This window comes from Amblyomma mixtum, chromosome 2 (genome assembly GCF_055824585.1).
Source record: "Amblyomma mixtum isolate Tamu chromosome 2, ASM5582458v1, whole genome shotgun sequence".
NCBI lineage: Eukaryota > Metazoa > Arthropoda > Arachnida > Ixodida > Ixodidae > Amblyomma > Amblyomma mixtum.
The window spans coordinates 262,197,634-262,339,772 of NC_143013.1; the positions used below are offsets into that span (position 1 = coordinate 262,197,634).

General features: G+C 50.1%; 4 protein-coding genes, 1 long non-coding RNA gene, 4 other non-coding genes and 1 pseudogene across 15 annotated transcripts in view; 7 read left to right on the top strand and 3 right to left on the bottom strand.

The window, feature by feature from the left end:
• Window positions 1–5,616: 5,616 nt before the first annotated feature.
• LOC149363797 (uncharacterized) lies at window positions 5,617–36,680 on the top strand. The gene is made up of 8 exons (XM_089568603.1): window positions 5,617–5,967; window positions 6,575–8,123; window positions 12,089–12,146; window positions 12,466–12,606; window positions 15,314–15,635; window positions 32,194–32,670; window positions 33,581–33,607; window positions 35,073–36,680. Exons 1-8 carry the CDS (start codon window positions 5,617–5,619, stop codon window positions 36,678–36,680), a joined length of 4,533 nt encoding a protein of 1,510 aa, XP_089424729.1.
• On the bottom strand, window positions 12,060–29,284 carry LOC149363798 (nucleoside hydrolase-like). 4 transcript variants are annotated; one of them, XM_089573735.1, is made up of 6 exons: window positions 29,002–29,284; window positions 25,749–25,846; window positions 17,598–17,830; window positions 15,323–15,647; window positions 13,508–13,644; window positions 12,060–12,714 (listed from the first exon to the last, which is right to left on the bottom strand). In XM_089573735.1, the coding sequence occupies exons 3-6, from the start codon at window positions 17,802–17,804 to the stop codon at window positions 12,379–12,381; spliced, it is 1,005 nt and encodes a 334-aa protein (XP_089429861.1). In that variant the 5' UTR covers window positions 17,805–17,830; window positions 25,749–25,846; window positions 29,002–29,284; the 3' UTR covers window positions 12,060–12,378. The 4 variants fall into 4 exon arrangements, with proteins under 4 accessions (XP_089429861.1, XP_089429858.1, XP_089429862.1 ...); XM_089573732.1 differs by having other exon boundaries at window positions 17,598–17,833; window positions 29,002–29,282; XM_089573736.1 differs by lacking the exon at window positions 25,749–25,846.
• On the top strand, window positions 20,571–20,642 carry TRNAE-CUC (transfer RNA glutamic acid (anticodon CUC)). The gene has a single exon. It is a non-coding gene; the product is annotated as a tRNA-Glu (tRNA).
• Window positions 20,649–20,721, top strand: TRNAQ-CUG (transfer RNA glutamine (anticodon CUG)). Its single transcript has one exon. It is a non-coding gene; the product is annotated as a tRNA-Gln (tRNA).
• Window positions 23,365–23,436, top strand: TRNAE-CUC (transfer RNA glutamic acid (anticodon CUC)). The gene has a single exon. It is a non-coding gene; the product is annotated as a tRNA-Glu (tRNA).
• On the top strand, window positions 23,446–23,518 carry TRNAQ-CUG (transfer RNA glutamine (anticodon CUG)). The gene has a single exon. It is a non-coding gene; the product is annotated as a tRNA-Gln (tRNA).
• Window positions 36,681–37,186: 506 nt separating the features above from the next.
• Window positions 37,187–71,305, bottom strand: LOC149363803 (salivary peroxidase/catechol oxidase-like). The gene is made up of 15 exons (XM_089568605.1): window positions 71,301–71,305; window positions 67,766–67,839; window positions 67,077–67,293; window positions 66,083–66,323; window positions 61,878–62,202; window positions 59,685–59,903; window positions 58,813–58,971; window positions 57,929–58,039; window positions 48,779–48,895; window positions 48,062–48,216; window positions 45,598–45,933; window positions 44,563–44,768; window positions 37,709–37,881; window positions 37,414–37,510; window positions 37,187–37,292 (listed from the first exon to the last, which is right to left on the bottom strand). Exons 1-15 carry the CDS (start codon window positions 71,303–71,305, stop codon window positions 37,220–37,222), a joined length of 2,508 nt encoding a protein of 835 aa, XP_089424731.1. The 3' UTR covers window positions 37,187–37,219.
• LOC149363804 (uncharacterized) lies at window positions 51,133–51,701 on the top strand (annotated as a pseudogene).
• A 17,585-nt stretch (window positions 71,306–88,890) lies between the features above and the next one.
• The window catches only part of LOC149363805 (mediator of RNA polymerase II transcription subunit 15-like), a 136,878-nt gene continuing 83,629 nt past the window's right edge, over window positions 88,891–142,139 (bottom strand). For 3 of the 4 annotated variants that reach the window (XM_089573738.1, XM_089573741.1, XM_089573740.1), the window contains 15 exons: window positions 116,827–117,153; window positions 115,048–115,092; window positions 113,411–113,574; window positions 111,148–111,438; window positions 109,520–109,627; window positions 108,737–108,819; window positions 107,427–107,569; window positions 106,568–106,702; window positions 103,869–103,932; window positions 98,960–99,026; window positions 98,306–98,499; window positions 96,845–97,017; window positions 93,582–93,680; window positions 93,266–93,363; window positions 88,891–89,144 (listed from right to left, as the gene is read on the bottom strand). In XM_089573738.1, coding sequence (XP_089429864.1) covers window positions 89,082–89,144; window positions 93,266–93,363; window positions 93,582–93,680; window positions 96,845–97,017; window positions 98,306–98,499; window positions 98,960–99,026; window positions 103,869–103,932; window positions 106,568–106,702; window positions 107,427–107,569; window positions 108,737–108,819; window positions 109,520–109,627; window positions 111,148–111,438; window positions 113,411–113,574; window positions 115,048–115,092; window positions 116,827–117,153 — 2,054 coding nt within the window. In that variant the 3' untranslated portion in view covers window positions 88,891–89,081. The remainder of the gene's footprint in view (window positions 89,145–93,265; window positions 93,364–93,581; window positions 93,681–96,844; window positions 97,018–98,305; window positions 98,500–98,959; window positions 99,027–103,868; window positions 103,933–106,567; window positions 106,703–107,426; window positions 107,570–108,736; window positions 108,820–109,519; window positions 109,628–111,147; window positions 111,439–113,410; window positions 113,575–115,047; window positions 115,093–116,826; window positions 117,154–142,139) is intronic. The other variant, XM_089573739.1, reaches the window with a different exon arrangement.
• On the top strand, window positions 126,218–129,656 carry LOC149363806 (uncharacterized). The gene is made up of 3 exons (XR_016289116.1): window positions 126,218–127,052; window positions 127,120–127,236; window positions 128,994–129,656. It is a non-coding gene; the product is annotated as an uncharacterized LOC149363806 (long non-coding RNA).

The following is a 142,139-nucleotide window of genomic DNA, read 5'->3' on the forward strand; positions in this document are numbered from 1 at the left end:
CTTCCTATAGACTCTTGTTGCCTTGCTATAGATATTTCTTTTTGTCTATTCGAAGTATACATTCTGTCTACAGACAAAAGTCTAATAAAAGTGTATGGCCATAAAGCTATAGATTGTCTACATACTGTCTATGACATTTATATTGCCAACAGACTGTTCTCTAGGATTGGTCTATAGAGGGTCTGTAGACTTTATAGAAAAGTCTATGGACAGCTAGACTGTCTAAAAAGATTTGTAAGGGTAAACATTCTTCCTTAACCTGAGCCGAAGCAGTTCAAACGCTATTATCAAGTAGAACAGAAAACTGGGCGAGTTGGTGAAGGTTCAACATTATGTACAGCGCGAAAAACTAAGACAGGGGAAGAAACACGCAAACAAACAAGCGCTATCAATATATTCCAAGAACTGGAATATATTGATAGTACTGCGGCAGTGCAATGAGGCTAATGCACACGTGTGGTTTGGTTTGCTGTTTCGGTTTTGCTGTTTTTGTTGTTTTGTTGTTTCAGGCTTTGTGCGCCTGCGCGTGCAGGGTTGAAGCCTTTATAACCACGAGTTTCCTAATAAAATTTTCAGTTGATAGTCAGCGCTTGTTTGTTTGCGTGTTTCTTCCCCTGTCTTAGTTTTTCGCGCTGTACATAATGTTGAGCTATTATCAATTGTAGAGGATTTATCGTCGGCAATGTCTTGCAGGAATGATGAAGCGTTGGTTCTGTCACCTAATGCAGGACATTGACAACTTCCGTGGCATAACATCGGAGGGTCCGGCGGAAGAGGAGATAGTGCTCCTTGTGGTCTCCTGTACTGGACCATGCGACGCTGGGCATAGCGCTCTGGATTGGACATGCTCTGGGCGCCGCTGTGTCCGGTGCGCGCGCTGTTGACAGCGCACGGCATCCTTGGGGTGACCGTGGCTGAGGTGGACGTGACCGGCGTGCTCAACCGAATCCAGCCCAGCTTGATCCTGCGCAACTGCCACCCGCACAAGGCCGAGCTGTTGCTCCCCACGCAAGTTCGCAGCATTGGCATCTGGAAGCGCTCAAAGCGTCGCTCGACCTGCACTCGAACGGCGTGACGTGGTTGGACGCTGTCTTGGCTGTACTGGCCTTCGCCTTGTGGTTCAGCCTTCTCCTAGCGCCCGATGCCATGCGGTGGTTTTCACGAAGGTCATTTTGGACTAGGGCGGCAATAGCGGCGCCTGGAAGACCGAACGGTCATCGAAGGGCAGAAGATGAGCGCGGAAGGCCGACCGAGGAGCCGTCAGCAGGGAGTAGTAAGAGGCCATTCGTCCCCTCTGAAATCGCAGACGTCTCCGACTTCTCGTCGTCGTCGATATCCGGTCGCAATTAGCCGGACGACGAGAGCAGGACAGACCGTTTTCTGCGGCTGCCTTTCGAGAAGTGCACGATATGACTTTTGCCGGGACTTTGCTTCTTCATAGGCAAAATGGATGCCACATTTTTGTAAAAATGTGTGGCTCCTCTAAGCCTATTTTGTACCCACGCTTAAAAATGTTTCACATAGCGTGACGTTTCTGATGCCTTGTCCCATCGAAGCAGTCAACTTTAGTTCAGTGTTCCAGTTTTCCATTTATGCTTTCTCATATTATCGTTTCAGTTTGTGAACTTTCGGATAAAACGCAGGACGTAATATTTCCATTATTACCCGTGTATTTTTGAACACTTTCAAAATGTCGTGCTGCTTCCGTGAGCCACCTGCGAGCTTACATTCACAGACCAGTAAACAAAATGATTGCATGCCTTCGCTTAACGAATAAACGCTTTCTAAACAACGCTTTCTTCACTTGGAGAGCTGGTCCATACGTCGTTATAGTCCAATGCGTGGACCTATGATTTGTCGTAGGAATTTTCCATGACGCCACTGAGTGTGAAACCCTTCTTATTGTTGAACAGGTCTCTACAGACGCGTTAGTGCCATGGCAGCACACGTGCTGACTCATGAATATTTTTCCAAAGATTTTATGCTTATGGTTTATGAGGGTGGTTTGGTGTGCTTTCATTGGTGTGCTTCCTGTTTTGGCTTATGAGGGGGTTTAACGTCCCAAAGCGACTCGGGCTGTTAGAGACACCGTAGTGAAGGGCTTCGGAAATTTCAACCACCTGAGGTTCCTCAACGTGCACTGACATCGTACATTCACGAACCATGTGGTGTGCTTCCTGTTTTGGTTTGTGGGGGTTTAACCTCCCAAAGCGACTCGGGCTTTGAGGGACGACGTAGTGAAGGGCTCCGGAAATTTCGACAACCTGGTGTTCTTTAACGTGCACTGTCATCGCACAATACACGGACCTCTAGAATTTCGCCGCCATCAAAATTCGACCGCCGCTGCCGGGATCGAAGCCGCGTCTTTCGGGCGCCGCAACCACTGAGCCACCGCTACGGCGGCTTTCACCCTGTCACCTCACTCTGGAGAACGTTGAAATTTACTGGACACTTAAGTCATACAGTTACTTTGAATAAGGCCAATGCAGTCTCTGCTTTTTGGAACTTGGTCGAGTGCGCAGCGAACTTTACTTGCTTTATTCTGTCTGGTGAAACAGACGTTTGCGACAGGAGTCGAGGTTTCGCTCCAGCGTTATGAATAGAGGTCCGCAAGAATGCTTCTTTTTGCTCACTTGATTTATAAAAGCGCTGCACAAGGACATGCGTGGACGTTTTTTTCGAGCTTCAAGCTAAAATTAAGTTCGCTCTGCTGAGCCAAATAAATATTTCTTGTCATTCAAACTGTAACTGCAAACTTTGCCTTCAAGTGCGCTCGTGTTCGCTTGCTCAGAGTGGCGGCTATTGTGGTATTTGCTGTGCTTGCCAGGCTCAACTACATACAGTGAACAAAATTCCGACAATCTGAGAAATAACACTGCGCGACTTGCTGAGGTCCTAGCAATGTTCAGTCGCATTCTAGGACCTTTGTTGAAAAGAGAGGCCTGAAGATCGCGGAAGTTCAAAAAAAAAAAAAAAAAACTTTAGAGATCACTGCGGCGACCCGCATTGGGAGAATGCGAAAGCATTGACGCATCCTCGGCACTCGTCGCCTCTCTTTGCCTCTCTTTAGACTGTTTGCCTCTCTTTTTGCCTGTTTTTCTCTCTTTTAACTGTTTGCCTCTCTTTTTACTTCTTGCAGTTCTGATGTCTACAGCTATTATCACGTACTCGCACTATATACACATCCGGGGCTATTTTGACGTGTAAATGACCTTTTGGCCTCTAATTAATTACTCCAGATCAATTAAATTCGGTGTACAACGACTTTTTATCATCCTCTGTCACGGGGTTGCGTTTTATCGGCGATTTTGACGTGTAGTACTGTTTCCACACTCTCGCACTATATCGACGTCCGATACTATTTTGACGTCTAAGTGACATTTTTGCCTGTAATTAATGAACTGATTGCTCCACATCGAGGAAATTTTGACGTGCATCATCCTCACATCATCCTCTACCACACATAATTCTTTTTCGCTTAACTCTCACACGAATGGAGAAATTTCGTTGCCGACATGTTTTGTAGACACGGAATCGTCGACGTAGTCAATAATAATAATTAACAATAATAATAATTAATAAAGCAAATAACTACGCGTCCTATTGCCACCTAACTACGGTGCACCTTCAGCAGCGTCGCGCTTGGCGGCTCGATCGCTGTGAACGCTGGAGGTGACTGGTATTATACAAGCTGTTTTGTCTTTCAGCATGACCTAACGCGAACTACTTGCAGGCGTTGATTCCTCAACTGTTCGGCGCGCGACCGAAGCGCAACCACGCGGATCAAAAGTCGCAAATGAGTGATTAGATTTGTATGCAGAAATGCAATGGTAGCCAGGAAGCCGATCCGTCGTCGAAGGGGCCTGCTTGTCCCGCTCCACGGCAGCTACCCATCGCTTTCGCCCCTATCTGCCCGCAGGGAACTTGTGGAAACTTATACCGCTTCTTTCCTTGTGCCTTGAGGTGCGACCAACCACACCACAACTCATCGGGGTTTCGCGAATGATGTTCACAAACACGCATGCGTGGCACACCCAGGGCGGAGAGAGAGAAAAAAAAAAACTATTGTTTAGAATAGAGTAATTCGCAGGAGCAGGATGGTCGGGGCCTCTAGTCCACAGCTCCGCTGGCGCCTGCTGACTTACAGACTAGCTGGATGATCCAGGCTTGCTGGTCCAGGTTTTCGCTAGTCAGGGCTTCCTCCCACTGTTAACTTTTTGTCCCGTTTGTCCTGGCATTCCCAAGACGTATGGCAGAGCGTGATGCTTGCTGCACACCAAGGACATTAGCTTGGGTATTGTGTGGGTCTCATCTTGGATGATCCCGCCTTTTGCATACACAACCAAGTCACTGCTGACGCCGCATATCCGTGATGTCATGGCCTAACGCTTGTCTATATGTATTTTGCAAACTCAGTCCTCTTGTTATCGCTTATATACATGCACTGAATAGAAGCCCTTTCTTCTTGGCATTTTAACACTTTGTGTACGACAAAGGAAAAATATTAGCGCAGGGATTGTGCAGGCGAAGACGGAGATTTTGAATGGCACTCTGCAGAGGAAGTTTTTCATATAGAGTCACTTCATTCTGGAAAGAAAGGTGTTCTTTCGTGTTTATAAGTAAATACCGTGGGTTGTGGGAAACCCTAGACTAATGCAGAGCTGACACATGAAAGAGCTGGAGCGCTGATAGGATTCTGTAACAGAGTCTGTTACGAAAAGAAACCGAGCAACTAACTGGACTATCTTGATTCAATGACGAGAATGTGACAACTTAACGAGTTCCGCGCAAGGCACGCTGCGGAAAGTAGAAACACTAGCGATGAATCGAAATTGGTTAGAAAACGACGTCATTGTTTTGGTAGCAATTTTCCCGGCGGCCAAGCCAACCGCAGAAAATAAAGCAAGGAAAAATTGTTGGAAAGCATGTAATTGGCAAGTCACTATAGATATAAAAGAAGTAGACGAAACTCTCTGTTGAGGTCTTTCAACTCCCCTTGTGTGGACAAAAGTACCTTGTGTAATGAAACCCTTTGCCCAATGCTGCACTTCAGCCATTAAAATTCATCACCAGCAGCAGCAGTAGCATTAATTCCGTTTTTTTTCGCGAACTATTAAGTCTTGCAGTATACAATGAAATTCGCCAGCGTATTTAACGTTTATGCTTTAACCTTCTAGCTTAATTCCCAAACACGTTTTTTTTCCCTTAAATGTTAATCCGTCATCAGCGCTGATTACGCCTTTAACGTTACGCTCTATGAAGAGGGAAGCGAAAGCTTGCCTTTGACACGTGATATCAAGAAAGAAGAAGATGTGAAGGAGAGAGAGGTGAAGAAGAAGAAGAAGAGAGCTCGAGGCTTCAGTCAGCAGCAGTTAAAGTACCAAGAACTGAAATCAACTGTAATCAGGCCTAAACCTCCGTGATAGGGCTCTGTTTCCTGTTGCCGCCTACGTGCAGTGCAGGCTTTTCCCGCACGGAGTTCTGGTGGCGAGCACAGCCGTGCGGGTGCAGTGCAGGCCCACACCCCGCAGGTCGCCGTGATAACCCTGCTATACCCAAAGGCGAAGCTCCTCGATAATCCAGCGCCGACTGATCTACCGTCGTCACAGCAGCAATATGGTGTCGCAGACGGACGACGCCGAAGATTTCAGCGCCAAAAGTACGACCCCGACCCTCCTGCAAGGCTTCGTGGTGTCCGAAAGGCGAGCCGCCATCCAGGAGAACGTCTACGTAATCTTGGCCCACGGCAAGTTCCAGCGGCAGGTCCTGTTCGGCGCCACTTTCTCCATGATTGTGCTGCTGCTCCACGCGTTCGCCTACCGTCTCATCGGTCGTCCCGTAGACCACTGGTGCCAGCCGCCCGAGGAACTGCGAGGCATATCCGTCCACGAGTGGAAGAACGTGGCCATTCCTGTGCTGGCTGATGGCAGGCTTAGCCAGTGTACCGTCTACGACCCGGCCATACCGGTGATTACTCTGTTTTTTCGACGCTTTTCGTAAAGCGGACCTTCAGTTTTAATGGAAACAGCTAACTCTTGCATCCAATAGCGCATTGGCGCTTTGGTGTATAATTATTTGGGCTTGTGCGGTTTAACTTCCCAAAGCGACTCAGGCTATGAGACACTCCGTAGTAAAGGGTTCTGGATAATGTCGACCACCATGGGTTCTTTAACGTGCACTGACAACGCAAAGTACACGGGCCACTAGCATTTCGCCTCCGTCGAAATGCGACCGCCGCGGCCGGGATCGAACTCGCGTCTTTGGGTGAGCTGGCGAGCATCACAGCCACTGAGCCACCACCACGTCTATCTCCCAGCTTGTGGGTTCCCCTCGTTGTTCTACACATGTGTGACTGCATTATTATAGCCTGAAAATTTGTTGTTTGAAATTTACCTGCAGCCTAATATGTATCATCATATGTTCTTCAGCCAACCGCCAGTACACTTATATACCTTTATAGAGTACACGCCGAAGAGACCCTGTAGTATCATCGCACTTCACTCTAACACGTCCTGCATCGAGTTGTCGAAGTGTCGATATCTTTAGTCTCCCGCATTTATTGTCATGTTCGTAGGACGGGAGCGTGGAGGAGCGCCAAGAAGTGCAATGTCACCAGTGGGACTACGCCATTGATCACAAGGGCGACAGCATAATCAGCAACTGGGATCTGGTGTGTCACCGCAGCTGGCTGTACTCAATCTCGCCGCCCATCTACATGCTAGCTTCCGCGCTGTTCGTACCACTGGCCGGCATAGTCTCGGACCGCGTGGGACGCAAGCCAGCCGTCATGGCCAGCGCCATTACTATGCTCCTGGCCACTCTGGGTGCCGGATCGTCGCACTCCTTCAGCCTGTTTCTCTTGGCGCGCTTCATCGTTTCGGCCACGGCCAGCGCTACCAACCTGCTGGTCTTCATAGTGTTGTACGAGGTAACGGGAAACGAGCGCCGCGCCCTCTACAGTCTCTTGGCCACTTGCATCGGCCCCACTGTGACGCCTACCATGCTGCACCTGTTGTCCCTGTTCCAGCCGAGCTGGAAAGTCTCGCAAACGTTCCTGGCTACCACCACGGCGTTTGTGGTGGCCTGGTGCTACTGCCTCGAAGAGTCTCCCGTTTGGCTTCTGGCCACCTGGAAGCTCCGTCAAGCGGAACTCGTCATGCTGCAGGCGGCAAGGTATAATGGCGTCGACCTGGCAAAGGCACAGTTCACTTTCAAAGCGCTGAAAAAGCAGCTCGAAAAGGTGGAGATGACCGCAACGACCGCGTCAACGGGCAGGGAAAGCGTGTTCTACGTCACCACCTTTCGACGGCGTGCCTTGTCTGTGCTGGTCTCCTGGTTCGGTGTGTCGTTCGCCTATTACGGCACAGCCCTTCGACAGCCGCAAATGGAGGAACAATGGGAGGTATCGGGTCTTCTCCTCAAAACGGCACTATTCGCCACCGTCTACGACAGCATGACGAGGCGAGGCCAGAGGGCGACGCTGTCAGGTGTACTGGCGTTGCTTTGTGCGTCCAGCGCCCTGCAGACAGCCGTTGTCGAGTGGGACATAGCCCATGCGATCCCGCTCTCGACGATCGCACTCGAAGGCGCTTCAGCGGCTGCCATGGGCGTTAACTACAGCTATACGACGGAGGTGTTTGCCACTACTATCCGGAGCATGGGACTTTGCGTATCGTACTCCGTCGGCCGCGTCGGTGTGCTCCTGGCCAGCTTCCTTGTTTATATTGCACATGGCAGGTCGTGGTTCCACCTCACCACGACGCTTGTAGTCTACGTGAGCGCGATGGCGATCCAGTGGCTTCCCGAAATATTCATCGATCAAAACGTTGCACCAGAACCGGTCGCCATGGCACAGCAAGGGAACAAGGAGACTCTTAAGGTGTCCTTGCACCAGCGGCGAGGAACGAAGAAGAGTAGCCCGAGCACATCATCTGGCCGCGCCGAGTCCAAGACAAGCTCGCCGTATGCAGAGGTTGCGACAGAGGCTTCCCCGACGGGGTCGTCGCCATATCAGAGCTGTCCGCAGCAACAAAGCACGCCAAAGTCGCAAGGCAGCGCGGAGACCAAACCTCGAAAGCCGTCCAAGCACAAGAAAGGCCGCCGAAGTGTTGAGACGCCCAGAAGTGCGTCACCTGCGGCTTCGTAACAAATATTAATTTCCTATTCACTATCCTTAGGTTCTCCTCACTGTTCATTTCGAAGATTTTGTCGACATGTGAGCCAGCGTTTCGTCTGTAGGTTAAATTTTTTCTTCAGTGCATTTTCTTTTTGTTCGGCCCACTTCTAATGTGAGCAGATGGATGCATGTCCAGAGATAATGCAACCAATAAGATTATAGCCGCTTTGTACAAAGTCCTCCTTCCCGTAAGCGTCTTGCCTTGGACAATGTTTTCGCGGCTATGCCACAAAAGGTGTTAATGATGTGACTGCGTTAACCATGTGCACAAGGCCATCCAGCGCACCTTCCAAGTCACTGTTCTTAGCTGACCGGTATTTTCGTGTAATGTTACAGAAATACGCTTAGAAACTCTCTGTTCAAACATTATTGGTTCGGGGACAACATACATGACTTTTTTTATTTGTGTCTCTTTCGAAACGCTCCTCCTCTGCCATGCAGAAATTTATTGTGAACCGATCGCCTGCTAACGTACTGCTGCTCGCTTAGACAGGTAGCTACTGGTATGAAATCATGTGATAAGGTGCAATTAATCATTTTGGCTGGTGCAGGGCTCGAAGGAGCGGATTTCGTTCGTGTAATAAAACATAGCCGCTTCTGTGGCTTTCAATTTGGGGGGAGAGAAAAGTGCAATGTTTTGTCAGCAAATGTAAATGTTCGAAATGATAATTCATTGAGGCGCCGAAACGTTTCCCACATCTATCCTGACCCGTGCTAGACACGGCTTGAAGAGCGCCGGCAAGCATTCCAATAAGCGGTACCTCTCTGGCCTGTGTCGGTTCAGCTGATGGTAGTGGCGTTGTTTCGGTTTACGTAGCATGTAACCGGGAAACAACTAAGAGGCAGGACGATATAAGCATGTCGGTGAACTAACCAATGCGGTCCAAGTGGGTCTCGTGCCACTGTTCGCTTCCTCTAGAGGAACGCTCCATTGGGTCTGAAATCGCTTGGAGTGCTGGAATTGTGTTGGCGGCATCACAAATGCGAAACTCACGTTCAACACATTTGCGCTGACGACTCATGCACACTCGAATCCCTGAGGGGGAACTTGAAGATTCCCTCTCCGGACATTAAAAAAAAAAAAACTAGCACATATGACATTCATTCGTTGAAACTAGAACACACGTTGTAGTTTCTAAGTGCAGCACGTTCTAAGTGCAGCGACCTGTTTGGTCTGTCCTTGCAAGAGCTGAAAAGTGGCGGTTGCATCGAGTGTGTTAATGAGAAGGCCGATAATCTTCACCTGAGGCACAATGGGCACTGGATTCCCGCACATGTACAGTTCAATCTGGGGGTCACTGGGGAGGGGCTTCAGCTGCTGGAGTTCCGATTTATTTGGAGAGCAACGGAGGCCTGTGTTTGCTAAATAGGTGATGGTGATGTCTATGGCAGATTGCAGGATGTCCTGGGCTGTTCTCGCCTTCTAAATCGTCACCATGGCATTGCACCGCATCAACAGCCGCACCTCACCACTAAAATCTTTAATTTTTTTTAAGACTTCACCGCTCTGTGAAATGTCCTGCCAAATAACTTTGTATAATTCATTGGCCGTAAATCATTCTGTGAGAAGCTAAAAGACCGTTTTTGACTAATCCGTTTCGTCCATATATACACCTCAACTCTTTGGAATTGCTGATTGTTATTACTCTTTATACCATTCCTTTATACTCCACTTGTTCGTGTGTTACATTGATGTTCTTGTATTTATCTTGTTCTGATTCCGTGTATTTTACTTACATATTATTTCATGCCGAATTGTATATTGCTTTTTTCCTTGTTTCCCTTTACATTATTGTTCTTTCTCTGTTGTAATGTGTTCTTGTTTGCAGAAAGACCTTTAGTTCGCTCCCACCCTACATAATTCACTCGGGCATTTCAGAGAACAATACATGAAAGCAAACAAGTCCCACATCACAAAAAGTGGGCGTCATCTTGGATTCGCGCGCATTTTCAAAATGCGTGAGTGCCGCCAGGAGGACCGAAGCGACGTACGTGCGCCTTTTTTCTTTAGGCTCGCTTCTCAGGTGGAAAATGAAAATTGGTTTTGGAAGAAAGGAAACGCCGCAGTAACTGCCTTACATATTTCGGCGGACACCGAACCGCGCCGTAAGAGAAGAGATCAAGGAGGTAGTGAAGGAAGAAAGAGGTACCGTAGTGGAGGGCTCCTCAATAATTTCGACCATCCGCGGATCTTTAAATCGCACAGCAGACAGGCGCCTTTTGAGTTTCGCCTCCATCGAAACGCGGCCGCCGCGGTCGGGTTCGAACCCGGGTACCCCAGCTCAGTAGACGAGCGTCTTAACCACTGAGCCGCCGCGGCGGGTGTTTAAGCGAGATAATACTGTTTCACAAATCGCGATTGTGTACATGCTTTTCCACTTAACGAGCAAAAGCAGTTTAGCATTTCCAGCAGCTTATACAATCGGTGCAAGGGCCCCATTCGAACAAATAATTTTGCCGCGAACGCTGGCAGGTTCTATCTAGCACTTTTCCACGTGCCTCTACAGCGACACAGCTGCCGGCAGTGTAATGCAGTCCCACCAGTAACCAGAAACAGCCTCAGTCTCGAGATGGTAAAGAGTCAAGGTAGAAGTTGTAACTTACGGCTACCTCCCTATACTGCTTCTCACATAGTAAAAGGGAATAAAGCTGTGGTAACAGGAGATTATACTGACTAGCGATAATTCAATCAGTCAGTGCCAGGATTCTGGCTCATACCTCCGGGATACCCCGTCAGACTTCGTTGTAACAACGCCCAGCGAACACACACCACGTTATTCTTTTAGCCTATTTTTTGGCCCATGTGTAACGGCGCTAAGTTACGCGACCAAAAAGACAAAAAGAAGCACCGCAGTGCTCCATACGCTACAGGTCGAAGGACCACGTGTTGGCGCGGTCCTTCAGGCGCTATTGGGCTCACTCAAGTCGCAACTCCGTTCAATCATGATATGCTATTTGACAGTGGAGGCATGGGGACTAAGGGCCTCCCTGGATAAGTGAGCAGTGCTTCGAGCTGGCATAGAGATCTGAGCCGGGATGACTGAATACCAAATCTTTCAAGACCGTAGCTCTTAAGAGAGTGTCATATATGTGTTCGTGGCGGCGTCGTAACAATGCTGTAACCACAGGGTGGTTTCTGTGGCAGAGGGTGGCCTGCCACGGGCTTCTGTGTTCCTGAGGTTGGTGGCTATATATAAGCGTGACGTAAAAGCGTAGCGCAATACATTCGGCCAGTTTTTTGACCGCGATGAGTGAGACAGACGCAGCTGCTGAACGCACCGCCCGAGCAGAGGATCAGCGACGCCCACGTCATGTTCCAGCTGTACGCGCGACCGACACAGATGGGGCTGTATAAACGCGATACAAAAGGTGGTTGTGATAACGCACCTGTCGCCGGTGCCGCATGCAGCGCATCTGGCGCGAACCTCCTCCGAACTGACCCAGGTTACTACCCGAGGTAGTAACTTGGGTTGTTAGGCAACGGCACAAGATCGTACAGTCTTTGCCAAAAGTAACCCGGCACAGGTGGTTTCTTTCTTAGCCGCGTAGCGAAGCACTCATGGCAGCCCTTAAGCTCTGATTCTGTGTAAATAAAGGTGAGACCTTGTCCATACATTATGGCACCGTTCGGTCTTTAGGGCTGCTGTAAATGCTCCGTTATACGTTTGAGAAGCAAGAACCTGTTGCTCGGTTACTTCTGGCAAAGACTGTACATACGTATACGTAGTACGTATGCAAATGCCGTGAACGTACGCACGGTGACAAAATTCTTGGTCGGTGTTGGCGAGCGTATAAGTACTTTCGCACTACTACTTACAAAATGCGGCCCCGCTTAATTTTTCAGCTCTAGTGTAATGCTGGAGCAAACCAGACTTTTATCGGAAACTGTGAACGTTTTTTATTTTTTTGCAGGCTACTTAAGACACGCTAGATGCTATTCCAACGTGCCCGCACCGCCGCCGGCACACAAGTCAGTGCCTGCATCCTCGTCTACGGAGAAAAAAAAAATAAAACAGCAGAGATCGTGACGTCACTTTTCTTGAAGCCCGAATAGCAACCATACCGCCAAAGCAACAAAAACGCCGTGTCTGGCCATTGCTAAGAGCGACCGGGCAAAACGACGTCCAGAACCACATGGCATTCGTCATGCTTTTCTCCAAGGGCCTCTCCAGTCTTCCATATCTTCCGTTACTTCGTCGGTGTCAAACAACCATGCGCATAAGGAGTTCCGAGACGCGCTCCCTGTTGAACGAGGTCACGATGCGCACTGTCCTCTCCACTTCGGGCAGCATGTCCGGCGTCCACGCGTGCACCAGCTGTCCCCTGGTGTGCGCGCCGCGAAGCTCGATGGCCACGCGTCGCTCCTCCACCGAGGTGGCCACCGAGTCGGGCGCCAGGAGGGCGGCCACGGCCAACGTGTCGCCCACCTCGTAGCCGCCAGTGGAGACCTTGTCGTAGTAGGCCAGGCTGTGACGCGTAATGGCGCGCACGAACCGGGACTTGGCCGTGTCCTGACGCGTCATCATGGAGTACACCTCCTGCGCCCGGAGAGACAGAAGGAGCGAAAACATGTCACTGAAGACATGTTCAAAGCCCACCGATCGGCGCGCTTGTAAAGGGCCCGCACCGGGTGTCCTTCAGGGACTGAACGTTCGTTAGGGATGCAGTTATTCATTGTTTTGCAAAGCTGCATTTAATTGTGCCTAAAGCAATTTTGTTACATTAAATAACGGCAGACAAATAATTCGATCAGCTTTTTCAGTTTCTCGATGGAGGCGAAACGTAAAAGGCTTTCGTGTGCTGTGCGATGTCAGCGCGTGTTAAAGAAGAATATACTCCGTTTCATACATCAGGTGCAACGCTGTCAAAGCTAGCGCCCTTGTTCGCACTGCCTCCATCCGCGATCAGAAAATAGTGCGTTCCTAGGTGAGCGAAAAGCAGTAAATGTTTTGCCTGCAGGCCCATTACATGATACATTCGTCATGAGCTTGAGTAAATGCGCTTTTATTGGTGATGACAAGCTGTCGCCTTATTGTGCCGTAGCTCAATAGGTCATAGAATAAGCGCGGAATAACACCCCTCCCTTTATTTTTTCTTGCGTGCGGGCTACTTCCGTACCTTTTACAGCGTTGCATCTCTGTATGAAACGGAGTATAGCTGGACTAAATAAATTCGGAGCCCTACATTACGGCGTCTCTCATAGCTCATATGTCGCCTCGATACGTTAAACACCACAATTTACTCTTTTTTTTTCGTCTGCCTCCATGCTGTCCTAGAACCCGTTATTGAGTGAGACAGTGCGTGAGCGGCAGTCAGGCGGCGGAGTCTCACCCACGGTATTGGCGACTTGACTACCGCTTCCCAAGGGACAATGGTGATTGGACACTGAGCCCTCGTCAGCACAACGCTGGCAGCTTCCGGGTCGGTCCTAAAGTTGAACTCGGAGCCAGGAAGCACGTTTCCACGACCTGCGAGGTCAGTTATTTGTCAGCAGTTATTCTGCACACGTTCTTCTACGTATTTTTAGAGCATTAAAAGGACATAGGAACTTTCTTTTGGCTGAACGTTGTCGGTGTTGACGTCGTACATGTGCACGTCTTAACCAAGAGCTCCGGCGCCTATTGAAAACATTTCCATGTTTGCAGCTAAAAAAAAAAAAAAGAAAACGTCTGCTGGACTCTGCTAGGTCGGTATTCCTTTGAGTATGCCTCATGTAAACAATAAAAGTAGACCTCCCACCCTACATAATTCCGTGGCACATATAACACTATGCTCTTTCCAAATGCATAGCCAAGAATGCGCTGCGAAGTACGCTACGCAAACTATAGTGTCTTCGGCGGGTTTTTTCAGTCGGCATTTGCCAAACTATTTATGGCACCAAGGCCATAATGGGTGGGGATGGCGCAGTGTCCTGTCCTGCCCGTCTGTCTTGTCTTCTCTTCCTTAACTCCACACCGATCAGGCTAGTCAGTCTTCTGAAGCGCCGAGGGGACACTTTCACGACGTTCCCTCTGCCATCAAGTGGTGGCACCGACACCTGCTTTAATTCAACCGAAGTGCTGAACGCTTCAGACATGCTCGCTTCATGACTACGTTATACGCATGCCTGTATAGTCTGCATGCGACAAAAATTGCAAGCTGCGTAAATGTTCTCCACTTTTATATGAAGCTGCTCTGCCGTCATTACTATGGACTAAGCTGTGCTTGGAACTTGAAATATCAGTTTCTCAGCGTAGAGAAATGCTTGATTCGGTGGTATTGAAGTAGCCCCATCCCTTCAAACGATAATGAATGTATACATGGGGCTGTGTTTCTTGTTCTATTCTGTACCGCGCTTCTTGTCCATTCTTTGCGCGGACAACGGACGTGCACACTAGGTCGTCCACACGCGTCCTGCACTCTACAGATGAGGAAAATAGGTCTAGCTGCAGTCCTTAGTCCTCGCGACGAACGGTATAGTCTCTGAGGAAACCAACTGCGGCCGCATCCCCTTTGCAGTTAGGCTCTCAGGCGGCTGTAGTTCGTCTCTGAGTGACTAATAGTCGCGGCAAAGCAGTTAGTCCTCAAAGGACTAAACCCCATGGCACTTTGCGTCCTTCCTAGCTTAGATTGCATAGATTTCGAATTCTGTCGTATTATATTATAAATTATTGCAATTCGCTGTTCGGAGCTGTACCGTTTTACACATCTTGGAACGCATCGTTACATTTCAATACACCGGGCTCGAAGCTAGAAAGGACCAAAAGTGCAACACGGGTTAGTCCTTTGGACAGTAGCTGCGTTTCCATCATGATTAGTCCTCTAGAAACCCAAGCATTACTCTCTTAGAAATTAATTGCAAAGAACCCACTTGTGTAGACAGTATGCGCGTGGACTAACCTTTGGTGATGAAATCAGTACCATGGTACTGGATTTTGGCTTATCACTCTGAGACACACAGTACTAAATGCACCACATTGCTTAGTCCGTTGAGGACTAACTGCGTTTCCACAAACATTAATCACTAAAAAAGCGGCCACTACTTCCTCAGAAACTAACTGCAAAGGGAGATCAGCAACAGTTAGTCTCATCTTACTCATTTTTCTGGCAGAGTGTATGGTAGGTATGAAATGCTGAATTTAACGTTTCACTGTACAGCCAGCGCACCTTCGACGTTTCCGCCGAGTATGAATATCTCCTTGAGGTTAGCCCCGAAGCGCGGGTCCAGCGTCATCGCCAGCGCCGCGTTGGTCAGCGGGCCCAGCAAGACCAACGTGATCTCGCCCGGCTCTCGGCGCGCCATTTCGATGAGCCTCTCGGCGGCGTGCACGGGCCGGCCCTCCGGGGTTCCGTCGTCCTCATTTTCGTCCACTGCATCGTCACCGGCGGGGAACTGATCCGCTACGCCTCCCAGGCCGTCACTGCCGTGGTACTCGGCCGCGAGGTCGAGGGGTTCGCTCAGCGGCATCTCGCAGCCTCGGTATACCGGGATCTGTAACCATTTTAAAGTGCGGTGGAATCTTGTTAACTGGAACTCGAGTAATTCTAACTTCCGGTTTATTCAACTGAAGCTGTAGAGAAAATGCAATTGCAGATATGTCATCTGTCTATAGGTTCCTATAAAGGGGGAAATGTTTCGAACTCCAAGTTTCAAAACTTTTAGTCACTGGAAAGCAAGGGACAGACCTTTTTAAGCATCTTGTTCGGCGCAGCGATAGCCTTAGTTGTTTACGAGCCATAAATACCCAACCCAACAAAACACAGCACAAATATTTCGTCTTGTCAACAACACACGTATTAACGGACCCTCATCAAGCTTCCCCTAAACCAAGCTCTGCCCAATTACAACTTTCGTTCCCTTTCGAGTTGAAATTATCTAAAGATCTGACTGGAATAGTGAATTTTAACGTATCATAGTCGAGGAAGCAGATATAATGTGCACCGTGTAGGAAGGCTCTGTTGAAGAGCCTCCTGGGGATCTCCATGACGTGCTCCTCAATCCAGTTACACGAGTGTTTTTCTATTTCACCCGCCCAGAAGGAATCGAATCCATGAATTTGCGTACAGTACCAGTGTGTCGAACAAACAATGAAACACCGTGGTGGTCAATTTTGCGAAGAATTTACACCTCCAGGATTTCCCTCACGACGATACTGGCGTCAGGGTATCGTTGGCATCTTCCTCACGGGCAGTTTAATGGATATTGCTGCTATCACGGCAAATCCATTGCCCTGGAGATAGCGGAAAAATATTGGATCTGCTTCCCATTCATCTTTCACCTATCAACTCACGGCCTAGTTGAGACGGAGACAAAGAGATACAGCTGCCCAGAATGTAACTGATGTATTGGGCCTTTTAGCCCAACTGTGCGAAGGTGAGGCAACCATATATAGCTTTGCGTCCTTCGCCAATCAAGACGTAAACCCTATAGTCGACGGGAGGGAGACTCGTAGTCATTGGCGAAATCATTATTCCGTGATGCTACGACAGGACGTGGTATTCGATTTCATCGCTCATTGACGCCAGCGGTGCCGCAGTCGTCCAAAAACCTTCCTGGTACCAACATCCTTGTAAAAGAAGAAAGTTTCTCAGTGTAAATGTGTGCTTTACAGCAACAGATATATATACTGTCCAGTGAATATTATCTCGAATAAGACTGTTACTGCGTCTTCCCTTTCCTCGTAATCCCCTCGCCGCACTTATCAAGAGCATTCGTGCGCTGCACGCAAATCAACAGCAGCGCTTCGATACTGACTGACTGACTGATTGATTGATTGATTGATTGATTGATTGATTGATTGATTGATTGATTGATTGATTGATTGATTTATTGAAAACATATTTATTTGCTGGATATTCTTAGAACACGTGGGTGGGCCGCCTAGTCCGGTAGTCACTGGTTATTGCTGCTGCGCTGGCCCTCCCCACCAGCCAGTGCTGACTGACGGTCAGGATCATCGCTGCGCAGAATAGCCTCCCATTGCTCCTCCGAGGGGTTTGGAATGGGGTCCAGTGAGGGATTAAATTGGCATGCCCACACCATGTGGTAGAGGTCAGCTACCTCTCCAAAGTGTGGGCACTGCTGAGAGTATAGTGTAGGGTACCACTGGTGTAAGTTAGCTGGCGTTGGGTATGTGTTGGTTTGTAGTCGCCTAAGGGTGTTCTCTTCTAACTTATTGAGGGATTTGTGTGGTGTTGGGTACTCCTTTCTGGCTGTTCTGTATGGCGCGAGATTGTCAGTATACACTGCTAAACCTATCAGGTCACGGCACCCTTCATGGTCATCAGGGGGAGACGCCCGGTATAGAAGAGCTCGGTCATGCCTGCAAGCGGCTTCGTTTCCTCCTGGTAGTTCCAGGTAAGAAGTCGCGTCTGTTTGTTGTATCTAAAGCAGAGCGATCGGAGTGCGACCCCGTGCGGCCGCACGCTCCCTCGCACGCACCTCCGGTCTTCCGCACACCGCGAGCACGCGGCGCACGTTCCTGCGCACATTGCAGACGGTGGTGTTTCCGGCGACGCACGTGATGGCCTCGACGGTCGAGTGCAGGCTGAGCGCCAGCATGATGGCCAGCGCATCGTCCACTCCGCAGTCCACGTCCAGCACGAGTCGCCGGTCGTGGACCGGCCTGCTGCCGCCGCTGCTGCTCATGACTGGACCGCAGAGCCTTTGCCGGGCTGCTGCATACAAGATCAGTCGAAAAGACACGATTTAATCGCGTCAAACTTCTTTAGTTAGGCGACATTTCATGCATGCAAGTGGAGCGCAAAGGGCGCTGAACGGACATACGAAAGCCTGCAGGGAAAACATGTCGAACATTAAATCGAGGTCGTGGGTTCGGATCCCACCGGCGGCATGTGGTTGTTTTTTCTTCTGCTTTTCTAATCATTTAGCTTTAAGCGACAACATATTCAGTAATATTCTTGCTTGATCAACACCGCAAAAAAAATTAATTAATTAAAAAAAAATCCCCTGTGCTCTATAGGTTTCTGTGGCTGTTGGCTTCTCTCATATTCTTGGACAAAATTTTTTAATATTGCAAGTTGCTTTTTGGAAATAGTGAAGATAATGGTCAATTTTTTTATGAGTAGCAAAATCATTATTTACAAAGTTTTCCCGTCACTCACATCGAGCAGTTAAGCCTGCCATAGAAAACAAATGCGGAGCGTTTATGCCGATAGAGAAAACGTTAACAGCTAAAAAATGCAAGTCTGCTGAAAGAATATCCGCAGATATATTCATTGTTATAGAGAAATCTTACAATATACGAAAAAAATTGCGTTCGTAAACTCCTTCCCGCTGAAAATTGCTTTTGTCCAGAATTTTCGGCTAAGAAGTGAACATCAACGTAGGGCATCAACGTAGTTAAACCGAGTAGAAGTGGGAAACTTGCTTGAAAGGTTTAAAAGCAAGGAACCTTAAGGGTGCCAAGGCCACCGTCAAGGTCACCCTTCATGGCTGCAGCACATAAAAATAAGCACGAAAAGAATGAAGGTTTCCAGGACGAGAGTGAGACGGCGTCCTCGCAACCGCCGCGTCTGTGGCAGAGCTCGAAGGCCATAACAGAGCCTTCAATATAGGCGCATGCGTATACCCGGAAGCCCGGTGCGGTCTAGCCCCACAGGCCGGATTAGGAGCAATGACGGAATGCTTCCCCTGGCATGGCATGAGCCCAGACACTGTGTTCTGGCCTGGGCTTGGGGAACACCAACGGGAACCTCATCGCGGATGCGCTTGCAGTTCGAATGAATTTGACAGACTAAAGCGGGAAGCGCTGTTCTTAATTGTATTTCGGTTGTTAGCTAAAGTTACTTGGTCACGACCCCAAAGTGAGCATGCATATGTTCTAGTTTCGGCCTAATTAATATATTATACAGATGGGGTACATTGCCGCTGAGAAATGGCGGCGTAAGAATCCGAGCGTGCGGTTGGCCTGGCTAGATATCAGTGCACGTGCATTTTTCAAGAAAGATTCTGTATTAAAACTTCCTGTTGGGCGAGGTGGTATATAGTTCATCTTGATGAAGAGGGTTTATAGCGCAAACAAAGACAAAGAAAACAGAGGAGACAGACACACACAGGCGCTATCAACTGGTTTTATTGGCGGCCGAAGAGTCGGGGGATAAATGATGACAATGCAAAAATAACAAAAAAACATATAGCGCTATAAACCCCTCTACATCAAGATTATGCATTGTGTGAATCTCCAGATACTAGAATTATGAAACAGACGATAACGGAATGTGGATTTCTCGTTCAAGGGTCAAAATAAATGTAAATAGCGCTAAATCAGACCGGCGGAGGTGGAAATTCAGTGCGGGAGATACTACTGGGCCTTCTGCTAGCCGTGGATGGCCAATAATGAAACATTTGTTGCTGTGCTCAAATGAAAAAAAAAAATTACCGACGATTACGTTACTTCCTAATGCGAAATTTGAGCGCAGCAAATAAGCTGTTTCACCTTTTCGATAGATTGAGGCAAAGAAATCGAGCAACACATGTATGCGCTATCACAGAATTTTTTTTTAGCAGACGGAGGACTTCCATCGGTCGTCTCGCTCATGGCTCAGAAATAACTGGCAGATAATTTCGCAGTGGCGAACGGCAGCGGCAATTTCGGCTCGGGCGGTGCACATATACAGATCCGCCGCCACCGATCTGGCTCTCTGATTGCCACCGCACAGGGCGAACGGCAGCGGCAATTTCGGCTCGGGCGGTGCACATATACAGATCCGCCGCCACCGATCTGGATCTCTGATTGCCACCGCACAGGGGTTGCATTGGAGGAGGAGCGAAGAAAGGAATTAAGTTCGAGCCGGCGCTTTGACAACCGGAGACTCGCAGGAAGAGGGGGGAGGGGGGCGGCGTGTACACCCAGCGGCAAACGATGGGGGCAGAAGCGCGCGCAGCATGCGGACAACACGATAAAGGGAGGAGGGAAGAGATAGCAGCGACTGACTGATGCCGCTGACGCCGATAGTGAGTCAACCCCAGCTGCGGATGAAAGGGGGGCGGAGCTGGTTACGAGGCCGACGACAACGACAACGCCGACGACGACGCGAAACCCAGGAACGGACGCCAAAGAGCTGCGCTCTAAAACGGCGCACGACAACTCTTCTGTCATGTCAGTTCCTTTCCGTGACGACGATGATGATGTCCTCAGGCTCGCAGCCGATCATCTTCTGCGTCTTCTTTCCTCTATTTACGATAGGCGCGTGGCTGCGATGTGGCGCTTGTGGGGGCACTATTACGTGAGCTAAAGCCCCTTCTGCTGCCCATGACAGCCTCGTCTTTGAATGCAGTCCCTTCGCTGCAGTGCACGCAGCTATTTCCATGTCAGAGCTCCGAAGACGGCCAACGTCAAGCTTAAGTCTCGCTTGCCCCGTGATTACAAGTTACTAAAAGACCCTCACCATCTCCGGCGTGGTCTAGTGGCTAGGATACCTGGCTCTCACCCAGGAGGCCCGGGTTCGATTCCCGGCGTCGGAAGAAGTCGGTCTCATGGTGTAATTGGTCAGCACTCTGGACTCTGAATCCAGCGATCCGAGTTCGAGTCTCGGTGAGACCTTTTTTTGCTTCCTGGATCAGCCTTTTTTTAGGCACCTTTGTAACATGCACTCCATGGCGTCCGGCGTCAATGGACCTTAATAACACTAGCACTAAAACTGATATTTTGAAATATTCCTGCTGAATTACAGTGGTGACATATGCTAGTTGCCACATGATCTGGGTAATTTTTATTAAGCACGAAATCCACTTAGCTGACATCATCGGCTACGACAGTCCGACATCATCCAAAAATCGCGTCGAAGGTGATACGTAACTGATATTGAAACCAACCCATAAATTTCCGTGAGAAATACCTTCATACATGCAAAAAAGAAAAAAAAAACGCTCATCCTGAAGATGCTGCCACATTCAGCGCTATAAAATACCTAACACACAAATGCATACAAAACCACCCGTCCCTTGCTTTCGCTAGTGACCGCCCATTTATTTGTCACTTGATTACTCCGCCGCGCCTCGTTACCGCTTAGCGAGCAGATTGAAATTTTCCCAGACTTGGCAGCAGTTGCATAGCGTCCTTCCTTCGCCTCTGAGGACAGCAAAGGCGACAGTCAGCGGCTCACATAACGTGTGTCCCGCAGCTCAAGATTCCAGTAACCTGACCAGTGACACCAATGTATGAGTTCTGCCACAGTTCTGAGAACAGCCCGCCAGCTTAGTTTCGCTTCGCTTTCCAGAGCATCGCGCTAGCCCTCGTCAACGGCGGTTATATAGGCCGCACAGCAGCCAACCGACCAGAGGTACACCGAGCCGGAGTACCCGGGTTCTAACCCGACCGCGGCGGCCGCGTTTCGATGGAGGCGAAACGCAAGAGGCGCCCGTGTGCTGTGCGATGTCAGTGCATGTTAAAGATCCTCAGGTGGTAGAAATTATTCCGGAGACCTCCACTACGCCACCTCTTTCTCTCTTCCTTCTTTCACTCCTACCTTCCACCCTTCCCTTACGGCGCGGTTCGGGTGTCCGCCGAGATATGTGAGACAGATACTGCGCCATTTCCTTTCCTCAAAAACCAATTTACCAACAGAGCTGCACGTTGTTTAGGACGCTAATTGGCGCCTCTGTGCGTTCCGCTCACTTCCATCCGCGTGGTTCTTTCAGTGGGCACTCCTCACGCGTTTGTCGCTCTTTGTGCAGCAAGCATGGAAGTGAGGGAAGCACAGTTAACGTTTAAAAATACCCGAAGGTGGCGAAATTTTGATGTTAGTAGGAAGCTGATTCCAAATTAGTAACCCATAGTTAGGAAAGTGTTACCGCATTTACTCGATTCTAACGCGAACCCGTTATTCACTGTGGTAAATTGGTAAATTGGTTTTTGGGGAAAGTAAATGGCGCAGTACCGGTCTCACATATCTCGGCGGACACCCGAACCGCGCCATAGGGGATGGAAGTAGGGTGGGAGTGAAAGAAGAAAGAGAGAAAGAGGTGCCGTAGTGGAGGTCTCCGGAATAATTTCGACCACCTGGGGATCTTCAACGTGCACTGACATCGCACAGCACACGGGCGCCTCTTGCATTTCGCCTCCATCGAAACGCGGCCGCCGCGGTCGGGTTCGAACTTTCACGGTGAATGGAAACAGCTTTGAGGCGCCCCTCCTCCTCCCTGCCGTTGCTATACAAACCCCTTCTGCTGGATAACGAAGCAGAGTGAGCTCAAGATGAGGGCGGCTGTATCCCTCCTCCGAGTGCACTGGGCGAGGGGTCGCCGTCCCGACATACTTCCACGTGGTACATGTAAACAGTGCACGGCGTGTCGGTCCGAGAGATAGGCTAGGAAATACGATGTCCACTGTCGTATTCACGTAACCGCGTCTTATGGAGTCTTCATCGTCCGAAGTTGAATCGCTCGTGTCTTCATCAGGCGAGACAGCAATGCTTGGCCGGAGGCGGCAGTTCACTGCCGACGGGTTACGAGACCATCGCAACGCAGCGTAACGTGCGAAGCGAGCTGCTGCAGCGAAATAACGTTCACCCCTCAAGTCCCCGACATGCTTGCCAGCGGCGAACGCAACGAGCAAGGATGCAGGGCGGGCAACCAGGAGCTGCGGGACCGAGAAGCAGCGGAAAGGCGACAGCGGGAAGCGACGCAGCGATGACAACAGCAGCAGGACTGTGCGGTCAGGAACGCCGTTTAAGAATTGCTTGGGTTCCCTCATAATTTTTTATGGCCTTTGCGCGATTTGCTGTTGATGTTATTTAAAGCATATTGTTCTGGTCTTGCTCTACTTTCTTTTCTGTTCCTACTGATTTCGCCGTCCTTTCAATGTGAACTGCTGCTGTCGTTTTGTTGTTTGCATTTAATGCTGCTTGTAAGTGCTGGTAGGAGGTCCCGATATAACCTTCGTGCTTTGGGACCTCCCTATGAATATTCATCGATGTAGAGTATGCACGATCAAATAAATATCCTTCTTCGTCGCTTCTTTCTCTTTTTCTTCTATCGCCTCCTCGCCGCGTTCGCGAACGAGCGGCTGCGTCTTCTTCCCCCTCCGCCATTTTTGCTGCATTGGGGCGCTTCCTTCCAACCCCTGGGAGCATATCTTGCACAGCTTCTTTTGAATAATACCGTATGTCATGTCTGATCAAGGGCAGCATCAAGCTTAATGCGCACTTCCCCAGTGATTACAAGTTATTAAAAGCCCGTCCCCATCTCCGGCGTGGTCTAGTGGCTAGGATACCTGGCTCTCACCCAGGAGGCCCGGGTTCGATTCCCGGCGTCGGAACAAGTATTAGGTCTCATGGTGTAATTGGTCAGCACTCTGGACTCTGAATCCAGCGATCCGAGTTCGAGTCTCGGTGAGACCTTGTTTTTTTTTTTTTTTTTTCTGTAGGTGTCTTCATAAAATGCATCTCATGGTATAGCCCCACGAGCTCGCTCGCAAAGCGCTAGCACCCGAAACAACGTTTCCAGATATTCTCACTGCACCATAATGGCGATGTGAGCTCGACGGCGCACGATTTAGATCGTTGTTTATTACGCTTTCTGCCAACATCGACAATACGGGAGGAACATTCTCCGCGAAGTCGACGCTGTAGTAGCTGGTACCAGCGCCTAATATTTCGCCCAGAACATAATCATACATGAATAAAAAAAAAATCCCCAACGCTCATCTTTAAAACTCAGCGGAAGACAGCGCTGTAGCTTCTTGTGCGAGATGCTTAACCGAAAATTCGTATGGCCAAATACATACCAAATCGCCAATGCAAAACCTCGATTACTTCATCGCGCGTCAGGAACATGTTCCTGATCTAAGGCTATAGTTTCTGCTGTTGACGCATTCCGAGACAAACCAGACAGATCCTAAAATTCTGCGCTAGGGTGACCCATATTTCGCGTACGTTATAGTTCCGCATGCTCGTGCTGGATATAGCTGGCAAGTTTCGCTCGCAAAAGCGAGACGAAGTTTAACGGAAAGCCGCTTGACGCTATGCACAAGAATTTCCGGAGAACTACGGTTAAACTAGGAAACGAAGAGACTACAGCCATTTCTTTGCGTGAAAAACTGAGTCTGCAAGTGCCGCCTCTATCGCCCTTTATAAAAATGAAAGTGCATCTGCGGATAAAATGTGGCGATACACCTGTTCGGCCGCCCTTTTTTATTTGTTTTCGCACTCTGCTCGCCCGCACGTACGGCGTAGACTTATTTTCCGCCCTCGCCCTCATTCTGCTACATGTTCACTCGCATCCGCTGCGAATAATAATCCACTATGACACCTCTTTCTCTCTTACTTCTTTCACTCTCATCTTCCTCCCTTCCCGGAACAAGGCGCGGTTGAGGTGTCCACCGAGAAATCAGAGACAGCTAATTTTTATTCAAAAACCTAGGGCTGTGCACAACCATTTGAAAGTTGCGCATGTCTTGTTTCCCGTCCTATTGGGCTATTTTTTTTGTGCTTCTTTTTCAGAAGCCATGCACCAACTAGCCCCTCAGTGTGTATTACGAGACAAGCGACTTACACAGCCGCAGCATGCACGGACGCACCCCCAAGACTTTCCAGCGTTAAAGGGACACTGAGGAGAGCACTATTAATATCTTTTTTTTCAAGAAAATCTGATAGTTCGGCATGTCATGGCTTTGTTGCCACTTGGCCGGCAGCGAAAGATATATTTATTTCTAAGAAATTTGGATTCGAAGTTGAAAAGTTTTTCCCACCGCTCTGATTCAAACTTGGGATTCTCCTATGACGACACAGGACTAAGTGACGTGAAACATGACGTGCGCATGACGTACCGCAGACTCCGTGATTTCTGGCGGCCAGCAGTGCGGCTATGGTGGCTAGCATAGTGCGGCCTAGCAGCAGCCGGAAAGAAAGCTACTGCCGGCCGCACGTTGAAGGCATCTATCGGCTATTGCGGCCGTCGCTACAGTCGCTTCGATTACGTTTGCACTGGCGTTTTGCCAGCGTTACGATGGATCTCGTTCTCGAAGTCGTCAACGAAGTTCTCGCAAATAGACACCTTTAGCATACCGTGTACCTTGTTACCGCTAGCGGATACCGGGAGCCCGCCTACCGCCGGAAAACAGGCGCTGATTGGTCCCGATGCTTCAGGAGCGCGCGTAGCTGCCGGGCACGTGACGCCATCTGGCGACGTCAAGGAGATTTGCGCATGCATTGGCTGCGCCTCAGGGATTTGTGGCTTCTCGGGTCCTAGAGTTGCTAGAACCATTGGTTCTAGCAACACTGCTTTGTCCTATGACGTCATCACGCTTGTACTTGCGAGTTTGGCCTGTGGCGGCGATACCTGTATTTTGATTCTTGCTCTTTTCTATGTTACAAGAGCTTTGTTGTCAGTATGAGTGGCGTTTTTGTAATCAGGAGCTGGTATTCTGTCGATACAAGCCAACTTCAATTTCTCCTCAGTGTCCCTTTAAGCTTCAGCAGACGGGAAATCTAAAGCGGCAATTACTCCATAATAAAACTAAGCTCATGAATTATGTCCTCGTAGCACTGTGGCGTCAGGACACCGGGCCCCAAGGAACACTCTAAGCGCCATCTTTTTTTTTGAAACACGTCACACATATACAAGACTTGCCTGTTTGCGAAAGAAACGGCGTCCCGTCAGAAGAGCCAGCTGAAAGGCCTCCGTTCCCGCTTTCGTTGAACCGAGCAGTGGTTCGCACAGTCGAGCCGCTGATAAGAAGCAAAAAAACGCGCGTCCGGCGTCTGCGTCGATTACTGCGGAACACGCCTTATCGCGGTCGTATACATATATACCCCACTTGGCAGCAAGCCCCCCGTTCTTCTCTGGGGCTGCGATTCGCGTTCGCTGTCCAGCCGACCGACGTGCTGAAACACCATTGATAGCGGAGACCTGCCTGAACAACGTTGCCGAGAGAGATATATAAAATCCCGCCTTGAACCCTCTGACAGATATATGAAAGACGATGTGGAGATACGCCAAAAGACGAAAGAGAGATTCATCCCCACAAATTCGACCAGGCCCGGGGCCGTATTTTTTAAGCTTCTATTCATGCTTTTACTTCTCCATCATTCATGTACCTACACAGAGCCTGCCTGTGATATCACGATCGACAGCTAGCGATAAGCGTTGTCAATCAGCTGCTCCTTTATCTTGCGGATCTTCAATGTTTAGCCTTGGGCAGAAGTCTTCAAACGACGTGATTTGCTTCTGATCCACACAGTGGAACACTTACGAATCCAAAAGGGCTTGAAAAGTAAGGACGATGGTTCATGTAGCTGACCCGGCAGAGACTTGAAGCTTGAGAAGTGCCTTAAGTGCTCCGCCTTGACTGAAAAGGAGAACAAGGGGCCCGTAGACTTTTGACCAAGGCCGCACGTGTATATCGCGGGACAGAGACGATGACAAACGAAGGAATGCTAAGGCGCCTACAGTGCGCAGCTCCCAAATTCCATCAACGAAAGAACCAGCTGATAGCCTATAGACCATATTTCAACACACTGACCTAGACCGAAGCATTTATGCCACATATTTGCCCACTCTATTCCGATGCCTAGCTTTTACATGGGTAGAGCAGGACAATGGCTAAAGGAAGCACAAGTAACGAATTGGGTAAATAATTGTTATTCGAAACTATAACAAAAGTTTAGATTTTCCCTGCAATGCCCATGGCGTCACGGCTCACAACAGCACGCAATACATGCAGCCGCCTGTGTCATCAAAAAGACAGCGCTGAACAGTGAAAAGGATGAATGAATCGGGATAAGGGCGATTAGAAGATGCCGCACCAGAAGTACCTAATCGCTGTTGGTTTTACACACGCGCGCGCGCGCACGCGCGCACGCACGCGCGCACGCACGCACGCACGCACGCACGCACGCACGCACGCACGCACGCACGCACGCACGCACGCACGCACGCACACACACACACACACACACACACACACACACACACACACACACACACACACACACACACACACACACACACACACACGCACGCACGCACACACACACACCTCATTCTCGAGAAGAATTCTGAGGTTTTTACATGATTGGTTGGGAGCCTCGGAATCCTTGGGTCGGGAGCCTCGGGAGCATTTTCCGGCTCTTTGTGTAGAACGCTGTTCAATTTTATTTTACCTCCCTAATATATATGCAGAAAAAAGGCTAGCTCTCACACTAGGTTTCAGTTCTCTTCTCACACACAGATAAACGAAGCCATCCTTGCTTGGCTGCTTGTCAAGTTCAATTTGCTAACACATATTAATTACTACTCCCAGGAAGTTCTGTGATATTTCTTTTTTCACGGTCTTCGCACGGAGCCGCCGGCACACGGCCTGATCACTTCGCTTGCAGCACGAGAGGCGACCCGACTTATCTGGAATGGCTGCAACCGTGCAAAACTGCTTCTACGAGATTCGAGATTGCAGTAGATGCTACAGGCGGCTTATCTCGAATTCTCCGTCATACTCATGCTTGCATTTGAATGATTATAATTGCTGATAGGAGGTCCCGGTACAACCTTGGTGATCTGGGACATTCTTCTGTACATCCATCGATGTGCAGTATTTACGACAAAAAGGCTCCTTCGTTAAATTGAGCACGGCTGAGGGCAACGGCCATTCTTAACCTGTCGACCGTCCACTGCGCTCGGTGCTCTCGCTGCCTCCCCGTCGTGTTGTGTCTGTGGGCGCGAGTTCGCCTAGTAAACATTCTGGGTTCTACACCGTCCTGATCGTATGTTGTCTTCCTCTTGCTCCTGCCATCAGAACCACGTGACAATACTTAACGTTTATCGATACACTGCTGTAAAGCACGACATAGTGCATATTGTGCGTCAATGCCAAGCCTTCACTGAGGCAAGCACACGACATCCGCCCTTATAAGTCCCACTGCAGTGACGACGGGGTCCAACCTAAATAAGATCACCCCACTATATACTATCGTTAGACTGTGAAACTCCGCCAGTGAATGCAAGCTTCATTTCATCGCATAGCGTGCTGTGCAAACCGTGTGCTATGAAGCGCATGTCTTGTGCAGCTAGCTCTGTTAGTGCGCGCACATTTGCGGTCTCCAACAGACATTCCCCACTACCCACAATCATGGGGAATTCATTCATTTTTAGCTTGAGTCTACGCCAATAACACCTGGCATTAAGCATGAATTCGTTACGAGTATCATTGCATGCAGTGCGGATGCTAAGAGCGCAGTAGCGCCATTATGTTGACAACCGACCGACATTCTTTGCAGGTTTGTACTGTCGTAAAATCTAGCGCCTTGACAATGAAGCGGCACAGTCGGTATAACCCTATAGACAAATGACAGCTTCGCGCAATGAACCGACAGGGAGGTGGAGCGCTTGATCAGTTCAAAATATTCGAAGTAGCTGTAGTTCAAGCAAATTCCTAACTAATAGCTGCTTGTCTAAGACGTGGAAAATGCGCACTAGCTGCAGAAAGTAGTGTAGTTACCCGCTGCGTTGGCTCAGTGGTTAAGGCGCTCGTCTACCGAGCCGGAGCGCCCGGATTCGAACCTGACCGCGGCGGCCGCGTTTCGATGGAGGCGGAGCGCTAAAGGCGCCCATGTGCTGTGCGATGCCAGTGCACTTTAAAGATCTCCGGGTGGTCGAAATTATCCCGGAGTGAAAGAAGAAGGAGAGAAATAGGTGCCGTGGTGGAGGTCTCCGGGATAATTTCGACCACCACGGCACCTATTTCTCTCCTTCTTCTTTCACTCCCACCTTCCTCCCTTCCCTCACGGCGCGGTTTAGGTGCCCACCGAGAAATGACAGTTACCGCGCCCTTGCATTTCCTGAAAAAAAAAAACAAACAAAAAACAAAGCAATCTAAACAAAGCCTCACCTCTCTCGCTATACTACAGGGTTCCTTCCCGCGTGATAGTTGCTTGTGGTCGCCTGGCAGCTGCGATGCTCGTCCAGTAACTCGTAAAACGATGTCGGTGTACTGCCAGACAGACTCGCCCTGGACCCCGCCACAGCGTCTCCCGGCTCACGAAGCCGACGACCGCTGCCCGCAGTGCAAGCTCCGCTGTGCGACGCGCCAACGCGAGTGTCGCAATCACTGGGGGCGACGCAGCCGCTCGTCACAAGACCCAGCCTGAATGCATGCATGGGCGGCCAGACGGACGCGCCGCCCGAGAGCTGACTAAGCGCTCAGCTCTGCTCGAAACTGGATCTCTTTGTTGCTCCCGCGGTAGGTTCCCAGTGCTCGCGCGGGGCACAAATAAAACGAGTGAAAAGAGCGTCGCCGCTGGCGGGAAGTCTTTTACTGCGGAAAAACATATTGGCGAACTCCTCCTCCCCAACTTTTGTGACGTCACTGCCTCAGAGCTGAGTTCACATCCACCGCCCTCTACAGACTTTGATCGCTTTGGTTTATTTGTATTTTTGCAATCGCAGCACTATCGTTCTCTTTCTCTCTCTCTCTCCCATCTCGCCTATACTTTTTGCACCTTTCGCGCCTTTAGCATCTCGCCTCCGTTTCCTTCGGCATCTGAGTGAATCTTTTGCTGCATGCTTTCTTTGTTGTTGTTTTATTCCTTTCACCTTTCCTCTCTTCGTCTCGGCGTCGCCCTCTCACTGTCAGATGGCACCGCTTTGTAGTTTCTCTGCACTAACGCACTTTACCAGGTGTTTCTTTTTTTTCGTGCTCGTTCTGCTCATGCTATAAATATGATCGTTGCTGTTCGCTTCCTGTGTCTCTGTCTTGTTTTCCTATTTTTCAGTTTCAGCTGTTACCTCCCAGCCGTTTTCTGTCACCTACCCACTTTGTATGGGGTTCGCTGTCCTCTCTGCTGTCTTTCCGTTTTTTTTTATTTGCATGCTGGATCGACGACTTGACGAGTTGGACCCTTGGCTCGTCTCTTGTTTTCTTTTCATGTTTTCACAGAGCAGTTTTTTTTTTCCTTTATTTCTACCTTTTAGCTCCCTTTCGTTTATTCGCATTAACTTTAAGCCCGACAAAGCTATGCTTGTACAGACTCTCTCTCTCTTTCAGTATTGTTTTTTTTTTTCTCCTTCAGACAGGACTACTAAAAAGGAAAAAGAGGGCTACTGACCACGGAGGACCCGAGTCCAAACCCGGCCGAGGCGGCCGCGTTTCGATGGCGGCAAAACGCAAAAGGTGCCCGTGTGCTTGCGATGTCAGTGCCCGTTAAAGATTCCTACGGGATCGAAATTATTCCGGATCCCTTCACTATGGCTAGTTCGGCTCCCGGTTCCTTGCGTATTATGTCCGGGACCGGGCGTCCAATGAATGCGTACCGAGGTCTCTTGCAGTCAGCGGCAGGGCTGTTTCATGCCAGTGAAGTCTCGTAAGAACGGTCACTGAGCGATTTGACTGCCTCTTGACTATCGGTGTAGATGTGGATGGTAGTGCCGGAGGGTGTGCTGCAGAGGTGAAAGGGCTCCGTCCATGGCTGTTAACTAAACTTCGGTGGAACACCAGTAAGTGCGACCACTGTGACTAGGGACGTGAAGTGGAGAGCCCTCTTGATAGCAGGCGGTAGCAGCAGACGTGGAGCCAGTGTCGGTATAAATGCGTAGACCGGAGTGATGGTCCTGTGCGGCGAGTACCTGACGTTGACGGTGGTCTCTGTCAGACCCTTTGGTGTTTGTTGGGAGGGGTTTGGGATCAGTAACCCAGATTTCTTCCCATGGTCCTGTAAGGCGGTCCAATATGGCAGGTGAAGGTTGGCCTCGTCGAAGATTCAAATAAGAAGGTGATGTCCGTTGGGTGCACATGTGTATCGCGACTCGCAAGCCAGTTCAATGGTTGGCTCATTGCGTAGAGATTAGTGCATACACAGGGGGTGGCGGTACGAATCGATGAAGTTCAATGGTGTGCGTGCGTACAGGTAAGCCGGTTATCCCTCTCAAGACACAGTTGTAAAGTGTGCCCATTTACTTGCCGTTTGTAGCGGTCAAATCGAAGTGAGCGGCGCCGTAGCGGAGCTTAGCGAGCGACGGCTAGGCGAGAAGCGATTTCCGTCCCTGCGCCGCCATTCTTGTTAACGAGCCGTTTGAGCGGGTGAAGAGTTGATTTCAACAGAGGTTTAGCTGATGGATCTAATTTCTAGCCGTAAGTATAGTTGGTGGATGGGTACCAAGTATGCGGAGATGACTTTCCTGTGGTTTGTTTATGCGTTGCTCGCCGAAGCGAAACTTAACGTCCACCCCACCAATGGACGATCAGGAAGTTTGTCTTTTCAGGAGATGGGTGCATGCCTGTAGAGCGAAGCTCGTTGTCGAAATGTCTAGCGCCGTTTTGGGGAGGAGTGCAGCATCTTTTTGACCTTACCGCGTAAGGACTCAAGAAGACAAAAACACTGTATTCCTCTAACCAACCACTCGGCTTCGCGTGCTTCCGCTTGAAGGCGCTCGGCATTGTAGTTAAACACTGTCCAGAGTTTTCGTACGCCAGGCTGAATGAAGGGGTAAGTTTGTAGCCAAACTCACCAATCACATGACTGCCTAGCGAATGACACGATTGATCCGATATGCCTGCAACTAGTGATTTAATGTACGCTTCTTATACCTTGAGTTACTCTCGGTACACGTCTTCTGAAATATTTTTTCGAATGCTATAGTATGAAAGGCACGACAGCGAAATAAGTGCTGCGTAGTGTGCAAGGCATGGCATCGAAATTAGTTTTTTGTGGAAGGAACGCTCGTCGCCGGCTGATTTGAAGGGTATTTTGGCAGGCAATGGCTGTTTGCATGTTTTCATTTTTTGTATTTGCATTTTTTGCATTTGCACTGTTTGCATTTTTTGCATACAAACCCCCGTGGTATCTGATATCGCCCGTGGAAATTTTCAAAGGAGTCACGATTTTGACATGTTCATGCCGCCAAGGCTCCACAGCCTCTGGAAGGCTGAGGATGGCTTTGCCACATGTCGATGTTCATAATAATAATCATCATCATCCCAAAGACGTCTCTCATTTTTCAGCGCTGCCTTTGTGTATCTACAGAAGAAGAAGCGAACACGCTCGTGCTGCCAAGCCTCATCTGTTTGAGCTGTCGCACACTATAGCTACTGCGGTCTGGACCGCGGTCTCGACAATTCCTGAACGTCCCAGCGACAAACCCCACCGCGACGCACGAACCAACGCCAGCTACCCAGGAAGCCGTCAGAGCAGCATCGGCATCACCCGCGGCCCCCAGCATGGCGGTCACCCCGCCCTCACCGGGCCTGTCTCGGCTGACCCGCAGCGGCAGCTGGGTGGACGTGGTCATGGTCGAGCTGGGTGCCCCCGCCGAGGACGGCCTGCACGCGGTGATGGGCCACGGCCTGTTCCAGCACCGGCTGCTGCTGCATGCCTCGCTGTCCCTAGCTGTGCTGCTGTGCCACGCGCTCGCCTTCCGGCTGATCGCGCGCGACGTGGACCACTGGTGCCGGCCGCCGAGAGACGTGGCCTCGTTCCCCACCGCGGCCGCCTGGAAGAACGCGGCCATCCCCGTCGTCGGGCCGGACGGCGCGTTCAGCCGCTGCACCATGTACGACCCACCCGTGCAGGTGGGTGGCCTATCTATATAGCTCCCTCCTGGAACGACCGAGCGGGTCACGAAGCAATGAACTCCGGAGACGCGTGCCTTGTTATACAATCCGGTGGGCTTCTCCGGATGCCAGCCATTAGGTAATGAGCGCACGCACAAAACAGGCAGGTGCGTAATTAGACGCAAGCACAAACGTGCAAGGATTTTTATATGACATCGATTGAGTCATGACTCGCGAAGAAACAGTGCAGTGAAAGAACATGCGCTAGGTGCAACTCCAAGGCGTTTTCGCCCAATCACCAAGATCATTGCAAGAGTCTCCGCACAATATCAACCCGCTCCCAGTAAGGTGGGGCCGCCAAGGCTTCTTTCAAGAACATTACTGGAGTCCTTGCGCCATACCAACTGATTGTTATCAAGGCGAAACAGGAAATCTCGGAAGCATCGGGTCTGGAATAGAGGCTTCTTGCAGACATCAATGGTTTCTCTTTGTCACAGCACTGCAATGCTCTCTTTACCACCCTGTCAGAACCGGTATAAGCAGCGGATACCGAATTTACGAAACCTGCGTGAACTCAACTCCCGCTCAGTATGCAGCTCACCGATATAGACACTTGTCACCGGCCAAAGTTCCCGACCTTGAAGCAAAGCTCCGCTGTGCCTAATCATACGCCGTCGTGGTAAAAGCAATGATATTGTGTGTATAGACACAGGCTTAAACTTTGATGAACAGGCTGATGACAGCTCTTCTGCAATGTGCAATGTCGGATGTTCAAACCCCGCTTTTGGCAATGATTTCTTACACTACTTACGACCCCCGCATATCGGACGCACTCCCTTTGTTATCGCGAATCCTCATTTGTCGATTACGCTAGTTCTAGCAAATTATCACGGGTTTACGAGCTAATGGGAGTCGTCATGAGTTTGCTATTGGTTTGTCCGCGTCCACTGCAGGACCAAGGTTTCCTAACTGTCCTTCAATTAACTTTATCCTGGGCCAGCCGCGGCTGTCTTATCCCTGCAAGTTTTCTAATTTCACCTGCCCGCCTGAATTTTTGTCTCCCCTTGTTACGTTTCTCTTATCTTGGAATTTACTCCGTTGACCTAAGAGACCATCGGTTATCTTAACTTTGCATTACATGCTCTACCAGTGCCAAATTCCTTATTAATTTCAGCTAAGGTGTCATTAACTCCAGTTTGTTCCCTGACCGACTCTGCCCTCTTCCTCTTTTAACCTTACATCTATCATGTTCCCTTCCATAGCTCGCTGCGCTGTCCTCAGTTAAGTTCAGCGCTTTTCGTTAGCCACAAAATTTTTGCCCCCCAGCACCGCCAAAATCCAACTGTTACATGCCTTCCTATTGAGGGATGCTCGTAAGTTGTTATTCATGACCTGGAAGCCAAATGCATTCCATGCTCATATTTTTCTTACTATTTCAACTTTGCGGACCGGATCCGCGGTCACTGCCTGCCGTATGTAGATGTATTCCCTTACCACTTCCAGTGTTTCTCTGTCTGCTGTAAACTTATGTTTCCTTCCCAGACTGCTCCAGTTTTCTTCATATTAATTTGCCAACATGAACGCCTGCTTGCCTGTTAAGGTCCTCAGCCATTCTCTGCAGTTCGTCCTCCGAGTTACTTAACAGGGAAATGTAATCCGAAACTAAGAGATTTCTAAGACATTCTCCATTAAGTTTTATTCGCAACTCTTCCCAACCAGCTATCTGAATACTTCATGTAAACACGAGGTAAAAAGTAGCGGTGATTGTTTGTTCCTGCCTGGTGCTTTTTCTGATTGACATTGTATCGCTTTCCCTGTAGTGGACCTTTGTCGCTGTAAAGTCCAGATAAATAATTTCCAGCACCTTTGCATATATTCTACACCTTGGTTGCGCAATGCCTGAATGACCGCTGATGTTTCAACTTGACAAAAACGAATGTCGCAACAATATTGAGTATCATAACGCTCGCGGTTTCAGCGCATGTAGGTTGCATATGGTTGGAGTGAAATACAGAAAATACAAGTGTGTTCCCAGACTCATCCGCTATAGGTGTGCCCCAAAGCTCGGGTGAAGCTTCGGCGCGAAGAAATTCTGTTCTCACTTGCTTCTGCCGCTCATTTTATGCGATATCATAAGGAGCCCGTTGAGGTGTTTTCCCGGTGTTGTTGCGTCGCTGTCACACTCGGTGATGCGTGATCTAGCATAAAATTGCTAGTTTCAACATACGCCAGCCATCGGTCGGGAATCGAACCGTCAACCAACACATGAAAGGGTGTCTGTTGGAGCGGGTCACACTATGGGCATGAGTGTCTATGAAGAGCGGTTATACTGTCGTTTTGTCACAAGTAATCAGCGACTGCGTGTTCGCCTTTGGGGGTAATTTTTTTTCTTTATATATCCGCACTTCCTCCAGGTTCATCCACACATGAAGCGACTGATCGTCCCCTGCGACGAGTGGGAGTACGACGAGGAGCGCGGCCGAGAGAGCATCGTGGCCGAGTGGAACCTGGTGTGCGGCCGTGCCTGGCTTCTGCACCTGGCCACGGTGCTCTACACCTGCGGCGCGCTGATGGTGGCGCCCCTGAGCGGCTTCCTCGCCGACCGGCACGGACGAGCGACGCTCATCATCCTGTCGACCGGCGTGCTCGTGATCGCCAGCTTCGGCAGCGCCTTCTCACGCTCCTTCCTATTCTTCGTCGTGGTCCGCTTCTTCGTGTCCGCCGCCAGCGGCACGCTTCAGGTGGTGAGCTTCGTGCTGCTCTACGAGTTCACCTTCCAAAGCCGCCGCATCCTCTACTCGCTGCTTGCCATGCTCCTGGGACCTCTGGCCGTGCCCTGCGTGTACCAACTGCTCGAGCTGGCGAGGCTGGGCTGGGTGGCGGTGCAGATCGTCTTCATGTTACCAACCATGCTGCTCGCGCTCTCAAGCTACTACGTCGAGGAGTCGCCGTCCTGGCTCCTCGTCACCTGGGAGATGCACCGGGCGGAGGCGGTCACTCTGCACGTGGCCGGCGTCAACGGCATACCCATGGACACCGCGAAGCACCTCTTCAAGCGGATCAAGAGCAATATGAAGAAGCGCGAGGAGGCACCACCGCCGTCGCCAGCCCCAACTCCGACGCCGCCCACTTCAGCTGGGCTCGTCCTGCTGCTCACGGAGAGCGCGTTTCGGAGACGGGCGCTGCCGACTCTGTTCTGCTGGTTCGCAGTCACCTTCTCCTTCTACAGTACCTTGCTGAACAGCGCCACGACGCCCTGGGAAAGTGTGGCGTGCGTGGTCATGGCGGTGCCCTTCTGCGCGTCCTACTACTACTTCATCACGAGGCACGGGTTGCGATACACCCTGACCGTGCTGCTCGCGCTGCTGGGCTGGGTGACGGCGTTGCTTGCTCTGTCTACGAGCAGGGGACACGTGACCCTCAAAGCCATCATCTCCGCGGCGGTCAAGTGCGGCTCCATTCTAGCCCTCAGCACCACTTACGTCTACGCGGCAGAGATCTTCCCGACCGTACCCCGCTGTCTGGGCGTGAGCGCGTCTTACTCTTGCGGGCTCCTGGGCAGCCTCTTATCCACCTTCCTGCTCCAGGCGTCCGGTCGTGCCAGTCCGGACACGCCGTCAGCCGTGCTGGTCACCATGACGACGCTGCTGTTCCTCTGCTGCGTGGCATTGCAGGCGTTGCCCGAGATCCGGGTCGAAACGGATCACGGGCCCCCCGAGCCTATGGACGAGGCGGGGCGCAAGAGAGCCTTGCAGGAGTCCCTGGGCCAGAGCTGGTCACCAGGCGCCCGTTCTTTCGATCTCGACACTACGGACACCTCTTCCCATTCCAAGGGAAAGCGGAGGTCAAAGGTTCACTCGAACGTGACGTCGGTGGCCAGTTCGCCTTCCACTAGTAGCCCACTGGACAAGTCGCCCAGGCCGGACCCGTCCTGGTCTCCTGCCTTACCGAGCTCACTGAGAGGAAGCTTGACGTCCCCAATGGACTCGAGGAGCAGAAGTTCGCCTGACCAAAGGCAATGATAGTGCAAATTTCGATGTCCAAACTTCAAGCATCTATCACACTTCGTATATGCACATACAGAATGCTTTTCTATAAATTTTAATTCCAATTGTTTCTCGCAAACTTTGCATATAGTGCTTGTAATGTTTCATGTACGTTTTCGCTGGCATCATTGCGAGACTTTTTTTTGTTATTGAATGGTTACAATTGCGCTCATCACTGCAACCTCTAAACGCGTCCTGCAAGCTATTTAAGATTCTTTTGAGAATACAGCTGGTGTGCCTCTCACCACGCGCTGTCTTACGTGAGTGCACTGGATCTGCTCATGACCGCTGCCTGTACTTACTTGAGTACTGGTCTTCACTGTTTTTTCTACTGAACCAGCGCTGAAACGATGTTTTATCTCTCTCGCCTGATTCGAAGCAACATCCTCTGAAGGCACCTTGTTAGGACAACGCCGTATAATACGCGCTCATTTATACCATTGAGCTGCATATTATGAACATAAAGCTATATAGCACACTAGTTTTGCTTGACATTGCTTGTTTGTTTATTCTGGTTACTTGTACAGACTGTAGTCGTAGTCCGTCTTCGCCAAGATGGTCTTGCAGCTGACCTTTGCGTTGCCTGCCCTGCAAACGTAAAAAACGAACACCGGCGTCTCAACGACTGCGTTGTTGAATGTCGTCATTGCTCTGCCATGTGAACATGCGCTTTGAAGCAAGAACATTTGTATTGTATTTTCTTTCTTACCCTGCCATTTTGAAGACATTCGGCTGGATGTACTCCACGTCCGTGTTGCGGCAAATCAGTGTTGCCAACGTGACCTTGGAGATGTCCTGGACTTGTTCTGCGAGATGAAATTCGCAAAACTGCATATTCTAGGCCACAGGGTTGTGGTGTGCGTTTTGTTCATCTGGTGTCCGCGTAATGAATGCAAGCTATAACCTGGTGTTGAGGATGCGGTAGTTGACTGATTGGCTGTAGTCTGTCCTCCTGATCAGCTTTTAATTCCTGTTTTACGAAAGTGGGTTGTAGCGTTACGCACCTTTGCTGAAGGCCCCGGGGTGGTAGAGATTCTCGAACCAGAAGCGGTCCGCGTACTTGAGCCGGTAGTACTGTTCCCCGAGGATGCACAGTGTGGTGGGTCCATAGAAGGAACCTTGCACTGGAGTCTCCAGCGCCAAGCCCGCAATCAAGTCGAGATCCTCGAAGTAGTTCCTGCCGTAGACGACAGCACATGCACTTCTCAGTACGATGCAGTGCATGCACTGTTACCATAGGTATAAGGGGGGAAATAAAGTTTAAAAACAATTGTAAGGAACATTCATAGATCCCTGCTATTCCAAATACCCCTCCTGCCGCAGTGGTGCAACGGTTAAGCGATGCGCCACTGCACTGCGATGGCAGGTGCTACCACTGGTGGGACTTGTGCGATCCGGGTTGCTCTTCCTAGCAACCACTCGCGCCCAATGACAAACTGACCTTTCACCTGACCTTTCAAACCAAACCGGCGCTGAAAGGTCAAACGTCGCAGCATGCTGTACTATGTCCGAGTGAACCGTTTCCATGACCATGTCCATGACCGTTTCAAGGATGAAATGTTTTTAGCTCCCGCTAGGGGCGCGCCGCGCGTGACCTTGGCGCCAGAACAAAGGAGAACATGCAGCCGAACCCAAACGAACATTGGCGAAACTTTCAGTTCACCCGACCCTGGTGCCTACGTGCTGGGCTGCCGCCGGAGCAGCGTATGCGTCAAAGCGTCTTCGTGGTTACGTTGAGGAGCGAAGGAGCGCAAATTCTGTCCTGCATCCCGAGAGGCGCACGCGCAGTCCTGGTAGCACTTGATGAGCGAGGAGACAGCTCTGCGTGGTCCCATGGCGCCATCCATCAGCAAGGCTAATAACCAGCTCAGGTTTCGCGGATAACCAGGCGGCAAACAAAGCCCAGCTCGCTGCTGTTCGTGAAGAATGCTTAGGAAATAAAGCGACTGATTGGGGACACTCTCCATGACTTGTTCCCGTGGCGCCATCCATCAGCACGACCAATAACCAGCTCAGGTCTCACGGATAGCCATACATAAGAAAGAGACGGCAAAGAAAGCCCAGCGCGCTGTTGTTCGCGAACAAAGCTTAGGAAGTAAAAGCGGCTGATGTGGGAGACTCTCCAAGGTTCGAGCGCAGCTACCAGTATTTACGAGCCGTCGTCGCATACGTTATACCTTTCCTGCCCAACATTTCGTGCCTGCACATACTCTCGACGACGAGATAGTATGTGAATTTTTGAAGTAGCTGAAGAGGGGTTTATTGGCAAGTTCGAAGGACTGGCAGCGAAACGATGGCACAGGCTGTTCGAGTAGCGGCGGCACCAGAACAGAACCAAGAGCGAGCTCGAGCTCTCCACGCGCGCGGCCGCCGGAATCGGAGGACGCACAAATCGCTTCGTCGTCGTTGGTGGTGGCGCTCTGCCTTCTTCATTGCAACTGCCCCGGCGAAAACAGGGAGCCATCCTGGCGACTCAGGGCGAGCAGATGACGACAGGGTCGTAGTACGGTTTTAGCCGGCTCACGTGAACAATTTCGCGGCCGCGACGGCGGTGGTCCGAGGAAGGCGTGACCGGTTCGACTATGTAGTTCACAGGTGAAGTGCGCTGCACGACACGGTAGGGACCGAGGTACTTAGCCGCAAACTTGGATGCAGCTGGCACAGACAGCCAGACGAGCGAGTCAGGTGGAAAGTCATGGGTGGGCTTGCCTTGGTCAGTCTCATATTTGCGGAGGCTTTGAGTGGCGGATGTCAACGAGCGAGCCAGCTGGCGGCACTGCTCGGCATGACGGGCAGCGTCGGAGAAAAAGGTGCATTCAGAACTGTCGGGGTTGTAAGGCAGGATAGTATCCAGAAGACAGGAAGGTTCACGGCCGTATAAAAGAAAGTAAGGGGAAAATCCGGTGGTGGCCTGGGAAGCAGTATTGTATGCATAAGTTACGAATGGTAGGACTTGATCCCAATTAGTGGCGTCAGAGGAAATATACATGGCGAGCATGTCACCAAGAGTCCGGTTGAATCTTTCAGTGAGGCCGTTCGTTTGGGGATGATAGGCGGTGGTCGTGCGATGAACGGTGTGGCACGCATCCAGAACCTCGTGAACGACTTCGGATAAGAAAACGCGGCCGCGATCGCTGAGTAGTTCCCGAGGGGCCCCGTGGCGTAGGACGAAGTGATGAAGGAAAAAGGATGCGACGTCGCGAGCAGTAGCCGAGGGCAGGGCGGCCGTCTCCGCGTATCTTGTGAGGTGGTCCACGGCTACGATAATCCAGCGATTACCGGCAGGCGTGCACGGGAGCGGACCATACAGGTCGATGCCCACGCGATCGAAGGGACGAGCTGGGCAAGGCAATGGCTGTAAGGGGCCGGCGGAAAGACGAGGTGGTGACTTCCGCTGCTGACAGGCGGTGCACGAGCGTATATAGCGGCGGACAAAAGTGTACATTCCGCGCCAGTAGTATCGCTGACGCAGACGCTCGTAGGTTTTCAGCAATCCAGCATGTGCACATTGTGGGTCGGCATGGTGATGCACACAAACATCAGAGCGAAGGTGGCGAGGGATGACCAAGAGCCATTTGCGGCCATCCGGGCGATAGTTGCGGCGATACAGTAGAGAGTCTCTAATTGTGAAATGGCAAGCTTGACGACGAAGTGACCGAGGGAACGATGCCGTAGACGGTGCGCTGAGGAGGTCGAGGAGCGAAGAAATCCATGGGTCTCGTCGTTGTTCGAAAGGGAGATCCGTGGCGGTGAGAGCGGCCAGCGTCGAGTCGGATATGGACGAAACGGGCGCAGGAGATGGCAAAGGTGAGCGCGACAAGGCGTCAGCGTCGGAATGTTTGCGGCCCGACCGATACACAACGTTAATGTCATATTCCTGCAGACGAAGGGCCCAGCGGCCGAGGCGTCCAGAAGGGTCTTTCAGTGTAGCCAACCAGCAGAGGGCATGGTGATCAGTAACAGCGTCCAGGGGGCGGCCGTATAAGTAGGGATGAAATTTTGTTAACGCCCACACTATGGCGAGGCACTCCTTTTCTGTAACAGTGTAATTGGCTTCCGCTTTGGTGAGTGCACGGCTGGCGTAAGCAACAACGTATTCGGAAAAGCCCGGTTTACGCTGCGCAAGGACTGCCCCGAGGCCGATGCCGCTGGCGTCGGTGTGGAGCTCAGTAGGCGCGCTGGGGTCGTAATGGCGAAGGATCGGTGGTGAAGTCAGAAGACGACGGAGCGTATTGAAAGCATCGTCGCAGGTTGAGTTCCAAGCAGATAGCTTGGTGGGACCATTCAAAAGCTTTGTAAGCGGCGCAATGATAGAGGCGAAGTTGCGCACAAAACGGCGGAAATACGAGCACAGTTCCACGAAGCTTCGCAGCTCTTTAACAGAGGTCGGCTTGGGAAAGTGCGTGACAGCACGTAGCTTCTCTGGATCGGGCAGGACGCCATCCTTGGAGACAACGTGGCCGAGTATGGTCAGCTGGCGGGCGCCAAATCGGCATTTCTTTAGGTTCAGTTGGAGACCGGCGCCGGTGAGACAGGTCAGTACCTTGTGCAACCGCGTGAGATGAGTCGGAAAATCGGGCGAAAAAACGACAACATCGTCTAGGTAGCATAGGCAAATATTCCACTTTAGTCCACGCAAGATATTGTCCATCATTCTCTCAAACGTAGCGGGAGCGTTGCAGAGTCCGAATGGCATGACGGTAAACTCATAAAGGCCGTCAGGTGTGACGAAACCGGTTTTAGGGCGGTCAGACTCAGCCATGGGCACTTGCCAATAGCCGGATCGGAGATCCAAGGAAGAGAAGAACTCGGCTCCTTGCAAACAGTCGAGGGCGTCGTCAATACGTGGTAGCGGGTAGACGTCCTTGCGCGTAATTTTGTTCAGGCGGCGGTAGTCAACGCAAAATCGAATCGAACCATCCTTCTTTTTGACCAGCACGACGGGAGACGACCACGGACTAGAAGAGGGCTGAATAACGCCGCGCTGCAGCATGTCGTCAACCTGCTCAGCGATGACGCGGCGCTCCGGAGGCGACACACGATAGGGCCGCTGGCGTAGAGGGGCATGAGTTCCGGTGTCGATGTGGTGGACGATAGTGGTCGCGCGGCCCAGGGAAGTTGTCTGGTGGTCGAATGATGAGCGGAACTTGTTAAGCAGGGCGAGGAGCTGCTCGCGGTGAGGTGGGTCGAGGTCGCTGGCAACTGAGCGGTGAAAAATCGCCGAGGACAGCGGGTCGCAGGTAGCGTTAGACAGCGTGAGGGCGGCGATTGGTGTACTTTCGGAAAGAGCATCATCGTCGAAGGGTGCGATCAGGTCAACGGGTTCAACATGTCCAAGGCACTCTCCACGGAGCAACCTGAACCCAGAGGGTGAGGGATTCGAGACGACGATCTCGGCGGCACCGTGGCGCATGTCGACGACGGCAAACGGAAGAGGAAGGTGTCGGCGAGAAGCAAAGATAGGCGAAGGGGCGAAGAGTACAGGCTCGCAGGAACCAGAAATTGAGGAAAGGGGAACGAGCACGGCACTGCCGGGGGGAACATCGGTGTCGGCGGCGACAACGCATTTGGCACCAGAGCAAGGCGGCTCTTCGTCGACGGGCGCATCGCAGAGCATGGAAAAGGAGACGTGAGCACGGGCACAGTCTATGACGGCATGGTGGCGCGATAGAAAATCCCAGCCAAGGATGAGGTCATGGGAGCAAGAGCTGAGCACTAAAAATTCGACGACATATAAAACGTCCGCGATGACGACACGTGCCGTGCAAGCGGCAGAAGGATGAATGGGCTCGGCGCTAGCGGTGCAAAGAGAGAGTCCAGAAGTAGAAGTGGTGACTTTACGAAGTGAACGGCAGAAGTTTTCGGCTATCACGGAAACGGCAGCACCAGTGTCCACAAGCGCAAGTGCTCGAATGCCGTCAACTAACACGTCTAAAAAGTTCGGTGGTGAAAGGCGAGGTCTTGAGCAGGTCGAAGTGTGCGCAGTTCGTGCCCCCAGAACTGCGGCTCCTAGTTTTCCGAGTTGTCAGTCATGTTACGACGCCGCATAGGTGACAAAGACCGACGACGAGGGGAAGGTGACCGATCAGAAGGGACGTGGGGCCGGCGTGGCAAGTGGTCAGCAAAAGCCTCCCCAGGCAGCCCTGAAGGTGTGCGAGCGGCGCGAGACGGGTAGTAGTTCGGCACAGCGGGCACAGGCGCAGCCAGAACCTGACGACAGTGGCGGGCGACGTGGCCTGGGAGACCGCACGTGTAACAAATCGGCCGGTTGTCAGCAGTGCGCCAAGAACTGTAGGAAGCAGGCGCCGGTCGGAGCCGGGGAGCACGAGGTGTAGGCGGCGTTGTCCGGACGTATGAAAAGGCCAGTGGTTGCGGTGGTAAGGCGACGGCTTCGGCATACGTGAGAGGCGCACGCATAGGGGCAGGCGGCGTAGCAATAGGAGTGCCGTAGCTCAAAGGTGCAGCGACGGGGGCGGTCTGCATCGAGAGGAGGTTGACTTCAGGAGCCAGTGGAGCCGGAGCCGGCTGCCGACGAACGGGAAGCGCATCGGCTACCTCCTGTGCTATAGTCTGCCGTATCTCAGGGGTCAGGGTATGGGGCGTAGAGTGCGCGCCAGAGAGGAGCGAAAGCTGCCGGGCCATCTCATGACGCACGAAGTCTTTGATGTGATCCAAAAGGTCACTATTGACGGCCAGGCCGGAGATGGACTCAGCAGGTGCGGGCGGGCGACGAGCGTTAAGTCGCTGCTTGCGCAACTCGTCGAAGCTCTGGCACAGGTTGTACACGGAGGCGACGGTTGTGGGACTTTTGGCCACCAGCATATGGAAAGCGTCGTCGTCGATGCCCTTCATAATATGGTTGATCTTGTCGGCCTCAAGCATAGACGGGTCGACACGCTTGCATAGATCGACCACATATTCGATGTAGGCGGTGAAACTTTCACCCGCACACTGAACACGAGCGCGCAAGCATTGCTCAGCGCGAAGTTTACGCACGGCGGGACGGCCAAAAACTTCGGCAAACGTTGTCTTGAAAGTAGCCCATGTTGGAATATCAGCCTCGTGATTGCGAAACCAGAGATTCGCGACGTCGCTCAGGTAAAATATTACGTTGTTTAGTTTCATGCGGTCATCCCAATTGTTGTGACGGCTCACCCGCTCATACGAAGCCAGCCAATCGTCGACATCCTGGTCGCAGTGTCCGTTGAAAACGACGGGGTCTCTCTGCCGGACGGCACCGGAGCAAATGACGGGCTGCGATGGGACTGCTGGCTGCTGGCTTTCGTTGGTCGTCGCCATCGGAATGGTGCGGCTGCGGAGCTCCACGTTGGTAGTGTACTAGGCGAACCCGCACGCTCCACCAAATGAAGAGGGGTTTATTGGCAAGTTCGAAGGACTGGCAGCGAAACGATGGCACAGGCTGTTCGAGTAGCGGCGGCACCAGAACAGAACCAAGAGCGAGCTCGAGCTCTCCACGCGCGCGGCCGCCGGAATCGGAGGACGCACAAATCGCTTCGTCGTCGTTGGTGCTGGCGCTCTGCCTTCTTCATTGCATAGCCATTGAAGGAAACTACGACGTGCTCGATTCGAACTTTGTGTGTATTATTCTAAAACTTTTCGATCACTGAAGATCGTATTCGATTCGTTTAGAATGTTTTTGAATATGCACTCTGAGTGGTTCAGTGAATAGAATAGGAAAATATTCGGTTCGTAATATTATTAACATATATTAACACACCTCTAGTGCTTTGGGTACGCAGAAAATGTTGCGGCGCACGAACAAATCCATTCACTACCGACATATGGTTCTGACACTTCACCCTCGGGTGAAGCACGTAGGAACAGGGGAAATACTTGCCCGTAGACGGCCTTGAGCCTGTTGACGGCGTCGTAGGACTTGCACTCCTTCTTGAAGTCGTCGAAGGAGTAGATGGGCCGCTGGCCGCACAGCTCTCGGAAGTGCGAGTAGGGGGGAAGCCCGTGGTCCCGGCCGCGGCTCACGTCAAGAGTGAGCAAGTCCTTGCCGAACTGGTTCGGCGGATTCGCGAACAGGAACCGCGTAATCTGCGAAAGCCGAGCACACATGAGTTTCAACGTGCGCCAGGAGCAAGTTCTCTCTCAACGGATTCGGCAGGCTGTTTATGACACTTTGGGACGAGAGACGTGTAAGACATCCGCTTTGTCCCATTGAACGCTCAAATTGCTGCTTATAGTTGTTAGTTCTTCATCCCTGAAGACAGCGAAAAGTCTGAGATTTTCGTTTTTTATCATTTACGTGACACCTGACCATTCCACTGATTCGGATACAATTCAAGAACGAAGCGGCTTTTCCCCTACTATGGACCCCTCCCAGCCAATGTCGTCGGCCGTTTCTCATGAGCCTGCTAGCGTGACAATGCAGGGGGTGGAAGATGAAAGGTATAGTCCCCTCCCTGTATTGTCAAGCGGTCCCCTGCATTGTCACTCTAGCAGGTTGATATAATCGGCTGACGCCATTGGCTGGAAAGGGGTGCTTTGTCAGGGAAAAGCCGCTTTGTTCTTGAGTTGTACCCGACTATAGCATCAACACTGCAGCTGGTAGGAACGCGCATGTAAGTTTACATTCCACTATCTGGTAGCGCGGCGGAAGTTGCATATGATGAAGGCCCTGTTGTCTATCCTGGAATGGTCTAGAGCGTGTATGTACGCACGCACGACTTTTCTGCGAGAGCGTTTTATCATCCATCTCGACTAGCCGGTTGAGTACATTATCAGCCAGACATCTCCAGTCGCCAATAGAGATTGCCTCCTCGTTGTTCCAGATCGTCTGGCTTCTTTGCATTGCATGTACAGCGCACTGTCCCTAGCTAAGCTGAGCTACATCTCGTGGTCGTTGTTCGCGGCAGCGTCGCACCTCCTTGCTGTACACGGTGTCCTGGTGCTGCATGTAGCTGTAGGCGGCGCCCATGATCAGCGAGCGGACGGGGTCCGTCTTGGGCTTGCAGAAGTCGTCCAAGGTGTTCAGGTCGTAGGAGACGCGCGACGTGTGGAAGCACTTCTGGCCCTCGCGCTGGAATTTGGTGCCCACCGCGGCGTGCGACACCCGATTGGCGGCCGTCGCGTAGGGGTTCAGAAGCGACGGGTTCAGTGTCTCGTTGTAGTAGTAGTGGGCCGTCGGCACCGACAGCCGGTAGTCCTCCATGATTCCCGGCCCGAGCACGTGGGGCAGGTACTCCTTGTACGTGATAACCTGCGCACAGGTTTTTTTTTCTTTCAGACACTTTTCAGTGAACAACAATGAGCACTTCAGCATTTGGTCACGAAGGTATGCATGATGAGCGCTGAAATAACGTTATCTTGCAGGCAACGCTGACCTGCAGACAACAGTAACCTGTGCATAGGCAATCCACGCAAATTGAAAACGTTATTAATGAAGAATTATCATTTTAGGAGACTCATTTTTATACCACATATAGCCGTATTTCGAGCTCATTCTGCCTTTCATTTCCTTCTGATGCGTTATATTGCTAGGTGTGGTCTATAGGTGTCCGTTACTTTGTACTTAACAATGCACTTAGACTAGATAACTATTTGGCGCGGCACAGATAAGCCGGTTCACTAGCAAAAAAAATATATATAGCGTTAATCTACAGTAACGATGCCCACAGTAGACTTAGTCACGACGTACGGCATGTGAGGTTTAATGTCCATAAGCTACAAGTGGACTTTGAGGGATGCCGTAATTGAGGGCTGCGGATTAATTTCTACTAGTTTCGGTTCTTTAATGTGCGCTTACATCGTTCAAAACAAGAGCCGCTTTACAATTTGCATCCATAGGAATGCGGCAGCTGCAGCCGAGATTCCATTCCCCCATGTTGGTTTGGTTTATCGGGGTTTACGGCCCAAAGCAACTTAGGCTACGAGGGACGCCGTAGTGAAGGGCTCTGGAAATTTCGACCACCTGGGGTTCTTTAACGTGCACTGACATCGCACAGTACACGGGCCTCTAGAATTTCGCCTTCATCAAAATTCGGCCACCGCGGCCGGGATCGAACCCGCGTCTTTCGGGTCAGCATCTGAGCGCCGTAACCACTGAGCCACCGCGGCGGGGCTCCCCCATGTTGGGTACAGCCGTCAAATGTCATAGCCACATAGCCATCATAGTGGATACGCTCTAAACACGAATACACCTATATGGGAGTAAAAAAGGGAGTAAAGTCGTCCTCTAGCGCACACCCTTTTTTAAAGGGTGTGCGCTAGAGGACAACTTAATACCCCTGTCACACGGACACTTTCGATGCTCATTGAACTCGATCTGCATCGAGATTTTCGAGCACGCTCGAAACATCCGGTGCTACACGGGCATTTTCAATGCTCCTTGAGAAGTTTCCCTCATGTGTGTTAGGTGGCGCCAAGTGTTTCTCCAACAGCCATAACAAGGTGATGTCCGGCAACACTGTGCAGCCGGCGACAGCGGCAGCCAAATCCGTAGCCAGACGTGCGACGCACCTCTGTGCCTCTGCTGTTGTGCGATGGAACCCGAGGGTCTGCAACGCCTCCGCGATTTCTGCGTAGACTACGGCGTTTCTCTTCTGGTGCCGCAAATTATCTAGGCGGTCTAGCCAGCAGTCGATGAGAGCGGCTGTCTCGCGCTCGCTCCACAGTGTGCGCGTCGACGAGCAGGAGGACGCCATCTTTGTTGTTTACACTGACGGCGAAGCTTGGAGCGTGGTGCCGAGATTATATATAAATATATTTGCATATAAGCAGGCATAGTGCCTGAAAATGTTCTGTCTTGCATTTTAATCAATTACAACAACAACAGTTGTAGTTTTGTTTTGTTAACTAGTGTTTATTTTTACAGCTTCGTGAGAGCGAGAGTGCTTTCGATTGTGCTTGGAACCTCAAGCACTCTTGAGGGGCCGACATCGAGTCAAGCAGGATCGAGCTCGATTGCGCTTGAAAGTGGCCGTGTGACAACCGTCGATCTGCATTGAGTTCGATGAGCATTGACTCAATGAGGATCGAAAGTGACCGTGTGACAGGGGTATTACTCTCTTTTTACTCCGTTCTGTTTGGAGTGTAGCTTAGAGTGTATCTTTTGTAGTACAGTTGAACCTCTAGTAACGAAGTTGAAGGGGCCCGGTGATAACTTTGTTATAGCCGTAGCTTCGTTGTAGTCCGTGTTGGCAGAGCTTCCAAACGGAATCGTCATTCCTTCGTTATATCCGTCATTTCGTTATAACGAGGTTCGACTGTAATAACCGCACAGCGGTCTTCTTCGATCGCCGGGAGTGGCGTGTATGGAGTTGGCTTTGAGCATAAAATGACGACTCGAAAGGAGCCTCCCCCGAGCCTCCGCGCCGAGACAGGCCCACCTGGAAGCAGGCTCCGACCATCTTCCTGGCCACGTTGTAGACCTTATCGTCGGGCCAGCCTTTCTTCTTGAGCTCGTCGGCGATGTGGTTGTGCTCGCGCACCAGTAGCGTCTGCAGCGAGGCAATCACGGGGGTCAGCGACGCACGCTGGTCACCTGCACGCCAGACACCGGCGGGGCACGTCACCACACGCACGCACGCCGTACACGGAGGAAAACAGGGGCGGGAGCTACGTTGACATTAAAGTTTATAACTGAAGGTAGTCTTATCTTTTCGCGTCACGTCAGCCACGATGCCGCAAGCTTTACTGCTATCCTCAGCGACTGGAGGAGCCTTAGTCCGGAAGGCAGGACGAATAGTTCCGACAGCTGTGGTTTCAGTACACATTATACAGCAACAATAGCTCCAGACCAACTCAAAGCTTTCGAGATATTGCCGTACACTTAGACACGGGTGCTTAGTTTTAGATGTGACACTGAACGAACATACTCTAAGTGAACAAACTAAATGAATACACTTTTTTCACATTTGCTTATAGCACAATAAGTCTGAGGTGCCAGCTATATATAAAGCACCCCATTTGAATGAAAGCCACTCCGTTGAGCCCAGTGACAGTCTACGACTATATTGTTCAATTAAAAAGTAAATGTGAACCGTTCGCAAACACGCAAGCATTGATTAAAGCGCAACCGGCACGCTGAGTGCAGACAGGCTCACCGGCCATGAAGCACTGCTTGTCGCATCCAGGCATGTAGCTGAAGCACTCTCCGTCGCTCTTTCGGGGCAGCAGGCCCTTCGGAATGTACAAGCTGGACTTGTCAACTTTCATTTTGGCTGCAGAAGAGAGAAAATAAATGCAAAAAATGACAGCACCTCCTCACTTTTGAAGGGAGTGAGCTCAAAAGTGAAGCGTGCTCTCTGTCAAGTGCGAAATATAGTATTTGACATTTGGCTGTTCCCACAGGTCACTTGCTTGAGACTACAAACCTCTTCAACAGCGTGCGATAGCAGACGGGAGAGGATTTCGAAAACCTTTTTTCTTGGGTAGCGTTCAAAGCCCCTAGCGCAGTTTCATTGAAGACATCACCAAAAACATCATACGAGCAGGAGAGACGTGCGTATATATATATAAGCAAACAAGGGAAGGGGAATGAGGGGCTCGTTATAAATATGACAGAATGACAGAAGCCAACAGCCACAGAAACCAAGGGGCACAGGGGATTTTTTTTTAATTATTATATTTATTTTGTGGTGTTGATCAATTTAGAATACTACTGAATATGTTATCGCTTAAAGCTAATTGATAGAAAAGCAGAAGAAAAAACAACCGCATGCCGCCGGTGGGATCCGAACTATCAATTATCTTTAAGCGATAACATATTCAGTAATATTCTAAATTGATCAACACCACAAAATAAATATAATAATTAAAAAAAATCCCCTGTGCCCCTTGGTTTCTGTGGCTGTTGGCTTCTGTCATATTTATAACGAGCCCCTCATTCCCCTTCCCTTGTTTGCTTAATTGCTTAGCGAGGGCCTCGGTTCTGGCAGCCTTGACGCCATAGGAAGCATAAGAGGGTTCTCACACAGCTTCCACCCTCTCCGTTCGATGACGTTCTACGTCACACCTGCGGTAACTCAGGACGTTCTACGTCCGCCGCTTATGAACGTGGGTGGCGCTGATGAACACTCTCAAGGTTAGGTTACTTGTAATCATAAATACCCGCGAAAGCAGAAGGTTTGACAGCCGTCGCAGTAGCTCAGAGGTAGAGCACCGGACGCGTAATTCGGAGGTCGTGGGTTCGGATCCCACCGGCGGCATGTGGTTGTTTTTTCTTCTGCTTTTCTATCAATTAGCTTTAAGCGATAACATATTCAGTAATATTCTAAATTGATCAACACCACAAAATAAATATAATAATTAAAAAAAAATCCCCTGTGCCCCTTGGTTTCTGTGGCTGTTGGCTTCTGTCATATTTATAACGAGCCCCTAATTCCCCTTCCCTTGTTTGCTTAATTGCTTAGCGAGGGCCTCGGTTCTGGCAGCCTTGACGCCATAGGAAGCATAAGAGGGTTCTCACGCAGCTTCCACCCCCTCCGTTCGATGGCGTTCTACGTCACACCTGCGGTAACTCAGGACGTTCTACGTCCGCCGCTTATGAACGTGGGTGGCGCTGATGAACACTCTCAAGGTTAGGTTACTTGTAATCATAAATACCCGCGAAAGCAGAAGGTTTGACAGCCGTCGCCGTAGCTCAGAGGTTGTAGTGCCGGAGCTCCCATTTCGCTGGCTGGCCCCCCTGGAAACAAGCGCTGCGCGCTCGCCGACGCTCAAAGCAGGCCCAGACTCTCTCGGACAAGTCGCGACATGCAGCGTGACTCATCCCGACACCGCGGCGCCGACACGGACCCTTCCTCCTCTCCTCCTCTCCGTCGGTGCGAACTCCTCAGACGCTCGCCGGCTCTCGACCATTGGTCTAATTTGAACGGTGGTCAGTGCTTGGAGGATTTGAACGGCTGGCTGCCGTAACCGTTTCCAGCGGCTTTAAAAGCGGAGCCGCGCTGAACCCGAGCAGCAGACGGGCAGCAGAAGAGCCATCACGCCGGAGCTACGCTCGCCGCCGGGGCCGCCCTTCTTCTGTGTGCCTGCCCGTGGTGCTCTTGCCCTTGTATCATGTAAAAGCCCTTGTACATACTGTACATAAAGTTCATTTGACTCACCGTCGCCTCGACCGTTTCCTGGCTCGGACTCCCAGTCCCAACAGTGGATGGCAGCTGCGGGATCGACCGGCGTCAGCTACCTCGGCGCGGTGAGTGCCTGATGTTTTCCCCTCAATTCGCCAGACTGCTCTAGCACAGGTGATTGTAGTTTAGAGTAGGGCTGTGTGTAGCACTGTAGAAAGCTTTGCTGTTTCGAGCCAAGTCGGAGCGCTTTGAAACGAAAGCTGGTGCAGAGGGAGTAAACGAGGCGTTTTGAAAAGAATTACTTGCGCGTGTCATGCTAGTAGCGCTATAGTAGTGAACCGCAAGGGAATTCTTAAAGGGCAAGCTGCAAGAGACTATTGTGCGCGATGGAGAACCTTAAGGTGAAGGAACTCGTCGAAATTTGTGAAGAGCTAGGCCTTACCGTAGGCCGTGCTAAACGAAAGCAGGCGATTCTCGAGATCATGCGGAAGGAGGGCGTAACGGCTGAAGAAGCCAATGAGGCCTTGGATGAGATCAAAGAACGCCGTGAGCGCGAGGAGGCCAAAAGACGCGGTGAGCTCGAAGAGGCAGAAAAACAGAAGCAGCGTGAGCGCGAAGACGCAGAGAGAGAGCGACAAGAACGCCTCCAAGAGGCAGAGCGACAGGAACGCCGAGAGATTCGAAGATTAAAGGAGTTGGAGCTGCGGCACAGCTCGCCGGCGCCTAGCGTAGCTTCAATGACAGTGCAGGCTAACGGCCAAAGAATCCGAGACCAACTGCCGCCGTTCGTAATCGGCGAGGACATGGCAAAGTATCTCGTGAAATTTGAGCATGTCTGTGAGAGGAATGTCATTGAGCGAGAACTGTGGGCACAGAATTTGCTAGCTCTGCTTCCCGGGGAAGCATCTGACGTGATAACGTGTTTGTCGAAGGAGGCGTTCGAGAGTTACGATGAGGTCAAAGAGGCCCTGTTGAGGAAATATAAGCTGTCACCTGAGGCATTCCGGCAAAGGTTCCGGTACGCGAAAAAAGGCAGTGAGTCGCACATCGACTTCGCGTTTAAGCTGAAAGCCGACCTAGTTGAATGGCTCAAGGGCGAGGAAGTTTATGACGATCGTGATAAGGTGGTAGAGTGCATTGCGCTGGAGCAATTCTACCGCTGCATCCAGGACGATGTAAGGCTCTGGCTGCAGGATAGGCTTACTGGGGTTAAGCTCAACAAGGCAGCAGAGCTGGCTGAGGAATACTACACTCGCCGAAACTTGCACAGCAGGGCATTGCGCATCGAAAAGGCGGAAACAAAGGATGCTTCTCTAAGGAAGCCTGATGGAAGGAAACCGTTCGCGCGTCGCGATTTTCGAAAAGATGCGTCTGCTTTAAAAGAGGCTGTGGGCGAACAAAAGGAGTTACGGAAATCTGACGATGCTCCTAAGCAGCGCGCTGATGCCGCACGTGCGTTTGAGTCACGGAGGCCTTTGACATGCTACCACTGCAAAAAGGAAGGGCATATCGCGGCAAACTGTAGACAAAAGGTTGCTTTCGCAACGATTCGGGAGACAGATAAGAATATGCGGTTGTTAGAACCATATATGCAGGAGATTAGTGTGAACGGTAAGATGTGCAAAGCCCTTCGTGACTCGGCGGCAACTATGGACGTTGTCCACCCGTCCTTAGTTTCTCCGAATGATTTTACAGGAGAATGCGCGTGGATAAGACAAGTAGCCGAGGAGCAATGTGCTTGCCTACCGATCGCTACAGTGATCATTGAGGGTCCCTTTGGTCAGCTTAACACCGAGGCGGCCGTGTCTGCCGCCCTCCCTGAGCATTTTCCTTACCTCTTTTCGAACAGCTCAGAGCAGCTTCTGAGGGATAAAGGCAAATCGTTCTTTGCCGGCGTGGCATGCATGGCCCTTACGCGATCCCAAGCGCGGAAGCTTTCGCAGAAACTTGACCTTACACCGGAGAGGGAAACACCGCTAAGGGAAGCAGATGAGCATTGTAGCCTAGATACGGTGTCGGTGGAACCTCAGATCGAGGACTCTCGTGGAAGCGGAGAACTCGCTGCTAACGAAACTGAAAACAGTTTCAACGATAGTGGCAACGAGAAGGTAACGGCGACGCTACTGAGCGAGGCGAATTCCACATTGAGCCCAGTTTCCGATAGTTGGCACGAGCTAACTCAGGTTGACAGAGCGGCGCTCGTTCGGGAACAGCAGGAAGATAGCTCGATAATAGCTTTGCTGGATAAAACTAAAGGAGGAACAAAGAAAAGGAATGTTTCATTTCATCAGAAATCCGGCTTGTGGTACCGAAATTACGCTGACGCCCGTGGTCGCAAGTACGAACAGCTTTTGATCCCACAAAAGTATCGCCGTCAGCTATTGAACCTGGCGCACGAAAACGCGTGGGCAGGGCACCTCGGCGTGAAAAAGACCAAAGCTAGGCTCGCCCAAGAGTATTACTGGCCCCATTGCTGGAAGGACATTGAAGGCTTTGTGCGCTCTTGCGACACTTGCCAGAGAGTAGGCAAGTCTACCGACAAGTGGAAGGCGCCCATGAAACTGGTGCCAATCATAACCGAACCCTTCCGCCGGTTGGTAATTGACATTGTAGGGCCACTGCCCGAGTCCAAGAACGGTTGTCGGTATATTCTGACTGCTCTGTGTGTCGCGACAAAGTTTCCTGAAGCGATACCTCTCAAGGAGCTCAATTCTCCTCAGGTCGTAGACGCCCTTCTCTCAATTTTCGCTCGTGTCGGATTTCCCTCGGAAATTCAGTGTGACAATGGCAGTGTCTTTACCAGCTGCCTAACCTCTACCTTTTTCGAAAGGTGCGGTATCAAGGTCGTACACAGCTCGATCCATCACCCGCAGTCGAACCCAGTAGAGCGTATGCACTCGGTGCTCAAAAGAATATTGCGAGCTCTTTGCTTTGAGCGCAAACGCGATTGGGAAGCCTGCGTGCCTGCAGCTATGTTCGCTTTACGATCCGCTCCCCACGAGAGCACAGGCTTCAGCCCTGCGGAGCTTGTGTACGGCCGGAGCTTAAGAACACCGCTGCGAATGCTGCGAGAGTCGTGGGAAGGCGAGGAGGAAGACCCAAACGTGGTCACGTACGTCCTTAACCTGCTTCAAAGGATCGGAAAAACGAAAGATCTTGTCGAGAGCCACATGAAGGCAGCGAAAGAATTGTCAAAAGAATACTACGACAAGTCAGCAAAGAAGCGTACTTTCGAAGTGGGCAGCCAAGTAATGATACTGCGACCATATAAGAAAAATAAGCTTGAGGTCCAGTGGGAGGCGCCAGCGAACGTGGTATCGAAACTTTCTGATACCAACTACGAAGTTAAACTAGGTAGAAGGCCCAACAAAATCTATCATAGTAACCTGATGAAACCGTACATTCAGCGTCACGCTGTCGTGAATGTGATTTTGAATGGTTCGGACGAGGAAGGTGCAGAAATCCTGACCTCTGCGGACATGAAGGAATGCGGTTCGGCTGCATTGTTAGAACAGGTTAACTTAGAACCACGTCTAAGCCAAGCCCAGAAGGAAGACTTGAGAACGATTGTTTCTGAGTTCGAAAAAGTGTTTTCGGATCGTCCCGGAAAGACGACGCTAATTGAGCACGATATCGAGCTAACGTGTGAAGAACCGATCCGTAGTAAGCCGTATCGCTGTTCTCCCGTGCAGAAAGAAATCATGGCAGGTGAGATCAAGCGAATGTGCGACCTGGGAGTCATAGTACCGGGTGAGAGCGATTACACATCACCCTTGATACTAGTGCAAGTACCGGGAAAAGATCCCAGACCTTGTATTGATTACCGGCGACTAAACGCGATAACCCGGGATCAGACCTATCCAATACCAAACCTTGAGTAAAGGGTGGAGACAGTGTCAAAGTCGAATTACATATCCACGCTAGACCTCGTGCGAGGCTATTGGCAAGTCCCCCTTACAGAGCGCGCCAGCCGCTACGCCGCGTTCGTTTCCCCATTAGGAACGTTCCGCCCAGTCATGTTGAGTTTCGGACTCAAAAACGCGCCATATTGCTTCTCGAATCTAATGGACCACGTGCTCCATGGTCTGTCCGAGTACGCGCTCCCGTACCTGGACGATGTCGCCATCTTTTCTAACACATGGGAAGAACATGTAGATCACTTACGGGTCGTGCTGAGCAGGCTGAAGGATGCCGGCCTCACGGTCAAACCTGCTAAATGCCAGCTAGGTTGCGCCGAAGTGACTTACCTAGGGCATGTGGTGGGGCGCGGCCGGCGTAGACCGTCAGAAATCAAAGTAGCCGCTGTCGTAAACTACCCCCGGCCAACCACTAAGACCGAGATAAGGGCCTTTTTAGGCTTGGCTGGATATTACCAGCATTATGTAAAAGACTACTCGACGCTTGCCAGTCCTCTCACAGACGCGCTTCGAAAGTCGGAACCCGTGAAGGTGACATGGGACCAAAAAAAAAAAAAGAGAACGCGTTTCAAATGCTGAAACAGGCCTTGAGTGAGGAGCCAGTACTAATGGCGCCTGATTTTTCAAAAGGCTTCATAATTCAGTGTGATGCCAGTGATCGGGGCATGGGAGCTGTGCTATGCCAAGAGGATGATGAGGGCAATGAAAGGCCAGTTTTGTACCTAAGCCGTAAGTTGACTTGCCGTGAAGAGGCGTACATCACTTCTGAAAAAGAATGCGCCTGCCTGGTGTGGGCAGTTCAGAAGCTCGCCTGCTACGTCGCTGGTTCCAAGTTCGTAGTCGAAACCGACCACTGCCCACTAACTTGGTTAAGTAATATGTCATCTAAGAGCGGCCGGTTGCTGAGGTGGAGTATGATACTCCAACGGCACAATCTTGTCGTTCGTTACAAGAAAGGCAAGTTAAACGCGAACGCAGACGCACTAAGCCGTGCGCTCTGAGCAAGGCTACCTTCGACCTCCTCGTGATTTACATTTTGTGGCTTCGCGTTAAGTTCGCTTGTAAATCGGGGCAAAATTGATGTCCTCATTCGCGGCCTCAGCCGATTGTTTTCCTGCCCAAATGATCTCGAGGGACCCAAATTACAATCATTTCATTCCTTGTGTTGCTTGCGTTTGACCCTTTGTTTGAGTTTATTATTTTAAGAGTTCTGGCATCCCACATGTGTCTCTTGTTGAAGAGGGAGCGAAAAGGAGACAGAACTATTGCTAGCGGAGATTTATGACCTTTAAGTCTGGCGTTTTGACGGGTGACGGAGGGCACTTGCTCGTGTTGGGTGTTGCCTGTTGTCGGTCGGTTCTTGGCAACCTGCAGAACGATCAACGACCGATGCTGTGAAGCAAGCACTTCCGAAGGACTGAGCGAAGCTGATCCAGTCACCTGGGCGACAAAGCTGCGGAGCAGTGATCCTGTCCTGACGAGCCGGACCTGTTCATGGAATGGAGCCTGGAGCTACCTGCGGCTGAACACCGGACGACAACTTGGAGGAGCCTGGCGTACGAGCGCGCCCCGCATCCGAGCCACGCGGAAGTAGCTCGTCTTCGTGGCGCATTGTCTGGCGGCGGTGGTGCTGTAGTGCCGGAGCTCCCATTTCGCTGGCTGGCCCCCCTGGAAACAAGCGCTGCGCGCTCGCCGACGCTCAAAGCAGGCCCAGACTCTCTCGGACAAGTCGCGACATGCAGCGGGACTCATCCCGACACCGCGGCGCCGACACGGACCCTTCCTCCTCTCCTCCTCTCCGTCGGTGCGAACTCCTCAGACGCTCGCCGGCTCTCGACCATTGGTCTAATTTGAACGGTGGTCAGTGCTTGGAGGATTTGAACGGCTGGCTGCCGTAACCGTTTCCAGCGGCTTTAAAAGCGGAGCCGCGCTGAACCCGAGCAGCAGACGGGCAGCAGAAGAGCCATCACGCCGGAGCTACGCTCGCCGCCGGGGCCGCCCTTCTTCTGTGTGCCTGCCCGTGGTGCTCTTGCCCTTGTATCATGTAAAAGCCCTTGTACATACTGTACATAAAGTTCATTTGACTCACCGTCGCCTCGACCGTTTCCTGGCTCGGACACCAAGTCCCAACAAGGTAGAGCACCGGACGCGTAATTCGGAGGTCGTGGGTTCGGATCCCACCGGCGGCATGTGGTTGTTTTTTCTTCTGCTTTTTTATCAATTAGCTTTAAGCGATAACATATTCAGTAATATTCTAAATTGATCAACACCACAAAATAAATATAATAATTAAAAAAAAATCCCCTGTGCCCCTTGGTTTCTGTGGCTGTTGGCTTCTGTCATATATATATATATATATATATATATATATATATATATATATTTATATATATATATATATATATATATATATATACACGTCTTTTCCTTTCGTAAAAAGAGGAGGACGTGCCAGATATTTTAGCAAACTTTTTTCATATGCGTTGTATCATCGTAGCATTTTTTATTACTACCATCATTATCATAAGCCAAGGTACGTCCACTGCACGGTAATCCGTCCCCCAGCCCCCTGACTCTACGCCGTCAAAGTCTACGTAGGATTTCCGTATCCTATGTATCCTCTTTGCTATTCTAACAGATCGCAGATTACATGCTTGCTTCATCAGTTGAGCCCCGGCCAGCAACATACTTCCTTCGCTTCGTTTCAGCCAGTTTCCATAGCTCGCTGCACTGTCCTTACTCTATGGCAGGGGTTCTCAAACTGGGTTCCGCGGAACACAGGGGTTCCGCGGGCCGTCTTCTTGTGTTCCGCGAGAACCCTCACTGGCCCTGACCCGGCAGCTGATATGAGACTGGCTCTGAGTGCTGCTGATCCACGCTTTGACTTGCTCTCAAAAGGTAAGCAGTACCACCCATCACATTAGTATTTGTATTAATCGGTGCAATAAACATTTAAGTTTTGCAACTCTCTCTTTGCAAAAATGCACTCGACAACATTGCTGGTAAGTGAAAGCGGGGTGGGGGGGGGGGGGGGGGGGTTCCCTGGAACTTATTGAAGGCTTTTGGGGTTGCTCCAAGCAAAAAAGTTTGAGAACCCCTGCTCTATGGGAAGCTCTTTCGTTAACCTCCAAGAATTTGTATTGTAAGAAAATACTGGGAGGATGCAACTGCTATACGAGGGATCGGCGACGGCACCGATAGACAGCACAAAGTGCCCACGAAGAATTCAAGCAAGTACAGTGCAACACTGCAGGCAGTCATCTACCTCCTTTGCCATCGTCGCTGCGCAGTTTCTTGCCATCTTCCTCGCTGCTGCCGTAGAGGACGCTGGCGTCGATGAACGAAGTCACTTCATTTATCTGCTCCCTGTAGTCGCCTGCGTGGCGAAACGTTATTATTCAACTCAGCAGGTCACGATACCTCGTTTCTTTACAATCTGTACCGAAAGCTACCTCCGTAACATGCAGTGACAGTCTAGTTGGTTCGACATGCCTGTATACATGCAGCAGGTCAGGTACACCGCAAGTTAAAAAGAACAGATGAAGGCAACCTCAAGTGCTGCTAGTTCGCTCTTTACATGTAGGCCTCTGGAACTGTGTCTGCTAAAGCAGATGACGGATATATTAATTAGTGAACTCTAATATGTGACCGACAAAAAAGACCTTACATGAGAGTTGGTGCCCTTCCCGCGTTCAGTGTTACAGAGGGACCGAAGCACGAACTGTGCTCAAGAGCTGTTACGAGGGCTATTATAGTCCACCCGCAGGAAGCAGTGGCCAGTGGTAGCGAGTGGTAGCCAAGCCAATACCACAGCATATACTCCGCAGATGGATACGTTCGTATTCGTGCTGGAGTGAATGAGAGCGGGAATGTCGAAACAGACGAGCCTGGAACGGCGCCAGTCACTATAAGGATTAAAGAAGAGGATTTACACGGGCTAGTTGGTACATGTTGACGGAGATGATGTAACAGCGCTAATGCGGGACAAAAGGGAACGGGGCATGCACTCGTGTGTCTCGTTCCCTTTTGTCCCGTCTTAGCGCTGATACACTCTTTCCTTCAGTATAGGGACAACATTATCGCTACATACGTATCCCTAAAGATAAGCATATGTGCCTATTGAAGTTCCTGGGTAAGAGCACAACCGACCTGGGCTGTTCCGTGGGCAGGCCGTGCGGCTGGCGTTGTAGCCGCTCGAACGCACCATGTCCATGCAGTGTCCCGTCGGGTAGAACTCGTCCCTGTGGTCCATCATGATGTGGCAGCACTCGGCGTGCGGCTTGACGCCCTTGCCGCAGCACTTGGGCGCTGAGAGAGAGAGTCAAGAGGAGGGTGGCGTTGTCCTTTCCCTGGTTTTGCTATTTTTTTTTTCGGCTTTCGTGGTACGCTAAATTCAGGCTGGAAGAATGTTAAAATGACACAGCTTTCTATAAGAGAAATGTTGCAACAAAAAATGCGAATATTGCGTTCTCTGAAGCGGCGATTGGCTTGCAACCGCCAGCGTTTACAAGTACTATGGAGACAACGCGTTGCATCACGCCGTCACGCCGGCCATACTTGTCTGTCCGGTTTCGTTTAGAATGATCCATCGTGGGTCAGTTATGTCAAAGCCACACCTACATGAAGGCGCGTGTTGTCGGCTGAGTAGCCTTTTGTCTGCAATCATACATTAACCATCTCCTTATTAACAGAATAAAGGTCACAAAGGTTAAGGTTTCATAACAAGGCGTCGAACTGGCAGTCTTATAGGCACAGCGTTTGTAAAAAAAATCACAGCCAACTAGGCCTGCTCCCCGGCCACGCCATGTGGCGCGTTTTGTATCCTCAGAGATCCAAATCTCTCGAATGTGACCGGAACTCTAGCGCTCGCCGCTTCGAAGCATAAAACTTCCAGGAGAGCTAGACAGCCTCACTACAAGGCCCTACAGGCGAGCTCTTTGGGCTGGATAATTTTCACAAAGGCTGTGCACGTTCTCACCGAAAGAATCGAAGAACCGATAGAATAGAGCGACAGAGCTTACGGGCCTTGGTGACCTTGCCGTCGACGACCTGCGTGGTGGTGAACGTGGCGGACGAGGTGACGTCGTGCGCCAGCAGCTGCCCGAAGTGGACGATCAGGTCCGAGTGGTAGCTGTACTCGGTGTCGCTCGACTGCCACGAGGTGCCCGACAGAGCCATGGACACGAGCCGAGGGTTGGGAAGCTTGCGGCCGTACGAGCCCTGCCGGGGGGTCCACTTGCCTGCGTGCCGATGGTGTCGCGAGATGCGGCTCTTAGAGCATCGACGTGCACACGAGGGAGCCCAAAGCTGTTTAATCCCACCGTTACAAAACCACGGATCAAAATCCGGCTATGGTCACTGGCCGGTCTGCGGGGAAACGGTCATCGCCGCCTATCGCTATCAGCAGGGCATTCAGCTATATCGATGGTGCACTGCGACCTTTCTTTCTCGACTGTACTCGTGTTTAGAGCAACGCTGGGCATCTCGTCTGAAAGTCGCAGGTAGCCTGACAATTCGCGGATCTCCGAGTTTTGGCCCACCCTTATAAAAATGGTCTATAGACAGTCTATAGACTTCTTATTGACTCTATTGACTTCCTATAGATATTGCTTTTTGTCTCTTCACAGTCTATAGACTCTCTATAGACAAAAGTCTACTAAAAGGGTATGGCCATAAATCTGTGGATTGTCTATTGACTGTCTGTGGCATTTGCATTGCTTATATTCTTTTCTCTAGGATTTGTTTATAGACAGTCTATAGACTTTATAGACAGAAGTCTATAGACACTCTATAGACTCTCCAAAACTTTTTGATAAGGGCCATAGCGTCAAATTTTGATGTTCCACGTTCGTATGTAGTTTGTAACGTTTCATTTCATTTCAGTTTGATTTGGTTCTTCGCAGTTCGTTGCTGCTCCCGGTGACGCGCGCAATGGGGAATGACATCCGGCTGGGAGAGCCAAGAACACGAACGTGATGTCACTTTCTTACATAACGTTTTCCACGCCCATGTCACGCTAGCGGATCGGCACAGACGCAGACGAACGACAGAGCACGACGGCACGTTTGACGCGCCTCACGGGCTTTATCGGCGCTGATCCCGCCTCGGGGAAAGGAGATTAGCGATGGTTGTGCGATTAACTGGAGCAGCATGGTCCCGTGGCTCATTCGGAGTGCACCACCCGATCGGCCGCGTCTGAGATTGGTGCTTCACTTCCCTACCTCCTGCTACTTTCGTCATGACTGACGTCACGACAAAGTGAAATAAAAACGAAATGAAACGTTGCAAAGCACGACCCGGCTTCTATTTCACTGCCAGTGTACTCAAAGAGCACTGATGGGACCCCACGCTTTAGTGAATAGTACGCGCTGTTGTCCCTCGCGTTAGAACACACACAGCCAGCATCAAAACTGACAGTGGTTATACGAACAGGTGCACAGCCAGCGAGGGGGGGGGGGGGGGGGAGTTGTGCGCAGTTCCCTAATTAAGGCCTATAGCCGTGTATTTCACCGAATACTTTATTCAGGCGAGGGGCCTTGAAGACCTGACTCCCCCTTCCTTGCTAATTTGCCACTGCCACATGGCACCTTGGCCACTCCTAATTTCGGCACCCTCTGCTCCCCCACCCGCTTTTTTTCGTTCAAACCTCGCGCCTATAGCCAACACCACCTAGACTAGACTTGTCAAGTCAAGGTGGTGTTGCTATAGCCCGCAGCTGCTCTATTGACTGGCGATCATGAGTGAAGCATATGTTCAGTACAGACCTCCACGAGTACCTTACAGCTGTGTTCCGGGCATGAAGGCGGAGACGGAGAAGAAATTCGTATTAGGTGGAGGAGATATCATGTATCCCCCTCCCCAACATACACACATACGGTCCGCAAGAAAGAACGCCAAGAACGCAGCACTCTAGCCAGACAAGGCTGCCTTCTGTTCCAGTAGTTCTCGTTGCCTACAGTTACTATGACGTCCCATCAACTCGCCCGCGATTTACCGTCCCCATTTAATTTTCAGCTATGCTACTCAACCAATAGAGAGGTCAGAGGTGGTTGTCGAGAGCTACACAAGGGTGGCCAACTCCTCTTCCGTTGAAGTTTGCGAGGTGGCGGTGGAAGCAGTTGACGAAAGAAAACTCTTAATTGGCTTTGTCCTGCAGCGGACGTTGTCGAGCTGATGATGATGATCATGATAGAGTGGTGCATGTCTCTACTGACCGTTCGCGTACGCCGGCTTGAGCAGACGTCCGTACGACTCTCCGGCGCGACCCCAGCACGGGTACCGGAGGTTGTTGCAGGACCCGTCGTGGGTGCGGTAGCGGGCGTTCGGGTTGCAGCGCACGGGAAGCAGCCGCTTCTGCTCCTTGTCCAGCTTACGGGGCCGGGAGTAAGCGGGATGCGCGGGAGGAACCGGCACCCGCTTGCCCGGGTGCGGCGGCGGCGGCGGGGGTGGCGGAGGCGGCGGAGGAGGAGGCGGTGGCAGATGTGGAGGTCGGGCAGGCAGCGGTGGCAGGATCATCCGAGGCGGCTTGGGGATCGAGACCTACGCAGAGGATAACCACGGTGCCTAAAGTCGGGAAAGTCTCGGAGAATCAGGACCCCCCCATTCCTAGCAAGGGATCTGATTCCCCATGTTAAAATGTAGGGACTGCATGAATCGAAAGCAAGCAACAATATATTATTCTTGTCAGCGCTGGTGGAAACATTTCTTCTTTATCGTTTTGAAAATTTTGCTGTGTTTTTTAGTAAGACACATTAATACATTTTATAAAACCCGAGACAGAGAAAAATACAAAGTTGGCAGCACTACACGAAGGGTGGAAGAAAAAGAGAACCCGTGCCCTCCTACCACGAGTCAGTCCAGAGCTCTCCGCTCAGCGCCAAGGCTACGGAACAACAAGCACACGCTGGCACAGCGTGGGGATCGTTTGTTTCAGGTCTGAGACATAAACTGAGCAAACAACGACCTTCAAAACTGGTTTCTCCCCTTTGTATAAAACGATGTGTAAAACATGCCGAAACTCGCTTTCTTTCTCTCTCTCTTTATTTCCCACTTCATCTGTGCTCGAATCACTACAAACCCCCCTTCGATGGAGACAGGCTTTAAGCACTGGATAACCAAACTTGGAAGTTGGCGTGCATGGTCACCTGCCATAATGTATGAAAGTTGCGCGAAGGTTACACAAAAGAACATTTTTTTTTTTTAAAAAAGGGGGGGGGGGGAGAATTCAAGAAAGAATCGAGGCATTTTGACACTCGACCCTTCTTCAAATTGACGTTCTGTAGCAGGGGTTCTCGATCATAAGTGCGCCGAGGACTTGTAGCTGGACAGAAAATGTGATGGAGATGCCATGGAGGGCATGAAAGGAGACTACGGACCACTCTTCTATCCAAATATTGTTCTCTGTATTGCGCGGCAGCAAAAGACACATTTACTGCCGATAAAATTAGCTGTACAAATCTTCCCACCAATTTCTATTTTGTTTTTGTTTGTTTTTTTGTCTTTTCTAGCTTATGAAAGCTCTGTTTTCATTTAGAGTGGCACCTTTGTGATTAGAGCGCGGTATCCTATCGCTACTTATATTGGTAAATAGAGTGCCTTTAAAGGCAGGAAGGCTCGGAGGAGCCCGTCTCCTCAAAAAAGGAAAGAAGCATAGCAGGTATTGTGCCACAAAAGCTTAAGCATGTAACCGTGAGTACGTTTTAATTGGGAAGCGCATAAGATGCCAGCACATGCGGCAGGAGGGATATCTTACCTGCGGCTCTCAACAACGCTAAGAAAAAGAGCCGCTGACTGAGTTAGAGCTTCTCACGCAAGAAAGAGCCTATAGGTGAGTGACTCGTACACACCTGGCACACGGCTGACCACGTGGCACTTGCGTAATACGAGAAGAATACCTGCATGCAGCATAGCGGTCCGTGAGTTTCGCTGCTGGAGATTTTGAACTCGGCGAGCACTCGCGGACTCCGAACAATGTTATAAAATGTGTAAATTGCAGGAACGTTGCATGCTATTAAGTGGACAGCGTTAAGGCTCCCGTTATGCAGAAAGTCCGTCGTCGGCGTCGTCGTCAGCGTTGTGAAATGCGGTCAGCTGTAGGGAACGTCTGTGTATACAGTAGTGTATACCGTGTATACAGTATACAGTATATACAGTAAGTGTATAAGTAAGTATACGTAAGTATACGTAAGTGTATACGTAACTGTAAGTGTATATATAAGTGTATACAGTAGGCCATGCTCTCAAATAGACGCAGTGCTTATCCTTGAAAGGCGGTTAGTGCGTTGAGGAGCGCCTTCCTGAATGATGGCGCAACAAAAATTAAAGTTTGTTCAACCTACCTGGATGTTCTGGGGAGTAGCATCGGTTCGCTAGTTTCGTGCATTCGTTTGTATTGGGTCATATATGCTGCCATTGTTGGTCCAGAAGACAAAGTTTTCCTTGTGGTGATGGAAAACCTTTATGTCCACTGTTTTCTTAACCCTGCATTAGCTTGGCGCATATGCACTGGTTTGATCTACAGAGCCACCTCTGGTGCTTTGGAAGCAACATGGTGACAGGCGTGCCGTGTAGATCCGTCGACAGACTTCGTGCAGGAGGGAATATGTTTGACCGCGTTGGTTCATCGTCACATAGAAAGCATAGAGAAGTAATTACAGAGGACGAGGCGAGAACAGCACAAGCGCTGCTTTCAACGAACTTCATCCGCCGAAATAAGACTAGAGTTGTGAACGAGGACAAAGTCACTTGTGCCATGTACTTCAGTGACCTTCTTGAGACTACCAGGCATTTGCTGTCCGGTATTTGAAAGGCAATGTCTCTAGCAAGTGAATCAACCAGTGTTTGAACACACAATCGGACTCCAAGAGAGAATCTTCATCCGCTTCGAATTCGGCCCTTGGAAACGAGACGGAGAAGACATGCGAAAGACATTCCGTCTCGTCGACGCTTTGTGTGATGTGGACAGCACTACACTGCATCGAGATGTCGGTGGACACATTGGCACGAATTCGTATTTTGTAAGAAGAGGAAAAAGGGAAACTACAAGTCCGGAGCTCCGCTTCGGCCTGAAGACGAGAAAAAAATCTTGATCTTCCAGGAATACCGCGGCACATACGGCGCGACAGACAACACCAGTACTAATCAGCGAGAATTTCAAGGCTGGAATTTCTGAGCTGTAAAGCAAGAGGCTGGTAAATATCAGGGCAGATTAGCTGACGTATGGCATCAATCATATGCCAATATCATTTTAGCCATGACTGTGTTAGTAATTGCAGCGTAAAAAAAAAAAAAAATTTTTCTCCACATGCATGCCCTCTAGTACCCCTGAGTACGAACACCTGTACATGCAAAATAAACGACATTTTTACAGACTACACAAACGTCATCGTATTTTCAGTCTGTCTGCACTAATTTTGATTCCTAAACCGAATACCAGTGTTTGCATTTTCATCACGCTATCTATTAAAATGTTTTTTTTTTGCCATATCATTTTTTTGCATTACTCCCTCATGTGCTATATGAACCCCAGCAAAAAAAAAAGAAAAACACCCACATTTAAAAGCTGGTCAAAAGAAAACAATATAACTTAATATTCAAAGACAACTAAACTAGTCTTGTGTGCAGCTGCGCCTGCTTTGATCTACGTCACAAAAAAAGCCCAGCTCTGGCAAAACGAGCTAGACTCCTGGGCCCACACGTTGAAGGAAGCTCTACAGACTACAAGGCCAAAAAGAAAAATTTCCACTTCACTACCAGAAAACAATTTTCTCGGGGAAATTCCTTCCCATATATTTTAAAATGCAATCGTCATCCGTAACCTACAGCATTTTTGCTGCCTGCAAGCAGAAACAAATATGAAAAAAGTTGAAGCGGACGTTCTCGTAATCTGAGACGAGTTTCAGAGTAAGCTACATATGAGGTTTGGTTTATGCGGTGGGGTGTAACGTCCCAAAGCAACTCAGGCTATGAGGGACGCCGTAGTGAAGGGCTCCGGAAATTCCGACCACGAGGGAATCATTAACGTGCACTGGCATTTCACAGTACACGGGCCTCTAGAATTTCGCCTCCATCGAAATCCGACCGCCGTGGCCGGGATCGAACCCGCGTCTTTCGGGTCAGCAGCCGAGCACCATAACCACTGAGCCACCGCGGCGGCGACTATACATATGAGGGGTGGGACGGCCACATCTATGGGTCACACATATCCCGGGTCACGTGATTCCATTATGTGATGACGCCCTTTCATGCTGACGACGACCACGAGATCTTGGAGTGTCTAGTTATTAATTAAGACTCTGCAAAAAGAAGTAACGGCTGTCTTAAACCGGTTCGAACAAGACACTGTCTACTGCCATAGCAAGCGAGAAGCCAGGCGCTTCAATTCGCCCTGAGAACGATTCTTGCTCGACAGTGCACTCACAGGCGGAGGCGGAGGGTGAGCACGGTACGGAGCTGCCGGGACAGGTGGTGCTGGATGGTGCTTGGCGCCCGGTGGGTACACCACTGGCAGGTGAGGTGGCGGCGGAAGATGAGGGCGCGGTGCGTACTGCTTCGGCGGCGGCGGCGGAGGGGGCGCCTTGTGTCCGGGCTGGCTGTACGCCGTGTCCGACCTCTCTTCGGCCTCGGGCACGCCCATGTCGCCCTGAGGGGTGTCCTGCACGCTGGACGCGGGACGGGCCGCCGTCAGGCTTCATGATAGGTCCACAGCACAAACGAACAAGACGGAGTACAAATAAGAGACACCTTCTCCTACTCCCTCGTGTTCGTTTGCGCTGTTGAACTATCGCGAATTGTTACAAACTCGTCCAATGTGCCGTTCTTCACCGCGCGGGTCGTAAAGCTTCATTCTTGGAGTGACGCCTTCAGAGACATCAACAGATACGCCAAGACGCGCCGGTGGTCTAAATAACGCCTTTATGGGAGTCATCATGTGGGTGCGGCGATTGGAAGTGTCGGGTTTATTTTCTTTAACAGAGCTACCGAAAATTTGAGGACGTAGTAACGTCTGCACTATAACTACAGGCATGTATACGACGCCGTCAAGAGGATCACCATGCAGACATTGCCGAATAAACGCCAGATTGTTCTCCATTTACTTAACGGAGCAGTTAATATGTTTGCCCCCCAGCACGGACTACTGAGCTTGACGGTACCGTCAGGGTATGTCACTGGCGCTAAGTTTATCCCTGGAGGAGCGCGACCATATTTTCTCACCACTCTTCAAAGCTGATTAACCCGGGACAGAGTTTTGTAGTTGCAAGAGAAAAAACACTAATACGGCGCACTGTCCGCTCTCCTCGTTTACGTTTGCGCGTTGCAGTTTTTTCCGATGCTCGGAATGTTTTCATACTCAGACGTGAGCTGTACAGGCCGCGGAACTATTGTATAGAAATACAGAAGCTACGAAGATTCACCCGCCCTCCACTCCTTCTGCAGTTGCGTCCTGTCCTGGTTCTTGTACGGCCGGTATAAGCGGGTCTGTCCCCTCGGTCAACGCCGGTTCGACGGCCTCAGACGAGGCAAGGGATCCGGTCGCGACGCCATGTTCGCTGATAGCGGGAGAACTGAGCTGTTTCGCTGCGTAGGCTTCAGTGCCGGCTCCCTCGCCATGATCGTCACCTTCTGCGAGCGCTGCGAGCGAGAGAGTTGAAAGAATGAAAACAATTCTTGAGATTAAATTCGAACAAAAGAAGGTCACAGGGACACCTAGTTTCAGTACGTTTTGGCAATACGGCAGCATTAGCAGCAGTTGATGCATTTACCGGAAATTACGTCATTTCAGGTCTGGTGACGTTACTTCCCTCTAGCCAGTGGGAACGCTCCCGTCTGGTGACGTCGATTCTCTCCAGCCAATTGGAATTGCTCAGGTCTGGTGACGTTACTTCCCTCTAGCCAATGGGAACGCTCCCGTCTGGTGACGTCACTTGCCCCCAGCCAATGGGCGAATTTTATGACCTGTGATGCATTTTGGTCCCGTGAGGCTTCCTGTGCTATCGCATTAGAAGCGGATTTTGTCCTGACCCAACTGCTAGAGTATTCCGTTACGTCTTTGGTGCTTGAGGGATGCTAAATCCCTGCTTCAGTAGCAAGGCCGCTAGCTTACCTGCATTGGAACAGATTGCAGAGCCTCCGATGAGTAGGAACACTAACAGGCAGGCCTGCTTTGCCCCCAGCAGTCTGCCAGAAAGGAAAAAAAGAAATATAAGCCCTTCATCAAAACAAATTGTTACAAAGCCCAAGCCACGCATTCACGACGAAAAATAGGGGGAAGGGGCTGTGCCTTGGTCAGCGACGCGATCTCCTCCGTACATCGTGCACTACCTCCAATGTACAATACCATAACAATAATCTAATGCCACAAACATAGCAAAAAAAACAAACTTCAGAGACTTCAGATCATACGAAACTATCCATATCATGTTTCCGTTGAGTAACTAAAGATATTTATAAAAAAATAATGAACTTTATACTTAGGCAACCGCTTTGAAGCATAGATGCGAGTGGTATATAAAAGTAGTGCTAATACTTCGTATTTCCTAGAATTAAAGAAAAGTAGGCTATTAGGAAACAATGCGAAAGCGAACCTTGTAATGAACTTGAAATCTAAGAACAAAATTATATCAAAAGCCGTCACACAGTTCGAAGGTGTTGATAGCTAGACAACATGGAATCGCGTGGCCAGCAGGTAATCACTGTTGCTTGACTCACTCTGCGCATGCGCGTAACCTCTCCACTAACGCATGTGACTGTCAGGAGATGGCGTTGCATGCAGGTGTCGCTGCTGACGCGCTTCCGTGTTTCTATTAAAGTTTAGAAATCTGCACATTCCATGCCATAGGCGACAGAAAAATGTCACCATTCTATTTTGTTTGTAGAACGTTTCACTAGTTGTACCTGTTGGAAGTAGACCCTCTCGTTACGGCACACTGGGGCAAGGTAAGGTGCTCATTGTTTGGCGCCATCCGCAACTCATTTTTGCTAGTTCACCGTCCAACCTGAGTTCTCTATACTAAATCGTATGGTCCGTTCTGAGACGTCACGTGTTGTACTACGTCTTATCAATCCCGTCCAGCACTGCAAAATCTTGAGGAGGGTGAAATTAATTATGCATTAATGTAAAGCCTATAGCGGTAACAAAAAGAGATCAAAGCTTAAACTGCTTCTCTTCAGCATTAATCGCCAGTTATGAATTTGACGTCCAAAAACAGTGTGAGTGTGGTCTTACCTACCAAAACTCTCACTGTTTTCGGACGTCAGAATAGTTCGCAATTGACCTGTGTCTTAGTTGTGATGATATTTGCATTCACGATTAGATGGCTCATGGGCACCGTCCACGAGATTCGAAGCGTTGTTCCACTATGATAAGGAAATACCCGAAGATTTCGAACAAAGTAACACTTACAATGTATTGCATGCACTGCATGTCATGCGGCCGTGAAGAAAAAAAAGATGCCCAGGCTTAGCTTGGCTAAGCCAAGAATGCGTTGCATATTGCGCGGTCTTTTTGCGCGAGGTATTGCTTGGCGGCACTCGATTTTCTCAGCAGCTTTTCCTCCGTGACGTATGGATGGATGGATGGATGGATAGGAGCGCCCCCTTTGAAACGGGGTGGTGGCAACCGCCACCATGCTCAGCCGTCCTTTCTTTTCTTTTTCTTTCTTTGTTTGTTTTTTTATTTTTTTTTATTTTTTTTCCAAAAAGTGGTTTGGTGACGTCACGTGACGTGACGTCAGCAAACCACGTGACGTGGCGTCACGTGGTTTGGTGGCTGCCCGGCCGCGCCCAAGGGCTGAACTGAGTGATTGCAATATGCTACGCATAAAATGTTTGTCCTTATGTAGGCCTCGAATCCGTCACTACCAGCCGCATTACCGAAGACAGGCGGACTGTCACCTCGGTCTGATTCTGCCATTCGCTAACATTAAGCACACACACTTAATAATTCGATTGTCTTGATGAAGCGGCTGTTAGATGTTCAGGCCCCGGTCCGAAATAAATTTTTCAACTAAGCACGATTTCCAGAAATAGCTTCTATTTTGCTTCTATTTTGTATGACTGTTCCCTTCTGTATGACTGAACTTCAGAGAATGGTGATTGCAACTGCTCCTTCGTACGAGTCATTCTCATTAGTGGGAACAGCGCAGTTTATTTGGTTCTTGAATTAAACGACGCCAGCTGTGATTTCCGCAAAGCTTGGCGGGTGCTGCGAGTCGAAATACTGTGCCAGTTTTGAAGTGGTACTTATGTTCTTCAGCTTGTGACCGAGACAGCCGTGCGTGTGCGCGAAAAAAAAAAGACTATTATGGCTTCCCTTTTAACACCTTCACCTATCCGGATGCTTAGAATAGTCGACGTGTCCCGCAGACTGCTTCAGCGGTCCGACATAGCAGCTCCAAGCCAGAGCACAACTCTTCTTACGTATACGATGTGACAGTATCTATGGTCGGATGCAGCGACCGCCACACAGAATTCCTCCGTGACAAAAGTAGTGTGCTGTTAAACCTTTCCTTGTAACCTAAACAAAAAAAAAAGAGCCGCCATACGAAACTATAGGCTCAAGAATTTCGATCCCTCTGCTTGTTTGGTATAATCAACCTCAAAAAGCTGAGTTCGTTTACTGTTGTGATTGGCCAGCGGACTAATACAGGACGCCATGGATGACCCATTGTTACCAAATGTTGTTTATTTTTAACTTGTATTCTACTATAATACACAGTGCAACGAGATTCATTGAGTAGGTTCATGGTATGGCATGATTAACACCACACGAGATGGCATGCACCCCGATCGTATCATTGCCATCTCATCGAGGACACACACCCGTCCGTCGGAACCCTCGACTTTCAGAGAAATCGCCGAACACCGACATATAAGGCACTCCGACCCCTCCGCCGGAAACGGGTTGGACGCTATTATGAGCAGACGAGACTTTAATTTAACAATGCCGGAGGAACTAGGAAGGGACCCGCCAAACCCTGGTCCACCGCCATGCTACAAACACTGGTCTATCCTCAGCTTTGTAACACAAGCTACTCAAAAGCGGACCCGATGAATGGGTGTGCCGTCGATGACCCCCGACCACTGCCTGCATAGCCTGGCGGCGCCAAGTCTACTCGGAGCTTTGCACGAAGAAGTCAACAAAACTCTCCTCAGCCACCTATGACAGCTGGAAACTTTCCGAAGCACGTGGCTGGGACCGTCGACTCGCCCTGGACGAAGTTAGCGGAATTTGTTTTGGAAGGGGCAGGCACGGCACTCTCGGACATTCGATGGCGACAAAACAATCTTCCTCTTGGACCCCAATACCTAGGGTGGACGCGCTGGTCAGCAAAGATGCCACACATACATCATTCAAAAGGCACCTATTAAAAGACGTTTTTCAATCAGTCAGCGGCTGCCCACTGTGCCCGACCTCATGCATGCTGCCCGTCGTATTGAAGACCTTCCGATTCGAAACCACACGACCACACGTGTACCAGTATGGCTTGACTACAGCAGGCCTGCAGACGTTGCTCAGCACTGCACGTCGAACCTTCAACAGCACTTCGCAAGCACTCTTCCTCTCCAAACGTTTTGGACTGTTTTCGATCGGTAGAAGGACGTGATTCCGTAAACTTTTAAGGTTCCATAGAACTCACCCCATCGCTCTGGATCTTCGTGGTTGTCGCCACGCGTACGGACGGCAACCACGACGTCGCTGCAGCACAGTCCACGGAGGCGATCCGAAAAAGCGCGTCGACAACGAAAGTTGTGCCCGACGCAAACAGGCCAGGACGCGGGTGAAACTCTAACCAGGACGGCCCACTGATTACCGCAGCCACGCGCCGCACTCCGGCGCTGACTTCGGCACACGCACAACTTCCTCGGGAAAACGGTGCCTGATAGAAAAGAAACCCACGCCCTGCTGCAGCATATGCGAGCGGTGTCTTTGACCCATGGTGGCGGCGTAAGCAAGTTGTAAGAGACGAAAAATGTCGCCCTGTCGGCGATGAACTTGAAGCAAGCATTTTTTCGTCCGTGGTTCAAGCTGCCCTTGTCTCACATCTTCGCCAAGATGCATGATCGCGAATTCCGGGCTAGTGTCGCTTCTTTTGAGGCCTGAACTCTGCAGTTTATGTTACCAGATTAGCCTAATATTAAACTTCATTCGTGTCCTCACCAATGAGAAGCAGAAAACCTACTAAGGACTCATTACTCACACCTGACGTTTCTGCGTCGGCATTGCAGGCAAGCATTTTGTCGTATTTTTCAATTAGGCTACTAGTCACCGCTTTCGGTTGGTGTAGTCAGCTGAATGCAGTAAATAGATTTAGCTTTGCCAACGTGGCCTAATAAGCTAAGGTTCGCTGGGCCCTTTTCAAAGTCTTCAGGCTTAGTACCAATTTAACAATGCCATTTGCTAACCCTTCCATAAAATTCCAATAAGGAAGGGTCTCAGGCAGGGAGACACGATCTTGCCAATTCTACTCACTGCCTGTATAGAGGAGGTGTTCCAAGGCCTAGATTGGCAACAGTTGTGGATAACAGTTAACGAAGAATATCTAATTTGCGGTTCGCTGACGACATTGCCTTGCGAAGTCACTCAGGAGATGGGCTGCAAAGCATGATTAATGAGTTAGACAGGCAGAGCAGAACGGTAGGTTTTAAAATTAACATGCAGAAAACCGAAGTAACGTTCAACAGTCTCGCAAGCGAACAGCAGTTCACAACTGGTAGCATGCACAAAACTAAAGTAATGTTCAAGTTTCGCCAGGGAACAGCAGTTCACAATCGGTATCGAGGTGCTGGAAGTGGTAAGCGAATACGTCTACTCAGGGCAGGTAGTGACTGCCGATCCGGATCATGAAAGGGAAATAACTAGAAGAATAAGAATGGGGTGGAGCAGATACGGCAGGCTCTCTCGGATCGTGAATGGCAGTTTACCAATGTCCCCCGAGAAAAGCGTATAACAGCACTATCTCACCGGCACTCACATATAGGGCAAAAACATGGAGGTTAAAGAAGAGCGTTCAGCTTAAGTTAAAGACAACGCAGCCAGCTGTAGAAAGAAAAATGATAGGTGTAACGTTAAGAGACCGGAAGCGGGCAGAGTGGGTGAGGGAACAAACGCGGGTTAATGACATCCTAGTCGAAACCAAGAGGAAGAAATGGGCTTCGGCAGTACATGTAATGCGAAGTCAAGATAACCGCTGGTCCTTAAGGGTAACGGAGTGGATTCGAAGAGAAGGCAAGCGCAGCAGGGGGCGGCAGAAGGTTATGTGGGAGGATGAGATTAAGAAATTTGCGGGGATACGGTGGCCGCAGCTGGCAAATGAGAGGGTTAATTGGAGAGACATGGGAGAGGCCTTTGCCCTGCAGTGGGCGTAGTGAGGCTGATGATGATGATGGTGGTATGATTGGTCCAAATGTGGAGGTTTGCAGAGACACCAGAAACCCTTACAAAGTGCCGCATTTTCCAAATGAATAGCAGCAACACAAGGTTGACAGAACGATCAGCAACAATATCTCTCGATTTTTCTAATAGAAGCTGCCTCCTACTGTCTCTACTACAGGGTGTTTCACCTAACACTTTACACAATTAAAAAAAAATGCTTTTGGAGTTAGGTGAGCAATTTTTTCGGCATAGCATTGCAGGTGGTGTAGTACATCAGAGTACAGCTCATACCTGCTAACTAGCAGGCTGGTTAACTAAAACTGAATTGTTAACTTTTTAACTATTAATGTTAGGCTCTTTACTTATTATTGAGAGGCATGTAGACCTGCGCAAGTAATATCCATAGCAGTTTTTAGAATTTCGAAAACGCAATTACCCTCGGCGCTGTGGCCCAACAAATTTTGGCTACATCACGCCAATATACATGCGCTTTTGAGACACTTGCAAGAAAAGCAGCCTCTCCAGTGGACGTAACTCGTCGAAGTAGCCAAAATTTGTTGGGCCACAGCGCCGAGGGTAACCGCGCTTTCGAAATTCATAAAACTGGTAACGATATTACTTACGGTGGGCTACACGCACGTAATAAATAAGGAGATTAAACAGTAATACCTAAAAAGCTAACTGTTCAGTATTAGTTGACTAGCCTACTAATTAGCACGTCTTAGCTGTAATCCGGTGCACTACGTCGCTGAAAATGCTATGCCGAAAAAATCGCTCTTCTAGCTCAGGAAGCCTGCTTTTAAATATTCCGTAAAGTCTTAAGTGAAACAACGTGTATATGCTCTTTGAACACGATGCCCAAGGAGCTTAAGCGGTCGAGTTGCGAAAATTCTGTACGAAAGAAAAAAAAAGAATTCTGCATGTACTATCGGGGACAAAAGTGGTATACTCCACGCGGCGGGAGCCGGAGCAACGGAAAACTGCGGCATTTTTGCGATCTAAAGCACGAAAAATTGAAACGAGTCAAGCGACATGCCTGCTGATAGACACCTTTAGCATACAGTGTACCGTGTTACCGGTACCGGGGTACCGGGAGCCCGCGCGCTGCCAATGCGCATGCGCAAATCTCCTTGACGGCGCCAAATGGCGCCAGGTACTTGGTAGCTGTAAAGCTCCTCAAGGTAGCTGCGCGCGCGCCTACAACATCGAGACCAATCAGAGCGTGCTCGCCGGCGGTGTGCGGGCTCCCGGTACTTCGGTAACGGTAACGGTAAGGCGGTACACGGTATGCTAAAGTTGTCACTCATTGGCTGTCTCGATCCCATATTCCACCTGTAGATGATGTTGCAACGCAGTTTTCCGTAGTTTTTCGTTGCTCCGGCTCCCGCCGCGTGGAGTACACCACTTTTGTCCCCGATAGTACATGCGCAATGAACGAAGTTGTTGACTTCGTCAAATACTAAGGGATTTACTTGCAATAGCCTAGCTGTGAATAATACAGACGGACGTAGTACGGTAACGGTGCTTTTAACTGTGGCAGAAGAGGTGGCGGCAGCCATTCTTCTGCGTCATGATGCTTTAAAGAATTTGTGCCTGAGCTAGCCGGAGCATGATCCAAGAGGCCTACAGCCAACAAATAGCCGCCACACAGGGAAGAACGCACGTAGAGTTGTGAGCAATACGACAGTAGTAGTAGTAGTATAAAACTTTATTCCGCAAAATGGGACGGGGGGGGGGGGGGGGGGGGGGACAAAGTTTGAGCATTCATTTATTGATTACTCCATAATTATGTTCGACAAGCGAAGTTTTTCTTGTATTTTCTTACTCCTCATTTTCTGCGTAAAATATCCAAAAGTCATTCTCAAAAATAGAGCATAAATGAGCAGAAAATTCGCAATTTTGTGCGAAATATTTGTTCCCTTCCGTATTGCTCCCGATTGTACACGAGCCTCGTGTAGATGTGTTCTTCCCTGCGTGAAGTCTATTTCTTGGGTGTAGTTCCTCTGGATCGTGGTGCTTGACCAACACTGCTTTTGGGTAAGCTAAACTGCCATGCATGCACTGAAATTAAAAAAAGAAGCATTCTTGGTATGGTATGGTATGGTATGGTATGGTATGGTGTGGTGTGGTGTGGTGTGGTGTGGTGTGGTGTGGTATGGTGTGGTATGGTGTGGTGTGGTGTGGTATTGTGTGGTGTGGTGTGGTGTGGTATGGTATGGTATGGTATGGTATGGTATGGTACGTTATGGTACGGTATGATACGGTGCGCTATGATATAGTATGGTAAGTAGTGTTTAACGTCCTGTTGCACGTGGACTAAAGGGTGTATAGGAAAAAAAGGCCCCGGAAGAAATGACTGAAAAAAAAAACAATTACATGGCGATCACAGTTATGAGGCAATGAGGATGAGCGTTAGCAAGTTTTTCATAATGCTTTTGCGACTCACTACTTGGAGATTTTGGTTTCGCATTTTCATTCAGCTAGTCCATGTGGCGCGGTTATGGTCGCTGTCACACTACCGCAGGCACATGATGAACTTGAGTTGGTGGTTGAGCAAACCAGGGAAGGGGAATGAGGGGCTCGTTATAAATATGACAGAAGCCAACAGCCACAGAAACCAAGGGGCACAGGGGATTTTTTTAAAAATTTATTTATTTAATTTGTGGTGTTGATCAATTTAGAATATTACTGAATATGTTAGCGCTTAATGCTAATTGATTAGAAAAGCAGAAGAAAAAACAACCACATGCCGCCGGTGGGATCCGAACCCACGACCTCCGAATTACGCGTCCGGTGCTCTACCTCTGAGCTACGGCGACGGCTGTCAAATCTGCTGCTTTCAGGGGTATTTATGTTTACAAGTAACCTAACCTTGAGAGTGTTCATCAGCGCCACCCACGTTCAGAAGCGGCGGACGTGGAACGTCCTGAGTTACCGCAATTGTGACGTAGAACGCCTTCGAACGAAGAAGGTGGAAGCTGCGTGAGAACCCTCTTATGCTTCCTATGGCGTCAAGGCTGCCAGAATCGAGGCCCTCGCTAAGCTATTGAGCAAACCAGGGAAGGGGAATGAGGGGCTCGTTATAAATATGACAGAAGCCAACAGCCACAGAAACCAAGGGGCACAGGGGATTTTTTTTTAAATTTATTTATTTAATTTGTGGTGTTGATCAATTTAGAATATTACTGAATATGTTAGCGCTTAATGCTAATTGATTAGAAAAGCAGAAGAAAAAACAACCACATGCCGCTGGTGGGATCCGAACCCACGACCTCCGACCACCACGAGTTGGTGGTGGTAGTAACCGTATTTATACGAATATTTTAGGTGACAGAGCCTGAATGGTGTCCTCCATCCCAGACTCCATTGGAGGCTGCTGCCGCTCGGGCACTGATGAGGTTCCCTGACGATCCTTACAACTTTCACGGTGGCTTCTACTCGGCGAGCCCTACCTGAGGATCTTGCCGTCGTAGGCGTGTTAGTTTGGCCTTGGCCCTTGCTGTACTTCCCGCCTGCGAGTGTTGGCCGCTCAGTTACGCGCCGGGTCCTTTGCCCGAGCTTCCATACGACTGACGCGAGCTTCATTCGCACATGGCAACCCCAGGACTGACAGAGAAACGTCAGCGCACCTCAGCAAACCACAACCAAGTTTCTCAAGTCAACGGTAGCGCTACGGTATATAAGAGGAGAGAGCGAAGTGCGCGACCCGGGCGGGTGCGGGAGAGACGGAGGAGCTGGACCGTACGATGGCCCCCCGTCAGCTCCGTAAGGGAGTTGTGGACGCCCATGGACAATAGCCGAGCCGTTGAGGTAGATGTGGGAATTGGGATAAGGCCGACTTATACGCCTGGCGAACCCCCTTCCCACCTCACTGCCCATCCCTCCCCAAGTTTCCTTCCTCCTAACCGTTCATCCCCTCCCTAAGAATATGCATCCTGAATATCACCCCTCCCGCAGAGCAGTGCGAGCCTCCGCGCTCTGGCGTGAGTACGGTCGGAAACCTGCCGTTGTTTATGTGGATGCCGCCCCGCACAGCCGCTGCCCAGCCGCTACCCTTGCAGCCACTGACAACTCTCTCCTACCCACTCTTACTGCCTCAGTCTACTCTTCGACCTCTGTAGACGCCGAGGAGGCTGCTATTGGCCTTGCCACCACGCAGACCTCGACGGAATACATTTTCAGTGACTCCAAGCCTGCGGTCAACAACTACGTGGTTGGACGGGTGGCACCCCGGGCCATCGGCATCTTACGTTCGCCACCGTCCACTCTCGCCCTATCCAAAACATCTGGGTTCCCGCTCACGCGGCCTATCCTGGCAACGAGGCGGCTAATTACATCGCTCGCGATTCGACCGACCGAGCAAGCCGCCCTCGCCGAGAATGGATACGCGCGATGCGCTCCTCACGTACGATGATATTACTTTACACTACCGCCGCCTCTCTCGTCTCACTTTCCACCCTCCGCGCAAATCCCTAGCTTTCCCAGCACCACCAACGCTTGTGGCGACACCTTCAGGCCCACACCTTTATCACCCCCGCACGTCTTGCCCTCCTCCACCCCGGAGCGTACTCGCCGGCCTGCCGCTTATGTGACCGAAGAGCCGACTACGCTCATATCCTATTCTCCTGCCCAGCACACTTGCCCCCTGCCTCTTGGCACCTAAACAGTCCGCAGCAGTGGGAGGCTGCTTTGTCTAGCACCGAGCGGAATCTCCAACTTCGGCTGGTGATCTGGGCAGAGGATGTCGCGACTAGGCAAGGCCTGGACGCCACAACCGGCAGCCTGAAGGCTGACCGCAATGCTGCTGCATAATTTTTTTTTTGAGGCCTTCAAATAAACAGTTTGTCACCACCGCCACCTATGGCATATAGCCTCGCGTCCGAAGGAAATAACTCTGATGCGGCTCCGCAGCGTTATGATATCACCAGCCATAGCATAGCTAGATTCAACATATGGGCTAGTTTGGTTTCGTTTGGTTTGGTCTTGTGAGTTTAACATCCCAAAGCGACTCAAGCTATGAGGAACGCCGTAGTGCAGCGCTCCGTTAAATTTCGACCACTTGGAGTTCTTAAACGTGCACCGACATTGCACATTACACGGGCCTCTACAGCATCCCGCCTCCGTGGCCGATATCAAACCCGCGTCTTTTGGGTCGGCAGCCGAGCATCAAACCACTAAGCCACCGCGGCGCCTCTATGGTCTAGCTAGTGAGTTAGGTCGTAGGAGGGGGCGACAATCGGATTAGGCATGCACGCGGCTTTTCTCCATACGCGGGCCAAGCGCAGACCCCACAAAGCGGAAGCGGGATGCCACGCGACACCTGGTCCACGGGTGAATGTTCCGTCGTGTGAATCCACCTGCCTAGGAGAAAGGCTGCGTCTGATCCGATTACCTCCCCCTTTGACTTCCGCCTCTACAGGTGGCGATAAGTATCCCCAGGCCTTTCGCCACGAGACAGAATGTGGCTTGGTAAGGAAAGGAAATTCGATTGGCGCTCGTAACTGTCTACTGCGCTAAGTGGTATCACCGCAACTGTGCCAGGCTGCAAGGGTAGGGGAGATGGGGATTAAAAAGAAGAGAAAGTACAGGCGAAGATGAGGGAGTTGATGCAGGGCATGGGAAGGCGCCATCGGACATGTTTAGGGGTGGGGGAGGAGAGGAGTGAGAGACTGATGGATGGAGAGTAGAGGAGGATGGAACACCACGTGGGAAGACTATGTCTTCCTTTCTGGAACAAAGATTTCCGGAAACTCCAGCTGAGGGTGCTCCAACGTCTTTCGGTCTGGTCCGTCGCAAAGGGTACACGCAGCAGAGCTCAGCCATCCATGGCAGTAGGCGCACCCCGCCGTCCAAAAGCAGCCGTCCGTGTGCTCCAGGTGCCTGAATGAGAGTGGGAGACTTCGCCATGCTATGTCCACCAACATCGCAGGCCGGGCGTGAACCTCGCGAAGCGGAAGTGGGATGTTACGTGACGCCTGATGTGCGGTTGTCCGCGATCCAACTGTCCGTCGCGTGAATCCACATTTATCGACACTCCTCCGACCTTCGCCTTTGCAGATGGTGATAAGAAGATTAGGCATACGCAATGTCATTCGACATGCTATGTTCCCTAACGTTGCGGGACAGGCGCGAACCTCACAAAGTGGAAGTCGGTGTCACGTGACACCTGGTACTCGGGCTACTGGTCCGTCGTGTGAATCCACCTAAATTCAAGGCGTCGATGACTGTCCACCAATGAGCGGCTGTCGCCGATCATGCCTCTCAGCCTCCTCCTGCAGGTTTCCGAACGATTGTTTGCCCTGGGCTTCTAGCTACAGTGACCGAGATTTGTATACATGGTAGAGGAATAGATGGGAGGTGTTCGCCACAAAGTTAGCATGATCGCTCGATGTGGGGGCAGCTTCCGGAAGCATATGTTGCATCAAAATAGTCTACCAGGTCACATGCAGCTGATGGCATTAGTCCTTTCAAGACTCGCACCATGCCAAAAAATCTAGGCCAAGGCAGTCCAAGAAATGACCGCTTAATGTAGCCCGAAATAATTTTCACAATTTGCCAATAAACGTTTATAGCTGTTGGACTTCACTCAGTATACTGGTGTGCAGTCTTACACTCATCAATAACTTGAGCTTGACTATGTTGTGATCACATGACGTTTGACAACAGAAGTTTTCACACTTCAACTTTTAAATTCCATAAGTAATGTTTTCACGTGTGAAACCTTTTATCTAGAGCCTGCAAGGTTATTTCAAGGCAAAAATGCCGACAAACATAACCTGCGTATCCAACTCTCTAAATCGTGCACGTTGAAATAACTTTAATACCCCTCTGACAACTAATTTGGCACACTGAAATGTACTCAGAATGTCTAACTGGATGATTGCAGAATTCTACTCATAACTCAACAAGGCACCTGAAAATTGTCAGTTTCAGTTATCTAAGTTATAGTTTCAATTAATTTGCCTACCTGGAAAAGGATTATTCCGTAAGATATACAGTTGACTCCCTTCAAGACAATTTTGAAGGGACCAGGAAAATTTGTTCACCTCATCAGAAGTTCTCCTCAGAAAAATCTGCAAGCATGTTAGGTTCCCCCAAATACATGTTAAATGCAAATAATGAATAAAATGGCCTTGCAGTAAAAGGATAATTGTGAAGAGAGCATTTTTTGCATTATGCATGAAGTGAGCTGAAGAGTGGGGCATGAAACAGCGCTGACGTTATTCCTTTAAAAACAGCAGCGGTCTAGTTTTTGGTTTTCACAAGTCTTTTTTCCCTCTCTTACACAGTGACCACAATTTGCATTTTCTTCCAATTAATACTTTCCCTTCAGCTCTGAAGGTGCCTAGGTGGACAGCAGTGTTTCTATCTATTACTTCACTCCTTCCGCAGCGCCATCTCTGCACCACAGTATAACACATGTTCGGCACCGCGCAAAGTTGAAAATTCGGCTCCAAGTGTGTAGGCCCCCAAGTCAACGTGTGGACACACTTCCCAAGCATTACAGTCTGCCGGAGGCAACCCACAGCATGTGAAGTGAGTGATGCCGAAATCTGGCCATGTCTGATGTCTGCGCCACACGCAGGCAGGCGTGAAAGTCCCCTGCCTTCTCTGCACCAGCAGGAAAGCTTCCCCTCCCATCCCCACAAGGAAGCACGTTGCCACAAGGCAGCCTCCTCAAGCTTTTTCGTGATGGCATGGGAAAGCTATTCTTTGGAGGGTGTGTTTTCTTGCATAGAGGCATTTTTATACTTTTTGCCTTTCCTCAACAGTGTCACAAGCAAGCCCCCCCCCCCCCCGAGTAATGGTGGCGGGGTTGCTGGGGTTCGCGGTTCGTCTCAGTCAAAGGATATGGAAAACACTTATCTTTTTTACATTGAATATTATGGGAACTAACCAAATGGTCTCACATTGTTCACCTCATCCGTTGTAGGGTCTGCTCGCGGGCAAGTCAAATCTCGCGCCGTTCACCGCGGGTAGCCTTGGACCCCTTCTTCCCGAGTGGGGGGGCGGTGGGAGCGAGGCTGGGAGAAAGCCTTTATAAGGCGAGACCGGAGAGGCTCGCGGCCTCTTGCTCTTGGACCAGCCCCGCGAAAGGACCACCTGACCCAGCTGCCACGACGACGACCGGCCCCCCTGATGTGAGAATAAACCCTTTGTACAAAGTCCTGCCTCGAGTGACTGCCTGTGCGCCCCCGCGCAGAGGAATTGCCCACAAATAATGGCGCCCAGCGTGCGGCTTTAATTAACACCTTGTGGACGATTTCTCTGCCGATTTTGGGACGTGCAGCCAGACTCGTGGCAGGCCCTCTTTGTTCAGGGCCACGCCGGACCGATAGGGTTAAGGAGCGGGTCAGGCGGAATGCTCGCGGGGTAGCGACTTGTGTAGTGTTGTAAATTTGTTAGGGGTTTTGTGTTATTTATGTAGTTTTCGGGCGTTTTCTGTTGTGTATTTCCGCGTGTTTGTAGATAGATTGTTGTGTATGTGAATGTTCTTGTTGCCATGAGCAGTTAGCCGGTGCGGCCGGACAGTTAGCGCGAACTATGCCTCCCAGAAAGGATGTTTCAGCCACGGCTTTGGATGGCGGGGCAGCCGGTAGTGAGACGGCCGACGCGGCGGCCGTAATGGGGCAGGTGACTGAGATGTTTGCCGCATTGGCCCGTCAGCTCGGTTCGGTGGCTGGCGCCAACCAGGCCGCAGCATCGCTAGCATCGGCGACAGCATCGCGCCCGCGGATAAATATGGAGGTCCCCTCCTTTTCCGGGTACACGGACGCGAAATCAGTCCACGAGTTTTTACAACAACTCGAGGACTACCAGACGGCTCTGGGCGCCCCAGATGACGTAGTGCTAGGGCAGGTCCTGCCTGTAGCACTCGTCGAGAGCGCGGCGCGATGGAGGCGCTGCCAGCCGACTTTCCAGTCGATGGCGGACTTCAAAGATCGTTTCCGCGCCGAGTTCTTGCCGCCTGATTATGAGCGCCGGATGCTGGATGAGCTCGCGTTGCGCACCCAACACCCAGAGGAAAGCCTCCTCGAATACGTACGCGCAATGCAGGAGCTGTACAAGAGGGCAGATCCGATGGCAACCGACCGAGATCAGGTTGCGCGTGTGATCAGGCAGTGCCATCCACGCTTCAAGCCGTATCTGCGGGGCCGCAGTTTTACAAACCTCGAGGCCCTAGCGCAGGAGGCCAAGACCGTGCAGGCGGATTTACTCGCCGAACTGCGCTACCGGCCGCCCCCCAGGCCGGCCGAATCGCTAGAACCGGGATGCGCATGGGATGGAGGCCGAGAATGCGCGATGAGGGCTCGGCGCGCCGAGGTAATGGCCGTGGAAAATCAGGCGGAACCCCCTGTTGTCCCTCGTGCGCTTGACCCGTACGCATTCGAGCAGCGGCGTCGTGCCGGTCTCACAGGCCACGCGCGGAGCGAGCGTCAGGAATGCGCGGAGAAAGGGGAGAGCCGTCCCCAACCGCTTCGTGGAACGAGGGGTCCTCCGTCTACGCGGCCGGTGAATGACCGGCTTTGCTGGAATTGCAACCAGCCCGGCCACGTGGCATGCGAATGCCAAGCTAGGCGTATGCAGGGAAACGCCAGGCGCTGGCGGTGATGTCTGGTGGCAGCGGCCTTTCACCGTCAGCGGGAGAATTTCATGGTTGTCAAGGCGCTAGTCAGGAAAAGAACTCCCGCGCCGGCGACGGGGAGGCCTTTGTCCCGCTCGCCTGTAGAACTCAGGGAGTCGTTCCGCGCTCAAGCCCTTTTATGCTAGTGCAGTTAGCGGGTCGATGCTACTCTGCACTCGTAGACACGGGCTCAACGCTGTCACTGGTCGGTGACGAGGTGTACGAGGCCTGCCGGATAGGTAACATCCGTGTCAGACCGGCCGAAACCCCGTTAAGCTTAGCAGCTGGGGCGGCAAGGGCAAAGGGAGCAGTGCGTCTTACGATGCGTTTTGACGGCAGAAAGCGGAGACATCGCTTCGTCTATCTGCCTGGCTTGTCAATACCAGTAATTCTGGGAAGGGATTTTCTCTCGAGCGAAGGCATTGTGCTCGACATGGGGGAGAATGGCTATCGTTACAGCCAGCTCGCCCCCCTCATTCCCTTCGAAAGCGCATCCTTGCCCGGCTGTCCTGCACAAAAGGTGGTTGTCCACACCTGTGCGACAGAAAGGCAGGTGAGCTCCCTCGAGACGCTGAGAGACGGTGGCCGGTTAGAAGCGATTATTGCGTCTTTCTCAGGACCCAGTAGTCAGCGCCGAAGGCTCGCGGAAACTTTACTCCCGTTTTCGGATTGCTTCACGGAGAAACCGGGCAGAACCGACCTGCTTCAGCACGAGATTCAGACGGGTGATACGCGCCCTTTCAGGTGTAACCCGAGGCCGTTAAGTGCGCATAAGAGGCAGCTTCTCGACTGTGCCCTTGACGAGATGATTGACACCGGTGCGGTGAGACCCTCACAAAGTCCCTGGGCGTCACCAGTGGTTCTAGCACCGAAGAAAGATGGATCGGTCAGGCTGTGTGTTGATTATCGTAAGCTCAACTCACTGACGCCTACGGTTGCGTACCCTTTTCAGTCGATCGAGGCTGTGATGTACGCGTTAGGGAACGCGAGGTTCTTCACAGTCCTAGATGCAAGCAGAGGGTACCTGCAGATTGAGGTGGCCGAAGGTGACATTGAGAAAACCGCATTCACCTGCCACCGCGGGCTCTTCGAATTTACTCGACTCCCGTTTGGTTTGTCTAACGCCCCGAGCACGTTCATGCGACTGATGGACATCGTGCTGGGCGATGCAAGGTTCAACTACGCCATGGCGTACCTCGACGACGTTGTGATATTCTCACAGTCGTTCGAGGAGCACCTCATTCACCTGAATTCCGTTCTCGATAGAATGAGACGTGCCGGTCTAACCATAAATCCAAAGAAAGTGCAGTTGGCATCGAAGAGAGTGAACCTCTTGGGCTTTGTCGTGGATGATGGCACACTGAGACCGAATGATGACAAACTGCAGGCAATTCTGAACTACCCCTGCCCAATGGATGTGAAAAGCTTGCAGAGGTTTTTGGGGATGGTTGCGTTCTACAGGCAATTCATCCCGCGCTGTTCGGAGCTTGCAAGGCCGCTGAACCTGCTGTTGCGTAAAGGCTCGAAGTGGGTCTGGGGCAAGGAACAGAGTGACGCATTTGTTGCCTTGGCTCGCGCGATAGCGAATACCGCTAGTCTGCGCCTTCCCGACCTGAACAAGCAGTTTGTCTTGCAGACAGACGCTAGTGACTACGGTGTTGGAGCTGTTTTGTTGCAGGAACACGAGGGCAAACTGCGCCCTGTCGCGTTCGCTAGTCGCACGCTCACATCGGCGGAGCGGAATTACTCCGTGACCGAAAAGGAATGCCTGGCGATCATGTTCGCATTGTCGAAGTTCGACATGTACCTAGACGGAGCGGTCTTCACCGTGCAGACAGATCATCAGGCATTGTCTTGGTTAAAGAGGCTAAAGAACCCCGCAGGCAGACTCGCGAGATGGGCGCTGACGTTGCAACGTTACGCGTACGCCATCGAGTACCGCCGGGGCAGCTTGAACAAGGTGGCCGATGCTTTATCGCGCGCACCATGGAATGCTGGCGGAAGCGCTTCAGAGGCGCAGCCCAGCTTTGTAAAAAGCGGCGTCACCGCTGTTGGAGAGGAAGAGAGGGCGGACGGGAGTGTCGCGCCCTGTTTGGAGAGAGAGGAGACGGACAAAGGTCCCGCACGGTGCTGTGACGGAAGGGAAACACAGCAGCTCGTGGCGGCGACCGCTCGCCTGCCTAGGAGCGAGGCAGAAAGAAATCTGTCTTGGGGAGTAGCGGTCAGTAGAGAAGAGCTGATCGAGGCCCAGAAAGCAGACGGTCTTTGCCAGCGGGTGCTGAAGGAGCTTGCGAGCAGCGCAGCTTGCACCGGGAACGCTGAGGGCAAGTACGACGCGTATCTGCTGGGCGATGATGGCTTGCTGCTCCGCTACATCCCCCAACTTGACGAGGAAGAGGCGATAGCATCCCCTTTCCGAGTCGTGGTCCCGAGAAGGTTGCGGAAACGGTTCCTGCAGTACTTCCATGACTCAGCGCTGGCAGGCCATGGCAGCGGCAGTAAGACTTACGACAAGTTATGCCGTGTCGCGACCTGGCCAGGCATGAGAAAGGATGTGCTGGGATACGCCCGTACCTGCCCGGTATGCCAGGTAGCCAAGCCTCGGGCGGGCAAGCCCGCTGGCATGATGAAGGCGGTAGTTAGCAACTACCCGTGGCAAGTGGTCGCGTGCGATATCATGGGACCCCTCCCTCGGTCCGCACGCGGAAACCAATTCATCCTGGTAATAACGGACCACTATTCCAAGTGGGTTGAGGTTTTCCCCCTTAGGAAGCTTGTGTCGGAACGAATTTGGGAAAAACTGTTGGAGACTTTCACTCGTTTCGGTTTCCCTTCCGACCTGATTACAGACAATGCTTCGTATTTCACAAGCAAAGTCTTTGTAGACTCCTGTCGGGCGCTTCAAATCCGCCACAGGAGAACGAGTCCCTACCACGCTCAGAGCAACATAACCGAGCGGGTGAATCGAAATCTGAAGAGCATGCTGGTCGCGACGACCGAGCAGCACAGAGATTGGGACGCGCGGCTGTCCGAACTGGCGTTCGCTACAAGGACAACCGTGAACAGGTCAGTGGGTATTACACCCGCTTACTTGAATTTTGGGAGAGAGATCGCTTTTCCGCTAGAGAATGCCCTACTCGACGCGGCGGGGCCTGCGCCCCCTCCGCTTTCGCAGTACGCGGCAAGGCTCCGGGAGCGCCTGGAGGCAGCGCAGCGAGCAGCCCGCGAAAACCTCGATGTGGCGCGCATGGAGCAGGCGGATCAGTACAACAAAGGTCGCCGTCACGTCGTTTTCAACACGGGCGACCTAGTACTCAAGAGAACGCACCCACTTAGTAACGCAGCGCGCGGTTTCGCCGCGTCGCTAGCGCACAAGTGGGCTGGGCCGTACGAAGTTACGGCACGGACTACGCCGCTCACCTACCAGTTGCGGTTGTTGACAAACGGCGAAACGTCCGGTGCATGTCGCTGATTTGAAGGCTTTCCACCTTCGCAAGGACGATGGCTGCGAAGCGGTGGAAAATCAGCGCGATGCGGCGATCTCACCCCCGGGAGGACGAGCAGGTAGCGGTGCGGTTTGCAACCGACGCTACAACCTGAGGACCAGGTAGCACCCGTGTCTCTCGATCAATTATCACTCGCAGTGCTCTCGCCCTCTCAGTATGTCTTCTAGGAAGCTCCAGCGGACCGACGCCCGTGGCTCGGACTCCAGAAGGCAAGGCAGACCACCGTCGAACGGTGGCCACCATCAAGGCGCGCCACCCGGCTGGCGGCAGGAGCCGCGCGAGTGGCGCTGGTTCCACGGCCGCGGTGGCCCCCACCGCCAGCCAAACCACATGCCTAACCACTGGAGAGCACCTCCCAGTGGTGCAGGCCAACGCAAGAGGGCCAGAGACGACCAGGCGCAGGGCCCCCCTCAGCACCCAGCCGGCGCTTCGGCCGCCGAGCAGCCGCAACCCAAGCGGCCCAGGGTCCTGCGGCACGTGGCCACCTGGACCACGGTCGCCAACGGAGCGGCCATCTCTTACTGCGCGCGGTCCAGGTGGCGGGACCAGGCGCAGCCCCTTCGCGGCGGTGACCTCCAGGAAGTGGCGCTGCCTTTCCGCGGCCTGACCCTGGAGGAGAGGGACCAGGAGTCCCCGGCCGTGTTTAGTGCCGAGGAGCTTTGGAGGGCGCTGCCGGCAGGGCCCCCAGCGGAGCCAGGCGCCTCGCCCCCCCCAGGCGGCTCGTGAGGAGCCCGTCCAGCCAGCGGTGAGCGGCCCCCCGGCGAGCACCCCTCCCCCCTGCGACGACTCTATGGACCCGGACCCGGAGGTCATCGAACGCCTGCTGGCGGACCCCGGGACGGACGTTTGAGGGGGGGGGGAGATGTAGGGTCTGCTCGCGGGCAAGTCAAATCTCGCGCCGTTCACCGCGGGTAGCCTTGGACCCCTTCTTCCCGAGTGGGGGGGCGGTGGGAGCGAGGCTGGGAGAAAGCCTTTATAAGGCGAGACCGGAGAGGCTCGCGGCCTCTTGCTCTTGGACCAGCCCCGCGAAAGGACCACCTGACCCAGCTGCCACGACGACGACCGGCCCCCCTGATGTGAGAATAAACCCTTTGTACAAAGTCCTGCCTCGAGTGACTGCCTGTGCGCCCCCGCGCAGAGGAATTGCCCACACCGTGAATTTGTCTTAACCGAGTGGGTCTTAAAGGGACACTGAGGAGAGCACTATTAATATTTTTTTTTATAGTAAAATCCGATAGTTCGGCATGTCATGGCTTTGTTGCCACTTGGCCAGCAGCGAAAGATGCATTTATTTCTAAGAAATTTGGATTCGAAGTTGAAAAAGTTTTTCCCGCCGCTCTGATTCAAACTTGGGATTCTCCTATGACGACACAGGACTAAGTGACGTGAAACATGACGCGCGCATGACGTACCGCAGACTCCGTGATTTCTGGTGGCCAGCAGTGCGGCCTAGCAGCAGCCGAAAAGAAAGCTACCGCCGGCCGCACGTTGAAGGCATCTATCGGCTATTGCAGCCGTCGCTACAGTCGCTTCGATTACGTTTGCACTGGCGTTTTGCCAGCGTTACGATGGATCTCGTTCTCGAAGTCGTCAACGAAGTTCTCGCAAAGAGACACCTTTAGCATACCGTGTACCTTGTTACCGCTAGCGGAATACCGGGAGCCCGCCTACCGCCGGAAAACAGGCGCCGATTGGTCCCGATGCTTCAGGAGCGCGCGTAGCTGCCGGGCACGTGGCGCCATCAGGCGACGTCAAGGAGATTTGCGCATGCATTGGCTGCGCCTCAGGGATTTGTGGCTTCTCGGGTCCTAGAGTTGCTAGAACCATTGGTTCTAGCAACACTGCTTTGTCCTATGACGTCATCATGCTTGTACTTGCGAGTTTGGCCTGTGGCGGCGATACCTGTATTTTTGTTCTTGCTCTTTTCTACGTTACAAGAGCTTTGTCGTCAGTATGAGTGGCGTTTTTGTAATCAGGAGCTGGTATTCTGTCGATACAAGCCAACTTCAATTTCTCCTCAGTGTCCCTTTAAAGGGGCACTGAAGAGGAATCTGAACGCGTCTTTTTGCCGCGGGAACTCTATCTACCCGTTCCGAGCATTCTTAGAAACTTCGAATGATTGCACTATGTGGCCGGTTTCCCTAATTTCAATCGAATTAACATCCGACTCCCGCCTTTTTTTTTTTAATTCCCCGCAGATGGTGGGAGGAGTCAGAAAACACATGGAGTGCCTTTCAGCCAGTCGCGTGGTGTCTTTGTATTCGCTTTTATTTTTTTTTATGTTTCCGTGAATAAATAGATCTAACCAGAGACTACATAGCTGCAAATTAGGCCCATGGAAATAAAAATACGTGTGGACTCTTTGCTTTCACTGATCACTAAGTATCACTCCGCCGATGGCAGAGCGGGAAGCCACCACGGGACTGGTTGAAAAGTTGGTTTACTCCTCCCATAGTTCGCGGGGAATTAAAAAAAAGAAAGGCAGGAGCCAGGTCGTTTAATAGGATTTAAATTAGGGAAATCGGCCACACAGGGCAATAATTCGGCGTTCCTAAGGATGCTTGGAACATGTAGATCGAGTTCCAGCGGTAAAAATACGATTCAGATTCCTCTTCAGTGCACTTTAACAGCAGTCTACAGCACACTTACAGTGGGAATAACATGGTTCTTGTTGCACTGTAACTAGTGAAGCCACTGATTGTTTCAAAGAGCACAAGAACAGAGACGTTCAACAAAAGATTGTATTTTTTCTCTTAGCAACAATGAACAGTATTTACAAGCAAGGTACGATTGGACCAGCCAGAAAGTGTGAAAAACATTTTGGTGCTTTGTGGGCTGATGATAGCTCGGAAGGCAGCAGCCATGGTGATTTCAGGTCCTGAGAAGATGAGTCAACTTAGGCCAAAAGTCTACATCAATCTCTTCCAGTGGTTGCCATGGTGTCCGGTAAAGAGCAGGCTTTACGAACACACATTTCCTGCACAGAGAAGCAAACAATTACCTTCACGGCACTGTCCGGGTAGTACAGACCGAAAGTCATAAACAGTGTCACTGTTTTCAGTCACATGACATTTCAGAATTTCGCCCGTAATGTTAGTTAAAAGCATAAAATAATCACGTAGGTACCAGTGCCAAAGTTAAACATTGAGAGCCACAGAACGCCACATATTCATTTCTGACAGTTTCAGTTACTAGCACAGGCCACCTATACAAATTCTTCAATGTTGCCATTGTTTTGTGCTGCTATATTATGCCCAAATTGAATGCTTAAAAAGAATTTGTACATGTCAGCTTAACATATCTGTATTGAATCTGTGCATTAATTGTGTTAAAGCCTCAACAAACACTGATGGAATGTTGCTACAGGTGTACCAGAAAACGGGCCACAGGCCAGGCCATGGACAGGTTACATCGGTTCGACAGTGTGTCACCGAGACCGCTATAGCATCCAGACAACGGGCCAAAATCACAGACAGACCAAGTTGGTAGTGATATATTCTTCGCCCCATTGCTCCACGAAATGCTCAGAGCACGCTTCACCCCATCTTTTTGTGAAAAATCTATTACAATGGTGAGATGGGCTCAGAATTTGGGTGATAGTTAAGTGCAGTACTGGCTTCGTCTAGCTACAGCAGATAGACTCGATCCATGGGCACACCTGGAGCACTGTAGTATGTTGTTAAGTGCTGCACTTACTTTGTTTGATCCCAAACTCAAATATGCAAGCGACATGTTATTTCACCGTGTGACGTTCACATATATATCGCAGCCAAATTTCCCCGGTTCATCACCAAAAAAAGTGCTCTGCATTTCTTGCATACTCCAGCCGGTAGAAGACTTGGCATGAGCAAGCATGACGCCCGGTCTGTGGTTCAAAACTAATCCGTGGGCTGTAGTCTGGATACACCTCTTATGGATTACTCCCTCATTTTGAGAATGTTGCAAAAAATGCTAACATAAAAAGGCAGCATAGCACTCTGACTGAAAGCAGTGGTTGGTTGTTATGGGAACTTGCTTGTGGATATGACAATAGTCTTTACTTCTGGCTCTACATCATCAACAAAGTGCTTCATTTCAGAACAACTCTTAAAAAGAAATGCGTGACATTAAACACACTTCCACACTACCAGTGACCATGATTCTAAAATGAGCAAGCTCAAGGGCTTTGCACCGTCAAGGTCAAGTGCATCCAGTAAATAACAGCACTCGAAGTGCAATAAACCTAGATGCTTTGCAGCTTGGCAAGGTTACTCACAATAGTGGTATGTGAACAGTTGAATGCAAAGCATAATTACCATCAATAGAAAAAAAAGTTCACAGTGATACCGTCACACAAGCCATCACAACTGATGTCAGTATTTGAAATATTCTGGCCTCAATTCCAAGAGGGCTCCGGAAATTTCGACCATCAGAAGTTTTTGAACGTGCGCTGACATCACACAGCACACTGGCCTCTAGCATTTTATCTCCATCGAAATGCGACCGTCGCAGCCAGGATCGAACCCGCGTCTTTTAGGTCAGCAGCCGAGCACCTTGACAACTGAGCTATCGCTGCGGCTTTATAGCTTTTCTAATGAGCTGAACCAGCGCCTCCTCTATACTTTCTGTGCCTGGGCGAACGCTCTCCTCAGGCCGTCGGGCGACGGCTCCGCCGCCGCTCGCGGCTGTCGCAAGGAGGCGCTGTGTGAGTAGAATACGTCGCGCGCGGCGGGTGCCTCGATGCCCGCGCTCCTCGAGGATACGAGAAGCTCGGCTACTGCTGATCGGCCGCGCGGAGTACGATTCTTGTTTCTTTTTCAAGGATCAGGCTGGGCGCACTTCTGCCGTGTCATTTTCAGCTGGAGGGCCAACCATTACGTTCGTGAAGAACGTTTATTGGTGGTTCGTGCTTCACGATATCAGCAACACGACGCAGCACATACACCAACATTTTCCGGATGCTCGCCAATTCGACGACAGTGCTGATCCGCGGCTTGAATGGCTTGAAGTCACTTTCCCTATGTATTTAGAAGGGCTAAAAAAAAAGATCTGGGCATACCCGTGAACTTCTCACAGACGAAACCTATCAGGCAATTCTGATCACTACCTATTCTACAGTGGCGTGTGTCAAATATCTGCAATAGGATCGGTGCTGAATTTTCGGGTGGGGACGAAAAAGAACTCTTCAGTCAGCATGCTGACTGAAGAGTTCTTTTTCGTCCCCACATGCTGAGTGAAGAGTTCTGACTGAAGAGTTCTTTTTTGTCCCCACATGCTGACTGAAGAGTTCTTTTTCGTCCCCACCCGAAAATTCAGCAGCGATCCTATTGAATCCGTGTTTGGTAGTTTGCGAATGTCATCCGGGTGTAACGACATGTTGGATGTTCGGGCTGCATTGTCAGGTCTCGAAAAGCTACTGAAGACCGGGATCGCTGCGTCTAATTCAGTATCCAATATTGCCCACAAAGAATGTGCTTCGATGCCAAGACTCCTACCCGCTGACGTCCTTTCTTCTGCGCAACCAACTTCTACTTCAGCTCCAAAGCCTCCCCTGACGTCGACTGTGCAAGCAGCGCCGAAGCTGTCGAGAGCAAGATTTGTGCTTCTGAGGCTTACTACTACAATTTTTCCACAGCACCTGCCGTCGCTTCAGATCTCGGCTACCGCTTATGTGGGCGGTTACATTGCACGAGTTGTTGGCGAGCATATGGATTGCGAGAACTGCCTTAATTTGTGTATGAAGCCGGTTAGCAACCAGCCACTCCTTCAGTTCACCCGCAGCCAAGACCGAGGTGGGCTGCTCTACCCGTCAGATCAACTTCTCTTCGTTCTCGACACATTAAGAGCTTTTGCTGACCGCGCCCTGCAGGACGATCAGACCTTGAAAAAGCCTATCACTACATTAGTAGAGCACGCTGTCCCAGCCCTTTGTGCTTCAAAGTTGCTGAAGTGCAAGAGCGATGGCATCAACGAGCTCATGAACCTTATATCGGTTCGTTTCCTGAGGCCGCTTCTCTGCAACTACGCATTCAATGTCAGTGACATGCATGACATAGTTAAACATTTCACAAAAAAGCCCCTTTTGCGAAAGTACGCGAGGCTCTGAGGATGGCGTACGTTTTACTGCCGTGTAGAAGTTAGCCTTCACAATAAATACTTTTTTTTTTCGAGTTTGAGTAAGTGTTGACTCACAACGCACTGATATTGAATATATGAACCTCTATATCTGCGCAGCGTTATGTGCAGCCAGATGATGCAGTGTCTCACGTTACATAGCTGGTGGCACTGACAGCAGGGCGCATTTTTCGCGCGTACCATACACGCTCAAGTTGAGCGTCAACGATGCGACTCGAGACGCCATGCAGTCTTGTAGGAAGTGCGCAGCAGATCAAATGATGAAACCAGTTGGCAAAGCTTCACATTTTCTGGCGCCAACTCTGGCTTCGGTGGCGACAATGGTAACTCTCAAAAACTTTACGAAGGAAACGCGGGATCAGGTACCGCTTTGGAAGCAGTCTAATGGCTTTACGTGCTACTTACATGAGTAAACAACAGCACGCGACGGAGCTCTTTCAGAGCCCAAGCTTTCAGTATTAGCTGCTGCCAAGCACTGCTTTCACATAGAGACCCTCAGACAAGCGAACTTAAAGGCGGCAGAACAATTTTCCACGCAGTGGATTTAAGAAGGGTATAAGCTTGGGCTTGTTGGTTCATAACTGGATTCATAACTGGTTCATGGATTTAAGCAGGCGCGCGCTGTCATATCAGCGCAGCAGACGACGTGCGAGCGCATTGCACAGCAGTAGCCGCGAAAGACACGACTAAAATGGTCCGGTTACCCTTAGCGACAAGTGCTTCTGAGCTTCCTTTTAAAAAAAGTTTTGATTGTACTTGAAACAACATGAATGCAGCCGAAAACTCAACGACAGAACAACAGAGCGAACGGTCTGCGTTTCTATGAGCGACGGAGCGACGGCGCGGCAGTGATCCTACTCCGGTGGCGGCGCGTGGCGGCGAAAGGCCGTACTAGCCCCGACGGCGGGCTCCCATTGTTCGCCTCTCGTTCTCCCAGGCACAGAAAGTATAGAGGAGGCGCTGGCTGAACACAGCTGCACTTACCCATGTGTCTAGAAGTGATGTGACTGAATACTTCTCAGGCATCTTGTTGAGATGAATGTCCAAGGAGTTAAGAATGTTTCTAAGAAACTGCGTTGAATCTGGAAAGAATGGGAAAAGGAAGCAAAACACAGTCAGTGCAATGTTGCCCTGCTGTAAAAAAAAAAGAAAAAGATCTTCCTGAATGTTTCATTATTAATATGATTATGCAAGCAGTACTTTCAAATTAAACTGGATGGGGGACTGCCATTGCTGACTGAAAGCCTCTGCTACAAGCCTGTCATGCAGACCCACGAAACACAACTGTTCCACCACTTACCGTACTGATCTCTGCTGGCATTGCACTGGGGTGGCCGGCTTGGGTAATTTTCTGGCACAGCCACAGTTATGGGAGGAACACAGGGTAGGTTTTTGTCATCTGCAGCAAGAAGAGGTGACAAGGAAAGATGACAAGGAGACCTACTCTGATAATGGAAACAGTGCGGCACAATATGCATAACTTTCTTCCTTTATACACTGACTAGAACCCTGCTGTTATGCTTCTCAAGGGACCGCAGAAATAAAACGTACCAGCCGGGAATGTAGTAGCAGTGAAGCGCGTCAGAAAAAAGGTACACCCCCCTGTCAAAAGTATACACTACAATGGGATTGCTTGTGAGGCCTTCAAGGTGCCTGGTTACGCACACTCATTGACTGTAATCTCTGGAACGGTAAGTGGCTTCGAGTCCTCAATCCTCCCAAGCTTTGAACTGCTAGATGTGCTAGGGAGCCCCACTAAGCAGCTTAGAAGTGAACTCCTTAGGCTGTATACTTGTAACAGGGGCTGCACCTTGTAGTCTGCCATGTTTCTTTTTTATTTTAAGTAGGGGCAGCATGCTTCTCTTAAATTTGCATGCAGCTTTTTGAGTGTCCCGAATGATCGCGACAGTCACAAAGCCGCGACAATCATAAATGCCTAGCGATGGCTCTCCGTCTGACTGATCAGCTGTTGGTGGACGGGAGGCAGCAGCGAAAAGGGAGGACGCGCAGACGGGGATGTTTGGGCAGGTGCGTGTGGTTCTGCGCTATTTTTGCAGCAGCCACTTTAATCCTAGGTGAATCTCATTTGTTGGAACTTGGAAAACCCGTTTTTAAGCTGCAGGCTGCAAGGCCAACGTGAATGACAGAAACAAGCCTTAAAGCTTTCAACCCATGCGTCTGTACCGTGCTGCCTGCGCGACGTTTCCCATGGCATAGTTTCGTTTTAACGCCTTCAGTCATTCATGCTCACGCCGCATCGGCGATGGAAGTGTACCATGAGATGCAAAAAGATTAACGTAAAGGGCGTTTCACATGCAAGCAACTGAGTGGACTCTGCAACAAGTGGCGCAAGTGCAGTGAAAAATTTCCAGAGTCCACGTTGCTCCAATCACTTGAGGCGCCACAGCCGCTCAAAACACACTTTAACGCAACAGCATTCAGGGCCCCCTGTTGCAGAAAAGCCGGCATTGGCGTTTTGCAACGCCATAATCCCCAAGGAAGCAAAGAAATTAAGAAGTCAGACAAATTAGTGCTAGAGCAATGGGATTGGTTGCGAACGTCTTAGAATAGTTCAAATATGGAAAGTAAAGTAATTGGAGTGAAAAGTAAATTGGGGTGAATTAGGTGGAAATCTGACCCAGGACCTTTGGATTGCATGACCCATGGATCACAACGGCTTGTTGGTTCCAGCTGAATAAAGGAGGACCTAGTGAATGCAATATGGTCTTTTACTTGGCTAGGTGCCTTGAGACATGTACTGATGCATACATGAGAAATTACGAGTATGCTGATCAAAAATTAGGTAACTGAGTAGGTGATGTGAACGGGACCAATAATGCTACAGCGTTCTACTCTTAAAGACGAAACTTAAGTGACCGCTAAGTTTTTTCAGGCGCCATGGCAGCAGAAATCACAAGCGTTTTGGCATGTATGTGAGTGCTCAGCACTGGCATGGGTGCAACACACCGGAAACAGCCAAACAGAATGGCAGCCAAGCGCCGATGGTGTCGAGTGTCCTTTGGACAGTCTTCTACCGCCGTTCCACACTCACTAAATGTAGGCTGTCAAAATCCTGGCATAGGATAAAGCGCTATCACAAAGTGACATTTGCGTTGTAGCATTGAGGAATGCTGCCATAATTGCGATGTAACAGCTGAGTTCATACTACATGAGATTCTATGGAACCTTGGACAGGACTGGCTGATGAAAACGTAGCAGCCGGGAAAATGTACCACCCGAGAATGCAACACTGGGTTTCTAAAGCACAGCTATATGCCCTCTAATCTCTGGTCTACAAAACTATGCGAAGTTCTGACTCACGCATACAAAGAGACTCCTTCGTAATCCTTCCTTCAACTTGGCATTCTCTGAGTAAAGCCGATTAAAACTAAGTTTCACGATTTTCTTTTGTGACATTTCAACAAATTTTTAAATAATGGCATGTATCACTGCCACTATTATTTGAGCATTCGGCACAAGTTATAAAGTTATAACACAATCTTTTTTTATTCTCTTCAAAAATGCATTTTCGCATAGACCATTCATATTTCCCCATAAAGTCAATGAGGTTGTTGACAACATTCATGACATTGCATCATCACTATGCAGCAGGAAACTAAACAAAGACTATTCAAGAAAAGTGATCCCGCTATTGCTTTTCACAAAGAAAATACCCTTGATGAAAGATTATCAAACCCTTGTTAACTTAAATTCAGACACCTTGAATTACTGGTTCACTGCAAAGTTTTTCTTGTCATACAATGCCTCAGAAACAATGACTAGAGTGACACTAATAGACTGCAATACCAGAAGAAAAATAAAAGTATTCCTACATGAAATTGCACAACTTTATGGCTTGGCTCATTAAGTTAGCCAAGGCATCCCTGAGCTACATACAATGGTTAAGTAACAACAGCCAAGTTACCAAAACTTTAAAATTTTATTCCACTCATCTGAATCAGCATGTCGCTTTTGAAAGCTACACTGCAGCCTCTGCCTTAAACTAGATATTTTTTGAATTTGAGGAAAAAATAGCGTCAAACCATGCATACCACAAGAAAGGAACGAGGACGATCCAGAAAACCAGACACTGTTGGTATAAGACAAATTCGAATGATTGGATGGTGCCATATTAGTAGTCTCACTAGTGCCTCCTCTATACTACTTTCAGTGCCAGTCAGCTGAGACTGTCATAGAAAATAAAAGTCTGCTATTACCCTTTACAACTCTCTCCTGCCCACTAGCCTCTACGTTTACTTCAAATATCGGCAAGATACAGAGGTGATACAAGAGAGCCTGGCAGCTATTGTCCTCTGAGGGGAAATGGGAGAACAAATTCTAAAACATTTCTTCTCTGTGAGGCAGACACATGTAGAAAGCACCTGCAGGTCATGCCAGATGCTCGCGCTAAAACATCAGCTGCCACTCCCTCTAAGTGGCACCACAAAGAGAGTGCTGTTCGAAGTGGTCCTACTGTGAAGTGCGTGATGTGGCCGACATTGAGAGCATACAGAGGACCAGCTGACCTCGGAAGCAAGCCCTGTCGAGAGAGAGATTCCTCACCCAGCTGGCATATGAGGTGCACAGTGCGGGAGCCCAGGTGCTGGCTGGGGTCCAGCTGCACCTTGAAGCGCTGGTCCAGGTGGGCGATCTCCCCCTGCAGCAGGTCGGGGATCTCCACCACTTCCTCGGGCAGGCGCCGCCGTTTGGCAGGCACAGCCGGGGGACTGCCGGCCCTGCACGTGAGTGAGGCACACTTGCACTCACTTCTTCTGTCACTTGCCAAAATGCCACCACCCCACTCGCTACTGGCTTCTGGCAGAAAGCAGGCAGCTGGAAGGTGGTGACCTCAGAAGAGGTACCCCTGGTATTTGCTCAGTTCCCATAATAAAGCAGCGTGTTTTTTTTTTGTTGCAAAAGCAACACTACTGGAGCCCAGCTCAGTTCGTCGCGTATTCTCGTGGCGGTGTGGCTACCAAACGACCTTGAGTCACTGTTGCCTAGCAACCGCTTTAGCTGTGCTCCAACAGATGGCACGAGAGGTTGCTCGGGAAGAGTAACATGGGTTGCACAATTAATCCCTACCGGTGGCTGTGACAGGAACAGCCACCCGCCAGTGCAGTGGCGCATCGCTTATCCTCTGCGCCAATGCGCTGGTAGTGGTATATGAGGACTCGCCAACATCTGTGAATGTTAAGTAGAAATTACCAATTCAGCATACATGCCATTAACCCACTAAAGATATCATGCCACACCCCTAAGGCAGAGCTTAAAGATTGAAGAATGAACAGCTGCTTTCGCACGTCTACTCGGTTTGACTACGTTAAGCACCTATCAATTTTTTTTCTTAAGAAACGGTCATCCTTTAGTGGACAGATGTTTGTTCCTTTCAAAAAGACAATTAAATGAGCCCACCTTGGCCAAGTCAGATCTGCAGTTCCAGGATGCCTGATGCACTCACAAAGCCTGGCAGTTGACTGCTTCATGCTCAACCCCACAGGACTTAAACCTTTATGCAGCATTTAACCACTCATGATTCTGGCTTTTAAGGCTACAGTAATCGCTATCACATTGTACTGAGGTTAATATAGGGTGATTTTTTTTAACCTCTACAGATCTTTAAAGTAAAAACTGTGAGGGATACGTCAGCTCGGTCTGCTGAGCTGGATTGCACAGCAAAGCGGACATTACATGCCTCATATGGTTCAATAATTAACAATCCATTAACTAATAAACTTTTTTATTTTACCGGGCAGGTTATATTGCAAAACTAATGGCAATATAACCTTCATAAATCTGTAAAGCTTAAAAAAAACATCACCCTGTATAAAAACAAAACCGATATGCAAAGCTTTTTTCTGTTGCATGCTGTCCACGTAAATCTGCACACGTTTACCACTACACACCAGGTTTCCTCAATGTTGCCTTGGTGTTCATGGAACCATCAAAGCTGTGATAGTTCCGAGTTGTACGAATAGCGCCAAAACATCCTTTTGTGACTGTGCGGTTTAGTGTGCTGCTCACCTCCTGGGCGAAGGCCCCAGCAAGGTCGTAATGGCAGGGCCAAAGACTCGGCTCAACGTGTGGTTGAACATGGGCGACTTGATGTGGCTGGCCACCGCATCCAGCAACGGCTGGCATATGTTCTGCTCTGGTAGGCGTCCTCCTCCACCTGGGGCCACGCCGGCCACGCCAGCGCCAGCCGCAAAACCTTCCGCCTGTTGGGGCAAAGGAAGGAAGCCGGAAGGATTCTCACACCTACCATCTGACCCATTCCACTGAAGAGCAAAGCTACCTCCACGCCCAAAGTCGGACTAAGTAAGCAGTTGGTTTGTGTTTGACACAGCGTTCTGAATCTCGTGCTGCTTCAAAGGGGTGGCCAAGGTAGCAGTTTGCAGCACTACAATGACTGCCCTACGAGCGAACCCAGATGCGCTGATCAGGTACTGTATGAACCTGTATAATGACCCACCATATCATACCTAGTTCTAGCTATAGAAGGCACTGGAAAATATGAGAGAACAACCATGGACAACCCACATTAAAGACATGGTTCCCTCGCTCCCCCAAAAAAATGCAAAATTCACAGGAGTAGCAGCAGCTATAATTTAGAATGCACAACACCACACTCACCAACATAAAGCAGTGATGCAGAGACAAACAGATACTCAGACTTACTGATTTGACTTTCAGTTCCAGCCTCTCCAGGACTTGTTCACACTTCAACAGAGTTTCCATTGGACATCTGGGAGATGAAAATAGTCAGATGAAGGCAGTTTGTACCTTTCCATGGAGGACACTCATGGACAGACAAGCAGCAACCATCAGAAGCACTGAGACGGCAGAAATGAGAAACCAGCAGTAAAGTCAAGATGTTACGTGTCACCAATGCTCCTTGCTACCAATACCTCTTTCTTTTTTTATATAAGCGTGTTTAAATTGGCTTTAAAACAACTTGCTTTGAGCCTTGCTTCAAAACTGGTGTGAAAAGATTTCTATTAAATATTTCCATGACTTGCAAGCTCGTACCTTGTCTGATGTAGCTAATGAGAGCGAGTTAGGAGAGTTTCCCTGAATAAAGTAAAGCACATGCGTCAAGCATCACTTCACATATAGCCTAACATCTGCATTTTATTCAATAGCGTGAGAGGACAAACAGTTATGCTGGCTAAAGGAAAAGCTGTGGAGTCTATGGTGTGTGCCTTTGTCTATGAACTGTCTGCAGATTGTCTGCAGAGTCTGCGGACTGTCTGTGAACTGTCTGTGAACTGTCTATAGGCTGCCCGTGAACTATGAACTGTCTTCTGGATGGCCAGTGGACTCTGATCGAATAATTGCAAGGGGGATCTTGGCAAGCATATGCCAAGATATATGCACATGCATATATCGTGGAATATGCTTGGCAAGAAATGCTTTCTTGCGAAAGCATTTCTTGCGAAAGCATTTCTTGCTCCAGACCTACTTTCAGTGACAAGAAAGACAAGTACTTTTTCTAAACTGAGAGCCTCCAGACAACTAGGCCAAATCTAAGTCGCACGTAGCTGTAAGTAGTTTGCAGTCACAAGGCAGTGTCAGTTTTTTCATGATCACCAACTTCTACCTCCAAATTTGCCACACTCTGGTGATCTACAGCCAAGCTTGTGTTGAGGACACGTTTGTCACACATGTTTTCTCTATGTGCACTACTATGGGATACAAATAAATGTTGAAGCTGCATATCAGTGCACTGTTCTCGAAGTATGTGATGCTCTGAGCGAAGCAGGTAGGGAAGTAAAATAAAAGTCGATACCTAGACCTGGTAAACGACTCTCACCAGTCATGGGTATGTCACAATGCCACCCACAGCTCGTGTATAGTGCACCAGACATGCACAAGCAGTACACTATATGCATGCAAACATTCCCTAACAAAAGGTGTACTCATAAAAATGCACAAGAGAATAAGGAACAAGTGTCACATCAGGACACTGATAAAGAGAGCAATGCAAAGAACATCTCATCTCTTAAACACACACACGATCAAAGTTGAGCAGCAACAACAGATTACCACAAGGTTTCATGCACCATGCATCATCAGCATGCACAAAACTTGCTTTGTCGATTCATTTCACCAAGTCGTCATCCCATCATGCAAACCAACACCACCGTACAAATCAAACAGCATGCATTTGGCATACATTCAAGTAACGCAACACACTCCATCCATCAGGCCAGTGTATACCGTATTTGCTTGCATAATGATTGCACTTTCGCCACTGCGCCAACTACACTGCACCAACTGTGCTGCTAGATATTTGCAAATGTTGCTTCGCTCTGGACAACCGTGTCACTTCGTTCATTGCTCTGCAGCCCAGAATGGTGGCTAGCCTTGTGATAATGGCGAACCGTGATTCGAGCTAACTGCATTTAAGTTTGGTATCCTGGGTTAAGCATAACCCTGTCTAGACTGCCCGTGTGATTGCAGGTCAACCAACAGGCGGCTGCCACTGTAACAGTGCGGGACATCAAAGCAAAAAAGGTGGCTGACAGAGCAAGATGGCCATTTGCACGTGCCATCTGTGAAGTATGATCATCGTTGGCTAGACTTGGAACACGACAAATCGCAGCGGCAAGTTCAGGGTGCGATCATTATGCGGGGAATAAAAAAATTTAATTTTTGGCAACAAAATTCAGGGGTGCGATAGTTATGCGAGTGCAATTATTATGTGAGTAAATACGGTACATTGTGAGCTGCACTGATACTGTAAGCACTTGGCCACTGAAACAAATTCTGCGAGATGTAGCTGAACTTCAATGTCAAATGTGAAACACTAAACAGAGTTCTTAATTAACAAGACAAGGGCTTAAGCCACTCTGTTCTGCTTCCCAAGAACAGGTATGGAGCGAAATTCTCCAGACCCGATAAATTCTACTCACATTGATCTGCTTGTTCAGAGGACAAAAAAAGAGACAGTAAAAGAGAAAGTAAGAACACAACACAATGCCACTGCAGCTCTTGGTTAGTAGCCAAACAGGAAGCACGAAGTCTGGGTAATGCTAGTGCAAATCCTGACAGGGAGAACCTAATCAAAGCAAGCATGAGAAAAGACTCTCAACCTGCCCACAGAAAAATACAGCTAAACCTGGATGTAACGAACCTTAATGTAGCGAATTCCTCTATACTATGAAGTTTCTCTATTCCCCCAATGCCGCCCCCATTGAAGTGAGCGTATCTGCGAACTCCACGTACCGAAGATGTTGCGGCGGTCGACCTTGATACAACCAACTCGCCACGCAGGCTATCCATTAACTAGTCCTATGTTCCTTTGGTCAAATTATGTGAAAGTTTCACGATAATAAAACACAAACCGCCATGAGAGTAAGGTCTACGATTTAAAAAAGTGAACGCAGTTGACACAACGTACTGTGCTCCAGAGCCTCTCCCTGACAAATGCAGCAATTTTTGTAGTGTCACACTAAGTGGCACTACAGAAACAGGGTGCAACAGGATGTAGCACAGAAGGCATGGGACGAGCAGTGCGTGTTCATTGCCAACTCTCAACTGCTCACACGATTCAGGCGCCAACACCAGACGCGCGGAAGGAGTGGGGACAGTGGAGAGCACCGGAAACACGAGACAGAGTCGATTTCCCACGGCAATGGCCGACAGGAAGACTTAGACCTCTCTTTTTTAACAACTGACAAACACGTGGAGACAGACAGGTGCATCTGACGTCACCTCCTCCCCAACTCTCCCCATCCTGTGAGTACCAGTGTCATGATTTCCTCGTGCGATACGCAGTGCAGATGCTGGTGGCTGCGGCCACACTTGCATAATCAACCTGATCGCAAAATGTCTTCCATGTTTACGACAGAGGTTTACTGTGAACGTTTGGCAGGCCATTTCTTCTACATTTATTTTTCATTTTGGCTTCTGTTCTGCACAGTCTTTTCAAGTTTTCACGTGAAAACTAGATGCAACGAAAACGTGCACGTAAAGAAAAATTACGGACTTTTCTCAATTTCGTCACATCCGGGTTTAACTGCGTGCCGCGTCCCTTAAGATGAATTTGCTATGATTAAAGGAGGGGCTTGAAGGCAGCAAGCAGAAAATTAGAAAACATCGACATTGCCCCAACCCCCCTCACTCATCTATTGCCTTGCACAAGAGAAGGGCACATTTGCAAAAACATTATGAAGAGATGCAGCATGACGGCACAAGAATGGCACAGCACCGAAAGTGCTGGAAATTCTTCGTTAAATACAGTAGGACTGCATCTTCCAGCTACAGAGCAGTGTTACACAACTTTTCCCTTCCTCCACGAAGGCTAACAACAAGGTGACAAAAATTAGTGGCGAAACAGGACTTAAATTCACTTCTTACTCCCTCTAGCCTTTGTACCACACTGCCTGAAATTTTGTGCAACACTCAACAAAGGCAGTGCCTGCCTCTCACATGATGCTTTCAAAGCATGCTTACAAAATTTCTCGGAGCAAGCGAAGCGGTCAGCAAAGCAATCACGACAGCAAAGTGTTTGAAAAAAAAAATGTGCACATCAGAAGGAAGCACAGAACTGGAAAGAATGTGAAGCAGTGACACTGGCAAAGAGTGCTCGAGGGACACAGGAATGTCTGGAAGCCTATAAGCAGAATGCAAACATTCAGTGAATGTACACAGCAGTGCTCATCAGTGACTTGACAGCTAGTGTTCTGAGCAGCGACCACCGATATAAGACAATGTAACAAGTGATGTTTGAAGTGAAGCCAGGCTGTTGTATGGGCAGGATAGCAGTGGACCAAAGCATTGAAAATTGAATCAGAGCTTTATCTAAAACCACTCCATCTGTATTGTTAGAGGGAAAAACAAATTGATTTGATTTGACCCGATATGCTGGCTAGGCTGAGTATGCTGCGAAAGTACGGGGCACAGCCTTCTATCTGGAGAGACTTGGGCACCATTCACACAAACACACGGCACTGGCTAGAATTCAGAGATTAACCGACTGCGCAGTTGTCCTACAGAACACACGCAAATGCACTTGCGTCTTAATTGCCCTTTTTTCTACCTGAAAAAACAAACAAACATGCTGAACTATACATTTGTGTTCTACTGTCTGTTTCACTCTGTTATGCATTTCGCATTACGGAACTAACAGCAAAGCAATCTCTCTCCACCTCTCTATACACGAAGTTTCAGAAATGGTATCAGCTGAAAGGCAGTGCCCAGCTGCCTATGAGTCAGCTGGGCAAGCTTTACTGGAAGTCTCGTGACCAGTAAAAGAAGCTACCGGGCGATCCTGCTGGTGCAGGTATGTGCACTTTGCCACTGTCTCCACCCTATGCTCACCGCAAGTGGCTCTGCTGCTTCCAAAACCCCCAATGCAATATACATCGATGCAAAAGATGAAAAACTGGCATTGCAAGCAACATTCGGCATCAAGCAATTTGCACTCAGTTCACAGAGCAACAAGTGCTTTCATGCAGGGTGCACAGGCAGCAGACAGACGACTGGCATGAGATGCAATGGGCAAGATGCAAAGAAGGGCTCAAATGCAACACTGACCCCTTACAAGATGCAGTAAGCAGGTTTGTCAACCCACTGTTCTCACCTCTTGTTGGGGTCTGACAGGATGTCAAGGAGGTTGTTCATCTTGCTCAGCTCCTTCTTGCGGTCTGCCAAAAATAAAGTGCATGCAAGAATGTGAGTGATAATGTGCAGGCAGAGGAATTACACTTGCAGCTACATAACATACAACTCTGTTGAAACATAACCTATTCAGCACAGGCACTGTGAGCCTAGTTCACAAACTTCAGCCATGCAACTCTACAATTCTCATAGCACATGTACGCTGAACAGCAACTGAGGCAACTCGGGTAGTGTGACTTGGGCTAGTGTGACTTGGGCTAGTGTGACTTGGGCTAGTGTGACTTGGGCTAGTGTGACTTGGGCTAGTGTGACTTGGGCTAGTGTGACTTGGGGTAGTGCGATTTGAGGTAGTGCGATTTGGGGTAGTGCGATTTGAGGTAGTGCGACTTGGGGTAGTGTGACTTGGGGTATTGTAACTTGGGGTATTGTAACTTGGGGTATTGTAACTTGGGGTATTGTAACTTGGGGTAGTGTGACACAATATATGGTGACTAAGCCTGAAATCTGGAAGCATTCAAATATCATATTTTGCACTCTCCTTTCAGTACTGCCCTACTTAAATCCTAGTTTTCTGCACAAAAATTTGACAGCTCAAATTAGTAACCTACACTGAAGTAGTAACTCTGAAAACTCTACTATGTGTGGAAGTGACATGATTTGCAGTTGGAATAGCCCCTGCCAACTACCATATTTCGTCGCATAATGAACTCTCTTTTTTTTTCCAGAAAGGTTGACATCGATTTGGAGAAGGGTTCACAAAAAAAAAAAAAGATTCTTTTTATAAGAGTCAAAATTTCATACCACACACCCACTCGCCTGATAAACCAACCCTCAAAACTACACCAGGTGCAGTCAATAAAAAAATCTGCCAATAATGGCCGCCCTGGCTGAGTCTCCTGCAACGATAGTCGCATACGAATCTCACAAATCGCTCAAAAACCCAGAGAAATTTGAAAGACCCCAACGCACAAATTCCGTTAAAGGAATGGAACATCCTCAGAGTATTTTTTAGTGAACACAAAGACGACACAAAAGCACGAGGAAGACAGGACAGGAAGCGCCATGTACTGTCTTCCTGGTACTTAGTGTTGTCTTTGTGTGTGCTAAAAAGAACTCTGAGAATGGAACAACCCGCCCCACAACTCATACGAATGGAACATCACCAAGCTATACCGTATTTACTCGCATAATAGGCGCACTTTTTTTCCAGAAAATCCGGCTCAAAGTTCGGGGTGCGCCTATTACGCGGGGTAAAATTTCCGGAAATTTTTCGACTCACAAAATTGAACACACCGCGTAAACGCACTCGGGCCGCACCCCGTTTTCGCGAAGAAAATGTTAAAAAAGAAGATCCGTGTAAGGGCCGCACCCAAACTTTCCGCGACCCACGCGGGAATAGCCTTTGGAATGCACGCGCCGAGGCCTCCGCGATCGGCTCCGGCTGAGCGCAACGGGCGCTTGATCGTGGAGGCCACACACGCGCACAGGAGCTTCCAGACGCCGCCCACAGAGAGCGCCCAAGGTCAAGCTCATCATCATCATCGTCGTTTTCCTCCGCCGCGAGCTTTCGCTATCTATATCGCCATCAGCATCTCCAGCTCGTTTTTGTTGTTGTTGAAATTGCTGTCAAGTGGCGGGATTTGCGGTAGCGCGATAGTTATCGTGGTTTATGGCATTGCCGCGGAGCGTTGCTGTTTTAGCTTTAGCTCGATAGGCAAGCACCTTAACAGCTACACAGCTGGGAGTTTGCTCTCGAACACGGCAAGCGTGCGGCAGGTCGGAAAATACGACATGGCCGAGAAGTGCGGCAGTTGCGACTGCGGCGTCCCTAAATTTTCGTACGCGACTCCAAGCGCCGAGGTTTTCGTGGGCCTAAGTCGGGAACGTTTCCGGCTGAAGATGAAGCTTTCCAAACAGGCGTTTAAAGTGAGCATCCCTGAAAACCGTGTGCGGCTGTTCTATGCGATGTCGTTGTACGTGCTGTGGGTCCGCAGCAGCTGCGACGGCAGCAGCACTAGTAGGGACTAGTAGTCAGTTCAGCAAAAACTTTGTTAAAATAAAGATTGGGAAGCGGGGGGTGGCGAGGCGTCGGCTTGCAATCGTGTAAATACAGTATTGATCACAGTGCCAAGTTCGGGGTGCGCCTATTACGCGCGGAAATAAAAAATCTGATTTTTCGCGCCCTAACTAGGGGTGCGCCTATTATGCGAGTGCGCCTATTACGCAAGTAAATACGGTATATGCCTTTGGTGTTAACCACCGGCTTTTCTTGTCAGCACAGCGCCCTGTCTGGTTTATTAATGAAACCAGCTGGCCTAGAACAGAAATGGCAGAAAAAACAAATTACCAGCTTCAAGATTATTCAAACGTCAGACAAGAACAAGATCCCATCTTCCCATAAAACTGCTTGGTTATTACTGCGACTCCCAGAAGCTGCTTCAGGGGACTGTGTAAGACAAATACAATGACCAGTAAGCAAGGCCTTTAATACATGTGCTGGTTCATACGATGTATGCACAACAATAATTCAGGATGCATGAATTCAACAAGTATCCCAGGCAACTAACCTGACTAGGTTTTGCTTTTCTTTTCACTCACTTTCTTTCACAAAGCACTGGGAATCGTGGAGAAACAAGGGGAGAAGAGTAAAAATGTACATGCCTTCATCCTTGTCGATGCGTGCAATCATCCTCCGCAGTGGGTCTATGTACTTGGACAGCTGCTTCAACTTTTCCAGATAGGCCTGGTCGTCTGTCTGGGTGCGGGCTGCAGGACTAGGCGTGGCTCCAACGTTGCCTGCAGGTTTTTCGCACCCTTTAGTCACACCACCATTAGCGCAGGACACCAGACGGCAAATCTTGCTGAGGCCATGTTCATAAATACCACTCTTGTATTAAAAAAAATATGAAAACCTCTCAAATATTAAAAACCAAAAGTACACAGTGGGGGTGGAAGTTTTTGTTTTAAATCTTCTTATTGGGCTTGCTGACTTACCCTGACATAAAAAGGGGTTTCACTGCTACAGGATGACAGAAAGCAACATGACAGTACTGCAGCACTACAACTCTTTTGAAGAGAAGTTTCTGTTGCTCTTTCAATTGCTGCTAGCTCAAATCTTGATTTCTGTGTCAAATAACGGAGGGACTCCATGACTGCCGCTCTAAGGATGTTCACTGTTGGTGGGTGCAGGGCTGGGGCATGCAGCTTAGAAAGTTTAATTTGTTCCAAGTGTGGAGAAGAAAGTGATGGTGGTAGGCCAGTTTTCCCATGTCATACTTATGAGAAACAGATGAAATGACACAGCTAGGCTGGCTGGGTGCATTTCAGAATTGGCTCAGCACGTGCACTAACCTTTACTCGTTTACTGTGCCAAAAAATGACAGCCCATACACTGGGGCAATTGGCAACGCTTTCCAGTACTGGTACTGCATTGCGAGATGTACAGATTGTTTAGCGCTCGACGCTAGTTCCACAGCCAAGTGCTGGTACAGTACTCCAAACAGTGCCTGCGGTGCCTCACCTGGTGTGCTCAGGGTGCTGCCAGGGGAGGGTGCTCCCACAGTGCCGGGCGTGCGGCCCATGAAGCTGCCCGCAGGCGAAGGCACCACCTGTGATGACGACGGACTGGGAGCGTAGCCTCCGGCTGGAGACTGCACCATCTGGCTGCAAGGGCAGACACAGGCCGATTCCACGGTGAGACCACAGTGAAAGTAGGCAACATTTTGGGAAAGACCAGAAAAGGGACAGACAAACAAAAGGGAGATGTGGTATATATCGCTGTGTTTAAGCCGACTCTGAATACAGGTCTACCACCCAGTTTACAGTCCCCGCTGGCCAAAAAAGTCGGCACGCATACCGCATCCCCCCCTCCCTCCACCATGGGAAGGCACCATGGCCACATGCAGCAGCTCAAAACAAGAAACGCGTAATGATGCAAGTGAAAATCAAAGGTAATAAAATGGCGCCCCATACTGCCAGCACTCCTGTAGTTTCAAATTACAATACAACATCCACACTCGAGGGGTAACCAGAAGTTAGCTCTCACGCTGTATGCCACCCGTAGGGAAAAGCGGCCTCCAGCATGAGAGAACTGAGTAAACGGTGCACAAATCAAATTTTTGTAGCAAAACCGATTTGCACCCGGATTAACTATTTTTTTTATTACATGTGGAGTTCCATGCATCCGGCTGGCAATGGGCATCGGCACACTGTGCATACTAGCCGTGACTCACCGAAACTACCTTAGACTCCGCAAATTGGCCACAAATAGACCCCTGCTATGCGTTTAGGGTGACCTCTCTTTACCGAACAGCGAATTTCGTGACACCGGACATCATAGAGATCTTGGTATGACGACAACTCTAATGCTATTGCACTAAAATTGGTCAAATTCAGTCATAGTAATGACTGGCTCTACAGTGAAACTGCCTGCTATAAGCAGTTACAGTATGAAGAGTCCCAAAATGAACCTGTTAAATGAAAGGTGGGGATTGTGGCATGCACAGATTCAGGCGCCCAAGGAGACCAGAAACCACTCCAGGGAACCCCATTTAAAAACCCCTAATAGGATCTAATAGGATCACAGCAACATCAAGGCGATGTTTCCTGTCAACCTTGTTCTGCACAAGCAAATACTAGCAATTGTTTTGAGCATTGCCACATTTTCTCCTGCAGAGAAGATAGCCTGCAGACGGCCAAGAACAAACCTGACATCTGTCCCCATTTCACTGATGGAATAAATCAATGTTCCATGTAAAAATCACACCAGTGAACTGGTACATATCCATACAAGCAGCCTCAAGCGACAAGGAACTCAAACTCAGGTCTTACCTAGGCACACTGTTTGGCAGGGACGGCCCTCCCACTGGCGATGGGACAGCACCCTGATTGCTGCCAGGGCCTTGGCTGGAGACCTGAGAAATGAGAAGTGGAGGGATGACCCAACTTCACCTCTTTCACAGCTCATTTTCACAGAAAAATGAAAAGGTGTTTGCATCAACATCTACCTCTGAAAGAGGTTAAAGAGACTAAAAATAAATTAGAGGCTTGAACACAATTTGGCACAAACTGCTTGCTTGGATATGCCTACCTGTATGCATGTAACCTGTAAATGTATGCATGAAATGTAATAACTGCTTTATTCCTGCATTTCCATTTTCATTTCATACAAAGCAACAGCAGGTTCGTACGAGTGAACTGTTTCTGATTGCATTTTCAACGCCATAAAACTTGTGCTTTGTATAATGCATGTCATTTCGCTTACGCACTTGGCACTGCTGACCAGCCTGCCTACCCGCACTCGGTGCTTAGGCGTGGCAGTGGAGGACTGCGACCGCACAATGCTTCTGCACAATGCACTAAAAACTTGGCGGCTTAGTATTTCAGGGCACAAATGTGGCACCAAAAAGCTGACATGCAAGCACAGTATCCACCTTCAGTCTCACAAGACAGCATATGACTGCATTTTGATACCTCAGGAATGTGTTCTGCTGAGTTCCGATGCCACTTGCATTCATTTAACGGTGTAAACACTAAAACTGTCCTTCTAATTCCTCTTCTTCTTCTTCTCATTATTATTATTATTTTTATTATTAAATATCTACAGGCACTTACCGGGGCTACACTAGCAGCAGTGGGGACAGCCAGCTGAGATGCCACCACTGATGTTGGGGTCGCTTGGCTCTGGAACTGGCTGGGCACAGTGCTGGCCTGCTGTGATGCCTGCATCAATTAGAGAGGGCAATGCTCCCATGAGCATAAATCAGGCAAACGCTAACTGAAGCTAACTATGGCAACTTATTTAACGCTACACCATCACAAGCCCAATTCCAAGAAAACTCAAAATCATGTGGAAGATTAGGCATTCAGTGGTGAACAAACGACCTCAGCACATGAACGGCAAGTCTGCCTTCCTGGAATGGAACGAAAATAAGTTAGCACGGTGGCAGACCTTTCGGCAGCACACAGTTACAAATCTGGGTCCTTCTTTCCTAATGAATCTACTAACAGAAGGGAGAAAACACGCGGAGTCAAATTGTTGATCTCTGACACTATGACAATGTTAGTGTAGTTACCAGGTGTATTACAAGGTTATTTATGCTATGCGGCAGGAGCGAAAAATTCGTCTGGGACCTGAAAAGCACCAAGCCTGAATTGCAAAGGCTCAGGTGCACCCAAACGACCTAACATCAGCGCTGTGCCACAAATATGAGTCAAGGTTCACTGCAATAAAGTTCAGTGCTTTGCTTCAAGAAAAAAATTATGGTTGATTTGCATAGTGAGGCCAAATGTGAATTAGGCCACGCCAGCAGTTCTGTTTTTACTTCGGTTCCAGTATTCAGATCCAGTGTCCACAGATGGCAGTTGTTCGGATAGCGTTAATGGGCTAATGTCCATATATGCGGAATTGGTCGTTCTCTACATTCACAGATCCCTGGTAGCCTTACTACCCTTCCTGGCGCAGTGGTGCAGCGGTTAAGCTGAATGCGGGGAATGGCCACTATAAGTGCTAACACACTAAAAACTCCAGAGCTTAAAATGGCAAATTCAGCCAATGTTGGCACCAAAAACAGGCGCAAGTCTGAAATTTTTACACTGCACACTGCATGGCTCCCTGCAATCTAACGTAATGCGAAGAAACTGAGCGGCAACCTACCTCAGTGACATTACACAACCAATGCTGAGCTAATTGAATATGCATGCCAGATTCCTACCATATGCTAGAAACATCACCTGCCCTGGCATTTCCACATCAGGGAATGTTTCTCTCTAGACCTAGAGACACACAGAACTGTAAACATGCCCTGAAGGAGATGTGTCATCCAAGGCATGTCTACCAAGCCTGAAGGCACATAAAAAAAAGCGAATGCCAACATAATGGAAAACCAAAGAAAAGTGTCACAGTAGGGACTCTGTAGGACTACACTGAGCAACACTTACTTCAAGGAGCGAGCATCACAACCAAAACTTGGAAGACAGTGTACATACACAAGAGTTACAGCCGAGGAGATGCATGATGCACACAGACCACAGCAGTTGCAACACTCAGCACAGAACTCTAGCATTTGTGGCTAGAAGTTGGGCCAAAGTTCAGCTCTGAATTTAACAACACCACTTGCCCCTGCCTCACGCAATTCATTCCCTGAAATCTCCTCAATGCTGCTCCCTGTGCACTTCGTTCTCGAGTCTTTTAAGCAAAAAGTGCAGTGAATCCGTCCAGTATTTCCGGAGTGGTCACTCACCACGGAGACGTTGGGCACGGGTCCCTGCGGCCGCAGCTTCTGCATGGTGATGGGCACACAGTTGCCCATCATCTGTGCCTGCTGAGGCCGCATCTGGCCCTGCAGCTGGTTCTGCAGCTGTCCCTGAAGCTGTCCCTGAAGCTGCCCCTGGAGTTGGCCCTGCAGTTGACCCTGCAGTTGGCCCTGCAGTTGACCCTGTAGCTGTCCAGGCAGCTGACCAGGCAGCTGACCCTGAAGTTGCCCCGGAAGCTGACCCTGGAGGGGGTTCTGCAACTGGCCCTGCAGTTGGCCCTGAAAAAGTTAAGAGGAAAAATCACAATGTGTACTTACTGCTCGCCCCAAAAGTTTCAGTATTCAAAGAAGAAACCAAAGAATAAGTGCTGCGCTCTAAAATAGCGCAGCTCTTAGGCGTCGCCGGTCCTGCATTCCGTGTCGTAGTTGGCATCGGCATTGTCAACAAAACTGGTTGTCCAAGTAACAGAGCGAAACACCAAAATCAAAACCAATAACGGCACCAAAAACAAAAGGTAGCCATGAACAATGAGTCTGGATCCTGGCCCAGTACTCTGCCAACGCAATAAGTCATTCCCAATGCCTCTGCTTCTGCAATAAACTTCCTCTAATTGGTCAGGAATGGGAGCATACATCAGCCAGTCAAGTAGCAATGTTATGTGCGATTCGTTTCCCGGATTCAAGTTCGTTAGCCAATCATAACAGCTAACAAGATGACAGCTAGAGAACTGCCCAATCATGGACCAAATCTTAGCCAAGGAGATGCGCAAAAAGCTTTGCGAATATGGGCAGATTTCTTTCTCTTTGGTGAGAGCGACAGATGATTGGCCAGCAAGTTTCTCGCGGCAGCTTTCAAGTGGGCTGTTTGTCAAATTGCGTCAAACAGCATCAGCATCAATATCGTCAGCAGCATCATAGCTATGCCCATTCCAGGACAAGCTCTCCCAATTATCTATAATTGCCCTCTCTCGTGCCATCTGTGGCGACGTAGTTTGGTTTGGTTTATAAGATCTTATATCCCAAAGCATCTCACGCCATGAAGAACACTGCAGTGGAAGCCTCCAAAAAATTTATACCATATGGGGTTCATGCACTGACATCGCACAGTTCAAGAGCCTCTCACATTTCGCCTCCATCGAAATGCGACCACCACGGTCAGGATCGAACCCGCGCCTTTTGGGTCAGCAGCCGAGGAGCATAAATAACCACTGAGCCACCATTGTGGCTCTGAATTTTGTATTTCCCAACGTTCGTTGTGTCTGTGACCATAGGCCTAATGTACATCATGATGGTCACGTCATGTCTGCGAGTGTTCATTTTAAGTGGGGCCATTATAATCGAGCTTGGTGATGCTAATTGTGCCACTGATATATTCTGCGCATAATTCCTCAGAACTATGTGGAGTACAGGTCATGTCCACTACAATGAAAAACAAAAAAAAATATGGAGTTCCTTACCATAGCTTGTGCAAAAAGTAAGTGGCGCCGTTAGCTTTGCCGTTTTCACTCGTAACACACACTTCTATGGATGATGATAATGCTTGGTGTTTTGAGTCACATCACTACTTTAGGCCATCTTGTGCATAATCAGGAGTTAGATTTAAAATTGACATTTCCAGAGTGTATTTGCTTCGCCAAACAGCACACACAGCCTTATGGTCGCTGGAGTACACGGAAGGAGATGCACTTTATGACTATACTCCGTTTCATACATCACATGCAACACTGTCAAGGCTAGCGCTCTTGTTTGCGCTGCCTGCACCTGCAACCAAAAAGCAGTGTGTTACTCGTGGTAAATGCTTTGCCTGCAGGCTTACCACATGGCTCATTTGTCATGCATTTGTCATGAGCTTGATTAAATGCACTGTTATTGCTGATGACCCGCTGTCACTCTCTCATATCTTAGACCACTCAGCCACAAAACAAGCGTGGACTAAAATGCCTCCCTTTATTTTCCCGTGCGGACTGCTTCCGTACCTTTCACAGCGCTGCACCTGACGTATAAAACAGGGTATAGTCATTTTGTTTATAGCCCACAGAAAGCATGTTTCATCGTAAGGGGTGCAAGGAACCACACATTTTCATGGCAAAGGAAGCTGACAACAAAATGTCCCAGCGATGTGAAGCACTGAATTTTTGAGACGTGTATAAAGGTGCCTTGAGCAAGGGTGGTTATCAGCGTGAACATAGGGAGGTCATTCACAAATGCTGATTCGCTGCATGGAAAACTTAAATGGTGCTGGCGGTGGTACCTGAAGTTGGCCCTGAAGCTGGTTTTGCAGTTGTCCTTGAAGCTGATTTTGGAGTTGCCCCTGGAGCTGGCCTTGCAGCTGCCCCTGAAGTTGATTCTGAAGTTGCCCTTGCATAGGTCCTTGCTGAGGCTGTGACGTCATCATCATGTTGCCCACTTGCATCACTGCACACAGAAACATGACAAGCTCATCAATCAAAACAAAGAAGGACAGGAGACTGCACAAACATTTTGGCTATTCCAAAACCGTTAACATCCTCATCGCCATCAGCTCAGTTATATTTACTGCAAGAGAAAGGCCTCTCCCAGTGACTTCCATCTGGCCTTGCCTTGTGCAGGCACACAGCAACCCTACATCAGCAAATCTTTCAGGGTTCATCACTCAACTTGATTTTATGGCGACCTGTACTATTTTTCTTTTCTCAGTACCCAACTTTCTCAATGTAACTGACCCTCACCAGCTGTTTGTTCTGAGCATTATATATCTGCTTCAGTCCACCTCATCATCTTTACTCTAGCTAGAATACGACTGGCTCATGCTTTTTCTCTCCCTCCCCCCCCCCCCCCCCCTCCCCGCCCGCCCCTTGTTCCTCTCGTTCTCTTTTCTGTCCATTGCACAATGTGCTGTCCTCAGACTCAATTCAAGATTTCCTGACAGCATCCAAGTTCCATCCTCACAGGTGAGTACTGGCATGACACGTCAATAATGGGTATAATTTCTAATAATGGTAAGCAGCTCTTTGTAACCTAGAAGTGCCTGCCAAATCAACACCCCACCGATATAATTTCCTCCTGTTGTTTATAGTTTTTTCTCCCACTTACTATCTATCATACACTGCTGGTCCCTCGAGAAACTGCTAAACGTCACTCGAGTTTTCTTCAAGAAGCGCAAGTGACAACTAGTCTCCGCAAAAAAATGAACATAACAATGGCAGGCCTTGGGTGCAAATGAAGGCGAAAACAGTGAAGTGAATTAGTGTTGAAGAGGACAGTGCTAAGTGAAAGGCTTCACATGAACTTGTTTTGTCCAAACATGCTTTCACAAACATGCAGAAACCACCTGCAAATACACACCACCTTGTAAAAAATTTCTTGTGAAAGACAAATCATGGTGTGAGAATCAACACCAAATCTTTGTAGACATAATACAATGGACGTCAGTTCTAGTCATGCCATAAATATAAATAAAAGCTGAATGAAATAAAACCTCAGGAGACTAAAAGATAACATTCAAGTAGACTAAACTAAACACTGCGCTCCCTATGTATGCATGAAGACATCACTTTGAATGGGCGAACTGTAATGTAACCTCTTAAGCTATGGCATGTGGATCAGTACAGAAAGTAACAGGAACTGCACTGGGCCTATACACCTTAACAGCTGCTTCATTGCAATCTTTTTTAGCGAAGTGCGTTCAGGCAGGAAAGTGAAGATTCTCAATGACAAAATGAACATGGCAAATGAAGCAAAGCGGGACGGACAAACAAAACTGCATGCTACCTAACTAAAAACTGCCGTAATGAATATCTGACCCAACAGCTGACTTAGCAAAGTCACCTCAGTGACAGTCATCGTGATGACTTCAAGAAAATATTCCATGCTCCTTCAAAAGCAGCAGTGGCTTCTTACAGCGCTTACCTCGAAAGGAAATAACTGGTGGCTCCTGCTTCAAGGTTCCCAAAACTGCACAGCAATATCTCCCTGTTATTTCAAACTCATCTCTCATCAGTCTTGTTTAACTGCTTCACTGTCTGCCGCAGTTCTGAACAAGATATCAAGGCAGTGCCGCACGAGCACCCACAGCCAGCTGCAATCGTCCTAGTTCTGCAAAGGGAAGAGTGCCACTGAGCAAGACACATCGGTGTTAGGCTTTGTGCTGGCGCTGAAACGAGACCCTTGCGTGGGAATCGTCTGGAGCAAGCGGAGGGTATCCCCTTTCCTTTGTGTGTCTGGCCATGATGCCCTGTCTACCAGAGAGACTCGCCATTCCCCCCCCCCCCCCCCCCTTGTTTCTTTCTCTTCAGGTTGCATGACAGCTTGTGTGACAGGAAACAGGGCGGCAACAGCATTCCGGTTGTTGTAGTTGCTGCGTGTGGCTTTAGGGCACACATGCGTCCAAGCCTTCAAATAGAGGCTACCCTCGAATGTGTCAGAAAAAAGCTTGGTCAAATGCGCTTTATGCGAAAGGCTTGAACACAATGCTTTTGTGCACAGCTACCTCTCTACAACCGCACCTCGTTAAAGAAACAATCTTTGCCCAACCTTTTCCCATTTGCAATCGCACTCGATGAGTCAGTGTTTTCTGATAAAGAAAACTGAGGTAGCTCAGAAGAGCAAAAACTTGCCCGACACACGATAACATTTTTATGTGTGTTTCATGTCTAGGAAATTCACAGGATAACTTGCAGCATTTGTAAATGAGAAAAATGAGAAGGCTTTGTATGGCAGAGGACATAACACCACCGAATGGTGACACTGATTGATCCACAATACAAATGACAACAGATGACAAGAAAAAATACAGATATGCACTGTGGTCTGAGGCAACATGCACTGTAGCAATGGATGTCTCGAAAATGAATTCCTTATGGTAGACTGTGAGGGCTAGCACTACCTGTATACTGTTTCTGACATTACTTTGGATCTGAACTGCATGCAGATTAGCTAGCACTTAAAGGTGCACTGAAGAGGAATCTGAACTCGTCTTTTTGGCGCGGGAACTCGATCTACACGTTCCGAGCATTCTTAGAAAATTCCGACTTATTGCCCTGTGTGGCCGATTTCCCTAATTAAATTGAATTAACGTCCAGCTCCCGCCTTTATTTTTTGAATTCTCCCCGTACTGTGGGCGGAGTCGACCAACGGAGTGCCTTTCAGCCAGCTCCGTGGAGGCTTTGCTTTCGCTTTATTTTGTTTTTTAGGTTTCCATGAATAAATAGTTTCATTCGCAGATAATATAGCCGCAAAATAAGCACGCAGAAATAAAAATACGCGCGGACTATTTGCTACTATGGATTACTACGTATTACTCCGCCAATGGCAGAGCGGCAAGCCGCCACGGGACTGGGTGAAAGGCACCCCCCGTGTTGGTCAACTCCGCCCACCGTACGGGGAGAATTAAAAAAAAAAAGGTGGGAGCCGGACGTTAATCCGAATTTGGGAAATCGGCCACACAGGGCAATAAGTCGACGTTTCTAAGAATGCTCGGAACGCGTAGATTGAGTTCCCGGGTCAGAAAGACGAGTTCAGATTCCTCTTCACTGCACCTTTAAGTGAAAAACCCTTCAATGCATGCTTGCCTGGCTTTTTCTGACAATTACTCAGTCCCTAACCAGGCATTCTGGTGTCGAAATTAAATTTGATGGTGCTTGCACCGGGTAACGAGAAAGCCTGTCGCCACAGTTGGGCTGCACTCACAGCGTGGCTGCTGCATGGCGAGCGGGTTGAGCCCCGGGCCACCCTGGGGCGGCTGGCTGCCGTCCAGGAGCTGCCCCGGTGCAGGCTGACCGGGAGGCCCCGCGCCGCCGCTGGCCCCACCCTGGGTGGCCATGGAGCGTAGCGCCATCATGGGGTCCGTGGGGGGTTGGCCTGCCCCCGCACCGGCGCCGGTGGGTACCACACCGCCGGGCGCGCCACCAGCGCCGCCGGCACCTCCACCAGGTGGCGCCACGCCACCCTGCTGCGGTGGGCCGCCCATCACGCCACCGTTGGGCGCCATGTTAGCCTGGGGCGCCTTCTTGGAGTCTGCACAGGACGAGTAAAGAGGGGGAGGAGACAAGGTGAGCGGATTTCAACGCTAAATACTAACTGCTGCGGCTTGGTAGCCAAGAACTACAAGTTTCAACATTATTTCGCCAGTGTGGTGAACTATTAGCAAATATGTCATTATGAAAACTCGTGCAAACTGAAGTTTGTTGAGAGAAAACTGACGCCAACCAATATTTTATTTTTGCCCAACGTTTCGGGACCAACTCGGTCCCTTCTTCAGGGGGGACTAAAGTGTGCCAGCAGCAGCGGGGCGCAGTCCACTAACGTGCTAACAAAGGCAGAGCGAAGGCAACACCCCGCTGCTGCTGGCACACTTTAGTCACGCCTGAAGAAGGGACCGACCGAGTTGGTCCCGAAACGTTGGGCGAAATTAAAATATTGCTTGGCGTCAGTTTTTTCTCTCAACTATCTCCAAAACTCAACCAGACGGACCTCCGCCGAAGATGTTTTCGTTCAAAACTGAAGTTTCAGACTTCAGGATTACTAGGGGTATACCTCTCTTAGATGAATTGTGAACTTCTTGATAACTGCAAAAGAAGCACTCGTAAGAGCCGAACAAAGTGTGGAAGAATTAACATGTTACTGGTGCACGAAAATCCAAGATAAAAGCCGCGTTTGGACTGCGCGCTGTTGCGTCCCGGCGGACATCTCAAGCGTGGTTCCATTTCTCTTTCAGCCATCTCGCTTCGAATGGCCACGTTTTGTGCAACCCCCCCCCCCCCCCCCCTTCGCCACACATTTCTCGTGCCCGTGGACTCGTCCATTCGTGACACTCGAGCCCCTGCCCGCGGCTGCACCCTTTGTTTCGCACAGGAGGCAAGGGAACACCAGCTCACGTGTGCAAAAAAACAACGTACGTTGCTCTCTGTAAGGCAAACAGCGTACGTGCAACCGAAAATTAACGACCTCCACTCCCCCTCTCCGAGTATGTGCGGGAGAGAGGGAACCGGAGTGAGGCAAGGGATGAGATGAAGGGGGGAGTGAAAGAAAGAGGGCTCAGGAATAATTTCGACCACCTGGGGTTTCTTTAAAGGGACCATGAAATTGTATGTAACTGAGGTTAGGAAAAGCGCACGAGCGGTCGGTATTCCATCACTCGTCACCGCACCGCAAAAAAATTTAAACTACAGCTTCATTAAAACCGAAAATATCGGCGATTAAACATTATTCTCCTCCTCACCCCCACTCAACTCATACGCGCCGACGCGCCAGAAAAATAAAACGGCGGGCGGTTTAGCGTTGCTAAGCGCGAAATTTTGCGCGAAACCACGGTGGGCCACCCAGATTTTTAAAAATTTATTTGTCAATTGTAGGGTCCCCGCGGAGCCTTTAAATGTTATTAGAATACCCCCAAAGGACACCTCTATAGATCTGTAGCAGTAGAATATGACCATGAAAATCATTTCGAGGGTCCCTTTAAACGCGCGCCGACATCGCAAAGCACACGGGAGAGCGTTTTTCATCCATCGAAACGCGGGGAGGATGACCACCGAGGCACTTGCCGCGGGTCTCTGAGGCACCGTTCGTACGCGCCACGAGAAAGGGAACAACCCGGAAATGAAAAACGGAGAAAACGAAAAGATGGTATAAAATCAAAGGCGAGGAAACGGAAACGGAGCTGTGCCTCGCGAAGGTGCCGGAGGGAAACAACACCTCGCAAGGCCGCGACATCCCGGATGGCGAGAGACCACTATCTCTCTGCGCACGGAAGCGCCGGCAGAGAAACGCGATTTGCGACTGCATCCAACACCATCCTTGAGTGCGTGTCGCTGAAGCAGCCGGCACCCGCGCGACTTCGTGCGGCAACATCCAAGGGCAAGGCCGGCATCGGCGTTTTTGAACGCGACTGAGACGTTTCCCGAGACGCCTCTACGCCCCCCTGAAAGCACACGTAGCCCCGCTCGATTTTGCCTGTAAGCGGCTCACAAGCCTGCCCATATTCTTAGTTAACACCCTCCCCCGCGTGAGTGTTGATTATGCTTGATTTCACCTTTCACCCTTTATTTTTTCCCTTTTCCACTCTTTCATCCTGTTCTTCTCATCTTTCGCCCTCAACTGGAGTAGCATGCTAGGCTAACAAACAGGCAGACGACCTCTCCTGTATGCATTAAAGTCTCTCTCCCTCCTTCCTCCTCCCCCAGCTTTCACCCCATGGTGTGTGCTCAGTGAGAGAGGCAGTTACTGCGCCTTTCCTTTTCGTGTATACCCCCCCCCCCCTTCCCCTGCATTCTACATGGTGCTCGGCTGCTGACCCAAAAGACGCGGGTTCGATCCCGGCCGCGGCGGCAGAATTTCTTTGGAGGAGAAATTCTAGAGGCCCGTGTACTGTGCGATGTCAGTGCACGTTAAAGAACCCCAGGTGGTCGAAATTTCCGGAGCCCTTCACTACGGCGTCTCTCATAGCCTGAGTCGCTTTGGGACGTTAAACCCCATTAACCAACCATTAACCAAACAGAGGTAAAAGCGAACTAACAAGATGGAAAGACCCTCCACGGTGGCTCAATGGTCAGGGCGCTGGGCTAATTAGCGGAGTACCCGGGTTCGAACCAGGCCGCGGCGGCCGCGTTCCCACAGAGGCGAAACGAAACGCAAAAGGCGCGCCGTGTTCTGTGCGATGTAACTGCACGTGAAAGATGCCCAGGTGGTCGAAATTACACCGGAGCCCTCCACTGCGGCACCTTTCTTCTTACACCCCCACCTTCCTCCCTGACCTCATGGCGCTGTTTGACGTCATAAGTGCTCCACACCGTAGTCGCGTGGCTTTCAGTAAAGGCCAACGACGACCGAGACACTCAAGACGAGGCCGTTGAATGGGCCTGTGCGGTCCGAGACATGCATGGTCGGGACATCCCCTACTGACCACCACCTCTTTCGTTCAATACTCACTCAAGAAGGAACGGCCTGAACTGCGGATGTGTTCAGAAACATTGGGTTATAGGAAAGGGGAAAAGCAGCTGTCATTTCTCGGTGGACACGCTAATCACGCTGTGAGGGAAGAGATGGAGGAAAAGGGAAAGAAGCGCTGTAGTGGAGGGCTCCGGATAAAGTTCCGACCACCTGCGTGAGGCCTGAAAAAGCGCCAGAGGTGCCGGGGGCCGATACACCTGCGCATACGCGCGCAAGAAAGAGTATGTCGGCCATGTGACTGCATGCATCGCAAGCATGCATTCATTCAAAGCCACCACTGGTCTCTCACCCCATTTTCTTAACAGACAGTGCCAGCAGCAAGGGCGACGGGCACCATAGAAACTCCTTTCGAACTTCATGTCCAAAAAAAATAAAAATAAAAATGTATAGCTGCAAGTGTTAACAACGAAAATGCAGGCGTTGTCCGACCGCTTACTTCGACGACAACAATCCGACCATTTTCACACAGCAGGGACAGCGTTTTTTCCAGTCATGTACGATAACAGCCACATGAGCAAAACACACGGGGCTCACTACACGGCGATCGCGGCAGCCGACACCGCAGCGCGGTAGGGTCGCGCGCAGCAGTAACAAACAGGTCGCAGCCCGAATACAGCGACCTTGGCTGAACGAATCACTTCTCCCCTCGCAGCGCTGCCCTTGTGAGAATCGCAGCGGATGTGAGTAACATAATAGTGCGTATACAACAGCAAGCATCGGGGTTGGTGTCCAGAAACAAAACGCCAGAAGGCGCCAACCTCACGCAGCCCATTCATAAAGAAAAGGCAGCTCACAATGCCAATCCGCAAACATAAGAGGTCGGCGCCCACCCCCCCTCCCTGTACATCCACCAGAGGCGGAGGGGCACACGCGCCGACCAACGAACGGCCTGGTGTCTTTATCTGCACCGCTCCATTAGACAGCACCGGCAAAATGTCTCCCCCCCCTCTCCCCCTCTCTCCCCATCCTTGATAATGGTCCGGTTGCGACACGCCAGGAGACAGGCATGTCCACCGCCATCGCGTGGCGACATGTCGACTGCCCACATCGCGTCGCAGCAGCACAAGTCCGCGTGACCAACCCAAGGGAGGGAGGGAAGAAGGAGGAGGAGGAGGGGGGGGGGGGGGGGGGGGGGCGTTGTGCGATATAGCCAGCGGCAGCCATTAAAACATCGGTGGTCGGTATATAGCCCCTCCCCAACCCGGGCGCGCCTCTCTATCAGCGTGTCGTAAGGAGCGCAGCGACCACAGCGACAGCAGAAGCCGCGTTTACGGTCTACATGCAACCCCCCCCCCCCCCACCCCCCCACCCTACTACAACACTCTCCTCCTCTTCCACCCGGCCCTGCTGTAGCGACGGGTCGATCGACCAGCAGCCAGAAAGGGCATGTCAGTGCCACCACGACACAGAGGCCGGATATTGCCCAACGCTGACCCCCATAGACGTAACACAGAGGGACAGCGTGTAGGAGATGCATGAGCAAATACGGCCTGCACCGCAAGCCAATGCGTCTATTCATGAACCGTACGAATGATTCCCCCAAAGCGGCAAGCTTTCAGCGACCCGAAGGAACAAGACGAAGAGGAGGGCACGAAGCATCCTTTCCTTCGAGTTGCATCAGTTCGCGGCGGCGTCAACTTTTCGCTCCGAACCCACTTGAATAAACGGGCTCGCAGAGGCGTCCTTTCAGAGACTCAGCTGCAGCGAACACGCCTGGCCACGGAAGGGAACAAAACAAAGAGGCTTTGAAAGCGGAAAGCAGAGCGGGCAACTCGGATCGCGTGACGCAAAAGCCTCGCGCGCTCTGCAGACTGTGACACACGCAATGTTGCGGGCAATGCGTTCATCGACAGAGGCGTTACGTCATCATTCACAGACACGCTCAAGTAACGCTGGTGTTGCAGCACCAGCCCAGCTGGCTCGCGACTGGCGCACGACGTTAATGAGCGAAGATCATTTGGGAGAGGAGGTCTCTGGCTCACAACGGAGCTGATCAATTCTGATTATTATCACCGTTATTACCCACCCTCCCGGGACGGAGTTCAAGATGAAAAGAAAGGAAAGCTGCAGTGTCCGCAGGAACGGAAGGCTGCGGAATGATTTCGACCACCTGGGTGAGGCCTTTTTGAAGCTGGCTCTCCCTGCCTGACTCTCGCTTCCTCTGCAGCAGGGTAACAAATTTTAGTGGAGCGAAATAAAAAAATCGCCGAACAACGACCAATTTCATAGCAACTGGGACTTTCACGTTCGTTTTTTCAGCAAAGTTTAGTACTACTACTCCTACTATGACTGTTATGATTATGACTACTACTAGATCACTTCTAACACACGCTCGCCAACCCTCTGCACCCGCTGTGCGAAGGCTGCGAGAAAACGTTAGTATAAAGTGGTGGTTGCCTTGAAAAAAGAATGAAAGAATGAATCACAATAAGCGTGACTGCGCCATTCTACAGCAAAAATAAAATGTTTCGAGCGTCACATTTCCAGAGGAATCAGAAAACCGTGCATTTGCTTGTCGACAGGACGGTTAGCCCTGCACAGACCTATGTGGCTTCGAGGTCCAGCAAACAGAGACGGTAGCCGACTTACAGTTATACAGCAGTGCCTATGACAATCTGCGCATTAAAAGATAGACAGCACAAAGGAAAGGAAAGGAAACCGCTTTCAAATGGCTTTCAGGTACGTGGCGCTGATGTGCACCTGAAAAAAAAAAAAAAACCTGCTTTCGCACACTACTCCGTGGTGAGCAATGCTAAACCTCCAGGATCTTCTCGTTCCTCTCAACCCGCGAAAAGCAGCCAGTTCACAAGAAGCAGGCTGAAGGGAAAGGCGATTACAATGCTTTCCTTCACCGCTCAGGCGAGTCGACCGCGCGCGCACGTTGGACACCACCGAGAGATATCCTGTCACTTGCCGGCGTACAGTTTCGTTCATTTTGTACCACAGGTGGCCAATTACAAAAGTTTACTACTAGCAGCGTCCGATCAAGCGGCGAGCTAAAACGAGCGACCCCATTTCGCCGGCAACTACAGCTCAGTTAGTTACTGAGAACGAATGACGACTTCAGGACCATATGTAGGGAGCTCATTTAGTTTTCCCCGCCTGGGCTGCAGCTTCTTTTTTTTATTTTTAACAAGATCGGAACTGAAAAGAAAACCGCTACAATCGAACGAAAAATCTTCAATGCCCTCTTCCTGAGGAGCGCATACCACTGATACTGTCCCCACCAGCGCAGGTGGACAGCCGTCGTGGGTGCACTAGTATAGCATGTGCGTTGGCATACAAAAGTGCGCTGACGGACACCCGCCGATTGTGCACTGCAGGTTCACTGGTACACAAGTGCACTGATCGACACCAGCCACTGGTGCAAATGCCGTCGTATAAGAGTGGGAGCGGCTATACACGGCCCTGCCTGCGCAGTTGGTTGCCTCTCCGTCATACCCAATGCTAGTGACGTTCAGATACTCCTTGAATTTCTTCACGCAATATAAAAAGTTACAACCCAGAATGCGAAACTTAATGAACACCCGTGTGCTACAGCACACCTTTTGCTTTTTATTTATTTTTAGTGTCTAGAAGCGTCCTGAAAATCTGGCATATAAAACCGGACACTATAGGTGGCATTCTTATCAAGCCCCTAAACTGCACTCTCAAATTCATAGAGCTAAACGAGCGACAAAGAACCGTTCTTTTTTTTTTCACATTCTTTTTACCCCCTTTAGCGGATTCGTTTCCGCGCAGTCCTCATTTCGAGTACCTCACCATCTTATAAAAAAAATAAAAAAAGAAGCCGAAATTGCCTGACGCGCGGCGTAGGTCTCCGGAGGAAGGGAAGGAGGGATTAGCGGATTATATACAAAATCAATGAGCCGGCCAAGCGAAGCGCAGATCGCGACCGGGAGGATCTGCGCAAACTCCGCACTCAATCCCCCTCCCGAGGAAGGTTCGCGACAACAGCAACAACGGACGACGCTAGAATTTAAGATGAAAAAAAAAATAGAAACGACGATATGGCTCCTAATTACGCCCCGTCTCGGTGATTGCGCGCGCCGCGGCAAATACTGGGTGCGGGGCTACGTCTCATCCGAGCGGCAGGGGTTAACTATAAGCCCCCCCCCCCCCCCCCCCCTGCCCGTCGTACTATACATGCCACCCTCCATATACGGGTCGAACAAGGACGCCTGCAGTCTTGGATGAGAAGAAACTGATAAATCCGACAGCCTGAATATACACACGCAGGCATTTAGCCTAAATTCATTCCACTCCCGTTCCTGGATAGCATCCATGCCCTGAGCGGCAGGCCTGCGTCCCGCAAGTCAAGCAACCTCGGAGTTTAGAAAACACCATCCAAACATGATGTGTCTGAGTGGTGCTGCCCCCGAGGTTAGGCAACACAACTCAGACAGGCGTTTATGTGGTGTTGCCTGCGTTTCTCCTAGAGGCTAGAGAACTTTGAAACCAATCGGAATGCTGCACTTTGACAGACAGGTCCCGTGGAGAGTTTCGCGACTAGTATACGGTCAGGTATAGCTCAGAGAAAAGACGCAGCTACAACAACAGTTCGAGGCTAACCTAAACGTCCGCGATAAGGCCGGGATACGTATACGTCGAATTTCGATGGAGGCGAAATTCTATAAATGCCCGTGTGCTGTGCGATGTCAGTGCACGTTAAATAACCCCAGGTGGTCGAAATTTCCGGAGCCCTTCACTACGGTGTCCCTCATAGCCTGAGTCGCTTTAGGACGTTAAACACCCCTAACCAAACCTGTACGCAGAAGCGAACGGACAGGCAGTCGAAACGCTACCGCGCTCAAGCACTTCACTTAACCGCTCCCAAAATACGCTGAGCGATATTGCGCACGAGCGGAGCTATAGGGGCGCTGAACAGCAGCGACACAGCGGAACCCCTGTCGCAACGCCAGCAGCAGCGAAGCACGACGCTATGCACAACTCCAAGAATCGTTCGATCGCGGCGACATGCAAGCGCACGACATTCCTCCACTGCCCTCTCGACGGCAGAAACAGCAGCAGCAGCAGCAGCAGCGCGGGCGGACACCGTCCCCACTTCCCTCATCTTCCCCCGATTTCTCTCCCGCTCCCCCCCCCCTTTTTTTTTGGGGGGGGGGGGGGGGGGGCAGCAGAGTGAGCTTACAGTGCATCGATCGCGCAAGCAACAGTGCACAACTGCCCCTTCCTTCCCGCCCCTCCATCTCCCCTGCACAAGCGTGTCAAAGGGAAAAAGGGAGTGAAACAGGAGGAGGAGGAGAGAGGAAATGAACGACTCAGCAGCAGCAGCAGCGACGTTGGAAGGGGACACATGCCGGCGCTTGCTCGCGCCTGCAGGTTATTAAACGCGCATATGCATACACACACACCCGCAAAGCGAAGCGCAGAATTCGCGAAAGCGTCAAGCACGCATGGCTCGCTCGCTCGATTTCGAAATGCGAGAGCGTAGAATTTGCACCGAACGGAGTAGGGAGAAAAGGGAAGAAAGGTTCGAAGGGAACGAAGAAGCGGACAAATCGCTGCGGTTTTGAGCGCCGCTTGTCAAAAGGCGTTCACGTCAGTGCGGAGAACGACGACGCGCACCCAACATGTTGGCGGCGCTGTGTGCGCACTGTGATGAAATTGGAGGGGGGGGGATCATCATTTCACGCCGGCGTGTGAGCTCTACATAAGCAAAGACTGCCGTCGCTGCGCGCCATGCAAAGAGAACTGCTGGGAAGGGAGATTTGTCCACGCGACAATGCGACGAGACCGGGTACTCCCTCGCAAACATTTAAATTGGCAGTCCACTGGCTGTTTACAATCTGTTTGCTGACTTTCTAAAAAAAAAAAAGCGTTTGTAACGATTCGCAGTGGGCAGAGGGTTTGCAGAAAGCTAACACGCGCAGAAGCCAACATTTCAGGTATTAGTGCATTAAATTCAAAGAGCAAAACGGCAATCAAGACATTCAAAATATAATTAAGACAAGAAGAAACGGCCTGGCTCCGTCACACAATGAACACACCCACAAGAGACAACTTCAAACTCAGATTACCTTCAAGCCGAGCGTTCGTGAAGTAACCTAACAGACGCAGGTTACCAGGAGACTTGACTATTCAAAAGTGCCTACACCTAAACACAACAGCGTACACTGTAAACACAAATAAGCCCAAATAGGAATATAAATGGCTAGTGTCCGCTTTTAAACTCCTTATTGAAAATTGCGCAATCGACTTTAAGTAGTAAAAAAGAGGAAATCCTCCTTTTTTACTGCCGTCGCGAAATCGAGGAGTAAAATAAAGCATTTACATGATTTTACTACTTTTCCAAGAAGGAGTATGTCGGCTTCAATACTCCTTCAGGCCCTTTATGCACTCCTTAGTGTCTGCCCGCCGCCTAGTGGCAGCTGCCGGTTCGCTGCACTTGCAGGTGACGACGCCGGCTCTGTCGTCGCTGCCTGCTCGCCTGTGCTTTTGCTGCTTCACGCACGTTTGTCATGTTACAAGACACCGGATCGCCGCAACCTCGCGCACCAAGGTGCGCCACAGACAGTGCCTGTGAAGCCCCCAGTGTATTCGGAGAACGCTTGGTGTTGCATCGCCTGCGACGGCAGTCTGCGAGAGGCTTAGCCAGCCGAGCTCAGCCGAGCCAACATGGCGGTGTGTGACGCGTCGACCTCCCCGAAGCCGCCAGTTTGCCACCCGCTCCTTTGCGCGCTCTTGTCGTGACGTAAGACTGGACATCATCGACCTTAGCAGCAACGTGCTGCAATGAACGTCTCACTCAAGCCAGCAATATGTGCAGAAGCAGCGGCTAGTCATTCATTGTCTACGCAGCATACAAGTGTTGGCTGCTGCCGTTTCGCCGCGCCGACATGGCGATGTGTGTGTGACGCACCAGTTTTCTCGACATCGTCAGTCCCTCGTTCTTTCGCTGTATTGCAAGAATACTAAAGACCGGATTATCATCGTCGTGTGTTCTGGTAAGCAGTATTAAACTCTCCTTTGATGCCATAGACGCGCATGCACTTCACGCCGCTCCCTTTTCAGTGTGCGTAGACTTGCTGTGAACCACGGGTGCGCCGAGATGAAAGGCTTAACGAGAACAGCAAAACAGCAAAGGCTTCATTGTGGTCCGGTGGAGCCAACTCACACAGCAGGCATGAAGTAAGTATCTGAGAAATTTGTTGTTGCATGCGGCTGAAAAAAAGAGTGTGGCACTGCAGTCGTGGCTGTTACGCTAACATGTACAGCTGGAAGTACGGTCAGTTCTTCTAGGGACCAAATTTTCTTCATGCGTTCACGCCCCATGAATGTGGAAAAGCTGTACAGGCAATGACAGGTGAAAATGCACAGCCTTGGGGTCTGTGAATTTTTGTCACGTTATTACGAACAGTGCTGAGAACCGTGCCCTAATCGGTTGCTTCCTTTCCTGTGTTTTAAGAGGGCCTTGTTATGCAAACAATGCAAGCGATTTTATTCTTTTCAGTCATAGCACAGGACATGGCGACGCCTTAGCGCTCACGGAGATTAGCTAAACTGTTACATTTTCCGAGTTGGTGGCATCTTAACGTTGCAGCGATTTTCGGCAGCGGACATGAGGTTTCTACCATACTGAACGCTGCCTTTTCTGGATGGTTAGGCGTCTAGTTCCAAAATGTGGTATCTTGTAAGCTCTTCGCATTTGAAAAATGTTAAAAGAAGTTTCCACTTCGCGTGCAGTTTCCGAACACATTCCATTATGTGAAACTCGTGGAGGCAAGCGTTCCGGTTCAGACTGCTGATCCCAGGAAGGCAGCCAAAGAAAAAGAATAAAGCTTACGCCAGTGTACGAGATCCCCTGCTCGTGCTGGACGTAGTACATTGGCGAAAGCAAGCATTTCCCAGAAAAACTGAAGCAGCACAAAGCGGATGCCAAACAAATGAACAAGGAAGGAAGCGCGGGTTCACAAGACTGACTTCGAGGGAACTATCCTTGCATCCAGTGTCTACGATCAGTGACCCGGCGGATGACTAACCGAAGGCTTAAAAAAGGCAAGCTGTGACTCACTCGCAGTCACACCTGCTGAAAGAACCAAGAAGATTCCCAAACATGTTTTTTTTTTTTCTGGTTGGCATTATTTCCCGAAAGTATATTCCTTACCCAGCTAGATAGACCTGTCTAGAATGTTTTCTTTTGAACCCTGGCCACGAATGTGAGGGCAAAGCTTAACAGAAGACAGGTGGCGGCGGGAGGGTGGGTCTGGTGGTAGCTTTCTATTCCTAACAATGCCTTCTATGTCAGTCACCCTTGCCCTGCCTTTGGCCTATACACAGAATGAGGACGTCTTGAAAATGCGTAGCTGCGGGCTCTCCCATCAAGGAAATTGCATGTAAGCATCCGCTGCGTGTATGCAAAGCGCTGTCTTTTGTTTGCATGTATTGATTTCAGTAATTGGTTCTGATATGGTGCCTGAAAAGCATGAGGAACCTCTGACAAGTAAAAAAACATTGTATCTCGAGGCCTCTTTCGGTGCAGGAACGCAGCCAAAGGCAGCGCGAATGCGCAAGTGCCTCCGTAAGACCATTTTATTTTATTTTTTTCAGTTTTATGCTTTGCGGAAAAAATGTTCCCTATCGATGCTGCTTCCCATTCGCTGTATTGCCTTAACGTTTACGAAAGCGGCTCTCTGGAATTTGTGATTCCCTGAAAACCGCGTTTAGCCGCTGTCATCCGACAGGGTACAGGTATGTATTAGCTAGTTGATTACCTACTATGTTCTGCTAGCTAATCTTTTGTCACGAAAAAAGTTTAAACTTCAATAATACCTACTTTATTGAAAAGTGCACTCTGAACGGTTGACTTCTACACTTGAAGCACGTCATACTTCAAGCTTAGAGGTGCAATTCCACTGATGCATTTGTTTTTCTAATCTTTCTTTCAGAAGGAGCCTGTATGTTGACAGCGAAGCATTTCAAGGTTCCCTCCTTGCTTTCAAGTGTGGCATCTCTATTTTCATTCCTTTGGGTATTTAAATTATGTACCCAAAGACAGCGTGGGTTAAGGCACTCTTCTTTTCTACAGGGGCCAATACATTGGTTCTCTGTAACCGTCGAAAGCAAGCTGCCGAACACATGTCTCAAATTTTTTGTACCCAATAAAATATTGTTCGAAATAAATCACTGTAAGTTCATCGACGCATTTATCCTGGAATATCAAGCTCTAAAATGAGCCTTCCATACGAATACTTTATTTCAAATCGGCTTCCGCATCAAGTGAAGTAATATACTCATCTGGGAATCATAAATGTAACCCTATAGTAAGAAAAATTTCTCCAAAAATTTCCTGTCGAAACTACTTAAAAGGAACAGGCACGTACTCCTGAAATGTACTATAAAAGTAGCTGCAAAGGAGTATATAATACTTCTATTAATTGCCATGCTAACTCCTTTGTGATCACAACTTTACTCCTAAATAAACTCCCGTCTGCAGAGCGGTAACACTTTACTCCTTCTAGCACTCCGAAAGTATCCCTTCAAGCAGAGGAGTAGACGATATACTCCTATTCTGAGGAGTATAAAAACCCCTTTTCGGGAGTGCGCTACGCGATGAGGCATTTACTCCTATCCGGGTGTTTTTCGGTTTGCAGTGTATGTACTGAGACCGGCAGGCGGTATGTAAAAGGAAAACGGTTTGGAAGAAAAAAAAAAAAGACAGGAAATCGAGAACCGCGCAACACGCGCCGATATATCCCACTCACAAAACTCAGAGACCAAGGCTTTTTGAAAACATAAAAGAAAAGAGATTGAACAAAGGCGTTGCATTTCGCTATCCCCATTGTGTAGGGAGCGCGCCTCGGGAGTTTACAGACCCCGCTATGGGCGCGCGCTATGTGTAAATAGGCACAAAGGGTTGAGCCTGGCGAGAAAGGCGTTCCCCATTTGCGCGTGTGCAGGCGTGGAAAAATTTTCCTCACTCAGCGCCCGCCCATTTCGCGGACCGGGCAAAGGGGCGTACGACGCCAACAGGGTAACAACGCAAGATGGCAGTACTGAATGGACAATGAGGACAAATCGAACTTCGCCCGTATTTATGCATAGGTACTAACGCGTTATAATCAGACTATACACGCTGAAAGCGAACCTTTTTTGTAGTCCAGAAAAGACCAAAGAACGAAATATAGGTGTCACCACGAACGGCTGTTTTGTAAGCAAACTGCGGTGACGTCAAGACAGTTTTCTGTGCGGATCACTGAGGCTAAGCTACATCGCCATTCAATCCCATACGGCAATCACGGAGTCATTTTCGATCCTGACGTCACGAATCTGAATCGAGTGGAAGGGGGGGGGGGGGGGGGGGGGAACACAATTTCGCTCAGCAATAAGTGCGTCTTTTGCTGAGTGCTGAACAAATGTCACGATAGCAACAAAGAGGCAAACGATAAATTTTTACTGAAAAAAAAATCGGATGCACGAATCACCAGCGACACTTGAATGCAGCAGCGCGACAGCAAAGCGGACAGAAGGTGCTGCTTCATGAGCCACCGCAGACAAACCGACGTTGGCCTATACACTTAAAAAAAATATATACTACTGCTTTCTAAAAAAATAGTTTTTTTTTAAACGCGAACACTTGCCATAAGGCACAGTTTGGGCTCGCTGTGCTATACAGGAAGCCGTGTAGGCCGTTTTCATTCAGGAACCTGAGCAGGCCATCCCGCTATTATTATCATCATTATTATTATTAGCTTCTATTAACTAGAAGAGGCAAATAAAAAAAACATCCAGGTATAGACGCCACAGAGCATTTTTACAGGAAAGCTATGATGACGTTAAGTACTGTTTCTATCTTTTAGACTCCATAGCAATCCCCTTCCTGCCAGCGATTGCGAAATCCATCATTCTTGCAACGCCATCAGCAACGCTGCGAGTTTGAATTCATGTTGTCGCAACGTGATTTCCATATTTCTAATCCAAATTGGTTAATTAATCGATGCATCGTTTTCTGCCGAACAGGTAGCGACATAGTGCACATTGAGCCAAACAATATAGTCTTACCAAGAACAAAAATTGGATGTAGCTGTCCTCCCTGTCCCTTCAAACGCGAAGTTTACGGCCAAAAGGCCATGCTGTGGACGAGTGAAGGCCGGGACATATGTGAGGCGAGCGCTGAAAATTCGTCTACTGCTCGACACGGATCCGGTGTCGGGCGTCGTCTGGATGAATGGCGACTCAAAGCAGAAGGCGAATCGTCAGCACGCAAGTCAGCGAGAGTATTCCTCGTCAAGTTGTCAACCCTGAAAAGACGAATTTTCACCGAAAACAGCGCGTAAAATGTTCGCGCATAGTGTGGTCAATGCGATCCAGGTGGCGTTACAATCAGCGCCATCTCTGAGTGCAGGGCGGTGTATAAAACAGCAATCGCCGGCACTCCCTCTCTGATACGCCCTACTTCGACCCAGGGGAGGGCCGTTTGTTCTCGCAAGTTTGTTATATCTACATTTAGCTTCTCCTACACTCGCTATAGATAGCTTAAAACCCAAACTTTACTCGACGCCTTACAAAGGGGCGTGCGCGGCGAACGGGTATGAATCGAACCAGTAAATAAATCGACAGGACAAAGCCATCCCCCGCCGGGTTTACAGAGTCCCCGGCGACTCTGTGGTCTGCAGCAGCGTGAGGAGAGAATAACAGCGGTGCCGAGCCCCGCTTGAACAAAAGTAAAAAGAAAGTAAAAAAAAAGGGAGGAAGCTGTGATAGACTCGCGCTGAGCGAGCGAACGCGCACGCACGCAAGCAAGCTGGCATGCATACGTAAGCACACGCGCCAGCTCGGTGGAGCGACGCCGGGCGTCGTCGGCATCGGCTAATCGGGATAACAGCAGCCGCAGCGCACAGCACGCGCGCCAGCAGCAGACAATGGAGGCGCCCCTCCCTCCCTGCCTTCTCTCTCTTCCTCCCTTGGTTCCTTTCTTCCCATTTTCGGAAAGAGGGAGGACGAGCCTCTCCTTCCGAACTGTGGTATCCCTCTCCACCATGATCCCTTCCCCCTATAGGGGTTAAATGCGCGGCGATAGTGAGGCTCGGATCGCATCTTCTGCAACGCCACAAGGGACAACAACAACAAAAAAAACTTTGGTCATTCTCTCCTTTCTCCTTTAGCAGGCACAGCGCAGAGCGCAATTCTTGCGAAAGAGGTGAAAACGAAAAAGAGTAATTCTTAAAACGATTCAGCTGGAACGACAGAAAGTAAGAAGCAATATGGAGACAGCAAGCTATTTAGAGTACAGAATTCTAGTCGCAGCGACAGCTCGGAAGGCCGACGAGCTCAACTCAAAAAGGCTTTCGACCAAAACCTAACCTAACCTAACCTAACCTAACCTAACCTAGCCTAGCCTAGCCTAGCCTAGCCTAGCCTAGCCTAGCCTAGCCTTGCCTAACCTAACCTTGCCAGGCCTTGCCTAACCTAACCTAACCTAACCTAACCTAAATCAAAATTCCGGCAAAATCTCGCGGACACTCGCGCAATGAGTGTGCGTGAGCGCACGTGCTTTCTTTTTCACGCGGGAAGGGTCATAAGTTCGTGACAGTAGTGGCTTGGCGACCTTCGCCATTCAGTTACCTTCTGGACGAACACGGCCATTACAGCTAGAACCAATAAATACTAGAATAAGCGACGATGTAAAAGCACGATCCTAACTGCAAATAGAATCGAAATAGGCTTACAACACCGCGCAATCAAAATCAGAACATAAAACAATGAGAAGAAAGACTGATGGGCAGCGTTCGGTTTCTATTGTACAGAGTGACATCTACGCCGGCGCGAACTGCATTGAACTCAGAAATGAAAAAAAAAGAAAAAAAGAAAGGTTACGAATGGGGGCAAGAACATGTCAAGTTTCAATTTTTTTCGCCCAAAACGTAAATTCGTACACTCCATTACAACTCAATCGCAAATCTCCACTTAAAAAAAAAAACGGAGGCTGTTTGCACTGACGATTCGTAGCCAAGACTTAGGCAACGCTGCAGAAGAAATAAGCGCTCTGCAATGCTTTCATAATACGGACTGACACCGCAAAAAAAAAAAAAGATAGAGAGAAATATGGCGCTAAGACACGTCCATCTGTTATTTCTCAGTCTCGCTACGGAAAATTCAACTCGGTCGCAATTTCTCACATTGAGAAAAAACGACTTGAGTTTTCTGGTCGCGATGTGAGAACGCAGAGACGGTTACCACTGCAGTGGAAGTAATAACTGTGTTAGAAGCTTTTGCTGCATCCTGACATTGCAAAAAAAAAAGAAGCAGTGGACAAAAGGATATGCTAAAACAAGCCTAACTTTGATTTTCGGTTTCGTGAAGGAAACTAACTTAAATACTCCACATCAACTCTATCACAAATTTTCACATTAAAAGACCACGCGCCCGCGTTGTGAGCAAAGCGGCAGTAAAAGCAGCAGTAAGCTGTTGGGAAGTTTTATTGTGCCCCACAACTGACACACACAAAACAAAAAATCGTTAAAGTACGCCAAACGGTTTTCTTCGATCCCTAAATTTTCAAACTGCACATCTGCGCAATCGTGCATCTTCACATTAAATGCGCTGTGTAGCCACTGCTCGTACACAGCAAGCGAAGGGAGTCTCAAGCATCATTTTGGGAGAGAGAGTGCATTTGCGAGGGAATGAATTCTTGGAGAGCTTCTAAAGAATGAGGCGGTCTCCTTGGAGACGAACTCTGTTACATAAACCAAAAGGGAACAGTGAACAAGGTAGTCTGTACTTGACCGGCTATAGAGAAGTAAAATTCGGCCACTAACACCCGCCCACTTGCCCCCTCCCCCCTTGACACGCAAGCAGAGGGGGGGGGGGGGGGGGGCAGTGTGTGTGTGTGTTTGGTTTATGGCGTTTAACGTCCCAAAGCGACTCATGCTAGAGAGACGCCGTAGTGAAGGGCTCCGGCAATTTCGAAAGCGACTCAGGCTTTGAGACGCCGTAGTGAAGGGTTCCGGAAATTTCGGCCACTTTGGGTTTTTAAACGCGTGCGTGCGTGCGTGCGTGTGCGTGCGCGCGCGCGCGTGCGCGCATGACAGTATGATTACTCTGGCCTTACACCCTCCAATCTTTAGGAAAACCACTGTTTGTACCCGTGACAAGCAAAACGAAGTAATAACACGAGTTGAAACGTGTTGACTATATATAAGAAAAATACGCGGTTCAAAGCGCCGCACCGCAATTTCCAAATTTCCATACTCCTCGTCGGCTCACTGTCGAATACCCGCACGAAAAAAAAAAACCTACGTATGTTCCTATGCGCAATCTGCAGATTAAAGCGATACGGCGATACAAGCAATGACCCCGTTGCAGGGATGTTGCAATGCTTTCTCGTCGCAACGCGCTTTTACAGACAGAAAAAAAAAAAGAAGGGGAGACAGAAAAAAGAAACACGCCGAAATCTCAAATTATCATTTCTTTCACCACTCAGTGCGCGACTGCAATTTCGACATTCAACGAAATCTCAATGGGGCGTTTCCAGTCGAAAGAGAAAGAAAACGTTGCCGCGTTTTAAAGCCTGCGATCGCGCGCAGACAAAAAAGCCTCGGCTTATTAAGCAACGCCGCAACAGCAGCAATAGACGCAGCTGTGTAGCGGCAAAAAAAAAAGAGAGAAAAAAACCCCACACTCACTGAGTCCTGACATTTGAGAGCGTTTCGAAACGACACACGAGTGGGCTGCTCTCGGCGTTACGCCCGCTAATCGATCAACGAAAAGGAAAGCAAACGAACAAAAACGAAGATCACGCAACGAACAGGAGAAGGCGAAATAAAAAAAAAAAAAACCCAAAACGAGTTCGAAAGAGACGCAGTGGCGATTGGGCAACGACTCTCGCAAAAAAAAAAAAAAGGGTAGAAAGCGGACAAGCCTTCTTCATGACATGGCCTGCGAACGACGCCGAACGAATGAACGCGGCTCGGGGTTATCGATCGGCTTCAAATATCGCCGGCGATTCATAATAATCCGCTTGGGACTCGTGGGGAAGGGGGTATCATCACCGAGGCGGTCGTGCCGTGATAACCACGCCCTGCGCTATGAAGGACACGTCTGCACGCCGCCGAGAAAAAAAAAATCGTTCATGAAACCCTTTCGGACCTTCTAAAAGATAAGCAGCAGCTGCGCGGCGGGGAAGGCTGTTACTGAAAAGATTTTCAGTTCTAGAAATATTCTAGAAAAGCAAAAATTTTATGCGGTGCGCTGAAAGTGCCAAGGGTGTTCAATAAGTAATGCGTGCTGGGCCGATAGAAGTGAAAGATGCCATATTGAAATCAAAGTTTAGAAAAGTGCCTTGTGTGCTCCTTTTTCACTGGCATATGTCACTTTTCTTATACCCCACCCGCAGCGATGCACTTGTGGTGCGTTGTGTGCCGTGCAGTGTCATGCGGTGCGGTATGGTGCCGTGCTGCGCGGCACGGTGCGGCGTGGTAAAGTGTCGTGCGGTACTGTAACGTGTCGTGCGGCGCGGTACAGTGTCGTGCGGTGCGGTAAAATGTCGTGTGGTGCGGTACAGTGTCGTGGTACAGTGACGTGCGGCGCGGTAAAATGTCGTGTTGTGTGGTACAGTGTCGTGCGGTGCGGTACAGTGTCGTGCGGAACAGTGCGGTACAGTGTCATGCGTTGCTACGTGCTGCGGTGTGTGCACGCAACTCTGCTTCCTGGGCACGTGTAAAAACTACAGAGGCATTTTTGTACATAACAAAACTGTCGAACGTTAACGGGATAGGTTGCGGCAACTAATTATATACAAGGTGGTTTAGTAAAACATGTTCCACGCTATGAACATGGTACAGCATTACATCCTAACAAATAATGTGGTACGCATAGCATGACCAAGTCAATTTTTAAGTGGGTTAGTAAAACATGTCGCGCTTTATACATATGGTATACCATGACCAGGATACTTAGCAACACGGCTATAAACAGGGCTCTACGATAAGGTGGAGCAAGGCACGTACGAAACAGTACATGTCATGTGTTTCTTCATTTTTGTCCCGTTTATTGCGCAAGTACACACCTTTACCAGCAATAGCATAGCATATGTCAGGGCAACAGCCAGTGGAAGCTTGGAGCCGCGTGTAAAAGTTACGGCTACGTGAGATCACGCTTCTTCCTGCACTTTTTTTTTCCTTTCCGCTCCATGACGTTGATGATAACGAGGACGACAACGCTTATAATGAGGTATGTTCAAATGCGCTGAGAGAGCGAGAGAGAGCTGCAGCTCTTTTCCAGAAGAGCGAGCCGAAGGAACAAAAGAAAGCGAAGAGCTCGGGGAAGGGAGGGAGGGAGGGATGCGGGAACTGCCACGACGATGCTCAATCATTCATCATCCTCCTCTCCTTCCTTCGCACACCAGCGCTGCGAATCGATCCCGGCGCCCCGCGCCGATCGACAGGGAATGGCGCGCAGAGCGAGCGCGGAAAACTAATCACGAAGAAGACGAAGAGCCGATGGATATTGGATGAGGAGGACAGAGGAGAGGGGGTGAGGACAGAGAGAGAGACAGGACTCGCGTGCGTCTCCGGGACATCCGCGAGGATTCCGGTCATTGCGAGGCGAGCGAGCTGGACGAAGCAGACGCGGTGCATGGCCAAGTAAGCCGAGGATGAGGCATATGCGGGAGAGCGGGGGGGGGGGGGGGGGGGGGGGGGGGGGGGTATAAGCACACGCGATGAATAATAGAGAGACAAGAAAAAAATGAAACAAGGACAAGAACGAGGGAGACGGAAGCTGGCGGCAGCTCGTCGCGACGGCCAGGTGCGCAACCCAGGCGGATCAGCTCGGATTTGCCAAGATTACCGCCGCCTCTCTGCGCATTAGAGGAGTCGTGGATATTTATATATATAAGACGCCACATCCTCCTCCATCTTAGTCGTTGGCGCCGGTGTGTAATGTATTCGAAGGGAGGCTTACGACACCGACCTTCCCTCGCTCTTAGATCAGAGAGAGAGAGGACAAGCGACTCTTCGCCTAAGCGCTAGGTGATCTCCGTCGCCATTCAGCCCATGTGCAAGAAATGAGGGCCGAGGTCCATATTAGCCCTTTGGTTCAACTCACTCCTCCTAACGACCAGGGCGAATCGGCACAAACAGATCCAAAGTCTGAGCGCAGCCGTACCCGTGGCCCCGACAATTGCCCAGCATATTATACGATTGCTTCGTGCACGCACAAAAGGCAACAGAAAATCACTTGGGGGGACTGAAACTCGTGGACTTCGTCTGTGAGATAGAACACTCGAGGGAAATATACCTCGAACGGGCAGCAAGCAGCGCATCCAAACACGTGTCTCACGCATGCGCGCCGTGACCTGGCAGCGCCTTCGCCGGACGGGATCCGGAGCCGGCAGGCAAAGCCTCCGAAAACGCGACCAGACTAGACGTTCCACTTTCGCGGTGTCTGGCTGCTGCCGAATCGTCTCTGAAACCAGACACGTGTATACCCCCCCCCCCCCCCCCCCCCCCACACACACACACACACTTCATCTTTTCACTTTTTTTTTCTGCAACCGCCTCCAACTGCCACGTTCTCCTTTCGGTAAGGCCGTTACTCCTATTGTTATTTTTCTTTCATCTTCGTGCTCTTTTCGCAGTAACGTCACCACGTGTCCGTCCCAGTTGAGCCGGCAACGACGGCGACGTTCCGCGAATACGAGGAACGCGGGCGATGCCTGCCACGCGCCGTCAGCCGACGTTCACTGACCTCCTTGGACGTAAATGGCATGGCGTCTGCACTCGCTCGACTGCCTGCATGCATACGAGGGGCGCCTGTCTACGCCAACGGTGCATCACTCGCCTCTTGTGATCACCATGCCTCGCCGCTATAGGCCGCAGGCGACGTAGTCGTAGTGTACGAAGTGCCAGATATAATGCCGTGGAGCTTCGTTGATCGGTCCTCTCGAGTGTTCCGAGTAGAGCTGTGCACGGGCCGCAAATTTCAGCCCGCGCCCGGCCCGAGCCCTACACTACTGATGGAGGCCCGGCCCGGCCCGACACCGAAGAAACCTAAGCCCGCCCGGGCCCGGCCCGAGTTAAGGCCCGGCCCGGGCCCGGCCCGACCTGCAAAACTGAAATTGAAGTGACGATGAAACAGAAAGAGACAATCTAAGGAAAATCAGTTTATTTTAATGTTTTTAAAATGCTCGGTTCTCATGCTCTAGATGAAAATTAGTGAGTATATGCAAACATGGCGCATGTAGAGAGTTATCGCCTACGCCTACTCAGGTAACCATGGCGAGCAAGAAGATAATGGTCACAACACATCGTTGTTGCCACACGAGCGAGAATCCTGTTGTCCCGTACATGTGATAATGAACCCCCCCCCCCCCCCCCCCCCCCCCCTTCCCACCCGGCCCCCCGTCAACGCGTGGCGGAGGGTACTTTTGCGAGTGCCTTCGGTTCGACACGCCTCACCTTCCTTTGTGCAGTGTCATTTGGGCTCGTGAGACCACTCATGTGGAGATTAGTTTCGAACCTTGCAACAGTAACCTTGCAACAGTAGGGCGGCTGGAGCCACGCAGGAGCAATCGCGATCGCGAAGCCCGGCCGGCCCGTCCGAGATAAATATACCGTGGCCCGAGCCCGGCCCGGGCCCGGGTGAATAACTTCCGCAAGGCCCGAGCCCGGCCCGCGGGCCGGGCCGGGTACGGGCTTTCGGGCCGGCCCGAGCCCGTGCACAGCTCTAGTTCCGAGAATCACTGCGGACTTGCAACTTCCCGTTTACTTTGCGATACTCGATTGTCGGTCTTGAAGGACCATGATCATACGTGCCAGCTTCTACAAAGAATGTTTGGGATTGTTCTCGGTGTTTTACGAAAATCTCCGGTCGCTTATAAGCAAAGCGTGACCCAGAACAATGGGCATTAGATCCCGGCGACAGCAGAATGCACCTATTGCTACCGCCATCGCCAAAATGTCTTCTATAGGTGGCGTCAAGTTCGACACTAAGCAGTACCCAGTTTTGCACAAATCTGTTTCTATGTCATCAGCGAGTTTGCACCACGCGACAGCGCAACGTGCGGACGACAGAAAGCCACTCACGCCGAGTCATCATTGGAAGGCAACAGGAACGCGATACAGAAAGGCCTGAAAATTCCACGGCAGAGGGTGGGTGCGCTCGTGATTCGAGAAAGGATAAATATAGGATTATATAGCGCGCACGCCACAGAGAAACAACCTAATAAGCAGAAATCAGACCTCCGCGGAATGAACTAATCCCCCAGATTACGGTCACAGAGGCTGCAGAGGCGTTACTGGCCGGTTAACCTCGGACGCCTTACGAGAGCACTAACCAGCACCAACCCACTCGCTCGCTCCATCGTAACATAAAATATCGACTCCCCGCCTCGCTCATTGCCATGCGTCCCAAGTCTAGCTGGGAGTACACGTACGAGGATTCGCACGTCTCGAATCGAAGGAGTCATCTAAGAACCCTCCAGGCGACGGAGAGTGGTGACCCCGGCCTCTAATTAGAGTAGTGCGCGGGCGACGGACTCGCTTAACCAAGTCGGGACCGAAACCCTCGGCCGCCGAGATCCCGCTTTTCTTTTCCTTATTGAAGCACCGCCCCGCGAGCTCGAAATGAACTCGCAATCCACGAAACCAGTACGGTACACACACAACGAGACGCGCCGGTTATAGCGGCTGGCGCGAGATCCGTCCTACTTGAGGAATGAGCGTCGCGCGAACGACGAGGCGGCGGCGCCCCGAACGATCGCCGCGAAAAAAAAAAAAAAAAAAGCCAATCTCTTTCGCGACTGCGCGGCGACCCCGGCCAAGGAAAACCGACGAACCCCGAGCCGGCTCCCCCCTTTATGCGTCCTCGGGAGGCCATTAAAACCCTTCGCGGCGGGCATAATAAAACGCGTAGCGAGTTTATGGTCGCCCCCCCTCCCCCGGTCTCGAGTACGGAGCAGCGCGTTCAAAGCCGGAACACGTCCCTGCAACGGCAACGACTCGACCCATAAGGTGACGACGCTGTACAGCCACGGTGGAGCCAGGCACGAGTCCCTGGGGCACCCGCAGCAACCTCACCTATAATATCTCCGAGTATCAAGACGCCCGAGCTCCGTCGTCTCTGTGTTCTCCCTCGCAATGTGGAGTGGGGACATAAGCGCGCGCTCTGGTGATCACCCCTTCCCCGTTATCTTTGCTGGCCGTAACTGGGGTCATTCGCTACAATACCGTACGCCGCACCCCCCCCCCCCCCCCCCCTTCCCGTACGGGCCGAACAATGGCCCCTGCCTTTCTTCTTGGCCAGTAAAGGCTGGTTTACGGGCGGGCCCGCGGAACTATATCCACTAATCCGGGGTTAGTACATAGTTGAACCCACTGCACTGTCCACCAGGCCAACCAAGAGAAATATGATACATTGAAGGCTCTGCTATACAACTTTGTGGTAATGACCAAGAACGGTGTACACTGACCCAGGGTGATGTACATTAGACCGAACGGGCTACCATACCAGCGTACAAACAAATAACGAAAAAAAAAAACGCGGTTCCCGCCGTCCATAAAGATGCGGAACTGCGCTTGGTGTGTGTACCTCTCTCTCTCTTTCTCTCTCTACCTCTTCTTGCACGGAGTGGTTAAGGTTAAAGAGTCGACACAGGGACACAGGGTGAGAGTTACCGTTTCTTTCCTTTCTTCGAAGCATCATCCTCCGCCCCCGAAGGTACAGAATTGAAGCGATGTCTCCACTAAGACGCCTCTCTCTTTTTCCCTCTTTCTCTCCCTCCTTCGTACCCTCAAAGTAAAGACCGGGGCTAGTTGAGAATTAATCTTGACATAGCTGCTCTGCGTGCACCGGTTTCGTGACCCTTTCCCGTGTACCTTGTCCCGTTGTGCATTCAGCGCCACTTTGGTTCAGGTCTCCATCCAGAGTGAGACAGCTGCTGTGCCTTTCTTTCCCATCACGAGTTTCATTACTTTTCTGCCCAGCTCCGTGCGAGCAACGAGCGAATGAAGAACGAGAAAACAAACAAAGGGGTGTAACACGAAGGGACGCCGTCAGGCGCGGCCGGCAAAGTTAGGCGCAGTCAAGAGTTGACTGAACCCCTCCCCCCTCCCTCCCCAAACCATCAATGCTCCGTACGCTATAAGCCTTCCGCTCCAAGCCTTCCGCTCCAGCGCACACAACTTCATCCCGCAAAGTTTTAAGCGCGCTTCCAACACAAGAAGCCGCAGCGGCAGCGGCAGCAGCCATTGGCTGAAGGCGTATAACGGCTCGAACAACAACAGCAATAACGACGCTACAGCTAACGCTGAGAGCACGTGTGTCTGTTTTATTTTTTGTTTATGCTTTCAAAGGCGCCTGAAACGCGTCCTCCTCCTGCACAGAAGGAGTCGGTGCGCGCTAATTTCCGAGAAAAGCCATAAACCATTTCGATACAACCGACCCCAGGAACGGAGAGAAAAGGATTGTACGCAGAGACGAGATGTGTTGAGTTTTCTTCGCGTTGCCGTTTATTTTTTTATTTTTTTTTCAGCTCAATGGTACGTTTACGTAAATGCTTACAGAATCCCCAATCAGCGAAGTGCGCTTACGTAAGCTTACGACGCTGATTAAAACGCTGTTCCCTGCGTAACGAAGCTTGCGAAGAAAAAAGATACTACATAATACAATAAGATAAAGTTATGAAACACTGACACCCCCGTGAACGGCGTGAAGACAGAGGCTTAAGTATAACAGGGCTTCGCTAAGGCTGGATGGTGGCACCAGCCGATAATAAGCCGGGCTCACACTAAGCCTACTGGCAGCGCTAACGAACGCGCAGGGAACAAAGACAAGTCCGTTACGCGTTCCAAGACAGGGAAGCGAGGGCTGTGGAGGACTTAAGTGAGATAGCGTCGTTTTGAACCTGTAATCCGCAGCGAGTAAATACGAGACTTATTCCCAAATTTCGACGCACTGCACAAGATTGATTCCATCCGTAAGGAAGACTACCACACAATCTGACTTACGGCATAACGCAACTCCTCCCCCCCACCCCCAACACACTAAACATGACTACGCCTATATGGGGAGTAAAAAAAGGAGTATCTTTATCC

Bases quoted from the DNA above. Each gene is read 5' to 3' on its own strand.
- LOC149363797 (XM_089568603.1), top strand. From the start codon at position 5,617: ATGGTGTCGCAGACGGACGACGCCGAAGATTTCAGCGCCAAAAGTACG. The intron at 8,124-12,088 runs GTGCGTCACCTG...ATTTTTTTGCAG, and splicing joins AAGTGTTGAGACGCCCAGAA to GCTACTTAAGACACGCTAGA. The intron at 12,147-12,465 runs GTCAGTGCCTGC...CACTTCGGGCAG, and splicing joins GCACCGCCGCCGGCACACAA to CATGTCCGGCGTCCACGCGT.
- LOC149363798 (XM_089573736.1), bottom strand. From the start codon at position 17,804: ATGAGCAGCAGCGGCGGCAGCAGGCCGGTCCACGACCGGCGACTCGTG. The intron at 15,648-17,597 runs GTGCGTGCGAGG...AAATGGTTACAG, and splicing joins CGGTGTGCGGAAGACCGGAG to ATCCCGGTATACCGAGGCTG. The intron at 13,645-15,322 runs GTGCGCTGGCTG...CTGACCTCGCAG, and splicing joins ACTCGGCGGAAACGTCGAAG to GTCGTGGAAACGTGCTTCCT.
- LOC149363803 (XM_089568605.1), bottom strand. The intron at 62,203-66,082 runs GTGAGTGCACTG...TCCTCTGCGTAG, and splicing joins CTCACCCTCCGCCTCCGCCT to GTCTCGATCCCCAAGCCGCC. The intron at 58,972-59,684 runs GTAAGCTCTGTC...TCTCTCTCTCAG, and splicing joins CGGCAAGGTCACCAAGGCCC to CGCCCAAGTGCTGCGGCAAG.